Source organism: Daucus carota, chromosome 2 (genome assembly GCF_001625215.2).
Source record: "Daucus carota subsp. sativus chromosome 2, DH1 v3.0, whole genome shotgun sequence".
Lineage (NCBI taxonomy): Eukaryota > Viridiplantae > Streptophyta > Magnoliopsida > Apiales > Apiaceae > Daucus > Daucus carota.
The window spans coordinates 33,065,392-33,189,984 of NC_030382.2; the positions used below are offsets into that span (position 1 = coordinate 33,065,392).

Below are 124,593 nucleotides of genomic sequence, written 5' to 3' on the forward strand. Positions count from 1 at the left end.
CTCCATCAGTGATTGTGTACATGCATAATCAGTATTATTCTGATTTCTGAGTGCTTAAAGCTTGTGAACGAGGCCAAAGTTAAACATATTATTTTATTTATCTGTAATGTGGCATTAATTCAAACCAAACCAACTCTAGTGGCTGCTACTGAAAGGGTTCTAGTTGTAGTTTCTTGTAATTGCAGGAACAGTTTATTGTAGAATTTACGAAACTGCAGTTTTAGTATATTATAAAATGAAACCACCGTCATTTTACTTCCAGTAAAAGCAAAGTACTTAAAAGGAACCTGATTATAGGATTCTTGCTGTGGAAAAACAGCATCATAATTCCATAATTTGAAGTGATGTTGAACATAGTCATCTATGAGATAAATCTAAGAAGTAATTTAGTAATCTGATTTGGTAGGGGGAGTAACTTTCATCATGTCTTTTGGTTGTAAATAAGTTTTTGAATGCAATTACAAGATAATACCAAATGTAGGTAGCATTATATGTTTTAGGGTTGTCGGTAGTTGAGTAATATTTTTACTGTGCTGATGTCCTTGGACTAATTTTTAAATCTCTTTAGACAACACTTTGCATTACACGGTAACAATATTGTTGCTTCAATGCATATGATGATGAAGTGATTTCCTTGTGTTATTTCATGGCTGGGGTTAATATTTTTAATAGAAGCTTATTCTTTTGCACATGCAATACCTACGTTACCCGGACTCTTCATTTTGCCTCGAGTACCCGTGTCGGACACTCGACACTCGGACATGGGTATGGACACTCTGACACTTATTTTAGACCAAAAATATGTAAAAAATTTCAAATATTGCCGAGTCCGACACTCGGACACGTATCCAGTTTGGACACTTTCAGCCGAGTCCGGGTAACATAGTGCAATACTACTACTTAATGCATTGTTAAAAACATCAATTCCTGTTAAGCTTAATGGTGTGAGTATATATAAAATCTTAGTTATAGTTCTTAGTTTCTTTGTCACTTTGTAATATGTTGCTTTATCTCCACTCCTGTCTGTAGACTGGAAGCTCAAGTCAGAAGAGTGTGAGAAAGATATACAAGAATGGAAGAAAAAGATTTCTGCTTCAACAACAAACATAAGCAAACATAATCGTCAAATTAAAACAAAGGTAATTTCTAATCATATATATGGATATGTAATAAATTGAGTGGCAAGTAACTGACCTTTTCGGAGAAATATATTATTACAGGAGACACAGATTGAGCAGCTAAATTCTAGGAAGCAGGAAATCTTGGAGAAGTGCGAGCTTGAACAGATTATACTCCCCACAGTGTCTGATGCAATGGATACTGGATCAACATCTGGCCCTGTCATTGATTTTAGTGAATTAAGTAGATCTCATCAGCAGAACCTCAAACATTCTGAAAGGGAGAAGCTTGATGTTGAATTTAAACAAAAAATCAGTTCCATAGTTTCAGATATAGAAAAAACAGCTCCAAATTTGAAAGCCTTAGATCAGTATGAGGCCTTGCAAGAGAAGGAGAGAATTGTAAATAAAGAATTTGAAGAAGCCAGAAATGAAGAAAAGAAAGTGGCTGGGGAGTTCAATAGAGTGAAGCAGAATAGGTAGTGTTTGCATAACTTACAGTTTATAACAGCAAGTCCTTTTAAACCTTTAATGTTTTTTGTGACAAGGAAAATATGGATTATCCTCTTTGGTCAAAAATGCATGAACTTTTGTTCGTCCGCATGAATCATTTCTCTTTAAGGGAAAAGTGGCTCTTGTGGGTGTAATTGTGTTGATCATATAATATCTTATGGTTATTGCAGATACGGATTATTTATGGAAGCTTTTAACCATATCTCTGGTAATATTGACAAAATTTACAAGCAATTGACCAAGAGCAATACACATCCACTTGGTGGAACTGCGTATCTGAACTTGGATAATGAAGATGAGCCATTTTTACATGGAATCAAATTCACTGCTATGCCCCCGACAAAGCGCTTCCGTGATATGGAACAGCTATCTGGTGGTGAAAAGACTGTTGCAGCACTTGCACTACTCTTCTCTATCCACAGGTTTGTAATTAGAAAGTTGGCTCTCTATACTGCTCCTTCAGAGATATGTTATAGTATTGAAAATAATTTTCTATCTAGCATATCATTTTTTTATCTGTGCACATGGCGTAACACTTAAATCTTTTTAAACTGTACCGCTAGTTTATCACTGGTGGAAGTCATACTAGATTTGATCATTTGATTGATATTATGTGATGCTTCTTGTTTATTTCTAGTTCAGTACAATTTATTTTTTAACTCTGCACACCAACTATCTACACGAGACATGTTTGTACAAGTTTCCAGCACTTTGTATTAGGCTACCGTGATATGTGTATTAGGTTATTGTTGTTTTGTTTGGACATTTTATGTTTGAAGAACTAACAGGCGCACCATTATATTTGTTCAAATTTTCAGTTATAAGCCCTCACCCTTCTTTATACTGGATGAGGTCGATGCTGCATTAGATAATCTGAATGTTGCAAAGGTTGCTGGATTTATTCGTTCTAAATCGTGTGGGGGAGCACGTGTTAATCAGGATCCTGATGGAGGAAGCGGTTTCCAGAGTATTGTGATTTCTCTGAAAGATAGCTTTTATGACAAGGCCGAAGCTTTGGTGGGCGTGTACAGAGATTCTGATAGAGGGTCAGTCTGTTCATCTTTATTTCTAGTTTATGAATAATCTTCACAGCTAGAGCACCGCAGTCTTGTCTCTTGCATCTCAATGATTGAATATCTATGTTTTATTTCAGCTGCTCGAGAACATTGACGTTTGACCTAACAAAATTCCATGAGTAATGCGTTCTGATCAGAGATAGCGCTAGGCCGGTACATAATTTGGTTCGACTCTTAGAGAAGATGAACAGATGTTTGAAATTCAGTACATGTAGAAGCTGAAAGTATCGATAGTGTTTACTTGTCATGATGTATATTTACTAATTTCCTGTTATGCTGTGTACTCAATGTGTGTACTTTGAGATTCAGTTCATGCTAGATTTAGCTACAACATTCAGCTTTATATGTCAACGTGAGTAAACATGGAAAATTTACCTGATGATTTCTTTTCTCGATCTGATGATTTGGCCTGGTGGGTTTTGGGGATGCTTCAACTTTCTCATTGCTAACTTTTTTCTTTGATGTTCACTGGTTTGTTATTTGTAGGGCTGGCACCTGGTGATCAGAAAAGACTTTTAAGCAAAGGTTACTCATATATGGCAATAAGAGTTTACACAAGGGAGGATATTTTTTAAAAAAGTTTTAATGGTACATATTGTTAAGGTGGCTAAACTTTGGAGCATACTTTAATCAAAGTTTTAATATTACATATGTTTTGAGGTAGCTAAATTTGAGTATTGATTTCAGACATGACGTTACCTAATCAGACACCAAGTTTACATCCGTTTAATTGATGATTAAGATCATTTTATACTTGGCTGGCCCTGGCCCTCTCATTTTAATGTCCCATTCTGGTTGTACTTTCGAAGGAAAAGAACGCGCCATTAAAGATATTTAGAAAATCCTCTCCTGCAATACAAACAACCTCTGGTTCACCGGAAAAACCATCAACTTCTGTCAACATGGAAGGGGGAGACGAGGCTATTTATTTTAAACCTGCTTCTGATGTGCAAGAAGAAATTCGAGAAAGTCGTGACGCAGAAACTCCATTTTCATTAGAAACAAAAAATTCAAGAAAGAATGCATTGCTTGAATTAAGGGTAAGGGTGGGAAATGCAATTCTTGGCAAATCAATACTTGGGGGAGAGAAAAACGGAAACCAAAGTGAAAAAACTCAAGAAAATTTGAGGGATCTTAGCCTGTGGGGTGTCCCCTTGTTGCCCAGTAAAGGCCATGCAGCTACTGATGTGATTCTTATGAAATTCTTGAAAGCTAGAGACTTTAAGGCCGTTGAAGCCTTTAAAATGCTCCAAAAAACCTTAAAATGGAGAAGAAGACTCCAAATTGACCAAATTATTGACGAAGATTTCGGTCATGATCTTGAAAATGCAGGATACATATGCAGCAGAGGCAAAAACGGGCATCCCGTATGTTATGTTGCACATAGAATATCCAAGTGGAAAAATTTATGCAAGAAAAAATCTTTTGTCAAAGTGGACAAACGTGAGATGTTCCTGAAATGGAACATAAAATTCATGGAGAAATGTATCCAGCACATTGATTTCAGGCCTGGTGGCGCAAACTCAGTAATCCGGATCGTGGATTTAAATCATGCACCTGCTAATGCTATGAAGGAACTACACTTCTTCTTCAGGAGGATCTCAATACTCTTTCGAGAAAATTATCCTGGAATCATTTTCCGACATGTAAGTGCCTTGCAAGTTTGGATCATATATAACTCTCATTTTACTGTCTATGAATCATGTCTTGATATTTCGTTAAACGAGAGTATTGTATGAATGCAGGTATTTATTAATGTTCCACTTTGGATTCTGGCATATCACACCCTTCAATTAAAACACTTATCACTGAAGGCCAGAAACAAGTTTATATTTGTGAAGCCATATAAAGTTACCAAGACTCTTCTCAAGTAAGAATTAAAAGTGCTATTTAATAGTATATAAAGTAATATATCATTGTCTGTATGTTAAGGAATAGTTTTCTTATGATTTATTTGAAATAAACAGGTCTATCGCGCCTGAAAGCTTACCAGTTGAATACGGTGGACTCAAGAGAGAGGTGGATGATGATTTTTCTGTTCATGACAAAGCTATTCAGCTTAAAGTAAGACCTAATGCAACGATAAGTATCCACATACCCGTTGATAAGGTAATCAACATTTTACTTATTAAATTTTTCATTTCGATGTGTTGTTAATTTTTCTCCATGAAACAAATTAAACAGGCAGGAATCACGGTGTTTTGGGACATCACAGTGGTGGGATATGAAGTACATTACACAGAGGAATTTATACCAGATGATGAGTGCTCCTACAGAATTCTAGTTCAGAAGGAGCAAAAAATGAAAAGAAGTGTCAGAAATTCATTTCATATCCGAGAACCTGGACAAATAGTATTAGATGTTGAAAATCCAACATTCAAAAAGAAAAAGATCTTTTATAGGTATATAATGAAACCCACAGCTACTAATTTAACGTTATGAAATTTTCTGCATACAATAGTGGAGTTGGTTGATGTGTGGAACCAGTATCACTTGTTGCATTCATCTTAAATGTTTAGAAAATGGATAGTTTAAATTGCCATCATTGGATTTGTTACATCTCTCGACAAAGATTGTAAAATTTGACAACCAATAATTGATAATTGAATTTTCTATCATTATAAATGGATTTTCACCTTATAAACTTACTTAGTTTTGTAATTCACTTGTATATTGATGTTAACATTAAAATCTATATTTTTATCAAATTTTAATATACACAACATATTATATATATATATATATAGTCCTACTCCAATAGAAACCAAATTAGCCTAAAAACTAAAAACCAGTTTCTGGACAGTTTTTTATCACTATTTTTAACTACAGAAATCACTAATTTGTACATAACATATCACTAATTTATATATAGCATATCTCACGAATATAAATATATATACATACATATATGCAACGTATATGACCATCATCTTCACCCAAATCGTAATAATGGACCTCTTAGCACCATTACCAAACGTTTCCATGACTTGCCACCATTGTCTATCATCACCAATAGTCACATACACTTTCCATCATAACTTACAAAACTAACGACTACTTACTATCATCATCCTACTTCTCTTGCGGCTTCCTACCACCAAGAACCTTCCTACAGATGAAATTAATCATTTATAATCGATTATCAATAATTTAGATAAGTAGATTTTCTCAATTTTGATAATAAAAATCGCTTTGTACATAATGTATAAAAACAGTGATTATTGCAGTATAAATTAGTGATACCCGTAGTTATAAATAGTGGTAGGGAAACTGATTTCTAGTTTTTATTTTAAGAGTGGTTTCTATTTGATCATGAGCCTATATATACACACACACACACACACTAGCTTATAACCCGTGCAATGCACGGGCGGTTAACATATTTGGTATTTTATCGTATATAATTTAAATTTGACTAATTTTGTTGTCAAAATGAAATTGTGATAGGATAATATGTTTAAATAAATGTTTTATTTTACGGTTGGCTAAATTCTACATAGTTAAATCCGTCAAATTGCTAATTAAAAATTAGGTCAGACATATATATTTTAATGATGATGTTAAAATATAGTTTTTTACATGTTATAATTTAAAGAGACCTATAAACTCAGATATAAACTAACTAATCAACTTTTTAATATTTCGTTATTAATAATTAATATGGTATAAAATATATTATAAGTTAAAGAGACGCATGAAAGTATGAAACCAAATACCGACCCATCATGCAACCTAAATTTAATGTTTTAGTTTAATACATGATAAAAAGATATACTATAACATGTTATAAATTTAAGAGATTCGTGAGTCGAATACCAACCGGTTCACCAAACTCAACTAACCGACCAACCAACTGAACTTTTTGTATTTCGGCTTTAATATTGTAATAATATATAATATATTATAGATTTGTAATATTTCTTTTAGTGTGAGATCATTAGAGTATTTAAAAATAATGTTATTAATGTAGTTTTGTTGAATAAATCACATGTTATTTATTAATAATTATATATATAATATTATTATATTTTTATATATATGTCGCATGTGTTAATTGTAAAATCTCGGTTTTTTTAGTTAGAAAATCTAAATAAGATAATGCGTTTTGGTTAAAAAGGTATTACTATGTTACTTGATGTTATTTTAAAATATTGAGTTTTTTAGCTAAAAATATATAAAAGATAATATATTTTAGTTAAAATAATAATTGGTCATACATATAGGCCCGTACTTCGCCCAAAGTACAAACCACCCAACCAATATAATAATATTATTATTTTTATAAATATGTCGCCCGTGTCCGTATTAATTGTAAAAGATCGATATTTTAGTTAGAAAATTTATAAAAAGATAAATTATTTAGTTAAAAAGGTAACTACCATATTTCTCAATGTTATTTTAAAAGATTGAATTTTTTTAGTTAAAAATATAAAAAGGTAATATATTTTAATTAAAACAATAATTAGTTATATATCAAAATTAGTTATATATCAATAGGTTTGTACTTTGGCCCAAGTACCAACCGACCAAATTTTTAATGTTTCGGCTTTAATAGTACTAGCTTATAGCCCGTGCAAGGCACGGGTGCTTTTTAATTATTTATAAATTTTTTAAATATATTTTAAATGGTGTGAAGAAATTTAATTTATAAATAATAAATTAAAATTTTCAATAAAATAAAATTCGAAATTATAATTTGTTTGTATGTTAGAACTGTGGTAAATACATCATCACAGCCATTAATGACTTCAAATAAACTATTGTAATGAAGCCATTCCTTTTCTTGTATGTACCATACCAAAGTATTAAATTCTTTCTATCAAATTTTAATATATTTTGAGTGGAATACGTTATTGCCAACTCTTATTAGATTATATTTATAAATGTATTTTATATTAGAATTATTATAATGTGATTTAAATACCCCGCAAGGGTTGATTTAGCCGGTTAAAGAGAGGACATGTATCCTCTTGGTCACAGGTTCGACTCCAAAGGGTGGATTAGAGCCTAGCGCTATTGCGTGAGCTCGTGTGTTAGTGCACACCCGAAGGGTAGCGGCTGCGGATTCCTAGGTTAAAAAAAAATAAAAAATATATAATGTGATTTAAATATTTTTCAAAAAATTTATATGGTTCTAAATTAAAATTGATAAACATAATTTGTTTTTGAATTAAAAAAAAGAATCATAAACATGCAATAAGAAGGTAGAATCTATTTTGGATTAAGAAAAAAATTTTGTATTTGCTAATCACATAAGTCCGGCTTATTAATTTTAAAATATATTATAAAAAAAATTGTGACGGTGAGATTTATATAATTCTACGAATAAAACTGGTATGAAATATTTATTTGGGATTAAAAAAATCATATACACGTGAAAGACAGAATTTATTTTGGATTCTAGAAAAGGAATTATAAACATGCAAGGTGATATCAGAAGTTAATTTTCCAATGTAACGGTACTTATTTGTTTAATATAAGATCCAAGAGATGATAAGCTTCTGGACCAAAGGACCATGCGACCAAATTATCTCCCTTACGCTTATTATATATAAGTATATAATATAATAGTATAGAAAAAATAATTGGTTATATTGATAGGCTCGTAGTAAATAGTTATTACCTACTTATATATAATAAGCGTAAGAGAGATAATTTGGTCGCATGGTCCTTTGGTCTAAAAGCTTATCATCCGTTGGATCGTATATTGAACAAATAAGCACCGTTAGATTAGAACAAAATTAATTTCTGTTTTATAAGGCAACTGATATCTACTTGCATTTTAATTCCTTTTCTGAATCCAAAACAAATTCTGTCTTTCAAGTGTTTTTGATTTTTTTTATTAAATCGCATTATAATAATTCTAAAATACATTTATATTAGAACACATATTTTTAACCCCTTTTCTTAATCCAAGACAAATTATGTCTTCTACTTGCATGCATGTTTATGATTTATTTTTTTAGTCAAAAACAAATTACAACCAAAATCTTCGAAACATAAAATTTGTCAAGATCTTCTATATAAACTACCTCATCTTAACCCCATTCTTGCGTCTTCTTCTTCAAAGATTTTAACTTGGAAATCTCCCGATGTTTCTTTTGGCCTCAATCTTAACAAAGTTTGCAACGGTTCTTTTTTCCCCAAACTTCTCCACCAAACTCACAAAGGTAATTAGCTTCTCTTTTTTTTTTTTACTGCTATTTGATAAATTGCTATGTATTTGTTTTATTAATTTTTTTTGTTTGTCTAAATTATATTGATTTATTCAATTTTTCGTACATAACGACATGGATTTGCATGACGAATCAAATAATATGAATGAAAAACGGAGAATTGAACGTAACAAGGGTCGTAGAGAACGGTACAGACTACGTCAAGAACAAAACAAGCAACAACAGGAACCATGTAAGTAAAGTTTAGCGTGTGATATGTGCATTAAATATGTGTGACATCAAAATTATTGATCTCTGACATGAGAACAATACAGGTAGAGCAGTAGAACAATCAATACACCAATTTTTAATGAAATTAGGTACTTACTCATCAGTCAGTAAATTACTCCAGATGATAGTGTATTGTGTAAATTTCATTTGAAAACCTATGGTCAGTGTATTCTTAATGCAAATGTGTTTTTGAGTTTTTAGTTGGCAAATTAACTTTCCAGTAGGAATATTACCGATCAAATATAAGTGAACTTAAAAAAAAAAATTATGAAAAATTTATATTTTGGATTCAATTCAACTAAAATTTAAGATAAATTCTAAACTATACGAACATCATATAAAAATTATATAATTTACAACAGTTCTGACTATGTTTATTGGGTTGTTTATATATGGATTTATAGGCCTCCTTTAATTATAATATGTAAAAAAAATATATATTTTAACATTCTCATTAAAACATATATATTTGACCTAATTTAAAATTAACTATTTGAAGAATTTATTCAGCTGCTAAATAATTTTTTTTATTTAATCACGTTATTCTATCATAATTTTACTTTCAATAAAAATTGGTTAAATCTAAAATATAAATCTTTATTTGACTGAAAAATTTTAATTTATTCTTTGTAAATTAAATTATTTCACACCATCTAAAATATATTCAAAAATTCATAACTAATTAAAAAGCACCGTGCTTTGCACGGGCTATAAGCTAGTATTGATAGGTCCGCATTTTTGGCTTATGTACCAACCGACCAAATTTTTAATATTTCAGCTTTAATAGCATAGATAGATAGACAGACACTATAGTAGTAAAGTTGTCTTGGGCCCTAAACGTGGGCCAAAACAAAATTGCTCTGCACTCCACTCTCACAACCCTAGCCCAAACACATATTTTTACGTTAAAAAAACCCATTAATGTCTTCCGGAAAAAGAAATACAAAATACTGTAGACACACAAAAATCACACACATTGCTTTAGAATAAACCAGTTTGAGGGGTTTATTACACATTCCCAAACAAAACCCTAAATTGAATCAGCCTACAATGGCTTCCAGAAAGCTCGTGAGGGATTTTTTGCTCACCAAACAGCCCCTTATTCGCCAGCTTATAGCACCCCAGGTCTGTTTTCTTGATAAAAATCCAATCTTTATGCATAATGAACATGTATGTATGTTTGTATTGTGTTGTGATGTTATCTGAGAAGTGGGTTTTTGTTGGTTTGTTAGGTTTCGATCCCAAGAAGAAGATTGAGGCTGCAGACATCAGATTCGTATGTGGGTTTTATGGGTGTTCGTCAATTGAGTTTCTTTGATAAGTTCAAGGAAGAAGTTAACAAGTATGTTATTATAAAGTGTTTCCTAGCTGAAATTAATTTTTTTTAATCATGGTTTTTGGTTTTTTATTTGAGGTTGTATAAATTTTGCACTATCTGATAGCAAAGCAGCATTTTTATGCTGTGAACTTGTGATATTGAACATTGTTGGGCGATACTCAAATGTAATCACTATTTTAAAAAATTGAAAAATTGCGGTGTAGTTTGGTGACAAATCAGTGGATTTAGGGGAGATAGGGAAACGGTGTTTCGCAGGGTCTGACCTTTTTTTTTTTGCTAGATTTTGCAATATAGTCGATATAAATTTGAAATCTTGGTTTTACAAATTAATTTTTGTTGAAAAAATTCTTGGCAAAAAGGTCACATTTTTTAACAGGTGCTGGTCATGGTATAAGAGGTAGTTCCTACAGTGGTGAATATGACTCCTGATTTTATGTTAGGGTGTTCCCATCCGTAACTCATTACATTTTATTCTTTTGTGACAATTATGGTTTCTGTCATAGTTTGATGAACATTTTAAGTGTATAAAAGCATCAGATATATTTAAAAATTTGAAACAATGTACCAATATTATGAATATTTAATTGCAGAAATCCAGAGTTGGATCAGTCGGTGAAGGAACTGAAGAAGAAAGCAGAAGAGTTCAAAGGAGTGACAGAGAATTTGAAAGTTAGGTAAATTTTAATAGTATCCTTCCTATTCGTTTAATTATCATATAGTTGGTAATAGGCTTAGACATACTGTTGTATGTCAAGGCTGGACAGACCACTTCTAATGGAAGCTGAGATGGTGAACTGGCGAAATGCAGAACGAAGCAGACAACTGAGCAGCTGTACAAGCATGTGGATGATGTGTTGAGAGAAGCTGAAGCTACTACAAAAAAGGTTTGATATGATTATGTCTTCAAATTTCTATATATATGCAATTCTTGAGTCATGTTTTGTCTATTCTCTGAACCCTTTTTGCTAATTTTTTAATTCTTTTATGTTTCTAGTCTCTTTACTTAATTCTAGTTCTTTGTTGATCGTATAGCAAAAGCCTGCATTCAGGCTTCACATTATTAATTGATTGTGCACATATTTTACGATATGTTTTAAGCCTATTTATGATGTTGATTAATTTTCAAATAAGAATCAACTTCCTGGAAAATGCTATGTTTTGTTTATATACCATGTGAAAGAAATGCTTTCTATGTGCTTAGTTCATGACCTGGTTTGTACTTCTATAATATAAAGATGCATTAATAAATTGTATAAATTCATTAGAAATTTAATGTAAGGGTCTTTCTAGTGTGTGTCCATCACAACTACTCCCTTCCTCCCCCTTGAGTAGTATAAATTGGGGGATGGGGACGCATCGCACACTTTAATACTGCTGTAAAGTATAATTTTTTAACTTATTTTTAAGATTTTTTTTTCTGAATAAAAATTTAGAATTTTTATTCAGAAAAAGAAAATCTTAAAAATAAGTTATAGAACTATAATTTATAAGAGTATTGAAGTGCGTGTCGAGCATTGACATAAAAAATATAAAATTAAATGGGATAGATGGAGTACTTTTTACTTAAGTGGAAGATTTTGATTGGTGGAGATTTTTGTGCATGCACAGGGCCATCATTATTAATGGGATTGGAGCCAATAGAAATTCACCACTTAACTAAAAAGTGGTTGTTAGTATGTGCCCATGGGCAAACACTAGAAATCCAATGGGCACACACTAGAAAATCGTTAATGTAATACTATCATCTATGCAGACCAAACTGCTGTCTGAATTATAACTGTTACACGGGAATAAGAACTTTTAATTAGGTATAAAGTTATGATAATAATTTATTCTTGTCTGTTAACTTTTATGGTACAGGTGTCCTCCAATCTAAAGGAAAAAGTTTCAGCTGCCACAGAGGAGGTACAAGTTCTTTACTAGGAAATTGTTAGTTCTTTTAAAGAATTTAGTTATGCAAATAGTCATATGCATGATTGCCCTTCATCTCTTTAAGGTCAAAGAATCTTTTGGGATGGGGAAGCAAGAGTCCTCCGAAGCTAAAGCTGATTCTAGCTCTGGAGTGAATGATGGTAGCAAGTCGGCCGGTGGGGAGGATGGACAGCAAAAATCTGGGCCTACAGATGCATCACAAACGTTATACAACAAATTCAAGTCTGGCGTTGCTTATGTTTCCCCCACCTTGTTGTCAGCATTTCAGAAAGTTAAGGATACAAAACTTGTTGATATAGCAAAGAAAGGGTGCGACATTGTGAAAGAAGAGTTAAAAGGCACTCCAAACAAAAAAAGGCGCTTGGAATACACAGCTCCAGCAGTAGACCCTTTTGCAAATATTGAGAAAAGCTCTAGAACTGATATTGTAATATTACCTTCAAAACAATCCCGATGGAGTAAGAAGTGGGAATCAATTAAGGAAAAGGTAGATTTGTTGACAAGTATAATTAGAGTTGATGCTTGTTTGACAAGTATGCATCTTTATTACAGTTTGTGGTTTAAATATCTCAGCTAAAACGTAATCCAGTATTCAAGCGCTTTGGTGGGTTAAGCGAACCAGTGGTGACAAAGACCCAGGAGGTATATCTCTTACCTCTAGTTCATTGTTTGCTATACAATTACATGAAATAAGTTATATTATTTACACCCAAAGACTGCAGGAACCATTTGTACATAAAGATAATATTGATCATTGGTTCTTTGTGATGAATTAAAATTGCAACCCTGCATGATATTGTATGATCATTGTCCATATATTGCACATTGCTGGAACACTCATCCGTGGAATAAAACATGCAAATGACACTTGAGAAATTAAGAATTGACATGTTTATTGGGATTGGGTGACGGCATATTAGAGAAATGTCCAATCCATATTTTTAGTTATTATAAATTTATAATATACACGGAGAACATTATCTATATAATATATCAATGGAGTGTATTGCCATACAGTCATATGTAATTTAATATGTATTTATGATGTAAGCACTCCTTGATGGTGGTCATGTAATTTCATTAAAAACCATAAATAAAAATTTGTTACCAGTATATGTATAAGATTATAAATCTTGGTGTTCATATATTGCTACTCTTCAGGACTGTACTTTGTGATTTTCTTATAAGCTTCTGAACTTTGATCTGCAGTTAGCTGAAGATGTGCGAGAGATGTGGGAGGTTTCTGATAATCCTGTTGTGCATAAAATTCAGGAGTATGCCTCTTTACATATAATAACTTGCTCTTCATAAGGTTCAGGTGACTATTTATATTAGTGGAAGAATAGCTAAACTTCTTCTAATCCTGCATCAGTATCAATGAGAGTGTATTTGGAGAAACAGCTGCTGGGATTTCATTTAAAGAAATACGCCGCCGAGATCCGTATGATTATTATCCTGTACTCGTTACTATATTATTTTAATTTTGAGAACCTATTTTGTCCTGCCCACTAATAGTTACTTTCTGTTAGATCTTTCTCGTTGCCAGAATTCAGGGATGAGGTTCAGGAAGTTGTCAGGCCAATCCTGAATGCTTACTATAAAGTAAGTCAAACATTTGTCTAACTTTTGTATTAAAAGTTGTGAAGATTTTAACCTTCAGTCAATTATGAAATATGTCTTTTTTCTGAAGTGGATAGCTGCAGCAATTTATACATTTATGAGCAACTCCCGAGTCCTGCCCCTCCATCTTATTAATACATTATTTCAATCTCTACAAGAACATGTCTGGACAGTGTTTATCATACTCATAATGAACTTTACTGTACAGGGAGATATCAAATTTCTTAAGAAGTATTGTATCCCTGAAATAATTGAGCGGTGCAGTGCAGAACACAAAGCTTTTGCAAGCCAGAATATTGTAGTTGATAACAAGGTGAGATCATCCAAATCTGGAAGGGTGCTCTTGCTTCGAGTATTCTGTTGTTTTCTTAGTATGGCCTGATTGTGCTTGTTAATTTATTGAGTGGTCTTTTTTGACGTGGTCGGATCTTTTTGTTTTTATATCTGCGTAACTCTCAAGTGTCCATTCTGAAGAATGTAAATCATTTGTTATTAAATTACCCGAATATATATTTCGTATGTGATAAATGTTTAGGTATATTGCTCTCATACCTATACTGAACCCAGGGCTTGTGCAAACTTGGTATCCAGTATCGAATTATATGATCACTAACTTGATCTTGTTCTTTTTATCAGCATGTTTTATCATTCACCTTATTTTTACCATGTTATTAAAATGTACTGAGACCTTACTTTACCATTCTCCTTACCACAGATTTTGCATGTGTCTGATGTTGATGTAAGAGAAACCAAAATGTTGGGAGAAACTCCTGTCATAATTGTTCAGGTAGGATCATCTTTGATCTTAGCTTTTGTTGTCTCCATTTACGCAAGAGTAATTATTAACTCTGTTGCAATCTTGTCCCAGTTTCAAACACAAGAGGTGTACTGTATACGTGATAAAGTTGGATCAGTTGCAGAGGGAGGTCAGGTAATGCCTACTGTGAATATCTTTGGCAGATATGTATGCCTCACTGTACGTGCATAATGTTTAACTACACAAACCAAATCTTAAGGTGACAATTAGGCTCGTGCTGTGATAGTTTAATATATTTGCTTCAAGTAACAAAAAGAAAATTGTACTTCCTTGTTATTGGATATTTATCCATACAAGTATGTATATCAGTATGATGATGGAAAGACCTAACTGTTTCAAGTATTATAGAAGATAACAAAATGAAAGTACATGCTATTAGTAGTCTGGAATAGTGAGACCATTTTCTGCCATGGCTTTTAGAAATATAGACTGATGCTTAGAGTTTAATTTTTTTCCATTAATAGGATACCATCCTCACCGTACAATATGGGTGGGCCATGCAACGAATGGATGACGAAGAGACTGAAGGAGGTGCTCCTTTCCCTATATGGAAATTAAGAGAGATGCAGAAATCTGGTTTCCAGGCCCTTATCTAAGTACGCGTCTCCTAGCTTTTTGATAGATGGTGAGTGTCTATAATTTGTTTGTACAAGGGAATTTTAATCAGTGTCCCATTTATCTATACGCATATAATTTACTATTGAGGCTTGTTAAAGTTGAGAATTATTGCACTTAAATAGTTGGCAGTTGAGTATCTGAAATGAGTTGATCAACTTGGATATGTTTCAGCTGCCATATTCGAAATCTATAGACATATGAACAGTTGAACACTGACTGATAGTGGCCAAATAAATTTAACTTGTGCAAATCCATTATACAGTAGATGATGTTAGGTTCTTGTTTGAATAATGCAAACCAAAAATATCTCATTTCATTTAGAGTTCAATTTTTTTATTTTTTGACATTAGATAAGTTTGGATTATATAGTCCAAACTAGAGAGGAGAATGATTCTTGTTTCAGCCGAGAGAGTGACTTATTTTATTATTAATATTTAATTCTATTCCGCTTGGTCCGGAAACTGAGGAAATGATTGGTTAATGGTTCCCTCCTGTTCGAACAGTCACGATGAAAGCTTCTGCTCAAGTACTTGTATGCAGATGAACTCAACTGTTATTGATTATTTCGGGCTGGAAGTGAACACGAGGCTGTTCATTCTCACTGGAAAACTTTGGAGTCCAATAGGTTTGAAAACAGTGTATGATCTTACACTCATCGCTCTAATAATTTTGTAGACAATACATGAATCTTTTAGATTAATTCTTTGTGCAAGTTAACAGTTTCCATCATGGCATTGGGCAAGTTGATAATTTTGTCTAAGGTTTTTCTAACATTAGAAATTGTGCAATTTTTTATATAATTTGTACAAATTTCAAGGTTTTGTAACATCTTGAACCAAAGCTGGCTGCGAGAGGCGAATCTATCTTGAGTTGTGAATAGTGATAAATATGTTCTCTGTTGAGGCATGATATGATTATATTTGTGCATTGAAGAGGATAGTATTTTTTGTAGACAAGAGAAAGCTGAGAATGAGAGAAGAAAAAAAAAGGTTTGAGACTTTTACATTAAAAATCGATATGAAATAGTAACAATATGATTTAACTTGTTTCTGGTGGCCTATGAATTACTCCCTCTGTCCCATTTTAACTGTTTTTTTTAGATAGATGCACACAAACCAATTTTTACATTTATTGAGAGGTTTGTTTGAATACTTATATAGCTACCTTTGCTAAAGTCAAACTAAACTAGTATTATTTGTATTGCGTGGAAAATACAAGTTGCATTAATAAGGGGTAAAATAGAAATGGGGCTGTCTAACCTGTGCCCTGAGGGCACAGGTTAGTGTGTATTTAATCTATCTGGGTGGTGGTTGACAGATGACCTGAATGAGTTTTAAGCATTTATTACATCTAGTTTTTTTTTGTATATAATGCATCGTTATTATAACAATACATTAATTACTAACAAGGGAATTGAAATATTCACATTTATCAAGTATCTTTTATTTACTCATGTGTTGTATTATAATTTTAGTTATTATATTTTTTAATAATATTAAAATCAAATTAAATTTATTATTAAATATCAATTTGGTTGATTTTAGTTAGATGACTTATTTTAATTAGAAAATTAGTGTGAATGCAGGGGGGCTTCATTATTATTTGTAAAAGGAAATCAATTAAAAGTTGTCATATAAAATTTGATAAAAAAAATATATTCTATGTTCTATGACATTTTTTGGAAATAAAATAAAAGTTTTGTATAAATATAAAATTTTGAAATAAAACTAACTAGCAAATTTTTTTTGAAATAAAACAAGAATGATTATACAGTTAATATTCAATAAAGCTTTAACTAGTTTTATAAAGATACATTGCCCTTGGGGCACAGGTTAGACATTCCGAATAGAAATTCACCTATTAAATAATGCATGAAAATAAGAGAAAGTCACTTATTTTGAAACAACAATTCATTTCTAAAAAGGCTATTAAAATGGGACGGAGGGATGATCCAAAATAATACAAATATTTTAGAAATGAATAAGATTACCCTGCGATAGAACTGGATGATCCATGACTACAGATCTTCTCCAGCGAGACTCCTCCTGTGACGAGCCCTCGCATTTCATTCTCTCGTAGACTCTTGCAATCCGACATCAGCCAACAGCGCCGCACCCTGCCTTGTCCTCATCATCCGTTAGATTTCGACTTCTGCATTCACCAGAGCAATGGGAATCAATCATCCTCTGCAAAATTACAGAGCAACAAATTAAATGCTAGAAAAAGAGATGGAGAGAAGCATAGAGAGAGTAATGGAGTCTCGACTAATTATGAGTTTAATATGCTCTGAGTTTTGTTGGTTGCTTATAGTTTATTTTCTCCTTTGTATTTAGTTGATTTTTTTGGTTGCTTTTGTGTGATGTTAGTATTTATCCTATAAGGACTCATCTTTACAAAATTGCAACCTTGGTAATTATTCAATCAAATATAATTTCAACAGTTTTCTTTTAAATTACAATTGTGGTTACATATATAGTTGCTAGCAGTTGCAGATACGGTTGCAAATGCAACTCCGTATTTTTATGAAAATGTCTCTGAAATGGTATTTTTACAGTTTTTATTTGAAAAATTGTACTTTTGCAATAATTTTATATAACTTACAGCATTTTTGTAAAAACTTTCTACCTCTAGCTGTTTGTAAACATATCTTATTATCTAATACTCACTCCATCTCCTGAATAGTATGCATTGGGATACAGGGATGCGATGCACATTTTAATGTTACTGTAAAGTAAAATAAAATATAGTTTTATAATTTCTTTTTAAGAAAAATAAATTACAGAATTATATTTTATTAGAGCATAAAGTGCGTGTCGAGTACAAAGAAAATGTATAAAATTAAATGGGAAAGATGGAGTATTATTTTTAGTTCGACTCTGTACCTAGGGACGAAGCATACATTTGATAATAAATAGGAGTCACTAATTAATAAAAGAGCTGTGGATTTCATTAAGAAATCTAGGGCAGAGATGCAGCAACAAGCCAACAAGAGAGTATTGGCTTACTTCAGTGTATGCTGTGCATGCAGCAAACTATAAATTATATACTTTATGATGTAACGGTATAGTGAGCAAGAGAAGCTAACAAGTGAAATTTGGGATGTTACCTTGTAAATTCTGCAAGTTCTTCATTTTCTTGGTTACGAACACTGTTGCATGCATGGCTGTATTTTTGTAGCGCAAGTTGGGCTGATTGTTCTGCACTACTTCTGCTGCGTGCTGCCTGCATTAGTTGCTGTGAGGAAACCTCTGAGTAGGCTGATTTCTTTTGGCGGGCACACAGCCGTTGGCCAATCTTAAAAAAAGTTACTTATCGCCTAATGTAAAAAAGCAATTAGATTTTAGTTATATAATGAGAAGTTAAAAAAACAGAAGCTAACTTTTGTAGCTTATCATTTTGTTCTTAAAATACTTGGTAGAAGCTTGCATACTTCTTTAGCCGAAAACCCCAGAGAAGAAAAATAAATAAAAATTGACAAGACATCAGACAAGAAGATATGACAATCAAACAAGAACATCTTGAATAGATAAAAAGGACGGAAGACATGACAAAGCAGATAAGAAGACATGACAAAGAGATATCGCAGCTTTGAAAGATATGGAGACCAGAGGAATCTTGGAAAATTGGAAAAGATGGCACCCGAAAACAATTCATGCACAAAATGATTATTGTAATACTGTAACCACAAAAGGATTTCTATATCTTTAGCCGAAAACCCCAGAGAAGCTGAAGCTCACATTTTATCAAAAAGAAGCTGTACTTCTAAGCGGACAAACACCCACGATTCTCTCAGGCGTAAAGATTAAATTTGCTTTGAAATGCTCCGTGACAATAACATAAAGTCATAAACAAGTTACAAAGACTATCAGATTCAGGCATAACAACTTCAGTACAAAAGTTCAACTAAATTAATGCCTCCCCTTAACATCTGTTGCAGTAAACCTTCCCTGGTCATTTTGAGCCCCCCCCAATGTGGCCAAACGACTATCTTTAGAAACGTAGTGAGTAGTCACCATGCCTCTAAACACTAAAAGGCTGCTAAGAGTGTTTGATTTCGAAGCACAAAGGTATGATCACAAGAAGCTGAAATTCGCTTGTGCCACGCTCTCTTCATTTGAGTTTTCCTCATTTTCGAACAGAACACACCTAGCTAACTCCTGAAATTTCCTCAACGAAAATGTATTAGAAACCAATTTAACCACCCTCCAGACATCTCAACACCATTATTCTCATAGTCTTTCTTCAAAGTATACCGCTGTCCTGCGGCAAGCCATAAATTGACAATCAACTAATGAATGCTTAATGTAAAATATTAATTACATCAAGATAGTACTATGAACATGATGCTCTTAATGTTGTATTTACATATATTAAAATTAAGTTACTGATATTATAAATCTGGAACCAAAATCTTGATATTGAATGTGAATTGCATAATTATATACTCTGTTTCTGTTAATACGCTTGTACATAGTCGAATTATTATTCCAAATTTTAAAATGAACCAGATCCTCTGATCGGTGTCATGCTGTAGAATATTTGTGTACAGACTTAGTTTAGAGAAAAAATAGTTAAATACTTGGTCGGGTGCTAGTCCCTGGCAGTTGATTTTGCCGGGGATTCATTAACTGACATCAGTTTTTTGGGCCGTTGGATGAATATCCCGTTAGGAGTATAACATTTCTCTTAATATGTGACGGGGTTATTTTATCCTGTCCAGCAATTAAAAAATGTTAAACATATTAAAAATTTGTTATAATCTTGGCCGTTGCCCGTTAACGCGTCCTGGCAATCTAACTGCAGGGGAACAGCAACCATACTTGAATATAGCATGGTTTATTATTCTGATGCAAGGTGCTGCAACTCTGAAATCCCAGAACAACAATGGCATAACAATTAAAACAAAGACAAGATAGCAAAATTTAAAATTACAAATGTTTCCAACTGCTACATTTGTTGCTGAATTCCTTGAATTTCTGACTTGAAATCAAAAATTTTGATCAACTTTTTAACTATGAGAAAAAACTTTCATCAAACATACTCTAAGACGATAACTGCTCCCAGAGTTATTATATAGGCACCCGAGAAACACTTTGTGCCTCAGCTTCATCCTCCTCATTCTCACCTGACATCTCTTCCAAAGATTTTCCTTTGGCTTCGGGCACCATAAAAGTACACAATGTCCCCAAAAGGTTTACGAAGGCCAACAGCAAAAGCGAATTTTTAACACCTATGCCAGCAGGATACCCTGCATCCGCCTTTGCCTTGTCTTTGTTTTGAGCCAAGTACAAGAATCCAAAAGCACCTACTATTGCTCCAAGCTTTCCAGATGCAGCTGATATTCCGTGGCAAGTCGACCTTAATCTAGCAGGGAAAATCTCCGCAGGCACAATGAATGTGGTGGCATTGGGTCCAAAATTGGCAAAGAAGAAGGTCAATGCATAAAGAACCACGAATCCTATATGGTTGCCTGAGTGTGTCCAGTGGTCATAAGGAATTGCCAGGGCAAACATAAATATGGTCATCATGGAAAAACCAAGCAACTGAATAGCAAACCTTCCCATCCTATCGATTAGAGCCACTGTGAACCAGTAACCAGGAACAGTACTAAACAATGCAATGAGTGTTTGTGCCCTTGCAATCGTATAAACCTCATGAATTGCATTCATAGTTTTAGCTGCAGGAATCCAACCAACCGCGCTGAAGATGTCCTTCTGGAACAAGTTCTGACTGTAGTACGCGATGTCCAGCAAGAACCATGTCGTTGTTGTGCCAAGCAAGTGAAGCCCATGGCGAGTCAGAAACTCCTTTGAAAACAAACCAAATGAATTAGCTTCTTTCTCCCCAATTTCTTGCACCTTCTTTTGCTCAGCCTCAATGTCAACCTGCAGAACCTTTGACATATCTGACGCAGCCTGGTTTGCATTCTTTGCCACAAGGGCCGTGTATCGAGCAGTTTCAGGCATCTTCATCCTCCAGTAGTATGTCAGTAGTGCAGGAAGCGCGCCAACCATCAAAATAATCCTCCAAACATAATCCGCCTGGGGGACAGTTGAGCCAACCGGATCCATCTCATAAGCTGAAGCCTTAAATTTCGCATCAAAGGCACTAGAAAGTATAATAGCGAAAACCCCCCCTGCCAAAATCCCAAATCCCTGCATAGCAAACACAGCAGCAATGAACGCCCCTCGCGTCTTCTTATTAGAGTACTCAGACATAATGGTAGCCGAAAGAGGGTAATCACCACCAATCCCAAAACCAAGCCAGAACCGAAAAAAACAGAGAGTTGTCATGACTGCCTTGGGCTCATCCCCAAACGAAAGGCCAGAGGCAATTGAGCAGAGCACCATAAGCATCAATGTCAATCCATACACTTTCTTTCTTCCCAATTTGTCACCTAACCAGCCAAAAAACAGCTGCCCTGCTAACGTCCCACACAACGCGACGCCATTGACAGCAGCAGACACATTAGGAGGCAAAGAGCCTGGCTTCCCTGATCCGTCGACATGATAGTATATGCGGCCAAGCAATTTAGTCACCAGTGAAATGCAGAAGAGATCATAGGCATCAGTGAAAAATCCCATCCCAGCAATTATAATTGCAGTGAAATGGTACCACTGTGTTTTCGCAACATCCAGAGCATTGAGAACTTGTAAATTGTTCCCAGCCATGCCTAACTGCTGCACTCTGTAAACAATCAATATAAATGTTCGTTAAAAATCATCAAACAAACAATTATTCCGCACTTTTCAATTAGTCGTAAAATACAAATAAAGATTTATGAAACAGATCTCGTCAAAACAATTATTCTGCACTTTCCGAGTAGTCGTAAAATACAATGAGACTAATCAATCCAATGTACGTGGATCATGCATGTATGTGAATATATGACAAGAGTGTAAAACATCATGCATGGCAGTAATAAGTACAAAAAAGAGCTTTAGAGAACTGACCTTTGTCTTATGTTGTATAAATCTCTGCTGTCTTCAATCAAATTATAATTGTTTGTGTGTATATTTCAGGGGAGAAAGAGATGTTTGGAAGTATACTAGGATTAGGAGTGTAATTTATATGCGAATTCGAGAGGAATATTTTTCAGGATATTCCCCAGCACTTTAGGGTGTTAAATTCTTTCTTTTTTAGCCAATTTCTTCTCGTATTATGATTGCGATTTTGTGTGAGTTTCGTGTAGACTTTTCTTGCTTTTCTATTGGAGTTGTTTTTGACCACCGTTATTAGTGTGATTGCATTTATTTTCAGGTGAAAAGTTTAACAAAAAGGTGGGATTCTCGGGACCATTTTAGAATATTCTCGATTCATGGCTGTTGTGAATTTTCGACAATTTAAAATTACTTTCATTATTGTTTTCGCTTGGCAATGAGATATTTACATTTTTACTGTTGATAAATACATTACTGTTTTATGGGATACTTGGAGACCAACCTTCTGTAAATATTTTTTATTTAAAATTTATTACTGTATTTCATAACATATATTCCATACAAATTACAATTCCTAAACTTTTCTGATATTATGTAAATTTTATATAAAAAAATATATCTTGGGTAGTATGTCTGGCAATTATTTAACAGGTAGAACTTACATAATTTTTAAATTTTATTTTACGAAATATATATAATTATTGAATTTTCTTTCTGAAATGGTATTTCTGTAACATGATTCATAGAATGATTATATTTTCCTATGTTTATCTTGGTAAACACCCATCCTCTTCGAAATAGTGATTTTTGCAAGACTTAACTAGATGATATAAATCTACGATTTATTGGCTTTAAGGTTGTTTGGTTGCCATGATAGGTAACTTATATCTTTAAACTTAGATATTTAGCTAAAATTGATATCTTTTTTAAAGAGAATCAATTATTACTAAAATGCTTATAAAAAATAACTAAAAATGCTCAAGATTAAACAAACACTTTATAAGAAAATAAAAATAAAAGCTCTCCTCAACAAGGATGATTGTGAGCGTGGGACGTTCCTGGCAATGTAACTTCCTTCATCGTGTGCTTCGAACATTTCAAACAACCTATAATATTGCCATCTTTTATCAGTCATCCTTCACTAAAATTTAAAAAATATTATCATAAATAAAAATTCTAGATAATATGTAAAACAATCCTAATCATGAATTATTCTTTTCTAAGAATGAAGTTAAACATAAGTTAATCTAATGTGGGTTGACTGTATTTGATCAATTTTTAAAAATCGGCAACATAAATATAATTTTATCCAATTTACACTAACTATCTCATAAGAGTTTTTAGTTAATTTTACAAGAGCAGAATGCTTATTTCGATTATGATAAGGAGAGATCTGAAATTGAATATTTCTATATAATATATTGGAGATTTTTTTTTGTTTTGAAATAAATTATGACATGTAATTTTTATGAAAGAGGGAGCAAACGCATGCCGCACTTTTTTTTCCTTCTATCCATGAATTTTTTCATTAGATTTTTCTAATAAGATTTTTACTGAGACAATATCACGTGCAAGTAAGGATACATTCATCATACAGGCTGAAGTTCTTCTTTACTTATGAAATTTGATGAAAGAGAGAAATGAATGGTTGTCAAATACAAGTAATTAAAATATTATTTGTGATTTTTTTTTTTGAATAAAAAAATATTATTTGTGATTAAAATTCCAATTTTGTTTGCGATAATCCAAGCTATTTCTGTGATGGTTCATTCACCTGAATAATAATGATGTTGGGAAATATATTGGGGCCGTTTGGCTGAGCTTAAAAGAAATGACTTATTGCTTAAAGTAAAGAAGTGGATTAGAAGTGAGAAGTTGGTTTGAACTTATAAGCTACCAGAAGTGTTTGGATACTGCGACTTTAAGTTTTTTAAGTGTTTGGATAACTTAACTTATAAGTTGGTATTAGTTTGACAATTTTGAAGTCATTTTCTGTTAGAAATAGAAAGAAGCAGAAGTTGAGACTAAAAAAAAGCTAAGAAACCTAACTTATTTTGTGGGCTTCTTTTCGTTTAATTAAGCACTTCCTCGCGTTTGCCAAACGCACAGATAATAAGTGGAGGTGGACTTTCGAACTTTTAAGCCCATAAGCCATGCATCCAAATACCCACATTGTGTTTTTCTTTGAAACAAGGGACTAATAGTCTAATATGGTTAGTGGACTGGAATAATAAAGTGCCCAAATATACCTACTTAGTTACCTTTCTCCCCCTACCCACTAATTCACCCATGTGTACTCCCAGTCTAACACTCGATGCATACTCCATTTTCAGTGGCTCTGCTTCAAAGCAACCTACCATTATATCTATTTTAGAATTAAATATTTAACGTTTGATTTTTTACATGCTCATCGATAAACCCTGTATCGTTGCAGTTTTTTTTTTTTCAATAATCTGTCAAATTTCCTAATAATGATAAATTAATAATTAATTTTAATATCAAATTAATTGTTTCCTCTCTCCGAAATGAGGAATAATCTCTAATTAATGATAGATAATATCTCCTAATAATATCTTTCGAATCCAGAATATACCATAACGCGAATATAATTGGAAGATAAAATCAACTAATTTTAAATAAATTACTAAACACTCATGGGGATAAAAAAAAACTTAATCCTAACAAAACTACTTTGGCTTGACCTATATAATTTGGATACGCAAATATTATGAAAAATGATCGGATATATCTAACTATTCGAGACACCTCTCAGATTTAGTCCCAAACAATCAAAAACCAAATCTGTTATTCCTCCGTTAATAATTAGCGTCAAAAGGAGGGATATGATTTTTCATTTGTGAATTTTTATGACTTGATTACCGAAAAAACTATTAAATTTTTATGATTTTTTCATTTAAACATGACACTACTTTTGTTGCAGAAAAATGCACCTAACTAATAGAAAACATAGTAGAAAACCCACTTTTAATCATGGTTTAAATGGATGTCCTATGCAACATTACTAAAATATCTTTTTTTATAATTTTAGATTAAATATTTACATAATTCATTATATACAGACCAAACAAGCAGTTTTTATTTGAATTATTAGGGTTCATCATGATATAATTTTAAATTATTTTCGGCTAAATAATTAGTTTAGTTTAGTTTAGTTTACATTTTTTTATTAGTAAGAATTTACACTTATTTTATAAATTATATATATATATATATATATATATATATATGTTAATATTGTTGAAGAATTATATTTATTATCGAAAATCATAACATTTGAATTGTTTGTTTTTTTAGATTAATACTAGTTCAATAAAATTTTATTGTCAAAACAATTACTAACAAAATGCATAAAAATATATAATATTTATTAAAAATCATGTAAAAATCTCAAAATATTATATATATTATATGTGCTTGTGTAGTTTGTACCCGAACAAAACACATTTATCATATTCATGGAGCGATCAAGAGTTTGAATAAATTTATAAATTCGATACAATTATTTAAATCACATGAAAAATTATCGATACACAGATATCTAGTAAGCTGATTGTGTTTTCAAAAAATCATGCTAACATTGTCCTCTACCTTCATACAATAAATTATGATTCGCTCTATATTTGTGTAAAATATGAATTAGGATTTTGACTTTTTAATTAGATAGTAAAAAATTAATAAAATTTGTATACTAATTAATTTAATAATTAATAACTTGACAATATATGTGACATCTAAATTTTAACTTAACCATGGTTATGGATTAGTGAGAGTGGGTTTTCTGAATATAATATTTTAAAGTTACTTGCATTATCTTGCAATAAATATACTATTATGGTTAAATTGAAAAAAAATATGATAGGTGCACATAATTGTGTACAGAAAATTTGTACATAATGATGTGGCAAGTGATGTGGTGGATTTTAATTGGAGTGGTTGGTGTAAATGCAGGGGGTCATCCAATTAAAATCTGCCACATGTCATTATGTACATGTTTTTGTACACAATTATGTGCACCAACCATTTTCCTTTTTATTAATCTAGATTGTTTTAGCCGTGGAGATCCATCAGGGCGACAGTCTATACAAAACAGCAATAACGATAAGAAATGGAGCACAAGAGCAAAACAACATAGCGTGGATCCCTAACTCAATAAAAAGATAAGCCTTTTTTCTTTTATTTTATTCTTTACACTTTATAAATATTTATCTCAAACACATAATTTTAACATTGTTCGGTTAAAATAAATATTTTATTTATAGTAGATTTGCATATTTATCTATTATGCACACATTAAGAGCAACTCCAATGCAATGCTATACTTGGTTCTATTGCTATATTATAGCATCAAAAGTAAAAAAACCCAACTCCAAAAGGGTGCTATATTTAGATGCATCCATGCATAGATGCATCCTTGGTTCTATATTTGAAACCAAGGATGGATCCATCCATGTTGCCACATCAACTCCAAAGGGAAGAATTTGTTGAGATATTTAATAAAATTTATAGAAGGTAGATAAAAATTAATGAGTTGGTTAAATTTGAAACTAGTTATAGAACTTAGCATTGGAGTGCAAGTTTTATTTTAGCACCAAAAAACACTTTTTGGTGCTATATTATAGCAATAGCAATAGATATATACTGTAACATCTAGAATTGGACTTGCTCTAATATAATTTTCTAACACCATATATATGTTTGATTTTGAAAAATTAATTTTATTTCAAAGCTCTTGGGAGTTGTGGGTTTGAAGACCTTGATAGTCGTGGATGATATATATTATTTTAAGGGTAAGTTTAAGTTTTGAAGACCCTCCTTAGAAGTCAGGGGTAATAATATTATGTAGACCAGATGGATGTCTCTGTTGCTTGTTCTGAATACCAGATGGTTATCTCTGTTTCTTTTTTTGAAAACTAGAGGGATGTGTTTGCTGTTTATATGATTAGAGGGATTTCTTTGCTACTTATTTTGAAGACCAAAGGAATGACTCTATTGCTTGATATGAAGACTAGAGGAATTAGTTATCTCTTTGTGTAACAGAGACACAAGAGACGATGATCATCGAATATCTTGTCTCTCACTTTACCTTTTCAAGGATAGAGTTCAAAGTGCACCAGTACATAATAGGCTTTTAGCGGCGATCAAATTAGGCTTTTAGTGTCGGCATTCCAGCGTAGTATATGAACGCGATATTATAGATACATCTCTTTTGCGTCGGGTAAATAATCGATGCTTACCATACGTCGACGACGCAAAAGAGTCCTTAACTGATGCCTAAAGTTGTATATTTACGTCGTATAGTCAAAGATCTGATGCTAAAGAGTGTGCTTATAGCTTCGGGGATCAAAATGTCGTTGCTTAAAAATATGTTTTTTGTGTAGCCGGTTAGAGTGTTCACACTAAAAAGTATGTTTATAGCGTCGGCTGGTCAAAACACCGTTGTTTAAAGATGCATTTATTGCGTCTTTGATCAAAGTGTTAACGCTAAAGGGTGTATTTATAGCGTCAGTTAAAATGTCGTTGCTTAAAGTTGTACTTGTTGTATCACCTTTATTTCAGAATCGACGCTAAAGCCACTTTCTTTTTTAATATAATATTTATACATATTATTCACATGCATGATTGATATATTATATTATATATAATTTTTAACCTAATATTTATATATATTATTGAGACACATAATTGATACGCTCTCCGTCCCACCAGATTTTTTACGGTTTCCTCCTTTGGACGTCCCACTCATTTCTTTACATTACAAAACTTTCCTAAAATAGTTAATGTGTCCCACCACTTTCCCACTTTTTCTTCCCTTTCACACTACTTTTACTCCACTATCTCTATTTTTATATATTAAAAATCAATGGGCCCCACCACTTCACCCACTTTTCTTTCACTTTTCTACTACTTTATACATATTTCTTAACCCCCATGCCCAAACCCAATGTAACCAATTGGGTGGGACGGAGGGAGTATGTTTTTATATTATATACATATTCTTAACATGCTCATCCTTCATTCATGTAAAGAAATCCAAATAGAATACCCAAAGTAGGGGGGTGAGCAAAACCGAACCAAAACCAAAAAACCGAACCCAATCGTACAATTTCGGTTCGGTTTGATTTCATTTTTTTCAAAATTTCGGTTAATTCGGTTTTTCGGTTTGAACCGAAAATAATATTGGTTCGGTTCGGTTCTTAAAATAATATTTCTGTTTAAACTGAAATAACCGAACTTCTATTAAATCCAAAAAATATATTATATATACATTATTACGGTCAGTAACACTAACTTCCGGTAGAAGCGGCTCCCCTACCCGGTACTATACCATGAATCAGCCCACAAACCACAGAATCACACCTCCACTGTCCACTTTCCAGATTACATACATTCAGTTGATTTAAATCACACCTCAAGGGCTGGCCGCCGGAGGGTGTATGTTGCATAGGGGAGAGCATGGGCCGGTTCGACTTGATTTCGGGATATCCTCGGTTTTTAAAATCGAAAACCGCAACCGCCGGTTCGGATTCGGTTTCAGTTTAAAAAAGCCCGGTTCAGTTATAATCGACTCGGTTTCGGTTACAAAACCAACAACTATAAAATTGAAAAATAATATGAAGACATTAGAGCAATCAAAACCTTATAATACCAAAATGCTCAGAAGCATCTAAGGAATAGAGTCATTCACTCTGCATTTCAGTATATAAACTTGTTCATCATCTATTATTCCTGGTAGATCCTGCGTAACAGTAGTAGTTGTTGTTTCCAACACAAAACTTTCAATTCATATGCAAAGTAAATTTCCACACTAAAGTATTTTCATAACTTACAAATCAATGTAACAGTATGACTGGTTCTTTGCTTATTGAAAGGCAGGGATCAATTTTTGCTTACTGATGGCGGTTCTCGGGGCTCAGGCTCTAGTAAGAGCCGCAGGTTAATCAATAGGCTAAAAAAGAGTAGACAAATAATTGTCCATAAATATATTTTATTTAATATTATATATATATATAATATTTATTATTTAATTATTATTTTAATAACCGGTTCGGTTCGGTTTTTATCGGTTCGGTTGGGAGGTAAAATCGGAACCAAACCATTTAAATCGGATCAGTTTTTAATTTTTCGATTTCGGTTTCGGATCGGTTATATTCTGATCGGTTTTTTCCGGTTTCGGTTTGAAATCAGTTTTTTGCACAGTCCTAATGTTGCAGATGCAGACCCGTGTCACCAAACAGAGATGACTGAGAATCTGAGATTGCAAGCCTATCTTATTTACATTTTGGCTTGCTAGTTGGCTTAGTTCTGAACTTACTGATTTCATTTTCTTAAATTTTGGTTTTTTCAAAACCGAGACCGAACCGAAATAATCCGTTTGGTTCAGTTTGGTTTCAAATAAAAGTGTGATTCCTTCTAAATCCGGAAGAAACAAGTTCCAATCATTATTTTTGGAAATTACTTCTGACAGCCTATTAAAAGTAGGTGTCGAATTTCCTATATTCTACTCTCTCTGTCCCATTTAATTCTATACGTTTCTTTTCAACTGCTCTACACGCATTTCAATGCTCTTATAAAATATAGTTCCGTAACTTATTTTTGAGATTTTCTTTTTCTGTATAAAAATATAACATCCGAACTTTAATTTACAAAAAGAAAATTTTAAAAATATATTACACAACTACACTTTACAGAAGCATTAAAGTCCGTGCCGCGTCCCCGTCCCCCGATGTATACTATTCAGGGGGACGGAGGGAGTAACAAATACAATCAGATCAAAATCATCTTTATATTAATCAAAAGATTCTAAATTCACCGGAAACATTTCTTCCCTTGTTAACAAACATATTTTCCCTCGTATTTTTATAATTTCATTCCTGCAGGGGAATGGGACACTTTTAAGTTTCATCCGAAGGTTCACTAAACTTGGTACATTCCAAGGATGCGGAGGAGACGCCAAATTAATTTGACTACATAACTGAAACTGTATGGTGCTGACATAAGAGCAACTCTAATGCACCCATTCCTTACCTATATTTGATCTACATGAACAAGATTTGAGGATTGAGAACAAAAAGAGCTCTTCCAACGCAATTCCCTATCCCCTATTAATTTTAGGTGAGAGAAAGTTCAACCCCTTATTTGAGGGATGAAAAAGCTCCATGTCATCACCAGCTCATATCTCACTCTTATTTTTCTGTTATTTATTAGTGCAATCTTTCTCTCTCCTTGAGTTGTATATATAAATTTAAAATATAGGGAATCAAATAGGGAACACCGTTGGAGTAAAATAGCTTTTTGATCCCCAATATTTTAGGTATCCATTAATATATAATATTTTAGGGGTTGAAAATAGGGAATTGCATTGGGCTTGCTCTAAATGTAATATACTGTACCTATTATCAGTGAACTATGCATCTGGCCTGGTGACCGGCCCAGACTACCAATATCATAAGCAAGTACGTCAAACAAAACTATCTTGTTGGAAAACGTTGGTAAAATATTTTCCGTATTTGTTACCTATAACTTTTTTTAATTAGATTTATGACTTATAAATGAATATTTACAAATAAATATCCGTTCGAACGAAGACAACTAAAAAGAAGAAATAAAGCCTAACCATATTTTAAAATAAAGAAAAAAAGCAAGGGAAATGAGATGTGAAGGAGAAACCTGTAATTTTTTACTTTTATTTTGAAATAACCTGTAATTGGTCTGGAGTCCCTGAGTGAAAGAACATCAATCAAACATTCAAACTTCTCCAACGTTTCAATTCTTTAATTCGACATGGAGGTTTAGAAACTGTGTTAGAGAAATATATAAATCAATGTGAATGAAATAGGAAAGTTGGTAAATAATGGATTAATATTTTATTTATAAATTTATAAATGAAATGGAATTAATTTGTATATTGTAAAAATAAATTATTTTTGAAAAAGTTTTTAATGTAAAGGATCGAGAGACATTCGAAAAAGGGAAGTATGAGAGATTGGTTAAGAAGGAGAGACATTGAATTTTTTTAGTTGTAACCACTATAATTTTGCAGCTTAATTCTTACTCCTCCGTCCCAGTCATTTGTATACAAATGGTTGGGACACGCAGACCAAGAAATTGGATAAAAAATGAGTAAAGTTAGATGAAAAGTAGGTATAGTGGTGAGATCCATTTATATTTAATAATAGATTTGAGATAGTGGAGGAAAATAGTGGGTGTAATAGTGTTTATATTATTATAGAATGTAGATAGTGGAAGAAAGTAGTTGGTAAAAATTAAAATGATGTTTTATAATATACAAGTTGACTACTTTTGGAATGTATCCAATTGACGGGACGTCCAAAAAAGGAAACTGTATACAATTTATTGGGACGGAGGGAGTATGCATTATTCGTTTTATTTTAATATTTACATATTTTCAAATATCCTGATTGCATGATTAAATAAGTTAAATATTAATAATGTTTTTGTAAACAAAAATTATCTATAAGATATTATGAGTGTGGCAAATACAAATCTATATCTATATCTATATTCTATATTCTATCTATCTATATCTATATCTTTCTTAATACATGCTAATGAAGGCCCAAAATATTCCAAAAAATACCCACAAATTTGCGTGATCCATTTACCCATTTACCCGATAACCCATTACCCATTTCATTTTTTATTTGATTGTGCATTAACAAGCGTATATTCGAGCACGATCGGATAGCCCAAAGGTTAAGGGTTTATTTTCTGTCGTCCCAGGTTATGGGTTCGACTCTGCCTCACCCCGAGAATATCTTCGAACAGATACTCACTTTGTAAGGCTATAAGCCATCAATACCCTTTATTAATAAGCGAAACCACTTTTCAGCGGAACATCGGTACTGAAAGTACCAAAATTTGGTCACTTTCATATTAGGATTTTATAGTCATTGTTATATTATTATTAAAAGACTTTTATATTGAATAAAATTTTATTATTAAAGACCTCAACATTCATTAGGACAGTGAAAGACTTCTGTATTGATTAGAATTTTATTATTAAAAACTTCAATATTGATTAGGACAATGTAATATAAATTTTTTATTTAATAACAACAATCATTATAGAATTATGAAAAGATTTTTATATTATTAGGATTTTATACTTATTGTTATACATTTTTAAGATTTTATAATTATTATTATACAATTATGAAAAGACTTCTATATTGATTCGGATTTTATTAATAAAAATTTCAATATTGGTTAAGATTATTATACTACTATAAAAAGACTTCTATGGTGTTTAGGATTTTGTAATATAATATTTATCCTATTCGCACAGTTAAATCGCTAGCAATTTAACTTATGAAACAATCTATAAAATTCATATCAAAAATTGGCTATCATCATATTAATTTTTATTTAACAGTTATTACTATCATCAAAAAATTTCTATATTTGACAGGATTTTGTATTATAACAATTATCTTACTAATAAAAATATGCTACCAACAAAATTATTTATTTTAATTTTTTAAAACTCAAATAATTTAATATACATAACAACTCTATAAATCTTTTATCATGCTTCAGAGTTCAGTTAAATAAGGAGTTCATATTGATATTGATATAATATCCTATCAATAGAATAATAATGTCAACGAAATTATTCGTTTTAATTTTTAAAACTCATACAATTTAATTTACGAAATAAAGTTATAAAACTTCTATCGTATTTCAGAATTAAAATAAACAAGATTCAATATTGATACCAAAGTACCAAAAAAATTGGTCATATATTTTTTAATAATAATAATAATTATTATCATTCAATGTTTTTCAGAAGATTGCGATAAAGACCAATAAAGCGGTGGTAACACTGACTTGATGGAAACTTAAAAAAAATAAGTCATTGTCCATATTGCAACATATAATAAAAGAACCAAAACTATAGACATACGTCAAATATTCGTTTTAATTTTTAAAATTCATACACTTTAATTTACGAAACAAATTTATAAAACTTCTATCATATTTCATAATTAAAATAAACAAGATCCAATATTGACATCAAAGTACCAAAAAATTTGGTCATATATTTTTTAATTATAATTATTATTATCATTCAATGTTTTTCAGAAAATTGCGATAAAGACGAATAAGGCGGTGGTAACACTGACTTGACAAATGGAAACTTAAAAAAATAAAGTCATTGTCCATATTGCAACATTTAATAAAAGAACCGAAACTCTGGACATACGTCAAATATTCGTTTTAATTTTTAAAACTCATACACTTTAATTTACGAAACAAATCTATAAAAGTTCTATCATATATCAGAATTAAAATAAACAAGATTCGATATTGATACCAAAGTACCAAAAAACTTGGTCATTTATTTTTTAATAATAATTATTATTATCATTCACTGTTTTTTAGAAGATTGCGATAAAGACGAATAAGGCGGTGGTAACACTGACTTGACAAATGGAAACTTAAAAAAAATGAAGTCATTATCCATATGCCACATATAAAATATAATAAAAGAACCGAAACTCTAGACATACGTCAAATATTCGTTTTAATTTTTAAAACTCATACAATTTAATTTACGAAACAAATTTATAAAATTTCAATCATATTTCAAAATTAAAATAAACAAGATTCGATATTGATACCAAAGTACCAAAAAACTTGGTCATTTATTTTTTAATAATAGTAATTATTATCATTTAGTGTTTTTCAGAAGATTATGATAAAGACGAATAAGGCGGTGGCAACACTGACTTGACAAATAGAAACTCAAAGAAAATGAAGTCATTATCCATATTGCAACATATAATAAAAGAACCGAAACTCTAGACATACAAATATTGTAGACTAAAAAAAATTAAAATTGAAACAAGTAATTTTTAAATAATTTTGGACAACAATACTCTTATTTTGTGGACTCCATAGAACAGGGACTCATATTATTATGAAATAAATTTAAAGTATGATCAAATTTTAATATATAGAAAGTCTTATATTAAATAACAATAATTTAAATATCATTTAAAAACAATAATTTAAATAGGTATAATAAAAATATAATAATGTAATAAAAAAAGACATTATTCTTCCAGTAAATAACAAATTTTAAAATTTTATTTAAACCCGTGCTTGGCACGGGCTATCAACTAGTATTAGTAAAAAAAACAAGCGTATATTCAGTTGCCTTATCTTCCGCCGCATAATTCAAATTTTCAATTCCAGTTCCAGCAAAACCATCCTCAAACTTATGGATCATCTTTGCGATCTTCTACTCATTGATATAGGCATTGTGTTCTTCGCCGGGCATGAAAAGTGACGGTGTTACTACACGGGCAGCGGTTAGTTTAACTCTCCAATGGAGAATTGAATCTGTCTCTCTCGCCCGACCTGATAATCTCTCTACCCGCTCATTCCGGTTCTTAATTCGATTTATTTTAAGCGTTACATTGCCGCCGGGAAAGGATCAATTCTCCAATGGAGTCTCTCTCGCCGGAGCTGGTAACCTCTCCACCCGTCTCCTTTTTTCAATTCGAATACATATTTGTTTGCTTTTCAGTCTCACATCTTGAGATAGATGTTGCTTAATATGGTGGTTTATTATTGAAATGGATGTTCGTGTTTTATTTGTGCAACCCAACTGCTTGATACAAGTTTTGAGAGAAACTTTAACTGTTCTTTTCTAAATTTTAGACTTTGAGTTATTAGAGATATGTTGGTTTTGTTCACATAGATTATGTGATGCTTTAGTTTCTTAGAACATATGGATACTACGTTTACCCGGATCTGTGCGTTGCAGGTGAAAGCCGCTCATTTCTGGCAAGCACGCTGATTAAGCAGCAAATCAGGACGCCATCTTCGCAGGAAACGAAAATGGTATGTTGCTCTGTCTCTCGATCTTCCTTTCTCTCTCCGTCTCTCCCCTTTTTTCTCTCTTGCTCTTTCCTGAAATTAATTAGGTTCCTATAGTGATTGGTTGTTGTAATGTTGGACCGATAATCTCAATTGTATTGTGGTCGGTGTAGTGCAGTGATAGCAACTGTGAAAATTTTCCCTAATTTCTTAAGCCGTCGAATCTGTTGAGCCTATGTTTAACATTCCAAGCTGTTGAGCCTAAGAATGTGGTGATTATTCTATATCTGTTGGTCAACAATTGATATCAATTGAGTTGATTAACCAATATCCGGTAAAATAAGTTCCGAAGTGCCTAATTCCGGTTTTGGAGGCTTATTCAATTATCAAAAAACATATCATGTGATGAATATATTTCATGTTGTTAAACTATATGATTAACCATTATTTCAGCTTCCATTAGTGAAAGGTCTGTTATTACTAAACCATCTTTTACTGATTCTTCGTAGTCTTATTTATTTTTATTTGCTCTTGGAAGACATGGGCATCTTTTAAGAGTTAAGGATGATTATGGTCGAGGACATATTTATAATTCATCTCCTTTTTCATTGTAGGCTTAGCAGATCAGAGAGCGTTTTAAGCAGGTATTGATGCTTTATTTGTATTGGATATGAGTTGTATGAGTCGGTTACTTGGTTTTCTTGGTCACTAATCCCTCAAGCAATTTAATGAGCTACGGCACCAGTAGAATTTCAGTCATTTCTTCATACCTCTTATATATGATTGTTTTTTCATCTAGATGAATTGTGCAAGGTGTAAAGAATTTTATTACCAACAACTATGTTTTGTAAATTCTTTATTGCTTTCCCAACAACCTGTGCTTGCTCATCACAAAGATCCATTAGTTGGTAATTTTTTTAAGATTGTTTAGAAGCATCATGTATATTTCCAAAATTCAGGGAGGTTATTTCATTTCACTTGCAGCTCCTAGGCGTAGAGGTAGACGTCCAGGAGTTGAGAAACTTCTGGCACAGAGATTTGGCGAGGAAAGTGGCAACACAATAAAGAATTAGACTTCTGCAGAAGATGGTAACATTTAAATCACAAAGATGTAGCAATTATAGATGACATAGGATTGTACCCTATAGCAAATTCTGGCATTATAGGTGATAGGAAGTTTTTTACACTGATCTGCAGGTATATATAATCACTTTATCTTTTATTGAGATTCCTATTTCTAAAGGTTTATTCCAACTCATGGTTCCAGAAAAGTTTCGGTGTAATGACACTAGCTTTGTAATCTGTACAACATCAATTGCAGGAATGTATCGAAATATCGTCACAATGCCGGCAATTGCAGGTAAATGTGTTGAAGATGATGATATGATTCAAGAGAATCTGATTAACGAGAGTGCTTTATTGCAAATAGTTTTGGTTTCGCATACAAGGTGTTTGATTTATTGTTTAATTCTTATAAGATCTTCTCACACTTTTACCTTTTTTTCATTTCAAGCTACATTTTTTTCTCATATGTAATCTCTCCTCAGTTCTCTTCCTTTGTTCTATTTTTTTCAGAATGGGCAGCGGGTTCACAGGCATTGATAGAGCACAACCGGATCCCGATATAATTTATCTAAGAAAAAAGGAGAGCGTGTAGTTCTCAAGACAAGTAAATTAGATTTTGTGCACCATATATTGTACGTATGCTAATAAATCAATAAATTATTACTTATGCACATATTGTAGGCATCAAACATTGTGCCTATTTCTTAACGGGATTGCTTCTCATCACGAGTTTTAACAAAGTGCGGATGTGAGCATCTTTTTGCAGGAAGAAGAACAAACAGGTATCATATTAAAATCTAAGCTCATCAGTTTCTTTCTTACGGTGCAAAGAACCATTATTATAGGATGCTTGGAATTATAGCAGAACTCTCAAGCTTAGTACATGTATATCTGATTACGCAATTGTTAATATTCTTAGATCTTTAATATATTTAAATGAGTAGTTGAATTGGATACTTGGTAAAAAAAAATAGCTATATTTTAAAACAAAAATAACTAATATCTGTTATGTAGGTGCTTTTCACCGTTAGTTGAACTGGTCACTTTTGTTATTGCAAAAATAATAAAGAGTATGTTGGTATTTGTGAATTACAAATCAATAGAGTGTATTTGATTCATATTGTGGCTAATTACACTGTGAAACAGGTTTTCATCAGATTTTATCTTGGTCTGTTCTCTCCTTCTGAGTTGCAAGAGTGGTTCTTTTATTGAAACCATCGAGAGAATGGTATGTGTTCTTTTATTGAAACGCAACTACTCATCCAGGTAGGTTCTTTACAATTTTTTTATTTTTGCGAATAAACACCTCTTTCATGTGATTTGCATTATATGCCACCAGGAACTACTCAATGAAGTGTTATGCAAGTATGTCTGAATATCGAAGCATAATTCAAACTTTTTTTCAAGTTTAACAGGTGTAAAACCACAAGTCAATTGGTATGCAATGATTTTTTTTGACTTCAACTTGGTTTTAAAATGTTATATTGAATTGCACCCTACAAATTTCTATATTAATGCAATTAATTCTGCCTGTTTGGTGCATTGAAAGTCTCTTATTAAAAACACAATAAGCTATGAACTTGAGGCAACTTCTTAAGTAGAAATATACCATTATGCCTTTTAATGCACTAAAAAATTTGTTTATTTCTTTTTCGTGGTTATCTCAAAATCATTTTTATATTTTTAATTATAAGCAATGTAATTTTCAAGTAGTAGTCATCCCATCGCAGTATGTGATTTACATAATTATAGAAGTAGATTATGAACTGCAGATATCATATCATGGTTTGTCAAAAGAGAGACTGCTAGCAGTTGTTCACCGCTACTCAATGTACCCAACTGTCACCGCTGCAGAGGTTCCCAATCTCTCAAAAAGGAGTTGTCTGTTGCTTATAGATCCCATTTTATCTGCAGATATTGTGCAAAAACATGTTGAAGTCGTGACAGAGTACAAGCTGGAGTATGAGCCTGATCATAATTCAAGTGTAGTGGTTTCAAGCATTAAAGGTAAGAAATTAGCCGTTATTAAAAGTAGAAGAGAATATATTTGGTCATGAATACTGTTAGGATATTTGTAGCTTCAATCACTTTTTCCGTGTATTTCATCCTAACTCTGAGGAGGTGGACACAAAGACCTAATTTCTGAAAATCTCAAACCTGCAGAATAATGACCAAGTTTGCATAGAGTTTGCTGAGGTTCACCAAGTTTGCATAGAGTTTGCTGAGGAAGTGCATCCAATTTAGCAGGCAAGACTCACTGTGTGATTTCTTAATCATCAATGGACAAGCCACCATTCGGAATTCTTCCCGATCGACAAGTACCACGTGTATGTTTCTTGTTTTCTATATATATCAAAACTGCGGATACTTGAAAAGATAATGATTATTCTCCACGTATATGTGTTATCCATCATATGGCCCACTGTTTCCTGCGTTGTATGATTCTATATATGTCAGTTGTGTATAAAATCAAAGAATCTAACTTTTTATTGTAATATTTATGACTTTTGATATATAACCCATTAAGTGTTTGCTATATAACCCATTTAGATATGATATGGAGCTGCATATGGTTCACAAGGACAAGCAGGACAAGGTAGCTGTTGTTGGACCTAAGTTACTCGGACTCGGCTAAAAATATCCAACATGGATACGTGTTGGAGTGTCGGACTCGGCAATAATTTGAAAATTTTACATGTTTTTGGCTTAAAATAAGTCTCGGAGTGTCCATACCCATGTCCGAGTGTCGAGTGTCCGACACGGGTACTCGAGACAAAATGAAGAGTCCGGGTAACATAGTGTTGGACAGTTGTACAAGATTGGCAAACCAGATGCCTTTCTATCTAAGGTTACTCTTTATATTCTCCGGTATAGCATCATTTTAACATTTTAGCCTCTTTCTGGTGATTCACTTTCGCAATCTTCTTAAGCGTGCTAAGATTAGAAATAATAAAAACATAATACCAACAAAAAAGAGCTACTTACTGTTAATTTTTTATCTTTACCCTTCCAATATCACTCAGCTGAGCGAAGACATAGCGTTGCTGACAGACAAACGTGAGAACAAGGGTGTGGGGAAGATGGATGCGAGGGAGATAGAGATGTAGGGGATAAATTACTACAGATACGTGGCCTCACTGACTGTTCATCCCTCACTAACGTAGTTGGGCACTGATAAATGCAACACTTATTTATTGATTGCTTCTGATATTCATAAGAATCCGGATCAGTCTGTCGTGATTTGTAAACCGAGAAGAACTCATACCTGATGTCTTGATTTGTGAACCAAGGAGAACAATTCATATTCTACGGATGTCCGTGTTGATTCACAGGGTATGTTTTTTAGTTAATATGTATTTCAAGTTATATTTGGATTCTTATTCAGTTTTGGAGAGGAATTTGAGTTCATGGAAACTTTTGGAATTAGTATTAGATTATCTTTTGCAATTCACTTTTGTTTTGGATGGGATGCGAAGGGTCTATATTTGCAATAAATATTTTTCTTTAAAGAGGGAGTGAGGATGTGGTCATGTTGGAAAAAAAAATGCTTAGTAGGAAGCATCGTATTAGCGAGCATATGAAGTTTAACTGGAATGCCAAGTTTATCGGTTTTTTACACTCTGGAAGCTACTAAGCAGGTAGACCATCCTATCAGGTCTTGGGTGTAGGTGTGCCTGACACACAAGACACTTCAATCATCTATAATACTATGTACAACATGGCTATTTTTATTTATTGTAATTAAGTTTGGGTTTAATTCTTAAATATTTTTCAACGGTCTTTAGCTATAAAGAGAATATTTGGGCACTGATAAGCCTGGATTACCTTTACAAAATAATAACTTAGTTGAAAAACTACAGAGGTCCTGGCTGAAACAGGTAAATCAGGTTCTGGTATTAGTAAAATGTGATTATGCCCTTTATTCACGGCATCATCATCTGATATTTAGTCTTCATTTGCAACTCTATAGTTAAATTTCTGTAAATATGCTAAGTTATTAGTTATGAGGAAGGTATAATGATTCATTAACTTGACAATAAAATTCTGTGTATCTTTGATAAGTTCCTGAGTATAATTTCCGTGAACACATGTATTTTTCGTCAGAATATGCATATTCACAAAAATCCATTAGTTGGTAATATTTTTTAGGTTGTTTAAAATCATCATGTATATTTCCAAAATTCACAGAGGTTAGTTCATTTCACTTGCAGATCCTAGGCGTAGAGGTAGAGGTCCAGGAGTTGAGAAACTACTGGCACAGAGATTTGGCGAGGAAAGTGGCAACACAATAAAGAATCAGACTTCTGCAGAAGATGGTAACATTTAAATCACAAAGATCCATTTGTTGGTAATCTTTTTAAGGTTGTTTAGAAGCATCATGTAGATTTCCAAAATTCAGTTGTTATTTCACTTGCAGCTCCTAGGCGTAAAGATAGAGGTCCAGGATTTGAGAAACTTTTGGCACAGAGATTTGGCGAGGAAAGTGGCAACACAACAAAGAATCAGACTTCTTATGGCAGAGTGTCATGATTCTGCACAAGTCAGTTTGCATGTGATTCATTCTGTCCGTGATCAGAAGCAACAATCTGAATTAAAAATTTGGATAACTTTAAAATACTTTATTTCTTATGCCTTTATTTTTTTGATTATCTTCCTACTCGCCGTAGTTTGTTTATGTTTAATTTATTTCTATGTTAAACAGAAGGAAAAGAAATTCAGAGTTAAAGCACCTCATTTTACACAAAACACAACAGATATTCAGAGTTTAAGAAGTTTTTGCTTTATGAAATATGTCAATTTTTAAGAATCAATCAATCAAATATCACTGAATGGTAGACTATCTGAAGAATACACGATCATATATCCCAAGTCTGTTTTAGAGTTTCTGCAAGCACATCAAGTTAGTTGCACTCCTGCAAGCTTTCAAAATCTATCAAGTAATAATAACATCTCAAGAATGAAGCAATCTCCAAAAGAATCAATAGTCCTCCAAACAATGGAATTAAGATCATTTCAATTTCTAGCAATTATAGATGACATAAGATTATGCTCTATAGCAAATTCTGGCAGTATGGGTGATAGGAAGTTTTTTACACTCATCCGCAGGTATATATAATCACTTTATCTTTTATTGAGAACCCTATTTCTAAAAGTTTATTCCAACTCAGGGTTCCAGACAAGTTTCGGTTTAATGACTAGCTTTGTAAAATATCAGCTTATCTAAAAATGTGGAAAATAATGACAAGAGCAGAGTGAAAGGGATGAGCTAAAGCACCTCATCTTGCTAAAGCACCTCATCTTATATGAAACACATCAGACACTGATAATATAATTCTGCTTTATAAAATATGCCAATCATTGAGTTTTAATTATCACTAAATAGAGTATACTATCTGAAGGAATACACAAGCAAGTATTCAAAGTCTGCAAGCACATCAGAGTGGATGACAAAGATTTGGAAAATGCAACTATTTTCTTAGTTTGGAAGATGTTAAATTAATCTTTAACCATTTTTTTTTCATGAGTTGAATAAGTATAAAGATATTTTTTTTGGGATCAAAATTCGGAGCCGGAAAATCATCATAGATATAATGAAAATAATCATGGTAAGGATGGTAATCGCGCTCATCATAGTTTTATGTAAAATTTTGCAACAATACTGAAAATTTGCAAATTTTGAAATTATTAAATATTTTTAATAGGAGCTCGCGAAACGCGGGCATAATTCCCTAGTTTAATAAATAAGAATAATTTTAGCGATATGATAAAATGACAACATGAAAGAAACGAGTGGAGTTTATTGTATTTATTCAATTCAAACAAAGAACAGAACAACATGGTCATGGAGCAGAGCTTACCTAAACTGGATTCTGGACTCTATTGGGATTAATTTCTTATAATCTCACTTAATTTCGAAAATCAAACTTTTTGTCAGAATAATGGTGTGCTTATCTACTACTACATCTACTTGCATAGTAAAATAACCAAGTACTTAATACTTATCTATCATTATCCGAACTTTTACATATCAACTGCTAATATTTACAGATACCGAAGAACAACAACAATAATAAAACAACAAGGATTTCTCGGCTGATTCAACAAAAATTCGATTCGATTTGATTAATGCATCACCAACTAAAATTACTCTCAGATGAACTCAACAGTTGTTCCAAATACTCTGCTCCAAGGTCTTCCAATACCACCACATTGTCCATCTTCGTTTCCTTGGCCTTACTCTTTCTACTCAATGATTTTCTTCTCATGGTGTGTCTTTTCTTCAGTGCAACCACTGGAGAACTCCCTTCTTCACAAATATACTTCATATCTTTCAGTGATTCTTTCACTCTTTCCACAGGAAAATTAAGTATTGCCATCGAGCCCCTCATCGAAAATGCGGCTTGATCATACGCCATTGCGGCTGCCTCAGCATCATCAAATGTTCCTAGCCAGACTCGGACTCCATTTCTCGTCGAATCTCGTATTTCAGCTGCGAATTTTCCCCACGGGCGTCTCCGGACTCCTCTGTACGATTTTTCCTTAATGGGATTTGTGATTTTCGCGGTCGATGTCACGTCTTCCTCCTTGATTCGAGGACAAGAATTTGCCTCGGATGTTTCTCTAGCTCCCTCTGCCAAGACTCCGAAGAGTAACATTTCTTCGGAGTCATTGAAATTGAACGGAAGAGAGCCGTGTTCTAAAAATCGGTCTAGGTCCTCCCAGCTCCGCGGTGAAGGCGAGCCGAAGGAGGATTCAGGGGAGTAATCTGAAGTGAAAGAGTAATCCATCGTATAGTTTTTTTCGCTAGTGTAGATTTAGAGTGTTGTGTTGCTTCCAAATTCAGAAGACGGCTAAACCTATTTATACCCAAGGAAAAACAGGGTATTCCGAAAACAAAATAAATATAATCAAAATAATAATATAAAATTAATGGGGGGTGGATTATTTAAATATTAAATACAAGACATGGACAGGTACAGATACAAGGGAAAGGAGAGGTACATTGAGCAAGTTGTTTAAGATTAATACACGTGAGTCAAAACAAGGCCCCGGCGGCGCGGCCCCAGAAATTGCAATTTGGCTGACGTGTGCTCAGGTCAGCCTCCGTGGTTTTGTACTATTGTCCACGTGTCATGCTGAGAATTTGGAGGAATTGATATGGTGCTAGACATGTAGGGATAATTGAATAATGTTTGAGACAGTTGATATAGAGGTTGGGGCAACTGCAAGCACAAAGAGATCTGTCGATGATATTATTGCCTTTGATTACTTTGCTTATGGAAGGATGGGAAAGTAAATGGTGCCGAACGAAATCGAATTATTATTTTCAAGTCGAAAGATTGTACATCTTGTGATGTTGGTCACAAAGATGATTGAACCTATTAAACTGATTTCTTGACCAATAATATAAAATTTTTCAAAGTATATATTAAAAGGATATTTCATATTCGTTATTTGACAAAAGATAAGTGTTTATTTCATAAAAAATATAATATATATATATATATATATATATATATATATATTTAGAAATAAATTGATATTTCTATAAAATAAAGGGGTATTCGATTGGGTTTTAGTGAATTGTTTTTAATCTATGGATTGGATTGTATGTGATTTTGCTTTTGTCCGGATTCATGATAAAATGTCGTAGAGTTGATATGATATCCATCAGTATTTGAATACCATCATATTTTAATGGATTTTAAACAATCCCAATTGAATACCATCAGATTTTAAAGCATAATTTAAAATCCCAATTGAATATCGCCAGATTTTGTAACATAATTTAAAATCCCAATTGAATACCTCAAGATTTTAACGGATTTCAAATAATACCAATCGAATACACTCGGATTTCATAATTGAAAAAAATGTTTTAAAATCTCAATTCAATACATCTGTCTAAGACTTCATAAAATCACATTCCGTTACATTTTACATTATATTACATATTCCCTTTTTTTTTTTGAAAATGAGAATAAATCTCAATGAGAATCGGCAATTCACCGTGATAATTCTTTCATTCAAGAAAGCTTATTATCTAACCATCGGACATGCAAGATGACCGGGGAAATTTAGACAATAAAACTTTAATGTCCGAAAAGAAAACCGGTCTTCTTTTCCAAGAATCCTGAAAATAAAACAAGAGAAACAAAAAGAATATAAGTCGATATATTTAACAGATTACATCAAAATATTCCCACAATCATGATAAATCATGATTAAGACAATTAAGCTCTTAATTAAGGCATAATAATAAAATATTAATATCCTTAATTAAGACACAATTAACGCCCTCAAATAAGGCCCAATTAACACCCTCAATAAAGAGGCACAATTTACGCCCTCAATAATTGAGGCACAATTTACGCCCTCAATAAAGAGGCATAATTAACGAGGCACAATTACCGCCCTCAATTAAGGCACAATTAGCGCGCTTTACTTTCTAAAACCGGATCCGGATCCCGTCCTGAAACCGTCGTCACCGCCACCATCGGCCACCACCGCTATGCTATCGATCAAGTTGCCTCGTCGTATGCGAAGCGAACAACGAAGCGTATCACATGTAACACGAAAAATCGTCAAAAACACCAAAAAGCAAACAAAACAGGGATTAAACAAACAAACAAATACACACAAACAAACAAGATTAAAATCAACACCTTTCGCAATTCCACTCAAAATCATGAGAAAAAGAAAGAATATTATAAATAATTGTAATAGAAAGGCATACCAGTTGAGTCATGAGGAACCCCAAAAGATTTGAAAGTCGGAGCAGCATCATGTGACAAACCCATCTTCTTAATTGCCCCTCTCTCTCGATCTTTTTCTCTTCACATATTACATATTCTTTATATTAATAAATTTTTGCTTTGATGTACATGCACATTCATCGCTCTGCCAAAAATTTCCTGGATCCTCGTGCCGACTATATGTGCAAATATATTACGGATATTTGGATATTTGAATTGTGATAAAGATGTTAACTAAAATTACATTATTACACAAAGAAATTTAAATTCAAAACAACCCGTTAATGACGCAACTGCATCCATATGTAATTCAATTCAAAATGTTTGAGCTATCAGGTGACATATAGTGTAATCAACAAGTGTGGAAGAATGCACAAAGCAGAAAGCAACAGTTGATGATTAGAAATGGTCCAGATTCAGTCCCCAGCTCCCAGTTTAGCCTTGCAAGTCTTCCGGAGACCAATATTTTGGACCCATTGGAAAACCCTCCCCTTAAATAGGAATACACATCTTTGAGAGACCACATTATTTTTTTAAAATTTTAATTTTTTTTGGACCTTATTTAACTTCAGAAACAGGGTATTTCTTGAATATTATATTTAATGTTGAATAAAAAAAGACTTTTCGATGGATCCAAAACCGCCTAATTGAGGATGAAAAATCAACCAAACGTGCTCTAATTCCGGTTCCTACCTAGTTTTACTCGATGCAAGTGAAATTTCCTGCGGGAAATCGATTAATTGGACTAATATTATTTACAAAATTACAAAGAAAATCTAGTTGAATTATTTAATTGAATAATCCCACCGAATATGAAGTAGTTTTTATGTTATTAAATGGTAGTTGCCCTCGTGGGATAAATAGGATTTCTAGCGTCCCATTCTAACGAAAAATAATGTGTATATTTTAGTACATCTAGAACTAGCATCTGTCATATTGTTAATTGACCAGAAAAACGAAGAAAACAAATGCTGCAAAGGAATCTTGATAGTCATTGATGCATACAGATTCATGGTACATGGTCAGTTTTGTTCTCAGATTGCAGTCTTCACTCTTATTTCTCAAGTGATAACGGTTAAAACAAGGAGGATAAGAAATCTTCATATCTACATTCTACATTATCATTACTCTGTTTGAAAAAGTGCTAATCGCGAGACCCCGGCAGAATGTTACTCATTTCTTCCCGTAAGTAAATTAGGTAAAATTCTTGATTATGAATTGATTGTTCTGGCAAATTAATCCCCTTTACTATTTTTGATGACGAATATCAACATTATTTTTTCTCCAAAAGAAACAGGGAAAATAAATCTAAAGAGGAGAGTGAATTGCTGCCAGGTCTCATAATCCTATTCAACCCGGTAACTAAAAAGTAACTTATAGGGCTGTAATTCGGGGCGAGCGAGTCGAGTTTCGAGCCGGGCGTAATTCGAGCCGAGCCGAACCGGCTCGTTTAACTAATCGAGCCTAAATCATTGCCCGAACTCGACTCGTTTAATTTCACGAGTCGAGTCGAGCCGGCTCGTTTAGCTAAACGAGCCGATTTTAGCGAGTCGGGCGAGCGGCTCGTTTAATTTTACACTTAATCGAGCCTAAATCTCTACCCGAACTCGGTTCGTTTAATTGCACGAGTCGAGCCGGCTCGTTTAATTAAACGAGCCGGAACCTTTGCTCGAACTCGCCTATTTAACTAAACGAGCCGAGTCGAACCTAGTTACACGAGTTCGAGATGGGCGAGCTCACGAGACGCTCGACTCGAATTACAGCTCTAGTAACTTAAGTGGGTGTTTGTGTAGAGTTTTTAAGGCACGCTTTTGGAGTTATAAATTAGAAGCACTTATTCGTATCGTTTGTGTAAAAGGTCGAAAAGCACTTATAAAAATCTAAGAATCCTAACTTTTGTTCCGGTCCTTCTGTTTTTTTTCCAAAACACTTTAATCATTTGTAAGTCTTAACTAATTTCTCATTTTCACTTAATTTTTTTAATATAAGCTAGAAACATTTATTTTAATCTCACTCAAACCACCCTGAGTACGCTAAAAAGGGTCAGCGTTTAGCAGGTGTTGGGATCTTTATCAGTTATCAGTTTGTTATTCGCGTGACATATGAGAATAGGTCAAGAGAGATCTGACAAATAAAATAATACGTTTGGAATGATGCGATAGGGCTACAAACAAAGTGTTGAAAACTTAAATACTTAAGTTAAAAGGGACCAGTGATTCGTGACATGACATTTTGGCCCTGGTGCATGAACGTGAACTATCCTACTGCACAATAAGTCAATAATACGTATATATTCCGGATTTCACCCTCACGCTGATGCTTCATGGGGATACACACTCGTACACTTGTAACATTTCCTAGTGTTCCGAGAACTTTCCAACATAACATTCTTTTATCTCAGATACCGTTTGTAATTGATGTCGCTGACATCAATAACAGTTTTTTGCTGAAAAGTAGGTCAAAACTGTTTGATAAATTTCAAATTAGTTTTTTTTAACGACAGTTTTTAACTGAAAACCTTTTTTTTGAAAAAGCATGTTCTCCCATATTTTTGGAAAAAGCTGCATTTCAACTTTTGCAGGGAGCTGTTATAGATTTCACTATCAAACCTCATAAAAAATATTGGCTTGCCAACAAGGTGTTGTGTGATGGTAGAGCTCTTGTACACCCTTGCGGGAGGTCGGGAGATTCGACTCCCCAGATGTGAGAAATTGCCAAACAGATTTCTTATTTCTACAACAACACTTTTCTTTTACGAGCACTTTCTCAAACAGCACAACAATCAGTATAACTGTACAAGTATCACTGTTAAGTATTCCTATGATACAGCTTCTTTACAAAAATTACTGATACAGAGGATATAAATTATACAATGGCATATTCTTTTATCTGGGTTGTAGTTAAGTTTTGATAAATGTATTATATTTTTAATGAATTTTTCGATATTAATTTTATAAACAATCTTTGTTAGGTTTAGATAGTAAAATTTCATTCATTTATCAGCAAAAGTAAATAATTATAAGTGCTATTTTATATACAGTGTGACATATTGTAGATTTCATAAAAATTTTTTTTAACTAATGTGGATTTCAATAATTGTACGATTATTAGTATTTTTTATTTATATCAACGTATTCTAATATCTTTTTATAATAATTAAATATATTCGTTAAAATCAATTTCAAGATAATTGAAAGACTCATAAATCAATCAACAAACATATCAAAACTTTAAATATTTTGTAATTTATGAATTCTATTTAATAATTTTTAGTGAGTTCAATAATAATTTAATAATATTTATATACTTGAATAATATTTGAAAATTAAAATATATTCTTGGAAATCTGGTTAATGACCCAAGATTTAATTACAAGAAAAAGAAATTAATCTTTCTGCGACCGTATATCAGCGACTACACTTGATAGTTAACAGTTAATGTTAATGGTGACCGCTCTTAATCACGTAAAAATCTAGTCACTAATTGCAGTGTTGCGACGAATTTCGACGACATGCAATTGAGCGATATGATAGGTTTGAGTGACCGCGTCGGTCGGTAAGTCGAGTCAGCTTCACTTGCCACCAATCCAAGTGTTCACGATTACATCACATCAGTGATCAAGGGTCGTCGTAATGATTTCCAGTGATCGAGAGTCGTCATAATGGTTTCCGATCAATGTTAGCAACCATATCGTCGCTGAGCTGAAGACTAATTTCAGTGTCATAATATGTCTGTTGTTTTCGCTATTGTATGCAACCAACATTTTCGACCGAAAGTTGTTGTGTCACACGATGATCAATTTTAGATTATTAATGACCGAAAATTGTTGCTCAACATTTTTTTAGTGACCGTTTTATTACTTTGTGATAGATTCTTCCCGCTGATATAGGATTTCAGAATTTTATTATTCTTTTAATTTTATAGATTATCAAATATATGCACATGCTTTGTACTTATTTCCCAACAAATTATGAACATCTGATTTTGCACACAAATATATAAACATTTTGTTCACTCTACATAGTCAAAACGATAAATATAAAATTCACATAATAGTGTACATAATTATATCGCTAGAAATCATATCATCAAGTATCACCAAATCTAACAACCGTTTATGACAAAAAAAAAAAGTATCACCGAATCCAAAAGTGATGCATAAAAACATAAATATGATGACACTACAATAAAATTCGTCATATAAAATTCACATAACTGTGTAAAAAGTTATATCCACTTTTAGCGGCATCATTTGGTCGCAACTATGGAGTAGTAGCTAATAAAATTAACACCAATTTTCCCAATCATTTTTTTGGAGGAAATATTTTAGTGTGATGAATTAGTGACGGCGGTCGATCGCTGATGAGATATCAGTGATGACGACGTTATTTACGGTCACAGAAAGAGGTCGTTATTTTCAAAATTAGCAACAGATTTTGTGGTAGCTAATAATTTTAGGCGCTGATAGATGAGTTTATTGTAGTGTTCGAAATAAAATATATTTTATTTGTTTATATTTGAAATTACGTAAATTTAGAAGAATATCATGTGAAAATTTGTATCATATAAACTTTTGTTGCTTAAAGAATTATATAAAAATTTATTAAATGTGATTTATGATTATTAAAAACTTTAACGACCACTGTATTAGAAAAACTAATAAACATAAACATTATTATAATTTTCTTTTACCTACATGTTATAATATACAATTAAGAAGATTTATAATTAAGGAATACAATTATTTATAATACAATTAAGGAAATTAATAAATACAATTAAGATTTTTTTATCTATATGTTAGAATATTTATAATAAATATAATTAATAAAATAATAATTATTTATAATTTTTGATTAAAATTTACATTTTTATTTATATTTCTAAAATTAATAAGGGAATTTGCCATGTATAGTACTTTTTGGTTCTTATTTACAAATATACTACCCTCTCAAAAATCTTTTAAATCTACTATCTTTTAAATATCATTTTCAAAAATACTATCTTCTCTAATTATCTTTTTATTTCTTTATTTCTTATCTTTGCTCGGCCGCGCACGTCTCCGGCCGAGCAACAAAACCGCCCACTCCTCTGTCACTTTATCACGTCTCTGTTTTGATCAGTACGTCGTTGAGGCCAAATGCGAGAACCGAGGTTCGCCGGAGCTGGTACAAAGTCGACGTCGAGGTCGAGGAAAGACGGCGACGGCGAGATAATATGGAAGAATAGGAGAGAAGAAAGCTTGCTTAAGAAGCGCCATGAAGGCCTTCAAGCTCAGCAATTGAACGCCACTGTTGCTCAGCTCGAAAATTTAATTGATTTTGAATTTTGAGTTGCTTTCGAGTTGATTTCTAGGTTGTTGTTTTAGTTGCTTCTTCAGTTGTAATATTTGACCCCGCAGGGGTTATTTTTCTGTTTTGCAACAGGTTGCAACTTAGTATGTAAATAAATAAAATTTTCAATTTTATTTTCAAAGTTGCATTTCTGATTGCATATGGTTGTTGACAGTTGCAGATATGGTTGCATATGCAACCATCCTATTTTTGAAAATATTTTCAGGAATAAAGTATTTTTGTAATTTGTTTTAAAATGTGGTAGTATTTTGGCAAAACTTCTTTTAAACTTGGTTATGTATAAAAAAAAAGCTCAATTAATAACAAATATTATTTGAATATGCTAATTAGTGAACCAAAACTTTAATATTTTTCTTAAAAAATTAAAAAAATAATATTTATACATATTTAATATTATTATAGCTAACAACGAAGCGGACAATCCCCGTTTGCTTATTTTAAAAACTAAAACTAATAGTTAATATTTATTTGATGATAAATATAATCCACTAAGTAATCGGCTTTTTCGAAAGTTACACTCATACAAAAATAGATCTATTATTGAAAATTTAACAAACACTAATTTTTGTAAATGTATGTCGAAACCAAATATAAAAAATTATAATAAAAATCAACATCTAATAAAACTGAAAGTAGTACCGATCTAATAAAATTTTTAAGCAAACAGAATATTTTTGATAAATATCTTCTGATATATATTTATTTCATTGTATGTTATAGTTTTATCCCTATATTTTAATCGTTTGTAATAATTACAAGGCCGACATGCATTTTAAGGTGCATATAAAATGTAGTTATGTAATTTTTTAAATTTTTTTGTTTTTTTTATAAATTTCAAGTATTAAATTTATATTCAAAAGAGAAAAATGTTCAAAATAATTTATCAAACTATTTTTTTATGAGAACATTAAAATGGGTGTCGAGACTCCGTCCTTCAATATAAACAATTTAGAGGGCTCTGGGAGTATAAATTAAACATACTTTCGTATAGATAATTACCAAATCAAATTAGTACCGATCCTAATTCCTAGCTTCTACATGCATAGCTAGGTTGATTTTACTTAAAGTAAAACAAGTGCATGAATCTAATAACATGACTAATCCTATTTTATTAAGTCGGTCGATAGACTAATTAGAGTTGAAATTAATGCATTATTTTATTATTCATTAAACCTTAATTCTTAAAAATTAGTTCCTAATCCCTTTCATTATCGTTACCTTGCCATAAAAGAACAACAGAACTTTCCACCTAAACAAGATCATCTATCGATTCAAAATCTTCGCACTAAATCTTCTTAGGGCCACCAGTTTTGACTCCCAAGTCCCAAGCCATATAAAGGATACTCTGTCCATGCTTCTTCGATATGAATATTTTGATTTGATAGTCAAATTTTCAATTTTAATTTATGTTTTCCTTTTGATTTTTTAATCGAAAATTGAATGATTAATCAAAATTTAATATACTTCATAAAAAATTGGTATTTCATTTAATAATATAAATATATAAACTCTAATTACTAATATATAAATATCATCATTTGGGTTTCAGGCTACTCGTTTCAGACTTTCAGTGCAATTACCCTACTGAGTAGAGAATAGCTGGTGGCGGATCCAAGATTATACCAAAAAGGAGGTTTCACTAATACTAAAAAAAAATGGGAGCCATGAGGAAAGCATTTAATTTAGTGAGAGGAGGGCTTCACTAATACTAAAACAAAATTGCAGAAAGGAGCCATACATGAGGAAAGCTATTAATATTAAGCCGCGCATGAAGCACTGAATCCGTCTCGACTAAGCGGCGCATGAAGCAGAGAATCGGCCTCAACTATAACAGTTGTGGGTTGTTTAAACCGTAGACTCTGGACCGGGCTTGAAATACAAAGAAATGGGCTCAAAATAATTGGATGGCTCACTTATAAAAAATACAAATTTTGCGAAGAAAACTGAAGTTGTTATGGGATCGGGCTCGAGCCCCCTGTTAAATCCGCCGCTGAGAACAGCGAAGCAAGCAAGCCCTGACAGAATCTAATCTCTTGGTCTCTCATTCTTATACAACTGAGGTGAAGTCATAAAGTTGTGTTCACTTGAGCGAATGAAGAGGAAATGAAATGAATCTTGTACGATGTTGATAAGAGAAATTATTGTCATTTCTTCAATCATTTCATTACGAATATTTCGACTAGAACTTTAACCCAAATATCTTGGACGGAATACTCATTCTATTTTTATATCATGTTTGCTTATAATCTTTATCACAATAATTTAAGCCCATTCAGTCATTATTATCTCATATATACTTTCTTCTTTCTTCACAAATTTTTTATATAATTTTTCATTTAATTCTTCCCTTATTCTATTCCAATCAGGGTAGCCCGTTTAACTATTTCTCATAGTTACCACTTGGATACTTACTAAAAGCTCGTTTAGCTGAGTTTAAAATTGTGACTTTTGACTTAACCTGATAAGTTAGGGTTTAAAATATTTTTGTTTGGGTAATACTAACTTATTAATGACTTATAAGTTATTAAAAATATATTAATTAAAAGGGAAATTATGAATGGTACCATTGTGTTATTGGCTTCTCTAAATGGTACCATTTCGCATTTTTGACTTACAGGTGGTACCACTCAGTTTATGATCCGTTAACGATCCTACCATTCCGTCCATCAAAACGTTAAAAACGTTAGTTGATCGTATTTATTTCGTATTTTCCTTTAAAAAAACACATAAAATACAACTGATATCCGTATTTTTTCTTTGTGTTCTTGAAGATTAAACAACTTTTTGACTATGTTGCCGGTGTCCGTTGTTTTAAGAGTATGAGTAACCAAATCGAAACTTGAGACGAGGTCTATCTATGTTGATCATCAATTTCACGATACAACATCCTTTGAAAACATCCATTTTGGTTCAGTCATGAAGAGTATTATACGGAAGTGTTTGGTGGTAAACAGTTTATTCAACAGGACATATCTGATGGGCTTCCTGATGTTGATTCGGTTTTTTATTTTACAAGGAAGCCTGGTTTGGAAGGTTTTGACATCAGGTTTGATGATCGTGCTCCGAAAGTGGCATTGCCACAAGGTGCTATGGTGCCTGTCAATTCTTTTAAATACTATCTACCATTCATCAGCATTTTGGGGTTTGATGCTTCCTGTTTCAGTTAGTTCAATGGTTTTTGATATATTAAGGGTTTATTGGGGGCAGAGGCTTTTGTGGGAAATTGGGGGGTACGTTGCTGTTTATCCTCCAACTGTTCATCGTTATGACAGAATTGAAGCTTATCCATTTTCTGAAGGATTCAGAACTGGTAGCCATTTTGGTTTTCAAGGATGTTGTATCGTGAAATTGATGATCAAAATAGATAGATCTCGTCTCAAACTTCGATTTGGTACTCATATTCTTAAAACGGACACCGACAACATGATCAAAAAGTTGTTTAATTTTCAAGAACTCAAGAACACAAAGAAAAAATACGGATATCAGTTGTATTTTATGTGTTTTTTAAAGTAAAATACGAAATAAATACGATCAACTAACGTTTTTAATGTTTTCATGGACGGAATGGCAGTATAGTTAACGGATCATAAACTAAGTGGTACCACCTGTAAGTCAAAAACACGAAATGGTACCATTTAGAGAAGCCAATAACACAATGGTACCATTCATAATAACCCTAATTAAAATAAAAGTGATTCATATGTAACTTATGACTTATTAGCAATTTATATCAATTTTTATCAAAAAAATCAGGTCACCCAAAAAAATAATACCTCAAACTAACTTTTAGGTTTACATCAGTTTCTGACTTATTTGTAACCTTAATCCGATTTTTGACTTATTACACAAACATAATTTTTTTAAATTTAAAAGTAAAAATATTTTAAAGCATGTTTGAATTGAGTTTTGTTGTCTTGCTGGTAGTCTGGCACCTGTAATCTGCGGTAATCTTGTTTGAGTTGTGCATTTGCTAATTTGATTTTTCGTAACTTTTAATTTTATTCAGTATTTATATTTGATTTTGAGTATTAACTGAAATTTATATTTTCGGTTACAAAACCTAATTTAATTCGGTTTAGATTTTGATGATGATTTTTCAATCAATTTGGTTTTGGTTAACCGGATAAACATTTGGTTCGGTTTTTACGAATATACACCTCCGCTCCAATCCAACTCCAAATGATGTAAAATTACAAAAAAAGGAATAGCATGACACCAAATTTGATGTCAAATGTTTATTTTGTGTGATTCCATATCATTTTATAATTTTTTAAATTACCAAATATATTTTGTGTTTGTTAACAAAATAATATTTGTTTCATCTATGTCCCATTTACTCGCAATGAAATAAAAACTTTTAAAAAGTTCAGAGGGAAGCATCAAGGTGATGTCGAAGTTTTTCAAAAAAACCGGAGAAGCCGAATCTCCCTATATGTAATGATCAAGGACAAGAGCTAAGCTTTATATAAACCACTATGTTCTTGCCAAAGACTTGCAAAAAAGAAAGCCTATGTAATGAAGGTTAAGTATTAAGTGTTGGATAAAGAAAATGCTTTACTATATCGGTTGTGTTAAAGACCTAAAGTTTTACCCGATTCCTAATTTTCCATAAATTCTTAATACAGGAGGGAAAAGGAGGTAGTTTACCGATAGTTGCCAAAGGTGCATTAGTTCAGCGACAAGGGAGTTGGTTAAGTTTTATTGTTCCCCAGTGGTCAGGGCTGGGTAGTATGTGCAAGAGATTGACAATTGTGGGATTCACAGGGTAGGGATGTCCATGGACTAGTATGACTGATTGAGATCTCGACTGGAGGCCTAGTCTTCCCGAAACTTAAATCTTATTCACCATTATGTGTGCATTTGATTGTTTTGTAATTAATCCTTTAAATCATGAATTACAAGTTACCTTTTTTCAAATCCTATCAATGATGCAAGTGTTTAGTTTGATATAAAAAACGAGTCAAGGAAGATTAACTTTATAGCAGACAACTCTATGTGAAAGAATTTTATGACATGAGATAAAAAATTTCTCGACTCTTGATCCGGATGGCTACCTAAATGCATATAATTATGACAATGAAATCCAATTCATTTGTTGCCAAGCTGATGTTAGTTCCTCGTGACTTACTCACGTCGATTATCATCAAATGTGGCAGTTGTTCAGCTTCAGCCACAGAATAAAATCATGAGTACTATAGATACCATCCAGTACTTGATCATTTTTAAATTAGTAATGTCTTGTTCTAGACCACAACTTCGAAACTTAAGTCATTAAGATATGTTGCTCATATTTAAACAAAACCATGGCAGTAGTATTGTGGACAAAAAATGGGTGCAATTAAAAGATGCGAAAGGACATTTCTACTACATTGATTCACTTATCAGAGCAAAAAAGAATTGCATCTTTGAAGATTACCTCTATCACACATGTCATATGTGCGTAAACATGTGAGCATTATATATTTAGTTACTAACAGTTTATGTTCATGTCAGAGGTTCTCAATAAATTTTGAGTATATATATAGGATCTATATATCACATTTGTGTTAACAGTTGGCCGTTTTATTAAACTTCAGTGTGCTGATCTACGAATGAGAGTCCCATTCGAAAATCTTTCTTCTTGTGACAAGTCATGTTACATAATTTATTATTCTTGGGTGTTTTTATACATCAGAAATAGTCGAAAATGGAAAACTTATGATATATCTCTTGAACCAAAGTGTTGTATTTCATCTTGACAAGAAAGCCATATTCATTTGAGCCTTTTAGCATTTAACAGATAGAGTTTTTAGTATAAAAAAGTTGCAAAGAAATAAAAGAATGACCCGGTTATTTTCTCGTTTTTCAGCTGGTACTTGTATTTATAACAATTAACATATACAATAAAGAAAACTTGGAACTTAAGTAGCTTGTTCATCTATATCTCATAAACCATACTAAAGCCAGTCTAGTCTAGAAATTAACGTCTAACTAACGTTTAGTATAATAGAAGTGTATCACTTTCAAACTTTTTATACAACCTTATAACAGGCGTAAGTTTATTTAGCGTCAACAACCTCTTTATTTTAGCTTCAGTCGTGTACAAATCTTAAACATTAAAATCATAAGATGCGCGCAACCTTCAAATACCTATTCCAAACTTCAGAGCATCTCAATATCATTCCTTAAACAACAATATAAAATATAGCGTCTAGTGAATTATTATATTGGAACATGTGAGAACTCCAATGCTATTATTCATATTTAGCTCTTTATTCAAAGTTTATATTTAGTTTATATAAATGAGAGGGAAAAGTTAACTAAAAAGGAGGAAATATGAAGGGAAATAATTATTATATTCATAAATAAAAAGTTAAGAGCTACTAGATGTTCTTTCAAAGAGAGGAGAGAAAGTAGGCTCATAATTTTATAAAGAGCTTCCAAAAGCTCATTGGAGCACTAATTCTTGACTTGCTCTTTAAATTTTGAATTAAGAGCTTTTTTAAAGAGCATCGGAGATGCTCTTGTTTCCAATGGTACATTTTATAACATTATGCACGCTGCATAGCCTCCGTGTCATCACCGAAAGCCCGAGAGCAATGCACAAACTCTTTGTACATTGTTGGCTTGTACCGCGCTGGATTGAGTTCAGTGACCAAAGCTTGTGCAGGTTCCACTATGCAATCCGGAGAAGGGCTGATGAGAGCTGCGATACTAAGCCTAGCTTCACTTGAGTTCGTTACTGCTCGATGTTCAGCACTTTTCAACAACCCGTTACTAAAAATCTGCAACAACAAGTTGAATGTTACAAAATGTTTCAGAACTAGTAAAAGTATAAAGATATATAACACAAAGAACAGAGACTGAGTGATGTCTGATCACCTCTAACTGGTTACCAATATTAACAACAAAGGCATTTGGCATAGCTCCCACAGCAATCCATTTTTCATCTTTCATGACTTGAAGGCCGGGAACGTTTCCTTGGTAGAGAATGGTGATGAGGCTAGGGTCATGGTGTCTCAGTATTCCCAGTGTCAAACTCGGATCAGGACATGGCGGATAACTATTCACATTAAGTAATCCAATCTCACTAAATCGATCAAAATAGCCCACTTCAAGTCCTATTCCTTTGCAAATGAGATTGAGTATTGTATTCCCGAACTTCCTTACCTCTGTTAGATATGTCGATACAACTTCCCTGGGATTTATGAACATCCATCAAATCCAGATTTCTCCACTTAAAAGTTTGATCACATGTGAGAATATGCGTGTGTGCGCGCATGTGTAAGCACAAACATAAATGTTACTCCCTCAGATTCAAATTAGATGTCTACTTTTAAAAAATCACACAGTTCAAGAAAAGTGAATGTTTATAAATTAATTGCTTTAAATGACTGTAATACCTGGGATGAGGTTGATCTAGGAAATATAAATAACATATATGTGAAATAGAATTGACTTTTGAAATATAATTTTACATTCAAAGTTGAAGTGGACAACTAAATTGACAAAAATTTTATTCTTAAAAGTGTATATGTAAATTGAAACACGGGGAGTACCTATATCGAGCTGGGTTCTCAGGCCACTGCTGCATGCACTCCTTCAAAGGATGACAAGGGTGTTTGATGTTTTCTCTCCACAGATGAATCCCATCTCTGTTGAAGCTAGTGCTGCTAGCATACGCCCAATTGCTTCTACCACGAGAGTTCCTACTTGTCTTCACCGGCAACTCGAAAAATTCTTTGAATATGTCTGCTGTGTCTCGTATTATATCATCCGAGACTCCGTGGTTGATCACCTGAAAATATTTTCAATATTCATAATACTCACACATCTATCTATGCCATCAATTAAGGATAATCTGTTGGTCAGTATGAAACTCGAACTGAAAATAATTTAATCATCAGCTACAGACCAGAGTACTTAAGAAAGCTAAAAAAATTTCGAGATTTACTTGAAAGAACCCGTATTCTTGGGAAGCTTTGATGATTTGGTTAACTAAATCTGCATCTATGGCTTTTCCAAAGTCGATAATGGGGAGTGTATGGCATACAGGTGGGAGCTGCCCCGGTCTATCTTCCTCCGGGAAGGCATAATTGCTAGGCACCTCTTGAACATTATACCAGCTTGAACCATAGATACCTGCAGGCATTTCAATATTTTGGATAAATTTCTCCAGGAAATTATTTGATTGGATCACAAGTTTAGATACTACTTGAGTTCATTTATTCTGCCGGCCAAACAGTGATGGTTTATTTTCGTTGAAATCTTTGTTCTAGAAGTCGGTGATTAATCACTCAAGTACGGATTAATCATGTTTCGTAACTCGTTCAACTGAATAAATCTCCTATTATTTAATTAATCTCTCATCAAGTCAATTCCATTAATAAATCTTGTTCCGTGACTTCATTAATTAAATCTGATTTCTCCTTTTTACAACACTACTTCAAGTTACTCATTCCGTCTCAAAATAAGTGCCGCTTTGACTTTGTGCACGTAATTTAAGGTGCATAAAAAAACATATTCTCACACATTATTTTTCAAAATTTCTTTTTTAATAAAAATGTAGATATCCAACTTTTATTTAGAAAAAAAATTGAAAAATAATAGTATATAGAAGTATGATTTTTTTAAATCTCAAATTACGCGTGAAAGAAGTTAATGCGAGGCTTATTTTAAGACAAATTGATAATATACAAATATTTATATCTGTTTTCTCGTAACGGGGGCAGGTTACATCTAGATTAATTAGGTGACGTCAGATATAATTTATTCAAATTCTACCAAACCTATTGGCAAATTTGCTTATCCGAGACATTACACAGGCTGTCCGGCAGACATTTTCTATAATTTATATACATTATTAGTTTGATTAGTTAAATTCCTATATTTCTACCTTACATTCACTCTAATTAAATTGTAAATTATTCGTTTTTTATTTTTCTACATATAAAATTATAGTGTTAAACTATTTTCTACTTTTTCATGAAGTTACTTTGTTAAGCCGCGTTTCACACCCGCGTCAAGATATTTTTCTAAACTTTTTAAAAACAGAGATTAAAATTATAATTTTAGAAAAAATTATAATTAAATGATTACAGTATTATTAAAAACGAGTCATAATAATATTTAGAAGATTAAATATTATATTAATAACTATATTATTAAAATGTATATATTTATATATGTGTTTCCAATATGTACCGGTAGTCCGGTACTCTTTCTAACATAAGAATCACTAAACACAAAGTTGAAAAGAATTCGAATGAACCAAACCTACTCGAAAATTTAGCGGACCTGATTTTAAAATAAAATAAATAATATCATTTGTAAATTAGTGATGTGTAAATTTATATCCACCGCAAGTGCACGGTGCCTGTTGTAAACAGATACTAGCAAGTACGGGTCGAATCCACAGGGAGACAAGTTTCAAGAATCTTAATCTGATTATTGCAAATTGTTTCACAAGACAAACGAATATTTAAGATTTTTTTACTAACTAAATAAAGCAATGCAAAGATGATTTAAATCAATTAACTAAAGTCTAGGACAATTCAGGTTCACCATGCTTACACCAAAACTAGCTATTCATATAATAATTCAACAAGTCATGTAATTAGAGCAATTGTTAATCTCTCTCAAGCATTAACACTCTCAAGAATCCATTGATGCTCTCGCACTCAATTTCAGTCCCGCTAATCTTATGTGTGCTTCTAGTAAGTACATCTCTCGATCTTGTACCTCTATTTGCATACAATCAATCTATGATATTGGCCAATTACACAGATCAAACATCAAGACATATAGACTAGAATTACACATTACCCATTAAACCACTAATGAAAATAAAACATTATAATGGTGCAAACATGGCTCCCCTTCTGTCCTAGAATGGAACTACTCACACATAGTAGAGACTAAAGCAACAAAAGTAATGAAGAGAGCCATAAAAAAACATTAACAAGTAAAACAAGAGATGAAAAGAGAATACCTCAAACTTATATTAATGGAGAAAACAATGTCTAGAACAAAGTATGGAGAGCAGGAGAAGAAGACCTAACCCTCTGTAAAAATAGCGTAAGTAACTAATGTCTATTCTAATGGTAATCCTCTAATAATAAAATCTGATCCTATTTCTGTATTAAAAGTCTTTCTAATATTTTAAATCCATATACAAAATAGAACTCCCAAGCAAGGTAGGATTCTTTGTCAAAATTCGCAACTTTCTTTGCTGCTCTGTTTTCGGGCTTTTCTGATTGGACTTTACTTCTTGGACCACTCCTGAATTAAAGAGAATTAAAAGGGCTTCGCGTGGGCTGTAAGATCATCCAATTCTGACATCCGGAGCTCAAGATATGGCCCAAACAGTGCAGAAATCGGGTGGAACCCAATAAATCCGAATTTTAATAGAAATTAGCTCCAAAATAGCTAATTTATCTCCAAATCCTTCTCAACCTGGAATTCTTTATTTCCTACAATAAAACATTAAAATATATTAAATAAAATCCAAATCAGTGCAAAATATAATTAAATATGAGAATAAAATCATATAGAATATATATAAAAATATATTCTATTAATTAGTTTAAAAATTCTTGTTTAATTTTATTGTTGACTTATATCCTACTTGCAATTATTGTTCAAAATATAAAATAATAATTATTTAATATTCTGTAATTTAATGATTATTTGGATCACAGGTTAAGTTTGGATACTTATTATTTGAGTTGATTTATTCTGCCGGCGACACAGTGATTTTTTATGTTTCCATTCTTTTAAAGTTGTTCAGGCAAGCATACATATATTTGTATTCTCTTAATGGGGGCAGGTTACCTGTCAAGTAATAGGGTGACGTCTGATATAATTTATGCGAAATCGTATCATATATTCAACCAATTGGGTAACCGTGTAAAGTTCAGTGAAGACCTAAATTAATCGGAGACTTCATTTAAGGGTTAATTATCTAGTTGGTCATTGAAGTGGGCTTAGGGCTCATTTGTTAACGAGTGAACCATCCCAAACTGAACTGGACGATCCATTTTATGTTGATAAAGTTCTTAACAGCTGAATCACACGCGAAATCAGCTGGACGACTCGGGTCCAAAAACTTCCCTCAACCATCCAGATAGCCAAGAAACGTTTTTCAACTTGACTCACCTTCTCAGAACAAATATTAGTACAAACGTTGTTTATTATTAAAAAAAGTTTTAAATGAATATCATTTTGCCATCATAATTTACACATTAATTATAAAAATTTAGTAAAACATATAATAATTGTTGATAGTCATAAATAAACTACATTTAATAGAGAGAAATACTAGATTACGAATCCCTTACGTTTTGAAAAATCATATGAATTTGTAATTAAAAATTTTAAAATGAATATTTTTTTTATTTTTCCATCATAATTTATATATTAATTATAAAAGTTTAATAATACATATAATAATAGGTGATAGTCATAAATAAACTAAATTTAATATAGTAAAACACTTAAATTTTGAAAATTATATAAATTTGTATTCAGAACTTTTCAAAAAATATTTAACAAACAACATTATAGCTTTCGTTCAGATAAGCTATCATTCAGAAATTTCAATCATCCAGAAATATTTGTTCAGATTTAACAAATGACCCCTTAATGTATCAAATTGGTCACTGAACTGAAAACGGTATCAAGATGGTCACTAAAGTCACCATAATTATCAAACAAGTCACTCGAAAAATAAGTTCAAGCAGTAAAAATATTATTTATAGAGTTTTACACATTATTCCTGAATGTTACCACAACCAACTAAAAGGTTATGACTTCTAGTATTTATGATAATATATTTAGATTTTATCAAGTTTATTTATTATTTATTTTTAATTAAAACAAAGAAAATAACTATATAATTAATATAAATAACAAATAAACTTGATAAAATCTAAACATATTATCATAAATATTAGAAGTCATAACCTTTTAGTTGGTTGTGAGAACACTTAAAAATAATGCGTGAAACTCTATAAATCATATTTTTAATGCTTGAACTCATATTTCGAGTTGCTTATTTGATATTTACAGTAACTTCAGTGACTATCTTGATACCGTTTTGAGTTCAGTGACCAACTTGATACATTAAGCCCACTTCAGTGACCAACTTGATAATTAACCCCTTCATTTAATTCTAATCGTCCATCTTGTTTTATTTTTTAATGAAAATAAATCATATTAAAGAATGATTTAACTTGTATTTTACACCAACTATGTATCACGACGGAAACAATATACTGTGCAGTCATGTTAGCTACAGAAATGATGTACAACAATGTACACAATAGTTTGTAAGAACAATGTGTGGGATAATTTTTTGATGATGCATAACATGCTAGTTTTTTATATATTTCTGAACATTTTGGTCCCCGTATATAATCCGTTGTTCTTTGTGTCGTGAGGGGTTTATATGTTCCATTAAGTAGTACATCTTCGATTAGTTATTAATTTAATTATATTGTGTGAACAAATATGCAACAGACATACTCCTAATTTTAAGTTTTAATTGTTCTTCGATTTGTCGATTCCTGTATCATACTTATTTATTATTTTCTGTCTTGGTTATAGTGTTGAATTATTACTATTACAAACTACATTACATTATGCCCTAAAATCAACTTGATTAGTAATATTCTCTTTAAAGGGTAATGTGGTGCGTCTTCTGAGTTGCCCGGCCAATGGTCAAAGACGGGATCAGTCATGTGGGCGAGTGGGGATATGATGCTGCTAGTTGCATCATCCATTATAATATTTGGGTGAAACTCAGTCAAGGTAGATTTAGAGTTTGGGGATCTCAAGTTTGTGGATTTAAAGCCTTCTCATTTGTCAATATTGTCAAGAATTTCTTTCCTTCGATATTCGGGGCCTTTTTGAGGTAGTCTCAGTGGAGAAGATGGAAAATAACGATGGATTGGTAGATATCCCGTATTTTTCTAAAAAACCACGAAAATGATTGGGAGGATGGAGTGACAATCTAGATGACTGTAGTAATAAGAATGTTAATGGTTAATGTGAAAACACGAAGAAGTCTAGCGTGATCTACAACCCTCAATCTTGTATTTTGCCGAATTATCCTCATGTAGGGGCTTGAGATGATTACGATTCTTATTGAAGCCCCCCGGGGTAGTATAAAGAACGATCACATATCTTGATCTTACATTCTGGTGGGTTGACCTCATCAGTGGATTGAGATAATCGTATGTCGATAGTTTAGGGATAGACTTTGCCTTGTACTCTGGTGAGTTATCCTCATAGGGGGTAAAAACTTGTCCATACACATTAAGGATGGCCACGGCTCCACGGCTATACCATGCGCCTCCTTCCAAGATGCAAAAAAGTTGAGGTTAGTGTTAACTCCAATAGTTACGGGTAATATAGAATCTGTGAAATATTTAGATTAAGAGCGAGTTATTGGGCCTCATGGCTAGGTTTTGATGGAATGGGCTCTCCCTCCAAATATATCGGAACCGCCTCAGTTGAAGACTTTGGATGACTCGTCCACGTCATGGGCCACCGCTTTGGCTATAGGCTCATCATAAGAAAACTACTTCTATTCGACTTAGGTTTTTTTACCTCTAAGAACTATAGATGATTTGTTCCCTATAAACAGAAGGTATGCAAGCACACATTGAAGGGATTGAAAGTTAAGAATAAGGAACCAACCCACAATTCTTTTGATCTCAGTCACCCATAAACACATAACCACCACACTCCGGCGGATTTTCCGTCAATCCACCGCGATTGATCTTTGTTTAGGCGACGAATCTCACTCCGGCAGATTTTCCGTCAAACCACCGCGATTGATTTTTGTTTAGGCGACGAATCCCATCTTTGTTGATCATCAAATTCCTCCATCAATCCTAGCCGATGCCTTAGACCGTGAGGTTGATACAATTTGCAGCAATATAAGTTTAAAAAAATGAATTGAGGTTAATTAAAGCGTTTCAAACATTGAAATCAAAATCTGCCCAGCAAACACAAAATAAAACTGCAGAGCTTGGATTTGGCTCTCAGAAAAAATGATAGTTTGACATATATAGCAAGAAAGCAATGCAGCAAGTATATAATAATTCTCTGCAGAAAAAGAAGAAACTGAAGGCAACAATCTATAATCAAGTCGGCACTCAAAGGTGCAAGAAGAAACAGGTATTGTGCCAGTGCCATTACTCTTCCATAAACTTTATCAGAGTACATAGCGAAGCAAATGTGACATATTCTGGACAGCAGAATTCCTATCTTCTCAGAATAAACAGTTTTTGTCCAGAAATTTATAGGCAGCTAATTATATTCTGTTAGAAGGATCTTGAAATCTAGTTTGTCATGAAAAAACTGGTTCGTTAAAAGGAAATTTCTACAGAGAGTTACAGCGATTTTACTGAGGGGGTAACCAGCTGTCCAGATTTCACTAAAGCATTGAATCTGCAGGTTTCTTCTGATTATGGCGGAATCCTCAAGGTGAAGAATGTATATAGTCTCTTCACAATAGCCTTTTGATTTGGTCGAGCTTCAACACAAAAAGAAAAAGAAAAACTAAAGAGAAATCGTCTTGGGTTTTCCCAAACCGCACAGTAGTTGGAAACCTTTTTCATTAGAATCTGCAGAACCAAGTTGTGTTGCAGCTCAACAAGGACAAGGCAAAAGCAAAGGAGCATAGTATGTGTGTCATGAGTCCAAAGCAAGGGAAAAGGGACAGGATGGTTACTTTTTTATCATGAGTAAAAAGTTAAACGAAGTAGTGAAAGAATCTCTGATATACAAATGACACCGAATGCATAGGCAGTCTGTTTCTCGTTTAAGCCAAAGCCTAAAAACTTGTCGACTGCAATTCTCATAAGAATTGATTGTTCAATACATTAAAATTTCCAAAATATACTGGATGAACTGATGCTGTCACATAAGGGTTGAATTTGGGAAATACAGATTAGAGATTGTTGTTCTTGCTGATAAACGTTCCATAACTTTGAGCGTTATATGCCTAGTGATATACATAACCACAATGCAAGTCAACCACATATACTCTGAAGAATATAACAGAATGCAAGAAGATTGTTGAGGTATTCTTTTCATAATATGATCCAAAGAATGCAAATAAAAAGATGTCAATATATAACCACAATGCAAGAACAGTCACAATTAATTCAGACGACTTTGCCTTTCAAGTTTCAAACAAAAGATGACCAACTTTAGTAGTACTAAATATCAAGCTGAAGTACAATTCTCAATGCAGCTAATTAAATAGGGTCATTCACGCTGCAAAGTCTTGGTATGAGTACCAAGAGCTCCAGAGCTGTAGACAAATTCTTTGTACGACTTAGGCTTGAACCGCGCTGGATTCAGTTCAGTAACCAAAGCTTGTGCAGGTTCCACAATGTAGCTCGGAGAAGGATTGATAAAAGCAGCAATGCTAAGCCTAGCTTCACTCGAATTCACCACCCTATGTTCAACACTTTTTAATATCCCATTACTAATAATCTGCATCCACAAATCGATGTCAATACCCCCAATCACACATATTCAATAATTCTTAAATCACATTAGCAAAAGCATGTATACAGAAAGCTGCACATCACCTCTAACTGGTTGCCAATGTTAACAACAAATGCATTCGACATAGCCCCGACAGTAATCCAGGTCCCATCCTTCATTATTTGAAGGCCGGGAACATCCCCTTGGTAGAGAATAGTTATGAGACTAGGATCATAGTGTCTCAATATCCCCAATGTCAAACTCGGATCAGGACACGGTGGATAACTATTCGCTGACAGCAACTCAACTCCACTAAATCCATCAAAGTACCCCTTTTCAAGTCCCAAACCTTGGCAAATCAGGTCGAGTATCCTCTTCCCCAACTTACCTACTTCTGTCAGATACGTCGATACAACATCCCTGCAGATTCACGGAAACACATTAATAATTCTTCCATTAATCACACGACGGCCTAATAAGCGTTCACAAAGTAATTACCTATAACGCGTCGGGTGATGAGGCCACTGTTGCATGCATTCCTCCAAAGGATTACAAGGGTGTTTCAGATTTTCTCTCCACAAATGAACCCCGTTTACGTCGAAGTTAACACTGCCATCGTAGACCCAATTACTCTTGCCACAAGAGTTGCTACCCTCCTTCTCCGGACTCGCAAAGAACTCCTTCAACACATCTGTCGTATCGCCTAGTATTTTCTCCGAGACCCCGTGATTGATCACCTGGAATTATTAAAATGTTTTGATGTACAATTATCATAAAATTAAATAATTTCAAAACAGGGCAGAATGAGTTACTTGAAAGAATCCAAATTCTTGAGAGGCCTTGAATATGAGATTAACAGTCTCTGCATCCAAAGCTTTTCCAAGGTCGATGACAGGGAGTGTGTGACATACGGGAGGGAGCTCCCCTGGTCTATCTTTCTCGGGGAACGTGTAATTGGTAGGCACATTCTCGACATCGAACCTGCTTGAGGGGTTGGTAGCCGCAGGGCTCTCCATGATTCCCATTTTCTGCAGTGAATTTCTTTTGTGTTCGACAGTCGGGATATATATAAAAGTCGAAAACAAGGTGACAGAGATGGATTGTGAATGGGGAAATTTTTACGTTTATTCCATCCGGATTTTACTAAAAAGAATATTCTTAAAATTGCCGTGCGCTTAATTAGGATTTAAATGATTTTTATTATCAGAGATATTTAATTGATTAGGGGTGTATCTTGGGATTTAAAAGATATTTTCTATTTATGAAATTCGAGTATATTCGATTCGGATTTTAAAAAGCGTATCAGCAGAATCTTTGGTATTTAATTAGGAATTTAAATTATTCTACAAATTCGGATGGTATTCAATCAAGATTTTTGTGGATTTCAAATTATGATACAAAAACAGGATTTAAAATCAAGTAAAATTTGATGATATTTAAATACTAATGGATAATATTTGAGTGGAGTTGTTAGGTCGGGTCTAATATCAACAACTTAACCCAGGATAACACATATCTAGATTTATTTGATTATGTTATTAGTTATTCATTACAAATAATATATTGGTATTTTAAGATTAAAAATGATATTCTAAAAGCCGATATATGGATTGTATTTTGATAAAGTTTATTATAATTACAAATCACTTAAATCAAATTTATTAAATATAGTAACTTTTAATTTTGTTTATTTTCTTATACAGGATGCTGCTAGTCAATTGCTTAATATTGGAGTCGTTTGGTCAGATGGGTATTTGAAATCAAGTATGAATATTGTCCATTCCAAATACATATTTATTAAAAAACCAAAATTCCAAACTCATACCTTAAGGAGTATTTAATACCCGGGAAGGTAGGTATAAGATGCAGGTATGGAAATTAATTGTGCTTTTAATTTTTTATTTTGATTTAAAAATTTAAAAATTAATGTTTAAACAAAAATAACCAATTATGTAAAAAAAATATATGAATAATAATAATTTTATTAATAATTTTATTAATATTTTAATTGATATAAAATAATAACCTATTTACTTTTCAAATTGAATATAATAATTACAACAACGGATTAAATACTTAATATCAAATATGATATTTTAAAGTCATAATCTATTTTTTCATTCGACATCCCTAGGGCTGTAATTCGAGCCGAGCCGGGCGAGTTTCGAGCCGAACCTTATTCGAGCCAAGTTTAATATAGTCGAGCTGAGCCGGGTCGGTTAACTAATCGAGCCTAAATCTTTGCCTGAACTCGACTCGGGTAATTTCACGAGTCGAGTCGAGTTGGCTCGTTTAGCTAAACGAGCCGGTTTTAACGAGTTGAGCGAGACAGCTCGTATAATTTTACACTTAATCGAGCCCAAACCTTTACCTGAACTCGGCTCGTTTAGTTTCACGAGTCGAGTCGAGTCGAAACCTTTATCCGAACTCGACTCGTTTAACGAGTCGAGTCGAGCCAAGCCAACTTAAACGAGTTCGAGTCGGGCGAGCTCGCGAGACGCCCGACTCGAATTACAGCTCTAGACATCCCATATCATTCCTGCAACGAGACAACCCATTAAGATGACAAAGTCAGTTATAGGAGTAACCAAGTTACTCCTTCCAAAAGACAGGCAACCTCGTCGGTCTTGAGAGTTGACTCTCGTAATTAGGATTTAAGCCGTCACATCTCCATCTTTTAAATCTTCATCCCTTCATCAGTTAAGTCATCTTCACTTTCCCATCCTCTCTTTTGTATTTCAATTTTTCAATAAAATCAAAATCTGTGAGATCTTGTTAAGTACCTTGTTATCAAGGTTATTATTCGTGTCCATATTTTGGGATGTTAGTATGTCATGTTTTGAGTTTTGTCTGTGTTTTCGTATGATTGTCGGAAATTTTTCTAAAAAAGATTTATATGATATTTTGGGTGATCTATAAGACCCGCATCGATTCTTGGACGGTAGTGGATATTGCAAGAGCTCACATTTCGCACCAAAAATTTGTTCATATTTTGGAGGCATTTGTTGCTCCATTATCAGTTAATATAATTGATAGTTCTGAACATCGGGCTACTAATGATACTTATGTGAACGTCAATTGTGATGCTACGTTTCATAGGTGATATAGCTAGGTTGAATTGCTCGATATGTTATTCTAGTACTTTTTAGATCTAACAACTTGAATATTCTATATGTTAAGTAATCAGAAAACAGTATGGCTATTTGTTTAGTTCGTTGTTTGTTTCACAATCAAATTGTAGTTGACAGTTCGGGGTTTGTCTCGGCTGAATTTCAATCAGTGATTTCTGTTAATAGAACCACTTGTTTGTAAAAAAAAAAAAAAAAATACTCCCTCCCTCCCTCTACAATGTTTACAGAGGCTCCTATAAAATATTGTTTTATAACTTTTTTTAATTTTTTAATAAATGTTTAAATATCAAACTTTCATTCAAGAAAAAAAAATTAAAAATATATTACGAAATTATACTTTAAATGTGTTTTAAAAAACGTGCCAAAAAGTAACGTAAAGAAATGAGGGAGACAGAGCGAGTAACGTAAATATACAATGCAAATTTTAAACTAAATTTGGGAGAAATTACACTATACAGATTTCTTAATATGCATGTTTAGCGGTGGAGAAAAAATTATAAATAAATAAATAAGAAGGACTAAAAGATAACATTTTTGTCATAATACAATGTTTAAACGGTTGCCAAATAAAGAGGCCTCTTTTGGATTTTTTTTCAAAAATAAGTCACTTATTTCTTTTAAAGTACATATTTTTGTCTAAAATTAAGCGTGTTTATGTAAATAAAAAATGTTAAATAACTATTAAATATTTAATATTAAAACTCACCAGAATACTAAAATGATTAGAGCATCTCCAATGGCGTTGGCTATAATCGTTGGTTAAATTGGATCTGTAAAACATTATGTAAAATTTGCTGAACCTGTAAGACATTTTGCTTCAATAGTACTGGCTATATTGGTTTGTTATAATTTAAAAATAGTATGTTATTAATATTTCAAATTGTTAAAATAGAATATATCAGTTCAATATGGTAACAAATGATGTACAATCTTCCTACAGATTTTCTTACAGACCTGTAGAGGTTCGACAAATTTAGTCATCCATAGGAGGTTGGCTAAATTTATAGACAACAGCTCAGCATGGTTGAAGTTGAGTTTTTAGAGTTGTTGGCTAAAAATTTTTATTTTAAGTATGCCAACTCACCTTTTAGCCAAGAGATTTAGATGGTTGGAGATGCTCTTATACATACTAAAGAAGCACTTCTATAAAAAGTAGATCACAAGAAACTTAAAAGAATCTGAGCCAAACAACCCGTAAATAAGGGTGTTTCTTCGGCCTTACGAGCTCAAAATCAGTTTATTCGTACGCATTGTGAAACAAATTTGTAAATTGATTTTTAACTTATAAGTCAAATATGAGAAGTTGAAAATTCTTGTTTTCTTAGTGATATATTTTTATTTTAAAATTTTAATTTTACAAATATTGGAGGACCACTTTAAAAGATAATTTATAATAATTTATGAATTAGTTTTGATATTAATATTTTTTATACTCAATAAATTATAAACATCAAACAATTACATCCAAACACATAAAATAAAAATTACTTAGCACATATAATTAACTTTTATAAGTAATAAGTGCTTTATTGAATTATGGCACACGGTCTCTCTTTATGTATATATAGAATTATAGATTCACATATTGCATTTAAATAAAGCATTCACATTGAACTAGTGTCAGTTAAGCACTGTCACAAAATTTTAGCCTCAGTTGCTCGCTTACTCACTTTCCATGGGGATGGGGTTGTATTTCACTAGTAAACAATTATCACAGGCAAGTGGGATGCTTAATAGACTCGATCGTATATTCGTATGTTAAATAATTATTTATGCTACTTGCCACATTATTACTGCTTTAAAAATAGATTTATGACCGACACGTTAATTTTTTATATAACTACTCTGGGGATGGGTTAGGTTATGAGTATAAAATATTGTACATTTGTTGTACGCCTTTGTTTAATGTAAATATGAGTCAGCTGATTAATCAGTCTATATCCCTGTCTAGCAGCAGCTGTTGAAAATAATTGCCCTGTTATAATTAGTAAATTAGTACGTTTGTAAGGGTGCTTGGTTGTAACGTCCAAGATAGAATTCAAACGTGACATTATACCCACCAAATATCATACTCCCTCCGTCCCTCCCAATTCTTATCGTTTAGGTTGGGTACAGAGGTTAAGAAATATGTATAAAGTAGTGGAAAAGAGAAAGAAAAGTGGGTGAAGTGGGGGGACCCATTGATTTTTAATGTATAAAAAGAAGATAGTGGAGTAAAAGTAGTGTGAAAAGGAAAGAAAAGTGAAGAAGTGGTGGGACCCATTAACTATTTTGGGTAAGTTTTGAAATGTAAAGAATTGGATGAGACATCCCAAAAAGGAAAGTATAAAGAAATGGGAGAGACGGAGGGAGTACATATTTAAACCAACAGCTTTTCTGGTGTGTGCTAATGGCACACATTAATAATCATTTTTGTTGAGATAAAGCATTTTTATTGGTCAAAACCTCATTAATAATCATGACCCCTGCAAATGCACAAAAATCATGACCAGTAAAAGCCGTCTACCTCAACAAAAAGTGGTTGTTAGTGTGTACCCATGGCCACACACTAGAAAGACCCTTAAACCAATGTATATAATGTAAGAAACCAATTGATTATTCTAAGCTGCTGATAGCTTCAGGAACCATAGTCATGATTAAGTTTAAGATTTGCTAGGATTTCGAATGGTCATTGGTTCGATTTTATTTACGGGTTTTTAATTCGATTTTGATTATAATTTCAATTCAATGTTTGATATGTTAACCCAAATATTGTCATAGTCGATAAATATCTGGTGTTTTAGTGAAGGCTTAAATCGGAGATTTTTCAATCATCAACTATTACATTTATGCTATGGAGTAAACTCACAAATTGTATTGAGTAAAAGTGAAGTGTTGAATACAAGACAGACTGTTAATCTATATATACACACATTGTGCTAGACTAACAGACTAACTAAATAATAACAGCTTGCCTACACTAACTAACTAACTAACTGCATCTCCATCAATATATTCTATATTGTTGGTGTGACTATTTACACTAGAATCAATATATTCATTATCCCCCCTCAAGATAGGGTGTGTAGAAGTAGTATCAAACAATCCTATCTTGGAGCTTAAAAGTTTGAGTTGTGCAGATGGTACAGTTTTAGTGAGTATGTCAGCCAGCTGATGTTGTGTTGGTAGATAAGTGAGTTGTATCAACCCTTTTCAGACCTTGTCCCAAGTGAAGTGGCAATCAACTTCAATGTGCTTAGTTCGTTCGTGAAAAACTGGATTTTTGGGAATGTGAAGAGCAACTGGTTGTCGCAATGTAGACTCACAGGAGTCAGTTTGTCTATGCCATGGTTCAATACTTGGCCTCAGAACTGGATTTAGAAACAGTGGATTGCTTCTTTGATTTTCAAGTATGGTAGAATTGCCAAGCATTAAAACATACCCCGTAACAGAGCGTCTAGTATCTGGACAGGCAGCGCAATCAGAATCGGAATAAGCCTGAAGTGTGAGATTATTCAGACCCTTGTAGAATGATACCTTGACCAGCTGTGTGAGAGATATAGCGGAGTGTATGAGTTAAGGCTTCAAAATGTGGTTGTCTGGGCTGGTGCATGAATTGACTAAAAGACTGAACAGCATAACTAAGATCAGGTCGAGTATGTGTCAAGAAATTAAGCTTGCCCAACAAAGATCTGTAGAGCTCTGGATCATGAAATAGATCACCATCTTCTGATTTGAACTTTAGGTGAAGAGGTAAAGGGGTGACTGCTTTTTGAGAGCAATCAACAGAACTGTGCTCTAAAAGTTCTTGTGTAAATTTCTTTTGGCTGAGTACAACACCTTTAGGGATGTATGTTATCTCAATGCCTAAGAAGAAATTTAGCAGACTTAGATCTTTGATTCCAAAAATAGTGTCTAGATGCTGCTTGATTGAATTAATATGCTCTTCACTGTTACCAGTGATGATTATATCATCAACGTAGACAGCAATAAGAGTGATACTGGTATGATGTTTGCAGATGAAAAGATTGCTATCATTCTTTGACTGAAAGAATCCTCGACTGAAGAGCTCAGTTGCTAGCTTTTCAAACCAAACTTTGGAGGCTTGCCGGAGTCCATAAATGGACTTAATCACTCTGAAAACATAATTCATTGGATTGGCAATACCATCAGGAACTTGCATGTAAACTTCCTCCTTCAATTCACCATGGAGGAACGCATTGTTAACATCCAATTGGTGGAGTTTCCAGTGCTTGCTAGCTGTCAGAGAAATAATGCAACGAACAGTGCTCATTTTGACTACTGGTGAAAATACTTCATCAAAATCTTCACCATGTTTTTGATTGTACCCTTTGGCAACTAAGCGAGCTTTACACCTTTCAAGAGTTCCATCAGCTTTCAGTTTTACCTTGTAAACCCACCTAGACCCTATTTCCTTTTTGCTAGGTGGTAAAGGAAATAATTCTCAAGTTTTGTTGAATTTCGGAGCATCCAACTCTTTTCTCATGGCTTCCTGCCATTCAGGTTTGTGAGAAGCCTCAAGGTAGCTTTTAGGTTCTGAAATAGTGCAAAGATTGGTGTTTGGAATTTGAGAAGTAGAGATCAGATTGCACCAATGTTGTGAAGTAGACTGTTGAACACTATTACAGACATAATCTTGTAAATAAGAAGGCTGAGTCCTGACTCTGGTAGATTGTCTAGCCTGAGTAGGAGGCACATCCTGAGTAGTAGAAGGACCATGATCTAAATGCTGGGAAGTGGTTATATCAGGGTGGTCTTCATGAAGAGATGTAGGTGGTATAGTAGGCAAAAAAATATTATCAAGAAACTGAGTCTGTGATTGGTTATTCTGAGAGAGAATTTTGAATGGGAACTGTGATTCATAAAAAGTAACATCTCTGGAAGTTATGACGGTGTTGGTTTTGAGGCTGTAAATTTTGTATCCTTTAGTTGTGTTTGAATAGCCTACAAACACATAGCAACAACGATCTAATTTAGACCTCAAAACTTTGTAGGTGGAAACAAAACACAGACAGCCATATGTTTTCAAGGAACTGATGTCGGCCTCATCATTATACAATTTGAAGTATGGAGTGAAATTGTCTATTGATTGTAAAGGCATCCTATTGATGAGGTATGTAGCAGAGAGGACTGATTCACCCCAAAACCTATCAGGCAGCTTAGCCTGTTGTTGTAATGCCCTTGCAGTTTCTAACAGGTGCCTGTGCTTCCTCTCCACAACTCCATTTTGTTGTGGAGTGTGAGCACAGGTGGTTTGATGAATAATTCCATGCTGGGTGTACAACAATTTAATAGGACCCTCAGAAAGTTCCAATGCATTATCAGACCTAATAAACTGGACCTTTTTACCAGGAAAATGATTATTTATATACAGTAAAAAGGAACTGATAATGGATGTAACTTCAGATTTGGATTTAAGCAAATGCACCCATGTGAACCTAGTGAAATCATCCATAATAGTAAGAAATTGAGTACAACCAGAAATGGACTTAGTTTTGTATGGACCCCATACATCAATGTGCAACAACTGAAAAGCAACAGTACTTTTAATAGAGCTAGAAGGAAAAGGTTTTCTGACTTGTTTTGCAGTATGACAGACTTGGCAAACAAAGTTGGTGGTGACTTGCTTTGAAACTGGTGCTACTAAATGAAGCTTTGAGAAAGGTACATGTCCAGATCTCACATGCCAAAGCTTTAAAACTTCATCAGTGTTGACAGAGACATTGCACTGGGAGGAAAGAGATTGGAAATCACTACAAGACTGCAAGTCCCTGTAGAGTCCATTAGCAATTTTACCAAGAAGGATGGAGGCCTGTTCTGAGAAAGGCCCTGTATGAAACACTTTGTATTAGTAAACATCATTTGACAGTTAAGATCTTCACAGATATTTGACACAGATATCAATCTGAAACAGAAACCAGGAACATGTAACATATTCTTGAGGATAATATCATCATTTAGTTTAACAGTTCCCTTATGTAAGACTTGGACCTTAGTACCATTTGGAATAGTGATATTATCACCCTGTGTCAATGGTTCAAAAGAGTCAAACATGTCCAGATCAGGACAAATGTGGTTTGTAGCACCATTGTCAATCAACCATTCAGGACTAGTACTGTGGGACAATAAGCATATAGTTGTACCTGCCAATAAAGCATGCTTGGATGAATCTGTAGTGGTGGCATCAGCATTGGTATTATTAGATCCAAGAAGGCTCATCAATTGCTTGTACTGATCTTGACTGATTGGAGGTGAAGTATCAGTTGTGGCATCACTATGATCAGATACAGCAGCAACCTTTCTTGACTGAAATCCAGGTGGATAACCATGGATCTTGAAACATCGTTCCATGCTGTGACCTGAAATTTTGCAGTGAGTACAAAAGTAAGAAGGTTTACCTCCCTTTTTTTTCATTCTAGACTTAGAAGAAGAAACAGAGTTGTTTGGAAATTGCTTAGGAGTGTTGTGGTTAGAGTAGAGTGACTTTTTGTCAGTAGCAAATGCCATGGATTTAGTCTGTGTAGTGAGATTAGCAATTTCCTTGTGACTCTCTTCTTGAGCAAATAGCCTGTAAGCTTGAGAAACAGTTGGTACAGTAGTCATCATCAGCACATTTCCTCTAACTATACCAAACTTCTCATGAAGTTTCATCATGAATTGGAGAAGTCTACGAGTTTGTTGCCTCTGTTTCAGTTTCGCATTGATATTACAAGTGCATCCATTGCAAGTACAGCGCGGAAGAGGATCGACATCATTCAAGCCATCCCACACCGTCTTCAACTTAGTGAAATACTCAGATACAGAATCATTGCCCTGTTGTATATTAAGTAACTCCTGTTCGAGAGAGTAAATTTTTGCCAAAGAGGCAGTACCAAACCTAGTCTCTAAATCATCCCAAATTTCTTTAGCATATTGAGAAAACAAGACACTGTTAGCCATTTGTTCATCAAGATTGAACAAGAGCCAAGAAATAACCAGATTATTGCAGCGCTCCCAATGACAATACTCAGGACTATTAGTATCAGGAACTGGAATTGTACCGTTCACGAAACCGAGCTTGTTTTTAGTTGAAAGAGTGATAATCATCGAACACTTCCAATTGTGGAAGCCAGTGCCATTGAATTTCACAGAAACAAGTTGAGTCGTGAATTGATCAGAAGGATGGATGTAGTATACGCTAGATGGATCTTGATTAGTGTTTTGGATATTCGTAGTGTGTGAAGTCATGATCTCAGAACGTAGAAATTACACAGAAATGCAGAAAACAAACACAAAAATCGCACACAGAGATCGTGCAGAGATCGCACAGAGATCGCACAGAGAGAGATCGTAAAGAAAGAGATTGCACAGAGAGATTACAGCGGAAGTAGAGTAGTGTGTACAAAGGAGAATAGAGAAGAACACCTGAGAAGAGATCGGAAAAGTAACAGAGCCGGCGAGAATCCGGCGACAGTTGAGATCCCGAGGAATCGTTATCGCTCTGATACCATATTACATTTATGCTATGGAGTAAACTCACAAATTGTATTGAGTAAAAGTGAAGTGTTGAATACGACAGACTGCTAATCTATGTATATATACACATTGTGCTAAACTAATTGACTAACTAAATAATAACAGCTTGCCTACACTAACTAACTAACTAACTAATTAACTGCATCTCCATCAATATATTCTATATTGTTGGTGTGACTATTTACACTAGAATCAATATATTCATTATCAACAATGTTACTCCGCTGCTGTTAATTTGAAGACCATATAACTGGTCACTCGCTGCTTAAAAGTTAAACACGTTTATCTTCTTATAATACAATCAAGCTCAGCCCAAACTGAATGCATTAAAATTAAGTTATTGTTCTTATCAAATACACGGATTTACGTAATGTAAACTGTAACTCACTTGATTGTTTTTAATATGTTAAGCTAGTGTGTTAAACTAGGAAGTTGCTTTCACATGTGAAATATACGAACGTACATATCTTGTTTTCAAAAGACGTTTAATTTCTGTTATTAAACGTGTTAAGACATTGTATTGTTGGTTAAATATATTCATCATGGGAACGTCGATGTTGGTTAAAACCGTTAAGTAAATTTAAAAATAACTTTTAACAGCAGTTTTTCCTTAAAAGTTTAGCTTAAAATTGATGCATTGAAATAATGAATGACAATGCTGAAATAATATACCATTACGCATTACCCCATTAAGTTTAAAATTTATTCTCGTAAATTATTTTGCTAACTTTGGAATAAAGCCACTACTCATCACTCATTAGTAATGCAGGCTAACAGCAGAATCCTCATCACTGATACACAACTCTTCCGGAAATGATTTTTCCTAAGTCTCAGATTTGATATAACTTTGTATACTTTTGGTAAACGCACCAAAACCTTTGGACCGAAGAACAAAATCTTTGTAAAGAGTTGGTTCATAAAGGCTGGGACTGAGATCATTAACCAGAACATCTGCGGGTTTCACAATGCAGTTAGGAGAAGGATTAATAAGCGTCGCAATTGATCTTCGCGTTTCATTTGGATTTGTCACCGCTCTGTGCTCAGTACTCTTCAACTTGCCATTGCTTATAATCTACATTCACAACCAACACACATATCATTTTTACAACCAATGTACTAATTAATACTCTTGGACAGAGATTTTAAAAACGCGCACCTCTAACTGGTTGCCTAAAATAACAACAAAAGCATTAGGCAGAGCTTCGACCCCAATCCATTGCCCGTCCTTAACAATCTGGAGACCGCGTATGTCTCCTTGATACAGAATTGTTATGAGGCTAGGGTCACAGTGTCTCAGTAGTCCCAAGGTTAAAGTTGGATCAGGGCATGCTGGATAGTTATTTGCTGTTAGTATTTGCACCTCACTCAATGCACCAAGATACCCTGCTTCCAGTCCCAAACCTTTTGATATTAACTCAAGAATCTTCAGACTCAGCTTCCTTATTTCTCCTACATATTTAGCCAAGGCATCCCTGTACATGCATCATATAATAAACTAATCAACTGATCTATCAAATATCTAATTCAAAATTTTAAAAATTGGGTAGTCCTTGGTATAGCAGTCCTGTGCTAACAACATGAGATTGCCCGAGTTGAGGATGTTAATGTTGAGAACCAGTCCATCTAAAACTTTAAGGTGTTAGAGAAAGGCCCCAAATGAATCTTATGTTATACGTATGTCAACACTCCCCTCACTTGACATCCCATAACCTGAGCTCTGATACAATGTTGAGAATCATTCCATCTAAATCCTTCAGTTGTTAAAAAAAGGCTCCAAATGGATCTTATGCTATATTTCAACAGTTAAGATAATATATGATTCAATTAAGCCTGGCGGAAACTTACTAGAGGAATGTTTGGACAACCTTTAGTTATAAAATGCAGAAGCTATTGTACCTGTATTCCGTAGGCCTTTGTGGCCAATAAGGAATGCATTGTTCCAGAGGATGACAAGGGTGTTTTAAGCAATCCCTCCACAAATGTGCCCCATCTTTGGCGAAGCAATTGCTGCTAGTGTACACACAGCCACCTTCACTAGAAATTTTAGCTATCTCATCCTCGGGCAGTTCGAAAAAATCCTTAACAACCCTCATTGTGTCACTTATTACAGCCTCTGGGACTCCATGTTCAGTTACCTGTTGCATAACATAAACAAGTTTTGTCTCAAGTTGACAACATAACATCTGAGAATTGCATCTAGGGATCTTAGAAACTTACATGAAAAAGTCGAAATTCGCGACAAGCTTTCATGATTTCCTCGGTTGGTGATTTTCCAAGATCAATTACTGGAATGGCATCACATACTGGAATAGGGAGGCTTCCGGGCCTGTCTTCCTCTGGAAATATGTAATTTTGAGGCACATTTTCAACATTAAACCAGCTTGAAGTTTGCTTATTCATCGTTTGCTTTCAACAATATGGCTTCTTGTGAAGATTTTGTGGCTACATTAATGAAATTAAAAGGTTAATAGAAAAATGATAGGCGAGGTCGAGTATAATGCTAACAACTAATCATCATTCAACCAGCTAATAAGTGCAATCTATACTAGCTATATGAAAATTAAACTATAGGAATAATTTGTAATTTTGATTACTTATTTATTCCCAGTAATAGCTTCACATCTTATACCAAAAAAAAAAAAATTCCATATGTTTAGAAATTTACAAGGGATTGGTGCTCACTACTCACCTAACTAACCTAACCAGATTCGGAAACATTTTTCCGTGATTAAAATACGATCAATAATTTAAACTTGAATTCTTTGAGCGAAAATTTAAAATCAAATTATATCATCATTTTGAACAATATAACAATTATATAAGTTTCAAATATCATCAGTCACATGTTATTCTTTTAAATTTAATCAAAAATTAAACATACTCATATTAAGATCATCTTTAACATTATATTATCTATTTTCCAAAAAAAAAACATTATATTATCTAGATCAGAATTCTGTTAATTTTAAAAAAATATTAATGGTGACGTGCATGCATTAAATTAGTATGATTAAAAGTGAAATATCAAAGACGGGATCGGTGTTAATCTATATTATATTACTATATTATTAAATTGAAATATTATACATTTGATTTGTCGTATTTTATATTTTTGTGTAAAATTATAATAATATTTTAATGTATAATTAAAATTATACTTTAATTTAGAATATCTTTATCAGGCTGTCTTCACTCTGTAAATGTTTATTTAATATTTTTTATGCATTTCAAAATGAAAAGAAAGAAGTGACCGAAAAGAAAGAATCTATCTGTTCTACCTTAAAAGAAATGATACAAAAAAGTGTCTATGCCCAGAGTAGAAAAATTCTTTTCAAGTATAATAATTGAGTTTATAATAACCTAACCCAGAAATGAAAATTTAACTAACGAGGGTTTATATAGAATTGAATTTGATACAAAACATTTTTCCTCCGGACACTCATTTCCGTAACCTATTCATCCAATTAATTTAATTCATAAATCAAACTATGTGGCAGTACATATCAATTAAAATTTTATTTAAATTTAATTACATACTTGATTCCTGATGTAAGGAGTAAATACACCCAATACCTAAAATCACGAGTACAATAGTGAAAATATCGAATAAAAATTCGAGTTACGTGAAAAATCACGCTCACCTTAAAATAGATAAACCCTTCGATTAGGTGCTTGATCTGTCCTGAGGATGCACTTGATTCCCACTCGCACGAACCGAACAAATAGTCTTCTATCTCACAAGAACTAAATTTAGAGTTCTATGATAAACGAGTATTAGTGTGTTTATGAGAATTTTTTTTTGTTTAAACAATGAAGTTAAAACCTCTTATTATAGCTGCATGCCACATGTAATAACTTTGTAACGTATGTAACGGAATGATAATGACAATTGGAGTTACAAACTCAATTGGTTGTTACAAAATTAAATGAGAGTTACAAAGTTAATGCACATACGTTACAAATCATATATAATATAATATTTTTATTGAAATGATGTGAGAATTTTTTTTGCTTAAACAACGAAGCTAAAGCCTCTTTTTACGGGGAGGATTTGTAACTCTCGCATGCAACAATTTTCTACCGTATGCAATGATAATGACATAGGAGTTACAAAATCAAATGGGAGTTACAAAGTTAATGCACATAAGTCACAAATCATATATAATATAATATTTTTATGGAAATAATATTCCAACAATCCCCTACAAATAAATATATATATATGACTCTTTGACAAGGAGATAGAAAGACGCAGTAAAAACCAACATATGATAGGTAGACGTTACCCCTTTAACCTTCCCTTATAAGAATATATTTATATTTTTAAGAATTTAAGTAGTTTTTTTTATCTTGAACTGTCCTGTATCGTGAAATTATGATATATCCCCCATTAAAATCTTTTCTTATATTTGTTCAGCTCTCACTGTTAAGCACATTTTGATCTTGAGCTATAGCCTGGTTCAGTGGTTTTTTTTTCAGAATTAGCCCTCATAATTCCTTACTGAAGCGACCTCACTTCACTCGAATAGGTGATCACTCGAACAATAAAAACTTAGGCTTTATCATAGGAATGAACCTATGTGTAAAATCCTCACAGTAATCTCACTAAGTCTTTACAGTTAGGTCTCCAGTCAAGTAGGCTGGATTTCTTTTGTATTGACTCTTATTAGTTATTATAGACTCTAGTCCAATTTCTTTCCATGATTTTTAACTAACTCTCTTGTTAACCTCTTGATCAGCGGATTTGCGGTGTTATCTTTTGATCTTATGAAATTAATCAAGATAACTCTAGTCGAGAGTAGTTGTGTAATGGCATTATATATTATATGCTTCGGGGTACCTTTTATTGCCGTAATATCAGAATGTATGCAAAGTGATGGTGCATCTCTCATCTTGGAAAATTTTCTAAAAAAATTGGCGTGGCCTTTGAGCTTGTTGAACAGATTTATCCAAAACTACAAACTCAGCTTTCATTGTTAAATTAGTCATTGTGCAGTCTATACTATATGCAAACAGAAAAACTAAACTATATAAATAATTTAAAATTTAAAATGTCTAGAAATTCAACAAAATTACATATAATTATGATATAAGTTAATTTCATAAAATATTAACGATGACTCGTGTGTATAGCTATTAAATTAGTATTTTTAGGAGGAAATATCCAAGATCCCTTCGGTGTTAATTGTTTCAATAATATTGTTTTTATTTCCATATTTTATCTTATAATAATAATTTATCTATCAAAATTTGTTTAATATCTAGCTAACTAATAATTATCTAAGATTTGAAATCTTGACAACAATATATTGAATATTTTTCATATTATAATAATTCTATACTAATATTTTATTATAATTTTTACACATATTTTATACAAGCATATCTCATACAAATATATATCAAATATAAAAATTAAAATCGATCACTTTTAAAATTGATAGGGACTTCAAAATATTATTATAGTTTGAATGAGAAATGTTCATATCCTAACAAATGCCTTGATATTTCTTATCTCATCGCATTTGTGGTGATTATTTGATGAGTCTCATTTGAGCCTACGCCCATATTTTCTGCTTCGAGTCCAATTAAACACCACTTGTAGTATATTCAGATTTTAAGAAAATCGTTAGTTTATATAATTATATTTCGTTAAAAAAATATTTTTTGTCAAAAATTAACGTATATGACAATCTAAGGTGATGCTTGACTGCAAACTATACGACGAGATTAGGAGTGTAATAATTAATGGTGCAACGTTCTATATTATAATATATGATTTTTGTTTGTGTTTGAAAATGGCTGTCGAGTCAAATTGAATACTACTGTAACATTTGCAACATTTCAAAATCGATTAGTATTTTAATTCATCTTCTAGCTTGTTTTCTTGTGAAGATAGCAACATGGGAAGAATAAGATAATACCCATCAACGCTGCTACTTTTTATATTGCGGATCCGAACAAGAATATTTGATACATAAATCGTTTTAAATTGTCAAGGGTTGGATTCTTACTCGTGGCCTACTGCAATTACTGGTTACGTGATAATTAATTTATTAATATATGGATCACCTATTGCCGAACTTTACTTAAAAAACAACTAAAACCGAACTTACAGAAAATAATAATACTTGTTCTTTTTGTTTTGGTTGGTTGCGGTCACTAAAGCACTCTGCGTCGATGTCCAAATTCGCAAACTCATCCCCTCCTCAAGTCTACACATAAACTTACAAATTTTAAACAGTGTCTCGTCGCTTCTGCCTGATCAGACGTGATAAATAATGAAAAATGGTCCAGATGTCACAAATGCTCAGACAAATTGGAAAAAATGGTTTCCAAGATCATTTGATAACGCCTGATAATATGAAGTGTTAAGTGTTCTGTTAGGGTAAGAGCAACTCCAAGAGTTGTTTGACACCCTCTCTATTAAAATGATTATTATATTAACTCTTAAGTTATTTGGAAGGTAAACATTTAGCCAATCTCCAACAACTCTCCTCAATGTCATCTCTATTACTTTTTAATTTACTTGATATTGTAATGAATGTAGCTGTCCTTCACAGCAACACTATATTTAATAATATAAAATTCGTTTAGGAGGCTACATATCCTCCTCACTACTGAGGAAACATTTAACACTCCTAAACTCGTGGGGAGGAGCAAGGAGCCTGTTGGAGTGTGATTATAGTACAACTTCCTTAATATTTGACTTAAGAGCACTAATAGAGTGCTTCTTGGACTTGCTCTTAACAGAATGCTACATAACTAGTGTTAGACCGATGTATTTTTATAAATATCCAAAATGTTACAAGATTTTGTTTTTTTTGACAAAATGCAAATTCATTCCATTAAATTAAACAAGTCTAGTCGGGACAAATTCCCAATTGACAATACAATCAGATTGATAAACAATAAAATGAGCTAAACAAATAGCCGCATTGTTTCCGGACTGCTTAACACACTGAATCCAAAGATTCTTGAAATTGAAAATGAATGCAAAGGCTTCTCGAGTAATCCAGCCTACATCAATCCCGAAAATGGTAGCTTCACAATTGACATTCACAATATATAGTTCCATGGCTGTTGCACTCAGTTGTAAAAACTAAGCAATGAGGAGCAAGAGTCCTCGAATAATGAACAACTATAATATGTGAAAGGTGAGCACATGCGATCGCCACCGTTCCAAGCATAACCCAGCTATCTACATGCCGGGAGGCAGCTATAGATACGCTGGAGCTGTGTTTTTCGTGTGTGTAAACCCTAATCTATAATGAATATATATAGGTAATGCAAAACTTTTGCGCTACACTTCGTAATTAATTAAAACGTGTTAATTAATTTACGTGGTTACAAATTAAATTCGTAATAAAAACACTTTTGTGATTCATGGACAGAGGCAGTGGAATACCTTCAAGCATAGCAAGAGTTTCAGCTTCGAAAACTGTGGTAACCATAGCTTTGCAGACCATTTTTCCAATCACAAAAGCACCCGCGTTGTCTCGAATTGTCAAATCCATCAAGAAAGAAGGTGCTCCCAGTCTCACTGCTGCATCTACATTTAGTTTGAGAACTCGAAAATCTGGTTTTTTTCCACTTAACTGGTACATGGGCAATAGTACTCGAGCTGTTGGTCATTTGTTTGGAACGCTTGTCTTTGGCTTCTCTCCAATAATATTATTAAATATATTATAATATTTTTTAAAGAACTAATGAATTTCCCGAATCCCCGCGGGTCCTCGTTTCCTGTTCGGGGCGTGGATCGGGAGCAAAAGAATCTCCGGTGCCATGCTATAAAACGTACTTGTATAATGCCAGCATGCCAATGCAAATGGACAAGCAAAAATGACATGGAGAAGGTCCTTAATACCCGAACATTGGACAGTTGAGAGAAATAAGTTACGAAACTACACTTAATCGGAATTTTAAGGTGTGTGTCAAGTAATGAAAAATACATGTAAAGAAATGAGCAGGATGAAGAGAGTTTCTAATTTCAAAAGTTTGCTCCACCCATTCGATTGAGTAACAGAATCCGTGCCAATATTCCGAGCATGCCACAATTGATATCACGCCTTATTGAATACTTGCCATTTGTTGTTTTTGACCATGTTAAATGATCCACAATTGGGAAAGTTAAAATACACAATTTTAGAAAATCATGCTCAGCACTATCATTAGACCACTTCCATTCAGTGATGTTTTACTTCAATCTTGTAGGCCTGCAATGCAGTTTCCTTTTTACCAGCCTTTGCTACATAAGATTTAAGGAACTCTTGGTATTCAAAAGCTCTATAGAGTGGAGGATTTGCTTCATTAACGAGTGCTTTAGCAGGCTCCACAATGCAGCTGTTACAGGGTGAGATGAATGAGGCAATGGTTGTCCGAGCCTCTCTCGAGTTTGTGATTGCTCGATGCTCAACGCTTCTGAACTTCTCATTACTAACAATCTACACAAGGGTGAATGTAACGGAAGTCAATTGTGAGCCAAAAAGTCAAACGACATGTAAATTGTAACAGACGTAGTATAGTTCATGAGTATGAGCATTCTACAAAATTAATGCTGCTATAAAGGTGATTAAATGTACCTGCAGTTGGTGGCCAATGTTGACAACAAATGCATTTGAAAGTGGTTCGACCCCGAGCCACTGACCATCTAAATATACTTGTAGGCCATAAATCTCCTCTTGCAGAAGCAAGGTAATGAGATTTGGATCACTGTGTTTTGGCAATCCCAGTGATAAACTTGGATCAGGGCAAGGAGGGTAGTAATTGGTTGACATCAGTAGGTCATTACTAAGTTCGCCTTGGAAAAAACCAGGCTCGAGTCCTAATCCTTCAGAAATCAGGTCCAGAATTCTCAGTGACAGGTTCCTCACTTCAACCGAATATCTCCCAACAATATCTCTTCATGAAAGATGAAGAAGAAGATTATAAGATTAATGATTCTTTGCACATACTAAACAATTGGTTCAGTTCATGTATATGGACTCATGACTAGAACTTACCGATATGTAGCTGGTTTTTCAGGCCACAAATGTATAAAATCTTCCACAGGATGACAAGGGTGTCTCAAGTAGTCTCTCCAAAAGTGAGATTTCTCGGTGTCATAGTTTGGGCTACTAGTATGGAGTCTGCAGCTCTTAGTATGATCATCCGAATAAACACTTGCTTTCTCTGCATCATCCATTGTGAAGAACTCCTTGACTACGCTCATAGTTTCATGGACTAATACACCAGAAACTCCATGGTTGATCACCTGAATCATACCATATACACGGTTTATCTTTTCATCATGTATAATGTAGCATTCTAAATATAATAAAAAATAAAAACAAATTACACAAAACCATATATTATAAGTAATTGAGCATTCTTGATCAAATGTAGCATAAATAAACCTGGAAAAATCCAAACTTTTGGCTGGCATCGATGATTTGTTGAATAATATCTTTTCGGCCATGGCTTGCCTTTTCAAGATCAATAATGGGGATTGCTTTGCATACAGGAATAGTGGTCTCCTCGCCAGGTCTTTGCTCCACTGGGAAGACATAATCTTCTGGTAAATGTTGGTTACTAGACCAGCTCGAAACAAGTTTCTCCATAAATATATAATGTAAGTACCTCAAAGTTATGAAGCTAGTACCAATCGAACAAATCTAAAATTTATATGACATTTAGATAAAGAACTTGACTTTTGCGTTGACAACATTGCACCAATTAAAAATAACAAAATGGGGATGACAGAAAGGTTGACAATGACATTCTAACAAGTTTCTACTTGGATGAAATCACACAAAGTACAAACAGATTATCCAAAGAATCAAATGAATTGAACAGCAGGAATCTTACTTGGTCAATGAATGTGATTAACCCCAGTACAAGTTTGTGTTCTGGAATTTATCCTGTGTTAACGGAGGAATTTGGTAGTTAACAAAATTGGAGGTTCGTGGCCGGAATCAAGATCTATGACGGTGGCTGAGCGGTGGCGATGAAATTTTATGGGTGGCTGAGATTAGGGTTTCGAGTTGCCTCCGGATGCTCCCAACTCGTGTCCCCCTAATTTGCCTACGTACCCCTATATTTATAGGGGATCAAGCCAGTACGTAGTTCTTTTCTCCTTAGGAAACCTAAACCTAATAGGATTAGGCTTCCCCTTCTGCTATCTTCCTCCTGAAAGGGGCCCAATACGATGAGGCCTAGTCTTGGGTCTTGTAGACTCTCGAGCACCCAAAACTTACCCCAAATGCAAGGGCACTTCTCTACTCCCCGACAGGGACAACCCGCCAGACTACAGAGATAGAGCCTTCCAGGGCGTATCTTCGAGAAAGTTCCACAAGCTCCCCGACAAGGACAACTCGCCAGACTACAGAGCAAGGCCTCCTCTAATCTTCATTCTCTATCTCCCAAGGAGGGCAACTCCTCAGACTGCAAGGTAGAGTCTTCGACAAATTAACAGTAGGATCTATACACACCCAAGGGCGTCCCCCTAGGTAAAATATGTCCCCTTCTGCCCTTCAAATGACGATCTTTCTCTGTAAGCTTCAACTTGGCGCGCCCTGAAAATAAGGCGCGCCCTATCTTCTTGAACTGGTCTCTTCTGACTGACATGGCTAGTTTGGGCTTGGTCCAATGTTGAGCCCATCATAGTCTTCTTTTATGGGCCAGGTCTTCATGGTGATTTTTGCGTATAACAACTACCCCCCAGATCTTGGTGGCATTGAAAATGTCGACGAGATCTTCATGTCCTTCAGCCCTTGAGATGTCCTATCTTGGTTGTTCTTCGTTGATGCAGAAGATGTTGACGGTATATAACTAGGCGCGCCATATGTTGAAGGAGATTCCTTTGAAGCCGATGTTGAAGAAGTTGTTTGAAGATGATGATAATTCTGCTTGACGGAGGTGAAGGCAGTACTTGCTTGATGGATATGAAAGTAGTGCTTGCCTGATGGAGACGATGATGAGGTTGTTGAGGATGAGGCCGTGGAAGCCGAGACTGAGTCGATGAAGATGAGGCTGCGGAAGCCGAGGCTGAAGGAGAGGCCGCGGAAGCCAAGACTGAGTTGATGAAGATGAGGCCGCGGAAGCCGAGGCTGAAGGAGAGATGAGGCCGCGGAAGCCGAGGCTGAAGGAGAGGCCGCGGAAGCCAAAGATGAAGGAGAGGCCGCGGAAGCCAAGAATGAAGGAGAGATGAGGCTGCGGAAGCCAAGGCTGGAGATGAGGCCGCGGAGGCCGATGCTGGAGATGAGGCCGCGGAAGCCGAGGATGAAGTAGAAGAACGTGCCTTCTACCACGTCTTAGATGAGGATGAGGCGCGCCCTTTTTATCCAAATCCTTCTTCTAATTTGTATGATCACCCCCCAGTTTCAGAGTATGAGCTTGACTTGAAGATGCAGGTTGGAGAAGACAGTGTTGCGAAGATGTGTTGTGATATATTTTTACTCTGAATCTTGAAGACTGAAGTGTTGGATGTGTCTCTGTATACAATTATATTTAGCAAAATAATAAGGTTAGTATTTACCTCATGACGCGCCCTGTTAGGGGAAGGCGCGCCCCATTTTCTCTCCTTCGCATTATCCCTAGCTCTTTCCTTTACTTTCGGCCAAAGATTTTGTCCCATCTCCTTATATGCTTCACCCTTGAGACCTTATGGTGTGCCTTGTTAGGCTAGACATTTTTTCCAGAAAAAGTTTCCAAGAGAGTACGTCCGGGACATGTCTCTTGAAAATATTGTCCCTGCAAAATACTTAATTGAAAACACTGATACCCTAAAAATTAGGTAGCACTTTGATAGTCATTCTTAGTTAAAAACAGCTTAATAAAACAAAAACATCAGGAGCTAAATAAGAAACGAACGATATATATTAATTATAACAACCATCTACATCAACAATATAATAAAAACATTTACAATATAATAATACATTTATATATTATAGAAAATAAGAAAAAACTTATCTCTGTTAGTGAGTGTCTCATCCAAAATTAAATATGGCAAAGACACAGTAGAATATAGCTCCCATGCACCCGCATTGGTTACCTGACTTGGTCACATGAGTTGAGTCCACCTATATAAATTTTTTGAACTACACAATAGTACTTAAAAACAAAACTTATTAGCGTGAACACATATAATATGCTCAAAAATGATATAAGATATTTTTACTTTTAAGAATAAAAGCAAATATGTAATATGAAGATTATCTGAAATAGATGCGGCAAATAATAGAAATTAGAAAACTTATCCTATTTTATTCGTGCCAAATTTGGAGACGGATACTCCGGAAGGATTTCGTGCTTTTCACCTGTGCTAACTGTATGTACCATAATTCACCAGTTCTCCACATCTGTCTCTTTAGTACAAAATCAATTTAATTACGCATGTCACAAAAGGGCCGAAATTATAAAATAAAATTTAATTTTGAGTTTACACAACAAATTTCAAATTAATGTAATAATATGTCAAGCAAAATCCACGCATGAACATTAGTTAGTATAATATGTACTGCATGACAAAATATTATTAATGCATGGCACGATTATTTATGCGATATGAAAATTAGTATAAGAAAACTTATCATTCGGCTGTTGGAAGTTGGAATCGCCACCGGCTGACTCCGAGCTCCTCTGTTTTATTAACTGGCTGGTTGATTCTAAACACTCTGCAGTAACTTTCCTTTTCACCGACGGTCCAGGACATCCACTTTGCTTTTTGTTTTCTTTTCTGCGAGGCACGCTACAAATCATATTAAAAACCGGTTAGGTAATAAACTCCTAAACAATCTCTAACTTCAATATTAAAAATTAGTTTATAAAGTAAATCATAATAATATTTAAGATATATTGATCAGTGAGTAGAAAATATAATATAACTAAAACAAGATTATATTAATTCAACATGCAAATTAAATTATGTTTATAAAATATATATAACTCGCAACTTATCATAAAAATATTTTTGGAACAGGACCTATGCAGTATGATAAACAAATAACTTAATAAGCATATGACTGAAAAGAAAAAACATATCTTTTTAGACGGCCAGTTCAGAAAATTCGCGAAGCCCCCGGTCGGATTGTTAAGAACTTTTGTCTCCGTAAACACACTTCCAGACTCCTTGCATCATCGTTCTCGAGCCTTTCTGGAATCCTGAATTACTTTCTCACATAAAAATTATTAACTTTTTTCATCCATAAATAATAAAATTCAACATATAAAATGAAATAAGAATGCTCATTATATTATCTATAAAACATGATCTATAAACATATAATATAATGATATATAAGACATGCTAATGATAATTCACATATAATTTGCATAATTTTCACAAAATATAATAAGTAAAAGGATGAGTGTGAGCATGAATTCTTTAATGATATAAATATATTTTTTAGTGAATAAAACAAATTAAATTAAAAATAAGCAAATAAAAACTTATCTCTCCGGTGGGCGAACTCTATATTTTCTGTTGAAAATTCAGGCCGAGCAAAAGCCTATGGTGGGTTTGTAGTTGCATGCCTCTTTTGTTACAAATATTCTTAACTGGGACTATGTCAGTATATAATCACAGATTATATGTGAAGGATAATGTGCTCCAGTAATATGCATGGCTAACTTTATCCCTTGTATAGAAGTTTTCTTGCAGCGGCGGCCCCGTTGTTTTGTTGTTTTCGTACAAGTAATTACCACCAGATTAAATAGAAAACAGTGTTGATCATTGGTTTTGGCTCAATTGCCGGATCAGCCATGCACACAAATATATTAATTTCAGGAACCTCTTTCTCATGCCTGTAGGAGAGATTGTCCTTAAAAGTGCGGCGATAGTTACATAAGATTCCAGATTCCAGCGTAAGGCCTGAGTTAGCAGCCAGTAGAGACCAAACCAAACCCCTGCGGTAGCCATGCCAATCCACACAAACTGTGTGTGCGTCGATCAAAAGATATCCACCAAAGGCGTAACCAATAAGAACACCTCTCACGAGGGAATCTTCTTTGTGATAATGGATCATAGTCTAGCAAGCTTTTTTGACGAGCCGATACGGAAGCGAGCGAAGCCGGTATACTTGCTGGTTCTTATTAACTTCGCTGCGCCTTTAGGTTCGGCGGACATCGTTATGTCATACGTAATCCAACACTAAGAATACGTGAGATTCTTGTGATCTTTAAGCGGTCATATGCGTCTGGATCCAAGTCTAGAAGAAGCATCGAACCGTAGCCGCCACTCACGCAAATATTTAAGTTTTATAAAAACAGCGCAACTGTTGTTTATGTCCTGGGATGATCGTTTGTCCTCCACAAACGAAAGATCTAAGGCCCCTCCTTCTAGCGCCAATTTGTTAACGGAGGAATTTGGTAGTTAACAAAATTGGAGGTTCGTGGCCGGAATCAAGATCTATGACGGTGGCTGAGCGGTGGCGATGAAATTTTATGGGTGGCTGAGATTAGGGTTTCGAGTTGCCTCCGGATGCTCCCAACTCGTGTCCCCCTAATTTGCCTACGTACCCCTATATTTATAGGGGATCAAGCCAGTACGTAGTTCTTTTCTCCTTAGGAAACCTAAACCTAATAGGATTAGGCTTCCCCTTCTGCTATCTTCCTCCTGAAAGGGGCCCAATACGATGAGGCCTAGTCTTGGGTCTTGTAGACTCTCGAGCACCCAAAACTTACCCCAAATGCAAGGGCACTTCTCTACTCCCCGACAGGGACAACCCGCCAGACTACAGAGATAGAGCCTTCCAGGGCGTATCTTCGAGAAAGTTCCACAAGCTCCCCGACAAGGACAACTCGCCAGACTACAGAGCAAGGCCTCCTCTAATCTTCATTCTCTATCTCCCAAGGAGGGCAACTCCTCAGACTGCAAGGTAGAGTCTTCGACAAATTAACAGTAGGATCTATACACACCCAAGGGCGTCCCCCTAGGTAAAATATGTCCCCTTCTGCCCTTCAAATGACGATCTTTCTCTGTAAGCTTCAACTTGGCGCGCCCTGAAAATAAGGCGCGCCCTATCTTCTTGAACTGGTCTCTTCTGACTGACATGGCTAGTTTGGGCTTGGTCCAATGTTGAGCCCATCATAGTCTTCTTTTATGGGCCAGGTCTTCATGGTGATTTTTGCGTATAACATCCTGCAAGTGAAAGGATTAACAACTTACTAAACGGGTTCATATAGAAGAATGAAATGAACTGGATTTTTGTAAAATATATTCGAAGTAAAATATAGGAGGAATCAGCATTGTCAGTAAACTATCAATGAATTCTTGAATTTTGTCTACTTTTTTGAATATATGTTCTTATTGTTCTGTTAGACTTCATGACAGAATCAGGGAAGTTCAGTTGAAGAACAAAACATGTTCCAATATTCGTATAAAAACACGAGGTCCGTCAGAATGATATGGATGATACTCATGAGTCATGACTAGTTATTGTACATCTTAAGTAGGGTTAGAGTGAGTATACAACTATGCTTAGTTTACTTGAATGAATGAAGTCAGAGGCCTGTCTAGCACCCGTCCTGTTCTTCTCTCAATGCGGATCTTCCAGTTCATTCCCTGGGTTGATTCCTCGATCAGAATGCTCTCCTTTTACTGCTATCATATCTTGAGCAAGGGAAGAAGATTTGATGTCCCACAGGCCACAGCTCAAACCTCTTTCCTACATGCACTTTTACTAGAAGTTGAGTACAGGAAAGTAAGTTGCCCTCTCACAGCTTGGCACTTCCTGCCAAGGGAAGCTTGACACAAAATCTTGCTCTGCCAAATGCTCTAGATGGGTCCACATGGTTCTGGAAATAGGAGTGATCCTCTTGATATTTTTCATCTTGAACAAGTTATGAGGTGGTATATTCAAGGCCTTGCTCGCGAGAGATCATACAAGACTTCAACCGGCCATTTGACATATATCAAAATGCAACACAATCACCCTGAACTCTCTAATTCCAATTGCAGTTCCCTTTTTAAGCCCGCCTCATGAGAAATTGAACTGAGCCGGGTGGAAATCCTTTCACCGTCAATAAAACTATGATGCTCCTTCCACCATGATTGTTGGACATCATTTGATGGCGGGCAACACGCCAACACCAGTCCTTGCACGTACCTGCCATTATGGTTGATGTGCTCCTTTGACTCCTATGACTCTGCTAGCTCGACCTTAATGCAGAAGGGCCTGCAACTCCCTATACTTCCGGTAGTACCCTCCGACATCAACTGACTTGGGGCAATTTCATACCAGCTAAGGAGATCTTGACACTAGCTGTCCTTGTGACTTTGATACTGAAATATGTTGCATGCATTCTTCAACTGTGACTTTTCCAGAACCGAATTAAAATTGATTAAGTATGATGAAACAAGGCTGGAAACATAAGTGTAGCTATTAATCAGAGTGTCAGCTTCTTACAAAATTAAAGATAGCAGATGATAGGCCAATAGAATGACTGAACATTAGCCATAGTAGTGGTAAGCCTGAGGTGATATTCTTAACCAGTTACCTCCTGTCTCATGGTACTTTCCAGTGCAATGTCAAATCATTTGTTTCCTAGACTATTGCATATCATGAATACTACGTTGTCAGGTGGAGCGATGGGAGTTGGAGAATCTCTCTGCTGGATTTGTTCTTCAACTTTGTATGAAGTAAGTTGGGGATTGGTAGCATGTGCTCTGAAGTCTGGACACAGAAATCTCGTGGATGTATACTTAATTTTAAATTCTTGTAGAAGAATAATGACAGATTTGATATCGTTGTTAAGTTGAGTGGTAGAACAGAAAATATGGCACCTCATGATCTGGCTAAAGAAGCCCTGAAAATCGCTCTACTGTTTATTAGTTGTTACCTCTAGTCTCTGTGTTGGGAACTATACATAGTGATGCATGTTTCGATTAGTAATGAAATCTTTATTTTCAGACAATAATAACATTGCAAAAAGGCTTAAAACCAATAATACCGGCAAACTGTCAGCTAGAATATTACCCTTGCTTAGATTAAACACAGGCACACAGCTAAGCGTGACAACTTCATTCAAGATGCTTTACTACTAAAACATTGAAAGCCAGCAATGCAGTTTCTGTGTGACCAGCAGCCGTTGCCACGTAATTTTTAAGAAACTCTTGGTATTGAAAGCTTTATAATGAGGAGGATTGTCTTCAGTGATGAGAGCTTTAGCCGGCTCTATGATGCAGTTGTTACATGGTCCCATAAATGCACCAATGCTTGTCCGAGCTTCTCTTGAGTTTGTGACTGCCTGATGTTCAGCGCCTTTAAACTTGTCATTACTAACAACCTACGCAAGGATGAAGCAAGATCGCGTTTTACTGAATGTAGTTTACAGTTAGAAGAGAAGATTGCTGCACATAATTAAGGTCATCATTAAGGCAAATATATTTACCTGTAGTTGGTAACCAATGTTGACCACAAATGCATTCGGGAGGGGCTCGACGCCAAGCCACTGACCATCTTTATACACTTGAAGGCCATAAACATGTTCCTGAAGAAGCAAGGTAATAAGATTTGGATCACTGTGTTTTGGTAGTCCCAGAGACAAACTTGGATCCGGGCATGGTGGGTAGTGATTGGTTAAAATCAATAGGTCATCACTAAGTTCGCCTTCAAAAAAACCAGGTTCAAGTCCTAATCCTTCAGACATCAACTCCATGATCCTCAGCAACAGGTTCCTCACTTCGACTGAGTACTTCCCGACAACATCTCTTCTTAAAACAATACAAAGAACACATCATAATATAACAGTGTTGTTTAGTAGTTTCATTTAAAACATAGGGAACATAAGTTACCGATATGTAGTTGGATGTTGAGGCCACAAATGAATAAAATCTTCCAAATGATGACAAGGGTGCCTTAAAAAGTCTCTCCAGTAGTGAGTTTCTTCTGTTGCATAGTTAGTACTGCTGGTACGGAATCTGCAGCTCTTCGTATGATCATCCGTAAAAACATCTGCTCTCCTTTCATCTGCCATGTTAAAGAACTCTTTCACCACACTCATAGTTTCATCCATTAAGACACCTGAAACTCCATGGTTGATCACCTAATTGACAATTTAAAGTTAGCATTCTAGCTAAACTATAAAGAACCATACAGTTATTTCTGCTAAAATTTTACACAAACCTGGAAAAAGTCCGAAATCTTGGCTTGCATTGATTATTTGTTGAATAATACCTGCTCGATCATGGCTTCCCTCCCCAAGATCGATAACTGGGATGGCTTAGCATACAGGAACTGAAAATTCCTCGCCAGGTCTCTGCTCCACCGGAAAGAATAATCTTCTGGCAAATTTTGGACACTAGACCAGCTTGAAACAAGTTTCCCCATGTATATATCCTTGTTTAAGTTTAAGCTACTGCTATAACAATTAACTTTGTACTAAAAACATTGCACTCAGTAAATCAAAACTTATGTACAACTTTCTACTTGAGTAGTTTCAAAAAACTTTCTACTTGATTAAATCACACAAAGGACCAAGTGATTATACCAGGTATATCAAACAAGTTGGACACCAAGAATCTAATTGGTCAACGATCATAAAAAAATGGCTTAATGACCTTTTAGCCCTCGAAGTATGGGTGGAAGTTCCGATGCGGACTCGAAGTTTAAAAACGTACCTTTCGACCCTCAAAGTATCTTTGTCGTACCTTTTAGCCCTTTTTAAAAATACCGGTATATATCGGGGGATAAACTCGACAATTCATATTCGGGGTAAAGTTTGGGCGTACCTTTTAACCCTTAGGCTTAAAGTATACATTTCGTTCATTTTAACCCCAAAAGAATACATTAAAATACATTAGATGTTCCTTTTAACCCTTAATGTTTAATGTCTCTTTTAACCCTCACGTGTGAAATGTCAATTTTGTCCAACTTGTTATATACCGGTATTTTTAAAAAGGGCTAAAAGGTACGAGAAAAATACTTTGAGGGTTGAAAGGTACGTTTTTAAACTTCGAGGCCGCATCAGAACTTCCACCCATACTTCGAGGGCTAAAAGGTCATTAAGCCTAAAAAAATCTAAATTATACTCCATTTAGACAATAAATTTGTCTTTCTAGATTCATTCTTAAAATATAAACAGATACATCCTCCTTGTATTACAAAATAAAAATGGATCAACTCATGAAGAATGAACAAAAGTTGGTGTAGATTTTCGAATTATAAGTTCTTAGTTTTTACTATTCTATTCAACTGCTAGATAAAAGTTCAAAGCCTTAACAAATACCTTCTCAGCTACTTGAATACAAAATTATAAGAATACTAAAAAAAACGGGAAAAAAATTCCTAGAATCTGGAAAACAGAGCTTCCAAACTGATGAAATATTTGACTAGTTTATATTACAGGAGTTGGAGTGAGTATTCCATGCTTTGTTCACTTGTCCCAAGTCGCAGGTATGGAATCTCACTCAAGCCGTGAATTATATACAAGAACGAATGTTGCTTCCTTCTTTATGCGAAGAATAGCTATGAAGGTTACATTATAAAGAAACCATATACAAACTTCGCAGCAATATTGATGCTAGATGCACAATATGATTATATATCATCTGGAAGCGATTAACTACACAAGATTTAAGGGATCTGGTTCTGGACTAGTAGAATGTCTGCTGTAAATATCATCAAATGGGAGATTAAATTGTCCTCCCTCCAGGTCATCCAAATAAAATGTTCGAGACAACCTGTTATGGCTCCTTATCAATTCAGAGTGGTCTTGTTCTTCCTCTATTATGCTTCTATTGGATATATTATCGTAATAATTATCAGTGTTACGGTTGTAAGTTGGGGGCTCCAGGAAGCTTGATTGTGGATTGTTGCCTTGTGCCTCACTTCTATCCCACCAATGGCTCCTAGTACGAAGATGTGCGGCATTGGCAGAGTCATCATGATCTAGCACGCTTCCACGGAAGAAAGAAGCCGCAGGAGAGGCTTCCAGATAACTCTGCGATCTTTCACTGTCAAAAATTTTCCCCCAATCTTCATCATGTGTTGCTTCATTGTGTATCGGGCTAGACGACATCCAGAAGTTTCTTGAAGGAGCGTCTCTTTCAGCCTCATTTGCAGGATGAGGTTCAGATGTATAGTACCACTCAAGAATATTCAAATAATTCTTCTGGTCAGAATCAAACAGCCACAAAGATCCTACTTGATAACCCCTTTCTGGAATATTATGAAACGCTTCTCTTGTGAAGACATTGTTGATATCAACATTACCGCGCGACTCTGGACTCCATTGCTGCATTCTAGGGGGCAAGTACGGAGATATTCGTTCCTGGACATGTAGCTTCTGCTCCCTGAATGCTTTTAGCTTTGAAATGAGTTGCTTTCCCTGACTATTAGGCTCCCATGAAGGATAACTACTTTGAAAGCTGCATGCATATTAATAACTTTTTGTTATTTGTATAACTTTATGATATCTATAAATTACATATACTTGCAAGATCAATGCGACTGAAAATTTTAATAAATGGCATGTATGATAGCAGTGATCGAACCTCAAAAATGATTTCTCCATCTTTCCCTGAGAACTCCTTTGACCACGAGTTGAATTCTGGGGTGCACCGTACTTGATATTTCCGTGGTTTTGAAAGTCAAAAGCACTAAAGCTACAAAATTTTAATATAAGAGGCATTATATAAGCATATTGCAAATAAAGTGCTTGTACAAGTTATTTTCCTTGTCAAATATCACATCCTTATGGAAAGCCGGTTACACTTAAAATTTCATGTATGCAAGAGATGAGTAAGGCCTACTTAAAAAAAGTCCTCTGGATAAGTATCTGAATAAATTAACAAAATAACCTGCATACATGCCAATGTCACATTCTTATGGAAAGCCAGTTGCACTTAAAATTCATGCATGCAAGAGATGAGTAAGGCCTATTTGAGAAAAGTCCTCTGAATAAATATCTGAATAAGTTAGCAAAATAACCTGCATACATGACCAACACCTTCAATATCCACCGTATAATCAGCAATGAACTGCAAAATGTCATCCACTCGCTGCAATAGTAATACAGCTTCTAAGTTGAGACAGCTCCAGAGGTGAAAACAGAAAAATATAGTAATATATCGAACAATAAGTCTTATACCTCTGGGACGACAAATATTAGTAAATACGGAGTCAGAAAGATTGAGGCCATCTCCTCCAGTAACATCATTCCAGTATACTGCGATAGAGAAAGCTCATGAACTCAAGTGATATATAGTAGGAAAGCATCACATGATCACAATAATACCAATCTTTCTGTCTAATATTATTAGAGCATTACTTAGTATATACAAACTCTCGCCTGTTCTCAACTTATATATATCTCAGTAAATACTACTACCTATTTCAACAGAAATTAAACTATATGCGCTACTTTGGCTGGCCAAAAACTACTTACATACAATCACGTAAATTCTGCTAAGACGCGTACACACACTATTTATATACAATTATACGATCAAAGGCATTCTCAGATTTTCATTTTCCAATACGGGTAAAGATGGCATCAGGACCTTCATCAGAGCACACATCATACATTCTTCTTAATAATATAATGTTAAGAGCAAGTCCTAGAAAACATCTTCAAGCCTTATTTTTAAGGCACCTCTTTCTTTGACCTATCTTATATTTTATTGTAAATTCTTATCCACATTCTCTTTATCTCTCTACTTTATATTGCGCTTTAATAATGAAAGAGAATCTTTAATAGTAAAATATTGAACATCTAGTGAGGATAAGGCACATTGTTGGAGTTAAAGTTAGTTAAATATATCCTAAATTACTAGGACATAATTTTTTATATTATGTTCAGGGCTTAAACTAGAGCACTGTTGGACTTGCTCTAACGTACTTCCTTAAGTACATTAGAAAAGCATCAGAAGATAAAGGCAGCAACTAAGTGGAAGTGCACTACAGTCGGATCATACGATGCTCCACCTTATTACTTCTACAAGGACAGATTTTACGAATGTTCATGAGGTTAGGATCCAGTATATATCTCATATTTCTATAATAATATGAACTAATATCAGAAATTCTGTGGCAGCGCCAAATTATCAAGAGATAATATTGTAAGATACAATCACCAAAAATTAAATTCAACAAATATATAATTCAAACAACTAAGCAACTATCTGCCTTATATTTTAAAACACTACTTTCAGCAGAATTTACCTGGAATAGAGTCTCAAACTCAATCCTGACAATATCGGAATTTTCTCTGCCACGCCAACTCTTGGGCATATAATGAGTATGTTGGAATACTAGAGACATAGCCCCTTGGGGGTCAAGGACTAGATGATCATCTGTTATGGCAGCCCGACTAATTGCTGTTATGGTTCCAAACACAGCAGCATACCAAAACAAATTGCGACCAAAAATCTGAAATGAACGACAGAAATGCATTAAAAATTGATGTGCATAATTGTGAATCAAGAGGACTGAGAAATTTACAGAGAAAGCATTACATGTCCTTCCAGAAGAGACTCCTCAAGAAAAGCAATGATGATCAAAATGGCAGCAAATCCACCAGAAACAAATGAAATGAACTTAGCAATGATTGACAATACAGGAGAAGGGAACTGCTTTAAATATTCAGAAGCATGTACGACACTGCCATTTATTCGGTGTTTGAACAAATGGTCCACCTGAAAGAGTATAGACTTTTATATTTACAAAACAAAAGTTGGGATAGCTAAAGCTCAAGTAAAAAACAAAACATTTATAACAAGATTCTAAAGCAAGGATGGCAGTGTGGTAATTACGGTGGAGCTCTTGTCAAGACCTGAGTCAGTCTAGATGTGTGCAACTACAAGGTCCAATAATCAGTACAAACTCCACAAAGGCACAAACACAAAGTAAATATAGATATTTTCTGATACAATGTAATGATACTGAATGTATTAAGTAGACCAGAAGGAAATTATATAATTAAAGATGTCAACTGATCTTGATACACAAAGTAAATATAGATAATCTCAACAAACAAACTAATAAACTACTAAATATCTCTTTTAAATATAATTTTTTAATTATTTACAAGGGAAAATATTATTTAAATGCATATCTCATACAACTATTAATCTATTACAAATACATGAAAGAAAGTATAACAGATAAAAAAATATATCATACATTATTGTTATTTCAAAAAGATAAATAAGAAGTTTAAAAAACAATACCAAACATTGGTATGGGTACTTTTCCAGTATGAAGTAAAAGCCGCACAATACATAGAAGTTAGAACCATAGATTAATAAGTATTATGGTCAAGAATAACCTCATTGAATTCCCTAAAGATCCACCTTGAAAGATTTGACCATCTTCGAGATGATGCTGTACTTGGATGATTATAGAATTGCTCCGCATGCTTCAAGAAGAGATATACAAGCATGAATATGACAATAAAAGGGGAAAGTGCAAGCATTGCAATGCCAACTATAACCAGGCTTTTCCTCAATGTTTTAGGATCAGAAACGAAATCCCTACGAACACGGAAGTTTCTGCAAATAATATTCATGTGAGACATAGCTCATCAAACATATTAAAATGCAATGATATTTGTAAGTCATCTGGCATACATATAACTATACATATATTGAAGTTAGCTTCTTATCGGATATATTGATACAAAAGAGACCTCACATGTAATCAGGTTTCATATCCAAAGTTATCCACAGTGATTATATAGAAACTGGTGTAAATATATTATTCACAAATACTACTATTGAAGCCCTCTTTAACAAGAAAAGGGGATTGTTATATTATCATTTGGCACATTATATACGTAATTTGTTCTGCCTACCAGAAGGGAAGACCACAAACCTATCAAACATGCTGTGTAATATGCACCAGTTTAAGGTCCATTCCAATGTTTTTGTCAAAATGAGACGTCGTCGCACGCCAACTGGGCCAGATTTCACAACTGGACCAGCTCCTGGCACCCATTTAGATAATGGAAAAGATAGTACCCCTTTGTTGAGCATCCCAATCAAGTAGTTATCTTTCCGCATCAACCGCATCACAATATCATGGGCAGATAGGTCCTTGACTATACATAGTTGGTAGGAGTTCTGAAACTGAACAACCTTCTCAATAACTGACGCCCATGGCATGGTTTGCATTTCATTGTCTGTAACATTGAGACTGCAGAAAAAGGACAATTTTTTTAACATGCATAACAAAATCTGTTTCCAGGCTAACTCAATAATAAGAATGCAGCAATATATAAACGTTCTAGGAAATGACCAACGTTGCAAGGGAGAATCACCTGTTTCCCCTAACATATATTGATAATCTTTATTGCTGCAAAATATAATTAAAAAAAATAGCGCACAAAATCACAGAAATCAGCACCTGTTGTAGTAAAACTGACGAATTTTAAGAGTTTCCTTCAGCTGTGTAAAAAACCTTAAGAAACAAAAAATCCAGTATATGGAAAAGATCCCCAAATACCCAACAATAACAGCTTTGGAAAGTGTGAAAGGGGTCAAGGGATGCTCGTGAAGAGCTTCCTTAGCCAAGTCACATGGTTTGATTCCAGATTCAACTGCATCCATTCCACACTTGGCATTACGGAGACCATTCCAATCAACATATAACAAGAAAAAGCCCGAGAAACAAATTGTAAAGCCCAAGCTCAAAAGTTCAACTATCCACTTTATTACAATGCACAAGAGACCTTTTTCACAATAATAGCTGTATAGTCTCTCAAAGAACAAATCTAAGTCTGAAATAGGTTCCACATTCAAACTATCACCATTAAGAAGCCCTGAAGGGCTTTCACTCCCAGCACTTGGTGCTCTATGGTAATCGGACAATTCAATTTCAGGACTGTCATCGAGCAATCCTGTTCTTAATGATGATTCACCATGACTTTTCCGTGTAAAAAAATCAAGTGCATTAGCACGCTTTTGTCCACTGAACATCATTCAAATGCACCAACAGGAGACAAGTAGCACCAGTCCATCCCCCAAAGTTCTGAAATGGTTACTGCATGGTGCTGAAAAGCAGGAAAACAATTCATTTATCATTAAATAAAAAAACGCAGACTTACAGATGAATAGTCAACAGACTATATATAAGCTTTCACGCACAACTAACTACATACAATATATATAATATAAAAAAAACTATGGAGAAAGGTTGGAGAGACAAGTTAATGTTGTAAAACTACAAAAAATACATACACCAAATTTTGTAAAAGATTCAAAGGGGTTCAACTTCTCAATCAGAGCAAGATACATAAAAGATAGCAGTACATATATCTGAGGCAAAAATCTTCACCTTGTTTCTTATACCTTATTAATAGAAATTAGAAAGCATATTTTAGTATGTCAAGAAAAACTGAGCTTCAGTCCCCAATTCAGCTAAGAATCTTTCAAAATGACCCATTGCACCAAAGAGTAATCCAAAATATTAAGTGAAAATACTTCTTATGTATCTTCATATCAAAAAATTAAAAATCACTTTCCAGTTTAAGATATTTGTTGCAATCATAAACATCTCAGGGTTCATGCACCAGCACATCTTTAACTAAGACGAGTAATAGAACTCAAACAAAAAAGAAAAAGGGTACTTTATTAGACATGTCAATCAGAGAATATATTGTAATTAGACAGAAAGGTTTTTTAGCTATCTCTGCGGAGTCATGAAAGTATATTTAATACATACTTCAATGTAATTTTGAAAATATTTGATAGTATCTTTAGTCATCATACTTTATTTTAAAATCCTAGTTGACATTATCTTTTACACATGTGCTCTAATCAGAAACTTAAGAATGATCAATTAAGTTTGGACAAGGGAGTCTTAAATCTCACGGGTGACTTGATATTAGATAAGAATGACTGGAGACGGCATATTAGAGTGGTTGAGGCTCAGTGTCTCATGGTTTCCCGTGGTTTACAAAGGGTCAGTTTACTCTGAAAAAACTCATGGCTCAGGTCTAGTGGTTCACAAAGGGTGAAATGAAGAAACTCAAACTCATGTACTTTATTGGCTCCCGTTTGGACGGTTATGGCCCTCTGGTGTTTGGACGGTTATGGCATTCTGGTTTGAAGAGAAGGGCTCAAATCATTCAATGACTGAGGATTCCACGACAAAGGTGAGTCTCATATAAAGAAAATCATGGGCCAAGATACTATTTACTTGCATGTCACACAATATTTGTCTTGCACTAAATCGAGGATCTTCACTAAATCGGGGGTCTTCATGGAAATAGTCTTCCTACTCTTTCAGAAAGGGGCATGGTCAACGTATATTTTACCCTTCCCAGACAAGAATAAAAACTGTGAGGAGTAAGGTTGTTATTCTGCTAACTAAAAGATATTAGTTACAATGTCGTGTAGACAAAAATGGCAACTTGATCGTGAGCACTTAAATAGACTTCATATAAACTTTAATATCCTGTGGTAATGAACTCACTAACATATTAAAACTCTAATGCCACCAACAAAAAATCAACATAAAATAACAAATAATCAAATAATCATTGTAATACACAGAGCCAAAGATTGTATTTTAACTCAATAAAAAGCACTATAATCCAAAACACTGATCTTGAGAACATAATCAGCTTCAAAAAGGCAAAAGGCCAAAGCTTTATGCAAGATTAGTCTGCAATCTATCCACATAACCTATTTTCACAAAACCCATGAAATAAATCTTCTTTAAATTCAATCTTTTATGAATATCAAGAAAACCAAAACCAATATACATACACACAGGCATATATACACACATATTGGTCTAATTTTATCTATCTGTGCGGAGTTACGAAAGTATATCTAATGCATGCGTAAATGTGATTTTAGGAATATTTGATAGTTTCTTTAGTCGTCATACGTTATTTTTAAAATCATAATTCACATTATTTTCTACATAAGTATTGTAATCTGAAACTTAATAAGAATCACTGATTACTACTATTGACATTTTCTTGTTTCATGGGATCTATTACATAATCTGTCTCAGTGTCTCCATGACTAAGAAATGCTAAGAATAGTAGTTTGTCGGAGATTAGGTCAGAACCTAGTTGTTTTTAATTATTGTATAGTCTCGTTTAATTTCAGAAGAACATTCCTCCATAGTTGTTGATGGGGTTACCTATGAAGCAGAAGACAAATACTCCAGCTCTCTAAAGAAGCCAAAAATACAGATATAGTGACTATATTCAACTTATAAAAAAATGAACGGAAGAAAAGTCAAGAATCAAAACTACAAGGATGACGTTGTTATTCTGCCAACTGAAAGATATTAGTTACAACATCATGTAGATAAATATGGCATCTTGAATCGTGATCACTTAAATAGACTTCATATAAGCTTCAATATCCTGTGGTATAAATATAGCTCAAGGACTTAAAGTAAAAGGTAAAATACCATATCTGGGGGTATGATCCGCACAGTAAACAATTATTATGCTTAGCCAATAGAAAGTTCTAATTTTTGAAATATGGTCAGACTGGCGGTACCTTTTTTGACAGATGCGTATGCTTATTCTACATGAGATCATACTCATTCTGTTAGCACCTTCTCAATTATTAATAATCAAAGATATAGCAAACAGTTGCTATCATATTTCCATAATCACATATACATTACTAAAACAATTTTTATAAAATACATAAACAAGTATTTTCAACTCATAAAACCTAGATGAGAAGAATATCAAATATAAACAAACTACAAAATGAACTCACTAACATATTAAAACTCTAATGCCACCTACAAAAACTTAATCGAAAATAACAAAATCACACAATCATTGTACTATAACTACACAGAGCCAAAGATTGCATCATTATGCAATAACAAGCACTATAATCCAATAAACTGATCTTGAGTACATAATCAGCTTCAAAAATACAAAAAGGTCAAAGCTTTATGCAAAATTAGTCTGCAATCTATCCACACAACCTATTTACACAAAACCTATGAAAAATATCTTCTTTAAATTCAATCTTTCATGAATATCAAGAAACCCCAAACCAATATACATACACAGACATATACACACACATATGGAGGGCAAAAATGGAAAATTTACCAGAAACCCAATTGAAGTTGGGGGCAATAACAACGAAAACCCAGTATAAATCAACGAATTTTCAGTAGTTAAGAAACACCAAACCAAAAAAAGGGCAAAAAATCAAGAAAAGGAGTAAAAGATGAAGTGATTAATATGTGAACTGAAAGGGTTGGGATTGAAAAGAATCGAGGCAGAAAAAAACAAGGGGTTGTGTGGAATTTGCAGAGAAATGATTTGAAGGAAGAAGACGTGAAGATGGAAATTTACTTGTTCGTGTTATAATAATATATATGCTACTGCTTTGAGTAGGCGCTATGGAAACTTTGATGAGAATTGAGATAGATACATACTGTGTGTATATGTCTGTTCATGGCCCTTTACTTTGTCGTACTCGTATCTTTTTCTGCAATCCATTCCTAAATTAATACGTTGAGCGTTTACGAACCGATGGAAAAAATTCTCGGAAATAATTTAAAAATCGATAGTTTATTCAGAAAACGACTTTCTAAGAGCAACTCCAATAGGTTACCTATCTTATCTTATTACTTATAAATAAATAATATAAAATAATGAGTGCTAGTATGTCTTAGTGATTTAGGTAATCTATTTTTACGAATATTTGTTCTCCTAAGATTATTTTAATAATAAATTGAGAGATAAGGGGAAAAGGAGAAAATAGACAAAGAAAGAAGGAGAGAGATGATTATTTTATTTGAATAAAATAATCATCTCTCTCCTTCTTTCTTTGTCTATTTTCTCCTTTTCCCCTTATCTCTCAATTTATTATTAAAATAATCTTAGGAGAACAAATATAGGGATTACTATTGGAGTTGACACTAAAAATAGATTATCACTAAGACATACTTAGCACTCATTATTTTATATTATTTATATTATTTATAAGTAATAGGATAGATAACCTATTAGACTTGCTCTAAGTTTCTATCTCAATAGCGAAAACTTTAATTTCATCTTCTAGCAGAAGTCCAAGTAAATAATTTCTAGAGATATTTTCTTAAAAAATTTCATGAGTTTCAAGAAGGTTATTTTGTGAATATAATTTCAGGAAAAAAAATACTCATTAAATTTTCTTGAAAAAACTTTTCTATAAAAAGTTCTCAAAAAAAATTTTGAAGAACTTTTTATATAAAACTTTTATCCAGAATTAAATTTGGAAATTATTTTTTATTAAAAAATTGATTTGGTAAATAAATATTTGAGGCAAAAATGGAGAAAATGTTGTTGAGGATAATATTTTTCAAAGAACAAGCTTTCAAAATCATGTTATTATTTGTCATACACTTAAAATTTTAGAAAAATTATCCAAAATACTATTTTTTTTTCAAAAAAAATATTTTTAAAAATACTATCAATTGATATATTTTGTTTTCAAAAATACGATTTGCAGTTTTTGCAACTGAAATGCAATTTTGATTTAATTTTTGAAAAGACTGATTTATATATTTCATGCATATCGAATTCTCAAGCTATCAAAAACTCAATAATGCTATCGAGTTCATTTAGTTAGTAAAGTTAATGGTACTATGCAGAAGACTTCATCGTAAACTTAAACACCACATGGTTCGTTCGAGGTCAAGGTGCTATTGTAAACTTTGAACAATGTACGAGTGAAGAATGCTACTACAAACTCCGAATTATCGACAAATCAAATATATTACTATAAAGTGGAGATGTTAGTACCTCAAGTTTATACCATGAAGTTACTGATACTTAGTGAAATTTTAAATTACAAATACAGTCAACTATGGAACATATAAATCAAACCACTGATAACTTTCTCAGTGATATGTTTTCTCTAAGAGTACAAGTGACAAGTCTACAATTAAAACTTGAAGTTTATTGGGATCAACGAACAATATATAAGATGAACAAGAGAAAATAACAATGAAGATGTTATGGTCCATGTTGCAGGATTTCTAAATCAACTAAGAAATAAAATCGCAGTGTATTCTCACGAATGAAGTAGTTTCAAATCAAAAAAGTATCGATACTATTCAAGTAGTAGAATCATCAATACTGATCCTTAATTCAATGGTTATATGCTCAAGATAGAACATTCGACTCTTTTCTGGAGTTTATGACTTCAGCGGATGGAGATGAGCATTGGACTTGACCAACAGAAAATATGATTAAGATAAACACTATTGTCGCGCTATTTAAATCCTCCAACAGATACAGCTACTCATTTTTGGTGACACCGAGAACTTATCAAAGCAAGAGCCAAATGTCATACAGGACGTGTGAATCCAGAAATAGCATAGGCAGTTGATATATATTCAGGAAGCTTTGTGCTGGACAAAAGACCAAGGTAGAACATACGTGGTGGTCGAAACTGATTGTTTAACAGTCATCCAGACCATCAGAAGTTCGGCTACCATGCTGTCCTACTATGGTAGAATTATTCAGAAGTGTAAGCTGTAAGCAGCTCTTAAGCGAGGTGAAAACGAAGAATGTCAATTTAAAATTTGTTAAACGGTCTACTAACAATGTAACTCAAACAATGTAACTCAGTACTTAGCGAGGTATCAATATCATCGTCATATAGCTGATTATATATGGACGAGGAGTACTGCTCCCTTGGAGTTCATTGATGTAATCAGGAACGAGAAATTTTAATTAAATCGTTTTTTTTTTTGCTAAAAAATAAAAGCCTTGTTTGGAAATTTTTGAAACAAGTGCAAAAATTTTATTAATATTTTTGAGTAAATATCTTAGTCTTCTTTCCCGGCCAATTCTTTACGTTTGATTTGGACACGGAGATTAAGAAATATGTATAAAGTAGTGGAAAAGAGAAAGAGAAGTGGGTGAAGTGATGAGACCCATTGATTTTTACTCCCTCCATCCCAAATTAGATGAGCTCTTTGCTCATTTCACACATATTAAGGAGTATTAAATGATAGTTTCTGTTTACTTCTCTACCCATATCTATTTTGTTGACTTTTGATAACATTAGCTAGTTGGTATATTGGAAATGATAAATAAGAGAGGGTAAAGTTGGAAGATTGTTGATAAATGTCCATTGAAAAGAGAGACGCTCAACTATTTTGGGATAATTTTTTTTTCTCAAAAGGGTCTTCTAATTTGGGATGGAGGGAGTAGTATATAAAAGAGAGATAATGAAGTATAAGTAGTGTGAAAGAGAGAAAAAATGGGGAAGTAGTGGGACCCGTTGACTATTTTTAGTAAGTTTTGATATGTAAAGAATAGAGTAGGACACAAAAAAAAAACTGTAAAGAAATTGTTGGGACAAAAGGAGTATTAATTTTCAGGTTCGGGAATCGATATCGAATTCGAAAATCAGGAACGGGAATACCACTTACCAGTCCCCACCCCAAAGTGCCCCGTACCCATCTCTATACGAATTTCAGCGCTACTGATATCGACATTAAGCTGCGGAAAAGGCAGGGAGTGCATGTGTAATGTATTTGACAGAAATCCATCAAATAAGGTTATCCTGTTCATTACAACGAAAGACTAAAGAATAAGAATCGCGTGTTAATTCGTGTAGAACCCGGCAGCATCTGATGCTCAATGTTGTAGAAAACTAGAAATTGTTTTAAAACATGTATCATTAATGGAAAACTTGACTTTATTGTTTTGGGCCTTGTATTGATAAATGTCATCCTGGACATGCAACTAGGGGTGAACACGGGTTGGGTCGGTCGGGTTAGAGCCGATAAAACAACCCAACCCAATTAGTTCGGTTTTTAAAAATCCAACCCGTTAATCCAAAAATATATGTCTAACCCAACCCTACCTTTTATATATTGGGTTGGGTTGATTCGGATCGGTTTAATCGGTTTGGAATTTTTATATTATGATGTCAGAAAAATTAAGGACTAGACTTGTGAAAAGTAATAAACAATTAATTGTTTAGTTTGGGACATGATAATATAAAAATTTATATTTTTATAAATAGAAATAAAAATAGATACTCCTTCTGTTTCAATTTACATGTCCACTTCTAAGAAAGAAATTTGTTTCAAATTAGTTGTCCACTTAAACTTTCATATTTCCAAAATCAACTCTACTTCACATATCTCTTATCTATATTTCTTTGATCAATCTCATTGCACATATTATGGGCATAATGAGTCATCATGAAACCAAAGTAATAAAATATTTATATATTATGAATATATGGATGCACTTAATACTAGGGAGCTTGATGTTTAAAAAAAGCACTCTGCTAGCTTGATGTCATTGACACTTCTAGAACATAGCTAACAGGTGTACTAAAAGAAGCTAGCACGAATTAGACAAATATTACTTAACAAAACAGATTAAAATATTGAAATACAATCAAATGAGAGTGCACAAAAAAATTTGCATGTACTATATTGTAACATCACTAGATTCAAACATAAAAATGATGTGAGGAAAACTAATTTATTTGTTTTGTATATGAACGGGTTGGGTTGGGTTGGTTAAGGGTTATAATATGTTAAACCCTAATCCAACCCAATTTATTCGGGTTTTTTGAAAATAAACCCATTTAACTATCGGTTTTGGACAGTTCGGTTTAATCGGTTCAAAAGAAGGTTGGTTTGGGTCGGGTTTCACGGGTTGGATCGGTTATGTTCACTCCTACGTGCAACTTCATCGCTCTCAGGAATAAAATGAACATGTACTCCCACTGTTCCACTCAAAAGGATTTATTTAGTCAACTCTTCAAGTTAAATAGATGAAAATCATGAAATTGTCACCGTTCTACTCAAATTGATTTGTTTTGTCAATTCATCAGGTCAAGTAGACGAAATTTGAAAAAATGCGGATCTAAACATATTCCTACTATTATGAAATAGTATAAATTATTTACATTTTGGCACACACTTCTAAGTATTTTTACCGTTTAGTTTAAATTGTTATTTTTTAAATTCTCTTTTTCCAAATTATAATATTAATCATATACTTTTACTAAAAAAAAAATTTTGAAAAATAATGATTTTAACTATGCGATCAAAAGACTTAGAAATGTGTGTCAAAAAATCAAACGACTTATATTTCAAAACAGAGGAAGTATATGACAGGCAATTTCAATTTGTAACAGGCTCTTTTTCGGTTTAAATATGAAAACGGTTTTTCAGAGGATTGGAGCGGCTTTAGGGGTCGTTTGGTTCACGAGACGGTATGGGTTTGGAATCAGGAATCGGGTTAAGCTGGTATGGGGTTGAGGAATCATTCTTGATATCTTGTGTTTGGTTTAGTACTGGAATGAAAATAAATAATTTATGTACTGGAATGAAAATAAATAATTAGTAATAACTAATATTACTAATTATCAGTAAATAAAAATAAGTATAACTTATTTCAAATTAAAAAAATATCATATCCCATTTAATTTATGTGTTTTGAGATTGTATTTAACTTTATAAATAAAAATGAATTAATAAAATTTTCATTTGATACCTCATACCCCTCTCCCCCTAAGGTATCAAATCTGATTCCAGATGGGTTTGAGGTATGGGTATCAGATTATAAAAATAGACAATCAAACACCAGGTATACGTTTGGAATGAATAAAACCCATACCTGATAACAGAATCAGCTGAACCAAACGACCCCTTACTATTGTATTCTTTCACTGTTTAAGATCCTGAGCTTACCTTCTTTTTTTTCCTTTATAGTTGCTCTGCATATATCCTCTTTCTTTTATGTTCTAATATAAACGGATCCAGTACCAATTGTCCAATTCACGAATTGTCGATGAACAACAACAGACATAATGCAAGAAATTAGCAGTGCGTGTTATTAAATTTCAACATGTACTTTGCAGAAGACTCCTAATAAAACAACAGTAGCATAACATTTGAAGGAAATTACATAAGGAAATGGGCTCTCAGTAACAAGATTGGAAAGGAATGCAATAGGAATAGTGAGCATTTAGGCAATAGGATAGACAACAACTTTGCCGATGGCTCTCTCAGTTTCAAGATGCGCGAATGCTTCGACTGTCTGAGAGAATGGGAATGGGGATTTCGGGTCCAACAAAGCCTTAACCTTTCCACTCTCCAAGTAGGGACTCAATGTGTCCAAGTCGGATGCTTTCGAGGCCACTAGAAATATGACACCTGGTGCAGTCACCTGACCCGATATGGTTACTGCCTTCCCGTCTTCTTTGATCGCCTTCACTGCCTTGTCGCACTGACCAACACAGTCAAAAACCAAATCGTACTTCTCAGGCAACTCCTCAAATTGTTCTTTCGTGTAGTCAATCACGACATCAGCGCCTAGACTCTTCACAAGCTCAGCCTTTGCAGCGCTGCAAGTGGTTGCAATTTTTGATGCGCCAAACACATGTTTTGCTAGCTGCATCAGCACAAGATTAATCAATATAGTTCAAAAAATTTACAAAATTGGAAAATAAAACAGAACATTGAGGACCACTAGTACATGTCGCTAATCTTATTTTTCAGAAATAAATTATTTTTCTAAAAATAAGTGACTTATTTATGCAAATAACGAATGTTAAACACCTATACATACCTGAATTGCTAGGGTCCCAACACCGCCAGCACCTCCCAAGATGAGGACAGATTTACCAGGTGTGAATTCCCCGAGCTCGAACCCCTGGTAAGCAGTGGAAAGAGCAAGCGGAAGGCTAGCTGCTTCAGCAAAGCTCAAATTCTTAGGCTTGATAGCCACAAGATCCTCCTCAACAGCGGTGAACTCTGCCAGTGATCCGTATCGTTTACAATTATGCAGAGGTGTTACGTTAATGTTGCCATAAACCTCGTCGCCTTCCTTGAGCTTCTTAACTTTGCTTCCTACCTTAACCACAACTCCAGCTACATCATATCCTGGAACATGCTGCAACAATCCACAATTTAATTACAAAACTATAACCACATATCAAAACCATAATAATAGCAGTAAAACTTCTACTGATAACTTCTCTACGGTGATAAAAGGTCTCGATATCAATATATAACCTCTTTAAAGTGATAATTTTTTCCGGTCCACACGATAGTATCATTTAAGAGGGGTTCTACCGTACACAGGCAAAAATGTGTGACACTTACAGGTAAAGCAGAGTCGATGCCTTTGAAATATCCGAGCATGCGCTTATAATCAACAGGGTTTAGAGCAGCAGCCTCAACTTTGAGAAGAACTTGCTCATCACTGATCTCTGGAACACTGTAATCTGTTTCGAGTTTCAACACACTTCCGGATGGACCATATTCAGTATAAACCCAGGCCTTCATCTTCTCGATTTCGAATTGTAATAAAAAATTTAATCTCTCTGCTGAATGTAGTAATCTGTCGATTTGTTATTGCTACAACTATGCAGCAGCCTTGTTATTTATAATGGCACAATGAATGTTACGTTTCATTGATCGTGTTAACTAAAACGTGTGATCAGCTGAGATCTGAATCCTTTCTCTCTTTTTTTATTACTTTCTGAGCTCACGAAATTAATCTACAGCATGCAGCCTTCCATTATTGGCCACGACTTGGACTTTTCTTCGCATGGCTACTTTTATATGGGATCAAATCAAATTCATTCAGCTAAAATAATCAGGTGTTCTAGGTCTTTGATTACGAACTAATTTTTTTAGTTGATTTCACATGCACCAACCACAAAAAACAAATAAAATTGACAATTCTAGAACAATTAAAACAGCGAATAGAGGAAAAGTGGATCCAAGATGCGTTTTACATTCTACACATGTTAATTGTTAAGGTTATGATATTGGGACAAGTGCTTGCAGTTTAAACCACCCTTATTGTTTGGATCATGTTTCATAACGTAAGATGGAGAACCAGATAATGTACTTCTTATGTCTCAAAACAAGTATCGTTTTGATTTTTTTTCCACATAATTTGAGGTGCAAAAATATCATACGTCTATATATTTTTCTTTTTAAATTTTTTTTTCTGAATAAAAATTTAACATATATATTTTTATTCAGGAAAAATATGTAGAAATATGTTTTTCTTGCATCTTAAATTATGTGCAGAAAGTCAAAGTAACACTTATTTTGAGACGAAATGAGTATTTAATACGTTCATTGTTTGCACGGGTCAAAATAACGTAAAAAACATACCGGGGGAGAGAGGGAGTACTAATTTATAAGTGAAAAACTTATACCTAACATTTTTTTTTTTAAATTAACTGATTCATTTCATTCAAAGCGAAATATCATAAGAAAGGGCCTCCAACAAATACGTAGGAGGAAACGTGAAAACATTATACCTAACATTTTAATCACAACAAATATAAATTTTAATAAATATGTGTTCACATTCGTTGTAGAAGTGTTTGTGGTGGAATAAAAAGTGTTTTCTTAATAAAAGTATTAAATTTTAGTTAATTATTCAAGTAAATCGTTCAAAGATATACAGTAGTAATAAACATAAATTGACCATCGATCCTCCACAGAATCAGATACTCAAACCACTTGAATGTTTCAATGATATTAAAATGATCACGTCATTATGTATTTAAAAACGGTTTGGCTAGTGTGTGCCCATGGGCACATGCTAAGCGCGGAAATTTTTGTATTTTGGGAGATTTTGATTGGTTTGGTTGGTGTATTTGCAGGGGGGTCCACCATTATCATTAGATAGGAGCCAATCAAAATGATCCAAGCACAAAATTTTCCGTGCTTAGCATGTGCCCATGGGCACATCATAGAAAAACCGATTTAAAAATCATTAAAGAATGATCATTTCCTTGACCTTCCACAAAAATCATCCTAAAACTAAAAAAAAACTACCTAATTGCAATCATCATTCAGTCTGCTGCAAGCCTGCAACTAACATATTCCAAGATTCCTCTCATCATTTTTATGTACATATCCTCGCTCTAATACCGTCCCGTAACTTTATCCTCGCTTTAATATCATAGGACTTTTGTGAATCTGTCTATTATCTCTCTTCTTACGGCATATTAACTTTTGTGAATCTGTCTATTATCTGTCTTCTTATGGTATATTAATGCTCTTTTTAATGTGTGTCCATGAACACACACTAACAACGACTTTAATTTAGATAGAGAATTTTGATTGGTGTGATTTTTGTGCATGAAAGAGTCATTATTAAGATTAAAACAAATAGGAATGCAAAACCTATCTAAAAAATTGTTGTTAATGCGTGCGGCATGAAGACAGACTAGAAAATCCGATAGTTAAAGCAGAATTAGAGTAAATATCGTCAAAAAATTAGATTTAAATTACCTTAGTAAGGTTATAACTTTTGAAACATGGAAGTACAGACTTGACATTTTCACATTTTTTTATTTTTTTTTTTGTCACAAGATACTTTCTCGTATAACGAATTGTATCAGAATACAAAAGCTGCTGCCAGGAGTTCCTTTCGTTCAAGAAAGTTTACCATCTAACCCTCGGACATGCAAAGATGACCGGGGACGCTTAGACAATAAAACTTTAATGTTCGATAAGAAAACACCCATAAGAGGTTCAACTTTCCTTCTTCCTTCCACTCGAGTATCCTGAAAAATACAACAAAATAAAAGAACATAATAAGTTCATAAAAATAATCGAATTATCTAAAATGACAAAGGAAAATGTCAACAAACTCAATATTAGAAAAAGATATAAATATAATATAATTCTTAAAGAATAGCGAAAGTAAAATAAAACTTAAGTAAAACAAAACATTAAAAAATCTACACCAAAGAGATAATGAGATCTCTTTGGTTAGATACCTAAACAAATAATACAAAATAAAATATAAATTTCATTAGGAAAATAACTAGCTGTTATCTCAATCAATATTTAAAATATAAATAAAAATAATTGAAAATTGGAAAACATAGCTAAGATATATCTACTCAACTATAAGACAAAATCTTGTCAAGCAAATAAAATATAAATCTTATCAGAAAATATCTAACTGATATCTCAATAAATATTTAAAATATAAATAAGAAAAAATAATTTAAAATTGGAAACAAATGAATCACGATTTTAGCTAATTATCATTATCACCATAATGTAACTTTGGTATACACCAATTAACCAATCAACCATTAATGGCGCAATAATACCTCATTAAGGCACAATAAAACCATCTTTTATGGCCCCCATGAATAATTAAATTCAGGTACAATAACCAACAATAAAGACTATCAAATAATTTTGTAATGAAGACACAAACATTCAAATTATAGCACGTAGTGAAAAGTCAAATTTTAAATATAAACGAATTTAAAAAATGTCAACTTACTTTAAAAGATGACTAAAATTAAGGTCTACGATTACTCCTATTAAAACCAAACAATATTCAAAATTACAAAGCTAAAAGTATAATCAAGCAATAAAACTAGTCAATTAAATTTCACCACTCGCACTAATTAAGCCATCACCTCCACCACCACCACCACCGTCCAAGAACTGCAAACAATCACCCGGGACACTAACGAAAAATCATGTCTTAATGAATTTAAAAGAATTAAGACGTGTCGCTAAATCAAAATAATACATAAAAAGCACATCGATCAAAACATAGAACATGTAGAAACGATAAATCAAAATCTTGTTTTTAATTCACATCATCCAAGTCTACGAATATATCAGGCTGTCCAAAACTCAACAAAGTCCAAACCAAAACAGCCGTGGAAACAAAGACAAGGGAAGCAGAAACCAAAAGAAAAACAAAAAGGAAAATATCTGTGCATGAAAACAAAACAATCACCATACCCACAAAACATGGATGCTTACAAACTGATCTTTAACATGTTCTAACACTGAAGATCACATCTTCTTTTAATCTTAACAGCACACATAATCACAACTTTCTTATGTACAATCTATACGGTAAATAATCAAGAACATCGAATATAAACAAACCCCACTTACTCAATCACACAAAATCTCAAAATACTGAAAACAACACCAATCTAGACTAAATCAGACAATAAAAGAATGTAGATACAAAGACAAGAAGAGTATATTACCAGGGAGCATCAAGACTTAGTACGTCACTTGGAACCAAATTTGAATCCAAAACAATGTTTCTGACTCTCTCCACGAAAATCACATAGGATTTTGAATTTCGAAAATTAATGTAAAAAAAGAGAAAGAGATGAATCGAAATACATGAGAGGCTTCACTAGTTAGCTAGACCAAATTGTCGACTTCCGTTAAAAGTTAAAAAATATAACTTAACTTGACTTGACATTTTCACATTGTTATAATATCTATGATACTCCTTCCGTCTCTTATTATTATTATTATTGTTTGTCTTTATCACGCTTACCAACATAAATTTTTGATCGTTAATATATTTAATTATGTATTAGTATTAAATATAAAAATTTCACACACTCATTAGAAACAAAGTGAGCCCTAATGAGAGTCGACGCATCTTTCTTCCATTTCTCTCCTCACCCGTAGCCTCCTCTCCCCCCTTTACTCCTTACCTTCATACACTCAATCTAAATAACCATTGTCATCGCAAGAGACCTTATTCTCCTCTCTCTTGTTTTTTTTTATTTTTCTCTTCAATAATTTCAATAATCTTCATCTTTTGGATGAGATTTTTAATTCTTACATCAATCCTTTTGGAGTGGTTGGTGTGTTTTAATATGTTTTGGTCTGTTCAGTTTTGTTGTTTTGGTCTGTCGATAATGATTTAATTGGTGTGTCGGTAGATCTGGGAGCCAGCTTTGAATCTGAAACGGTGGTTATTATCGCAAAAGTTCACCTTGCACAACAAAAGATTGTTCAATATATGAGACATCTGTTCCCCGGCCGCAGTTGGTGTAACTAACGGATATGAACACGGGACTGTCACTTGTTTATTATGTGCACAGGTCAATTGTGACCTTACTATTTTTAAGATTGTTGGTGTCGACTGCATTGCTCTGAAAACCTTTGTAATCATTTTTATTATTAAGAATATATATATTCTGTATGTTAAACAATCTGAAAATATAATGACTAGTTATTTAGCTCATTTTATTTCCCAATCAGGTTGTATTATCATTTTGGAGATTTGTCTTGACTGTGTTTGAAAATTTTAATGCATGCATTTTGTCAAACAAGGTCACTCATAACTATATTTGTTCATCTATACTATACTATTAAAGCCGAAAGATTAAAAGTTTGGTCGGTCGGTACGCGGGCTTTTATACGGACTTTTATAATTAGCGGGTTTCAAACAAAATTAGTGGGCTTCAAACAAAATATAAACAAATCAAGACATAAAACAATTAAAAATACATGGCCAAATACGGGGCTATCTATATACCAATTATTCTTTTTAACTAAAATATGTTATCTTTTTATATATTTTTTAACTAAAATAACTCCATTATTTAAAATAACATCGAAAAACATAGTGATTACGTTTTTAACTAAGACGCATTATCTTTTTTATTTATATATTTTAACAAAAAAAAACGGATCTTCTACGGTTAACACGGGCTATACATATACACAAATATACACAAATACTATTAAAGCCCAAACATTAAAAGTTTGGTCGGTCGGTACTTGGGCCAAATTATGAGCCTACTTATATAATCAATTATCTTTTTAACTAAATCTTTTATCTTTTTTTATATGTTCTAACCAAAAAAACTCAATTTTCTAAAAATAATATTGGACAACATAGCAACTACTCTTTTTAACTAAAACACATTATCTTTATCAGAATCCTAACTAAAAAAATCGATTTTTCAAAAACAACGCATGCAACATTCATATAAAAAGATATTATATATCTATATTATTATACTATTAAATCCGAAATATTGAAAGTTTGGTGAGTCTGTACTTGGGCCAAAATACGGGCCTATCCATATACTAATTATTCATTTTAATTAAAATATGTTATTTTTTTATATTTTCTAACTAAAAAAACTCCATCATTTAAAATAACATCGAGAAACATAGTAATTACCTTTTTAACTAAAACATTATCTTTTTTATATTTTCTAACTAAAAAACAGACCTTCTACAATTAACAGGAGCTAAATATATAAAAATATAATATTGTTATATATTATTTAATAAATAACCTGTGATATTTTTCAACCAAAATACATTAACATTATTTTTAAATACACTAATGGATTCACTTTAAAAGTAATATTATAAATCTATAATATACTATTATATTGTTAAACCCGAAACATGAGTTAGTCGGTAGGTCAGTCGAGTTCGAGTTCGGTGAGCCGGTTGATATTCGACCAATGAACCTCCTTAATTTATAACATATAGTATATTTTTTATAATTATCTATTAAACCAAAACATTTAGGTTAGTATGATGTGTCGGTATTTGGTTTTGTACGTGTTTTTTAACTTAATAGGTTACATACTATATTATTAATTATCAATAACGAAATATTAAAAGATTGATTTATTAGTTTATGTCTGATTATATTCGACCTAATTTTTGATTAGCCATTTGATGAAATTAACTATTAAGACTTTATCATCTGTTAAATAAAAAATTTATTTAATCATATTATTCTATCATAATTTTATTCTCACAATAATATTAATTTAAGTTAAAATATATATGATAAAATAGCAAATATTATAACAGCCCGTGCATTGCACGGGTTTTAAGCTAGTATAAATTAGACATAAATTGATAATTTGTCTCTTGTTATGAACAGAGTCCCAACATATCAAACGAGAAAAGTAAATAGAAACGGCGGGAGTATATTATGCTAAGAGTCTGTTCGGCCAAACTTCTCTTTTTGGATTTATAAATTATCAGCAATTTATTCGTAACTTAATTCATATCGAATGTGTAAGTAATCTTGTAATATTCCGTAATTTTTAGAATAATATTAATAGATTAGTAATAATAAAAAAAGCATTAAAATTGGATTATAATTAGGATTTAAAATTGAATTAGGATAATGGGCCTATAATATGGATCAGACTTGTATTCGGATAACGGGTAGGTATAGAATTAGGGTTTGCAGACTCTTTATATATCGATTGCTATCCCTCATTCTTTTATAATATTTTGCTAGCCGCCCAACGTTTTCTTCGTTTTTATTACAAAATTCGTAGGGTTTTTATTCACACAAATCAGTTGTCTTGTAAAATTCGTAGAAAATTCAATTCCTATCGGATTTCGATGATTCTTGATGTTTGGAAAGCTCTTTCGATTGTCTACAACTTTCGTTCACAATGTTTTCTCAGATTCGTTTTCGAACTGTTCTCAAAATCCCAAAACATATTCAGACCCTGTTTTTCGCTTTGAATCTGAGCAGCAGATATTTTATTTAATTCCCGATTCGTTAGCAGTCCGTTTTTGAGGAGCCATACCTTTTCGGAAAGGTCTTTTCGTCCTCTACAGCTTTTGTGTTTTATGTTTTTCCAGAAAATATCTTTTAGAGGGTAAAAATAGTAGATTAGTGATCTGGGCATATTGGAATCATGGAGGCTTTTGGAGTTTTAAGAGGATGTAATTTTGATTGGTTGCTAAGGATTGATTATATGATCTAGGATGGTGTTGAGTATTTGATTTCGGTGTGGAGGTAAGTTTCTGACCGATCTTTCTAGTGTTTTAAAAATTATGTGTTATATGTTTATATTTGATTATATAAATTTGGGCTTATTAAGTGATTATATTTTGAATTGGTTTTCGTTCTCGTATATGTGTGGTGTTAACGATGATTTAACTCTGATTTATGCCATGGTTTGTGAAAATAAGAATAAGAATAAGGACCGAGTCACCGGGTTATAGTGACATTTTCAGAAAATTCAGGACCGTTATCACCAGGTTGTAGTGGTCGTGGTATAAATTATGAGTTCTAAGTTATTGTTCACTATTTAATTCTGGTATATGTGAAAGTGTTTTGAAAGTATATTTTTATCGTAAAAGAAAGTATATTTTTATCATATGTGTATACATGTTACTTGGCCCGACTAGTTGGATCGATTAGTTGCTTGCTGGGCTGTATAGCTCATCATTTACAATTTTCAGGTTTGATTTAAGAGCGAGTTGATGTGCATTGGATTTGGAGTTCGGTGATGTTAGATTTGGATTGACTTTTGGACTCCCGTTAGCTGCGCCTTTGTAATATAATTTTAGATTAATGAAATTGTGTTGTATTTTAGATTTGGATGTAGTATTAATATTCAGAAAAGTCGGGATGTTACAAATCTACAAGTGAATTTCTGATTTATAAGTTAGAATTTGACAAATTAAATCTAATTTTTTTTATAGAATTTTACAGAACTATTTGAAAATATAATTTATAAAGTTTTATTATTATATTAATAATTTTTATGTTTAATAAGTAAAAAGTGTCAAAAAATTATTAAAGAAATAAATTAAAATAATTTCACTTATAATCAATTTCATATATAAAAATAATAAACATTTTTTTTGACAATTTTAGCTAGTCGAAACGACCACTAATCAGTACGGCAGTCCCCGGCCTCATTTTCTGTTCTACAGCAGAGCATATTCCCCCTATGTTGCTCTCATCTCCTACAAAATCTTATATCTACTCTATCTCCCAGCTTTGGTTAAGAAGACTCAATAGGATCAATTCAGCCCCAACTGTTGATTATGGTGCATTGATAGTGGAGAAGAAATCGGAGAGAAGGAAAAAATGGATACCTGAAATTTCTGGTTGACAAGTTTCTTCTATACAAGCTACTGTGGGGAGCGAACATATTATTATGTTTGCTAATCTGATCTTCTGATAGATTAATCCCCGGTTTGGAAGAATGGCCTTAATGGATTGTTTGATTCTCTGCTACGGATTGTCGTGTTTATGTTATCTTTATAAAAAATATATAAACTCCCTTTATTATTTCATAATTGAAAGTAATTATGGGGCTGTATTTTACTGATTAAAGTAAAGAAGTGGATTATGGGCCTGTTTGTTTAACAGAAGCAGAAGTTGCTTCTGGATTCTGCTTCTCTTGACCCGTTTGTGTAAAGAAGTAAAAGCACTTTTAAGAAGCTGAGAATGCTAGCTTCTCTCTCACAGCTTCTGCTTTTTTTCCAAACACTTTATTAACTTATTTACTTCTCACTTCTACCTCACTTCTCTAATTTAAGCAATAAGTCACTTTTTTTAAGTTTTCCCAAACGGCCCCTATAAGTGAGAAGTTAGCGTAGACGTATAAATTATAAAAGGTATTTGGCTAACGTGATTTATAAGTTATATGTGTTATGAACATGAGGGAGAGTAAAAGAGCTCGGAGAAAAAAAAAGTAACAACTCTTGGCTTTCAGCTTCTTCTGGACAAAAGCTCATCAAATAAGTGAGTTGGCTTATTTATCCAAACACCATGCAAAATTTTAGAAGTATATCCCAAGTCAAGAAGCCGAGCTTCTTCCCTCCCGAAACGCCCACTATATAAGTTTGGATTAATTATATAAGTTTAGTGAAAGAATTTGCTACAATATTATTATTTTTTATTAGCAAGTTGCTATATGTTATATGAGTCTTGATATGGAGGAGCTCTTATACAACATACAGTTTTCTAACCCAGATAAATATCCAGCGGTTAGGATTGTAATTTTTTTTAACACGTTTGACATTTTCTAACCGCTGGACAAATAAAATAATTATTTATCAGTTCAACAATTTTCTTTAGCTAGACGAGCGAAATATGTATTTTTCCCGTTCAGCGGTGGCAAGCGTTGGATGTGTTAAAAAAGTTATAATCCTAACCGCCAGATATTCATCCAACAGCTAGAAAACTGTATGTTATCCTCGATGCATAAGATATACGTAAAGTATTATATAACTGCTTAGTTATATTGTGACAATAATGCTTAGAGCAAGTCCAAGAGATGCCCTATCTCATGTCCTAAGTTATAATTTAGAGCAATTGATGAAAAAACTTGATCCAACAATGTCCTAGTCCCTATATCACTAGGACAACCTCCCCAAGCCCTATTTTTGAGGCACATCTCTCCTTGCCCTATTCTATATTTTATTATAAATTCTCATCAACACTCTCTTTCTCTCTCTACTTTTATATTATGTTTTAATGATGAAAGAGAGTCTTTAATAATAAAATATTAGACATATTGTAAGAATAATGCACATTGTTGGAGTTCAAATTACTAAAGTACTCCCTCCATTCCATTTTAAGTGTCATTTTTTGACTTGGCACAACTATTAAGACATGCAATTATTAGGTTATACTATCATTAATGTACATTTTATTTTCCAATTTTGTCCATCAAGCATGAATAAATTTCAATGAGAGTTTCAAAGGTAGGGGTATTGAGGTAAAAAGAATACTCCACTTATATTGAGAACATAAGCAATTGTCTTGAAAATGTAAATGTGACACTTAATTTGGAATTCAAACCCGGTCAAAATACGACACTTAAAAAGGAATGGAGGGAGTATGTCCTAAATTACTAGGACATGATATTTTATATTATATTTGGGGGCTTGAACTAGGACACTCTTGGACTTGCTCTTACACAAGTTGTTGCTTTAATTTTCGTGATACTTGCATTCCACACTCTTATATTTATCTTTTCTTGTATGTTATGTTTCTTTCTATAAATATTGCATGTCACATATTCAGAGAAGATTAAAAAAGAGTAGGCAAAGATCTTAGAGGAGACTGATGAATATGTAAAAGAGAGTGGTTGAATCGTTTGACTATACAGTCAGAAGCAAAAATCCACTAATTATGTCACAAATAAATGATTTAATATTTTCAGATCTTTTCATTAGAGTTTAATGTCAGTATTTGTACTTGGTGTATCATGTTTGATGAGTCAAGCCGATCAGATTTTTGGTGACAAGAAACCATGATTGATTGGGAGACTGATTTAATAAGATTTGTTGGTATCTACAAGTTAGGAATTGTAACTATCAATTTGAAGATAAAGATGAAAATGGTATAAATTGATTTATTTCAATCTTTTATAATAGATCGTGTAACTGTGTGATATATAAATATATATTAGGTTTTACGTAATATAAACTTTTGCACGAGTATAATTGTAATCTAGCTTGTTTCTAACTCGATTATTTGGTACTATTGTAATCAGCCCTCTTCTATACTTTGTTATTGGGTAACAATCAGTATCAAAGCCAAGATTTAAACCTTTAAATCAAAAGAACATAGATGTTTGGAAATAAATATGAAATATAAAGATTTATGTTCTTAAGAAGACATAATATCTAACTTGGAAGATTAAGATGTTGATGCAGCTATGGATCCTAAATATCTGGTGGTGGTTCATTAATGTTTATTGATTTAGACTTCTTCTCAGACATGATATATGATGTTCCTCATATCCCCTCAAACTACAACAGTTCCTAAACATTGTGCAATTTGGGAAAAAGACTGAGTTCCAGAGAGAGTACTGAGGTCTCAACGATGTAAAAGTACACAACATTCTAGACAACTGTCTTAACACAACAATATCAAATAGAGTAATTGCATACAAAATTGTCAAAGAGAGTCGGAAAACTCTAGAAGTACAATGTTGAGGAACAAAAGAAATAAGAAAATAAAAAGCATATCAAAATCAAGTTTTTTTTAAATAATATATAGATTGTGGCTGTAAATCTAAATGTAAATATAACCCTATCTATTACATATGGATGATAACTCACCAATAGAACATGACAGATAAATAATACTACGTCCGCACCGGAATCGGAAGATGCGAAGATAAAGGTTGAAGAATGCATCTACAATCTTAAAGGAAGAAGTTCATTAATATGTTCATGATTAGTGAATAATATATTCTAAAGTATTCAAGATTGTGAAAGAAATGAAGATGTTTTCTAAGTACTCGGAAGATCTTAGTGCACCCCGCATCAAGATATATCAGTGCTTACTCATTTATGAAGACAATGTCGAGTGGATTTAGAATGTTTTGAATATCAAGCATATACGGAGAGTAAGAATATCAGTTAATTCTAAAGTTTATCAGAGATCACATTGGCATACCTTAGTCTTGGTGATAAACAAAGTTTGAAGACTTTCAGAGTTGCAGAAGTATTTATGATTTAGTCGAAGTGCGATAAGATTTCAATTATCTTGGTTGGGTATTTATAATTAACACCCCGCAACATAACTAACCAAAAAATGACTCATCAATATTTGCTGACAAAGAATTACAAAATTTAATTTCAGTATTAGTTGCTTGTGAACCAGACTAGTGCACTACGCGTGAGCACCCAGGTTGGGCCCATTCCCGACCCCAGTCAATCCATCTCGGGCACAATAAAGCCTCATTAAGGCTCCAGACAGGACCCGGAGGGGCTCCAGCGAAGTTCAAGAGCTAATACTTCACCCTCACCCCGTCCATCAGGCCCCATCTCGGAATCTATTCTCGGAGCCCACAGACTTCCTCATATTTTTAAAAACATTGGTTCACATTTAAGTTTGTATTTAGTAAGACTATATATATATATATATATATATATAAGTGTATATATAATATATGTATATATATTATACATATATATACAAATATAAGTTATGTATATATATAAAATAAATGAAAGAATTACCAAGGCACTACACACTGATGCTCTGGGAGAAAGGATGAGCAAGGTGGCTATCTACAATAATGACATTGCGCCCCTACAGTTTATTGGTATGAAAGCACAAGGGTATTAAAGAGATATCACACTTGGCGCCCCATATATACATATACCCTACACCATGCTTGCGCCAACTGCCTTTGTAGATTTTTTCTAAGACAGAGAAGTGGAGTTTGCGCCTGAAGCTTCTCCCTGCATGTATCAGAGAGGCGCCAACTCGAGTAAAGCTGTTTATAACCAAGTTAAATCAAGTTTGCGCCTTGCAGGAAACACATGGCATGTTGAGAAAGCACAAATTCAAGCAAACAGTAAATTGACTAAGACAAAATTGAAGTTTGTGTCTACGTGGGTTACTTGTATGGAGCCAACTCAAGGAATTCATTTTAATTGGCTAAGTCAAGAAAGGTTTGCTCCATGTAGTGGAACCAACTCCATGTAGTGGAACGAAATTCATGTATTGGAGCCGACTTAAGATTTGATTTATTTGGCTAAGTACAA

General features: G+C 33.4%; 12 protein-coding genes and 1 long non-coding RNA gene across 37 annotated transcripts in view; 4 read left to right on the forward strand and 9 right to left on the reverse strand.

The window, feature by feature from the left end:
* The window catches only part of LOC108209097 (structural maintenance of chromosomes protein 1), a 12,676-nt gene extending 9,574 nt beyond the window's left edge, over window positions 1–3,102 (forward strand). The window contains exons 14-18 of the mRNA XM_017379842.2: window positions 1,030–1,139; window positions 1,221–1,597; window positions 1,802–2,053; window positions 2,450–2,677; window positions 2,785–3,102. Coding sequence (XP_017235331.1) covers window positions 1,030–1,139; window positions 1,221–1,597; window positions 1,802–2,053; window positions 2,450–2,677; window positions 2,785–2,830 — 1,013 coding nt within the window. The 3' untranslated portion in view covers window positions 2,831–3,102. The remainder of the gene's footprint in view (window positions 1–1,029; window positions 1,140–1,220; window positions 1,598–1,801; window positions 2,054–2,449; window positions 2,678–2,784) is intronic.
* Window positions 3,103–3,466: 364 nt separating this feature from the next.
* On the forward strand, window positions 3,467–5,212 carry LOC108209098 (patellin-4). The gene is made up of 4 exons (XM_017379843.2): window positions 3,467–4,353; window positions 4,453–4,577; window positions 4,675–4,816; window positions 4,892–5,212. Exons 1-4 carry the CDS (start codon window positions 3,610–3,612, stop codon window positions 5,147–5,149), a joined length of 1,269 nt encoding a protein of 422 aa, XP_017235332.1. The 5' UTR covers window positions 3,467–3,609; the 3' UTR covers window positions 5,150–5,212.
* A 4,873-nt stretch (window positions 5,213–10,085) lies between these two features.
* On the forward strand, window positions 10,086–16,396 carry LOC108209928 (mitochondrial import inner membrane translocase subunit TIM44-2). Of its 2 annotated transcripts, XM_017381144.2 has the most exons (15): window positions 10,086–10,278; window positions 10,386–10,495; window positions 11,083–11,166; window positions 11,301–11,376; window positions 12,353–12,397; window positions 12,489–12,911; window positions 12,998–13,066; window positions 13,634–13,698; window positions 13,797–13,865; window positions 13,954–14,026; window positions 14,253–14,357; window positions 14,760–14,831; window positions 14,913–14,975; window positions 15,326–15,486; window positions 15,983–16,396. In XM_017381144.2, the coding sequence occupies exons 1-14, from the start codon at window positions 10,204–10,206 to the stop codon at window positions 15,455–15,457; spliced, it is 1,461 nt and encodes a 486-aa protein (XP_017236633.1). In that variant the 5' UTR covers window positions 10,086–10,203; the 3' UTR covers window positions 15,458–15,486; window positions 15,983–16,396. The 2 variants fall into 2 exon arrangements, with proteins under 2 accessions (XP_017236633.1, XP_063943250.1); XM_064087180.1 differs by lacking the exon at window positions 15,983–16,396 and having other exon boundaries at window positions 10,105–10,278; window positions 15,326–15,692.
* Window positions 16,397–20,369: 3,973 nt separating this feature from the next.
* LOC108209926 (inorganic phosphate transporter 1-4) lies at window positions 20,370–22,565 on the reverse strand. The gene is made up of 2 exons (XM_017381142.2): window positions 22,433–22,565; window positions 20,370–22,166 (listed from the first exon to the last, which is right to left on the reverse strand). Exon 2 carries the CDS (start codon window positions 22,148–22,150, stop codon window positions 20,549–20,551), a length of 1,602 nt encoding a protein of 533 aa, XP_017236631.1. The 5' UTR covers window positions 22,151–22,166; window positions 22,433–22,565; the 3' UTR covers window positions 20,370–20,548.
* Window positions 22,566–34,603: 12,038 nt separating this feature from the next.
* On the forward strand, window positions 34,604–41,009 carry LOC108210010 (uncharacterized). 23 transcript variants are annotated; one of them, XR_010288809.1, is made up of 12 exons: window positions 34,604–34,936; window positions 35,235–35,311; window positions 35,902–35,931; window positions 36,272–36,735; window positions 36,863–37,134; window positions 37,499–37,618; window positions 38,125–38,183; window positions 38,267–38,359; window positions 38,516–38,679; window positions 38,903–39,685; window positions 40,564–40,668; window positions 40,770–41,009. It is a non-coding gene; the product is annotated as an uncharacterized LOC108210010 (long non-coding RNA). The 23 variants fall into 23 exon arrangements; XR_010288810.1 differs by having other exon boundaries at window positions 37,499–37,580; XR_010288797.1 differs by having other exon boundaries at window positions 37,499–38,359; window positions 38,903–39,220; window positions 39,376–39,685.
* Window positions 41,010–42,341: 1,332 nt separating this feature from the next.
* LOC108208065 (ethylene-response factor C3) lies at window positions 42,342–43,194 on the reverse strand. Its single transcript, XM_017378544.2, has one exon. It carries the CDS (start codon window positions 43,138–43,140, stop codon window positions 42,484–42,486), a length of 657 nt encoding a protein of 218 aa, XP_017234033.1. The 5' UTR covers window positions 43,141–43,194; the 3' UTR covers window positions 42,342–42,483.
* Window positions 43,195–56,777: 13,583 nt separating this feature from the next.
* Window positions 56,778–58,673, reverse strand: LOC108208391 (hyoscyamine 6-dioxygenase). Its single transcript, XM_017378924.2, has 4 exons — window positions 58,396–58,673; window positions 58,001–58,239; window positions 57,324–57,639; window positions 56,778–57,226 (listed from the first exon to the last, which is right to left on the reverse strand). Exons 1-4 carry the CDS (start codon window positions 58,591–58,593, stop codon window positions 56,993–56,995), a joined length of 987 nt encoding a protein of 328 aa, XP_017234413.1. The 5' UTR covers window positions 58,594–58,673; the 3' UTR covers window positions 56,778–56,992.
* Window positions 58,674–65,562: 6,889 nt separating this feature from the next.
* LOC108207914 (hyoscyamine 6-dioxygenase) lies at window positions 65,563–67,025 on the reverse strand. The gene is made up of 4 exons (XM_017378343.2): window positions 66,758–67,025; window positions 66,444–66,682; window positions 66,050–66,365; window positions 65,563–65,951 (listed from the first exon to the last, which is right to left on the reverse strand). Exons 1-4 carry the CDS (start codon window positions 66,968–66,970, stop codon window positions 65,721–65,723), a joined length of 999 nt encoding a protein of 332 aa, XP_017233832.2. The 5' UTR covers window positions 66,971–67,025; the 3' UTR covers window positions 65,563–65,720.
* A 10,221-nt stretch (window positions 67,026–77,246) lies between these two features.
* Window positions 77,247–79,215, reverse strand: LOC135146712 (hyoscyamine 6-dioxygenase-like). The gene is made up of 4 exons (XM_017378344.2): window positions 78,809–79,215; window positions 78,488–78,726; window positions 77,748–78,063; window positions 77,247–77,663 (listed from the first exon to the last, which is right to left on the reverse strand). Exons 1-4 carry the CDS (start codon window positions 78,989–78,991, stop codon window positions 77,415–77,417), a joined length of 987 nt encoding a protein of 328 aa, XP_017233833.1. The 5' UTR covers window positions 78,992–79,215; the 3' UTR covers window positions 77,247–77,414.
* A 5,425-nt stretch (window positions 79,216–84,640) lies between these two features.
* On the reverse strand, window positions 84,641–86,454 carry LOC108208566 (hyoscyamine 6-dioxygenase). Of its 2 annotated transcripts, XM_017379096.2 has the most exons (5): window positions 86,438–86,454; window positions 85,987–86,126; window positions 85,594–85,844; window positions 85,174–85,492; window positions 84,641–85,035 (listed from the first exon to the last, which is right to left on the reverse strand). In XM_017379096.2, coding segments are annotated over exons 1-5 (969 nt in total). In that variant the 5' UTR covers window positions 86,439–86,454; the 3' UTR covers window positions 84,641–84,777. The 2 variants fall into 2 exon arrangements, with proteins under 2 accessions (XP_017234585.2, XP_063943251.1); XM_064087181.1 differs by lacking the exon at window positions 86,438–86,454 and having other exon boundaries at window positions 85,987–86,190.
* Window positions 86,455–93,495: 7,041 nt separating this feature from the next.
* On the reverse strand, window positions 93,496–95,009 carry LOC108208546 (flavanone 3-dioxygenase 2). Its single transcript, XM_017379076.2, has 4 exons — window positions 94,699–95,009; window positions 94,368–94,618; window positions 93,965–94,283; window positions 93,496–93,859 (listed from the first exon to the last, which is right to left on the reverse strand). Exons 1-4 carry the CDS (start codon window positions 94,726–94,728, stop codon window positions 93,614–93,616), a joined length of 846 nt encoding a protein of 281 aa, XP_017234565.1. The 5' UTR covers window positions 94,729–95,009; the 3' UTR covers window positions 93,496–93,613.
* Window positions 95,010–95,858: 849 nt separating this feature from the next.
* On the reverse strand, window positions 95,859–104,958 carry LOC108209572 (autophagy-related protein 9). The gene is made up of 10 exons (XM_017380551.2): window positions 104,612–104,958; window positions 100,918–101,563; window positions 100,387–100,707; window positions 99,842–100,064; window positions 99,030–99,209; window positions 98,737–98,943; window positions 97,664–97,741; window positions 97,504–97,574; window positions 97,068–97,178; window positions 95,859–96,941 (listed from the first exon to the last, which is right to left on the reverse strand). The coding sequence occupies exons 2-10, from the start codon at window positions 101,490–101,492 to the stop codon at window positions 96,137–96,139; spliced, it is 2,571 nt and encodes an 856-aa protein (XP_017236040.1). The 5' UTR covers window positions 101,493–101,563; window positions 104,612–104,958; the 3' UTR covers window positions 95,859–96,136.
* A 5,379-nt stretch (window positions 104,959–110,337) lies between these two features.
* Window positions 110,338–112,100, reverse strand: LOC108206261 (2-methylene-furan-3-one reductase). Its single transcript, XM_017376506.2, has 3 exons — window positions 111,637–112,100; window positions 111,101–111,424; window positions 110,338–110,923 (listed from the first exon to the last, which is right to left on the reverse strand). The coding sequence occupies exons 1-3, from the start codon at window positions 111,817–111,819 to the stop codon at window positions 110,498–110,500; spliced, it is 933 nt and encodes a 310-aa protein (XP_017231995.1). The 5' UTR covers window positions 111,820–112,100; the 3' UTR covers window positions 110,338–110,497.
* Between the last annotated feature and the right edge of the window lie 12,493 nt (window positions 112,101–124,593).

Bases quoted from the DNA above. Each gene is read 5' to 3' on its own strand.
- LOC108209098 (XM_017379843.2), top strand. From the start codon at position 3,610: ATGGAAGGGGGAGACGAGGCTATTTATTTTAAACCTGCTTCTGATGTG. The intron at 4,354-4,452 runs GTAAGTGCCTTG...GTATGAATGCAG, and splicing joins CTGGAATCATTTTCCGACAT to GTATTTATTAATGTTCCACT. The intron at 4,817-4,891 runs GTAATCAACATT...CAAATTAAACAG, and splicing joins TCCACATACCCGTTGATAAG to GCAGGAATCACGGTGTTTTG.
- LOC108209928 (XM_017381144.2), top strand. From the start codon at position 10,204: ATGGCTTCCAGAAAGCTCGTGAGGGATTTTTTGCTCACCAAACAGCCC. The intron at 12,912-12,997 runs GTAGATTTGTTG...TAAATATCTCAG, and splicing joins GGGAATCAATTAAGGAAAAG to CTAAAACGTAATCCAGTATT. The intron at 13,866-13,953 runs GTATGATTATTA...ACTTTCTGTTAG, and splicing joins GAAATACGCCGCCGAGATCC to ATCTTTCTCGTTGCCAGAAT.
- LOC108209926 (XM_017381142.2), bottom strand. From the start codon at position 22,150: ATGGCTGGGAACAATTTACAAGTTCTCAATGCTCTGGATGTTGCGAAA.
- LOC108208065 (XM_017378544.2), bottom strand. From the start codon at position 43,140: ATGGATTACTCTTTCACTTCAGATTACTCCCCTGAATCCTCCTTCGGC.
- LOC108208391 (XM_017378924.2), bottom strand. From the start codon at position 58,593: ATGCCTGCAGGTATCTATGGTTCAAGCTGGTATAATGTTCAAGAGGTG. The intron at 58,240-58,395 runs GTAAATCTCGAA...AAATATTTTCAG, and splicing joins AAGAATACGGGTTCTTTCAA to GTGATCAACCACGGAGTCTC. The intron at 57,640-58,000 runs GTACTCCCCGTG...CATAAATCCCAG, and splicing joins GAGAACCCAGCTCGATATAG to GGAAGTTGTATCGACATATC.
- LOC108207914 (XM_017378343.2), bottom strand. From the start codon at position 66,970: ATGGGAATCATGGAGAGCCCTGCGGCTACCAACCCCTCAAGCAGGTTC. The intron at 66,683-66,757 runs GTAACTCATTCT...TAATAATTCCAG, and splicing joins AAGAATTTGGATTCTTTCAA to GTGATCAATCACGGGGTCTC. The intron at 65,952-66,049 runs GTGATGTGCAGC...TTGTGGATGCAG, and splicing joins ACATTGGCAACCAGTTAGAG to ATTATTAGTAATGGGATATT.
- LOC135146712 (XM_017378344.2), bottom strand. From the start codon at position 78,991: ATGAATAAGCAAACTTCAAGCTGGTTTAATGTTGAAAATGTGCCTCAA. The intron at 78,064-78,487 runs GTACAATAGCTT...ATGCATGTACAG, and splicing joins CAAAGGCCTACGGAATACAG to GGATGCCTTGGCTAAATATG. The intron at 77,664-77,747 runs GTGCGCGTTTTT...TTGTGAATGTAG, and splicing joins TTTTAGGCAACCAGTTAGAG to ATTATAAGCAATGGCAAGTT.
- LOC108208566 (XM_064087181.1), bottom strand. From the start codon at position 86,190: ATGGAGAAACTTGTTTCGAGCTGGTCTAGTAACCAACATTTACCAGAA. The intron at 85,493-85,593 runs GTAAGTTCTAGT...TCTTTCATGAAG, and splicing joins GAAAAACCAGCTACATATCG to AGATATTGTTGGGAGATATT. The intron at 85,036-85,173 runs GTACATTTAATC...ACCCTTGTGTAG, and splicing joins ACATTGGCCACCAACTGCAG to ATTGTTAGTAATGAGAAGTT.
- LOC108208546 (XM_017379076.2), bottom strand. From the start codon at position 94,728: ATGCAAGCCAAGATTTCGGACTTTTTCCAG. The intron at 94,619-94,698 runs GTTTGTGTAAAA...ATTGTCAATTAG, and splicing joins AGATTTCGGACTTTTTCCAG to GTGATCAACCATGGAGTTTC. The intron at 93,860-93,964 runs GTAAATATATTT...ATCCTTGCGTAG, and splicing joins ACATTGGTTACCAACTACAG to GTTGTTAGTAATGACAAGTT.
- LOC108209572 (XM_017380551.2), bottom strand. From the start codon at position 101,492: ATGATGTTCAGTGGACAAAAGCGTGCTAATGCACTTGATTTTTTTACA. The intron at 99,210-99,841 runs GTTATTCTTGAC...ATACTCTTTCAG, and splicing joins TCTTTAGGGAATTCAATGAG to GTGGACCATTTGTTCAAACA. The intron at 96,942-97,067 runs GTTCGATCACTG...ATATGCATGCAG, and splicing joins ATGGAGAAATCATTTTTGAG to CTTTCAAAGTAGTTATCCTT.
- LOC108206261 (XM_017376506.2), bottom strand. From the start codon at position 111,819: ATGAAGGCCTGGGTTTATACTGAATATGGTCCATCCGGAAGTGTGTTG. The intron at 111,425-111,636 runs GTAAGTGTCACA...GGATTGTTGCAG, and splicing joins GCATCGACTCTGCTTTACCT to CATGTTCCAGGATATGATGT. The intron at 110,924-111,100 runs GTATGTATAGGT...GTGCTGATGCAG, and splicing joins TTGGGACCCTAGCAATTCAG to CTAGCAAAACATGTGTTTGG.